Genomic DNA, 144179 nt, shown 5'->3' with positions numbered 1-144179 from the left:
AAATTGCCAATTCATTTTCTTTTTTCTGCTCACATGCTCATGCTAGGTTTTCTCAATATCAGAGCAGGAAAATATATCCAGGACCAGTATAATGTTCTCATGATCTTCCTGACTCTACTTTTGGTTTGCATAGGAAACCATGGTTGGGTGGTAGGTGGTGCCCCACTATAAATGTTTGGTATGAATAAGTCATTGTCAGTGTCTCCTGTGCCAACTCAGAAGCTGTACCCTGGCTTTATTGTATGATGATAATATGCCAACCTCCAATAAACACCCCTCCCTCCTCCTCAAAAAAAAAAAAAAAAAAAGTTTCATTTTCTTTTAGTGTTGCAGGTATGAGGCTTGTCTCACCACTGCAGGTACTGTAGTACATTTCTCTTCAGTATTTTCCTCCTACAAGAGGATAATTATTTTTCCTAATGCCTAATTCATCTCAAAGGTAACCAGTGAATAGTCTGGGATTATTTATGTTTCTGAAAAGAACAACAATGTACAAAATTTTTTTCTTGCCGTTCTTCATTGTTTGTGTAATATGTACCTCCCCAGCTATGTTTTGTAAGTCATGGTCCCTGGAAAACAAAAAAAGAATTATTCATGGAGAAAAGGATTCTCTTAATTTTACCTCACATTGAGTTCACAAAGCATCTTCTAAAATCTGTGACATTTGGAAAACATTGAACATTAAAGAGCTTTGGTTCCCAGACCTTTTTGAAACTTTTATGCTTATCTAACCCCTCCTATAACCATAGGATTTTAAGATTTTTTTTGTTGTTATTGCAAAACTTTAAATTATTGAAGAAGATTAGACTATCAAAATAACAATTCCTTTAAAAAGTAATTTTTGAGTATTTGTTGATTTAGTCTCACAAATTCCTTAAGGTAAGACGCTGATTTGTAGTAATTCTTAAATTTGTCCACTGAAATAATTTTGTACACCCAAAAGTGAAATAAAAATTTAGTTTATGCTTAAGTGCATTGGGGTTGGTTGGTTGTTTTTTGAGGGGGCTTGGTTTTTGCTCTCAGTTTTGGGATAGTCCATGTTACTCTCAATCCCACAAGGTGCTATCTAATCTTAATAACTGCAACCTTACTGCAGGCTATGGTTTATTTGTAAAGAAGGGCTATAGTTATATAATTAGGAGTGTAAGTCCTTTATCTTTTTCAATATGGTAGGATTGTGTGGTTAGTAGCATCAGTCCTATATTGACAGTTGGAAAGGAAAGTCAAGCTGATACATATTTCTGAATCTGTCTAGTCACTTACCATGGCTGCTGTAGAGCCATGTCTGCTGTCCTCAGATGCTGTTTTCTGATTCATTTCCCCATTCAAAGAAGCTTTCACACTTTTTCCCCATTGAGAACAAGTTGTATGCAAGCCCACAGGAGATTTACATTTTATACATGCCAGTTTCCTAATGAGGGAATGCACTGTTCTGCTCTTTAAGCATTTGTATTTTCTCTTGTGTATCAAAGCTGTTTTGTGCCTTAGGGGTAAAAGTCACATCTTCTGTACCATAAAATCAAAACTGCATTCTAAGAGATGGAGAGTGAGTGTGGAGAGAGTTTTAGTTCTGCCCTGAAATAGTTTTCTTGTGACAGGAAAACAGAAGTTGTGAAGGAAACGTTGCATTCCCATGGTTATCTCTACTTTCTGCTTGCTTAATTCATATGGTTGTTTTCCTACCAATATTTACCATGGAGATATACGTGCCCCAGGTAACATACCTGAACTTATAATTTCTTCTGATTTCTCAGAGCCCTTATTGAAGGTCATAAATCTTTTTCCTTTGGAAAAAAAAATTGGTCAATAAAAATGTTTTTGCCTTCTTCAGGGTAGGATCTATTGACAAAACAGCTGGCAGTGTAAAAATGATCTGACATCTAGAAAAATCAGACCGAAAGTGTCTTTAATAGTGACCAATCATTTCAAAATAGCATTTGCAAGTGGAATGGTAATATAGGCTTTTGGAGTGCTAAGGGTGACAAAAAAGATAAGCCTTGCTACACTCATGCACATTCAGGATAAGCCAGAGCCCAATTCCTTGATTCTATTACAGAAAGTGTTTTTTTTGGATAAAGGGGGAAATGGTGCCATTGTGCTAAACAAAGTTTTAATATAATAATTAATATAGAGCTTTAATACCTGCATCTGCTAAGCCATGGGTGAAACAGTATACAACCTCAATGGAAGAGAAATTCAGATCCATGAAATATTAATGATAATTTTGTAAATGACTGTACCTTTTCAAACAATGCTCCATTTACAGTTATGCTGTCAAAACCTTCATGTTTGACACATAATTGTCTGCATCTGAATTAAGTAAATACGTTTTATTTAAAATGCATTAAACCTGAGGATAACAGTCTACAGATTTACTCCAGATGCATACTAACTGCTAGAATAAACATTTCAGAATACAGTTTTACATAATACACTTATCTGTTTCATTTAGCTGTCCCCATAAACTCACTGCACTCCAAGCATAAACAGATTGTTAAGCACATTTGAGGGTTTGAGAATGAACATCAGAGCTGCCGTTATCATTAAAATGAAGTGCTGATGTTGGAGTCAGGCCACACGGAAGTGTTTACCCAGTACTGAACTGGAATTTCAATTTTTTTTCCTTCTTGAAACCCATATTTGAAGATTGAGTGCTAAATACACGTACAACAATCTAAATATATGTGGTGGGTTGGAATATGCAATATGCAATAGTCTGTTTCTATATGACAACAATATAGTACAATGTTAAACCGCTTTAATATGAGTTCTATAGCTTCTTAGTTTATTTTGCTTATAACTGGACTCTGAATGCTAGCTCATTCAGGGTTACATGCATACTCCTGATCTGTCAGTAGTACTCTGTTTCCTGCAGCCAAAACATCACATGCTTTCATTGAATGTTCCAGATCACAATACTGATACAACCTCAGAACCCATTGATGGCATAAAGGAATAGAAGGAGAGAAAAATCAGTGCTAAGCACAAGGAATACAAAATACTGGGAGCTGACTGTTATTGTAGATAATTTTTTCTTTCAAAAAGGAAGCTTCTGTTTCATTTCTCAATTTCTAAAGCTGTCATGTCATTGATTCTTGAATACTCTACTTAATGAAGCTTAGTCAAATATTTTCTACAAATTATAAGCTGAAGTGAAAAAACAACACAAGAGAATAACACAATACATTTGAAAAAGGTAATTTACTAGACTGAAAACTATCACATGCAAATGAACATATGGACTTCTGGGCAAAGTAATTTTACTTAATCCTTCAGTTTTAAGAGAACACAGAGTAACAAGTAGGCAAAGTATTAATATAGGTGCAAGTAATAGCCATTAGTTTACACACTGTGTTGTGTGTTTGAGGCCATCCTTGGCATTACAATCTGATCCTTTAACTTAGATTGAATAGTTATTTGTTTGCTCTCCTTCTGTTTTAATATGGGAATGAACTGGATTTCTAATTGGTGTTGTTTCATCATGTTTATTCCAACTTGTAAACAGAGATTTTGTAAATCACAGGTTTTTTAGATCAGATGATTCATATTTTTAATGACCTGGCTAGTGTAAATCTACTCTATTTTCTATATAATTTTATGCATTATCTATAACAGAAAATAGAATACAGTCTGCAAAAAAGATAAAGGAGATCATCAAGTAAAGAAAAAGCACATCAGTAACATAATTTCTGCAAGTCAAGGAGTCATCTATGTTGTCTCAAGGCTTGGGACTCACTTATGTAACACTCTTCAGAGTGAGAAGGAAACCCTGATCATCTTTCAATACTTCATCATCATTATAAAACAGATTCCGTACTGCTACTGTTCTAGGTTCACCAGAGCTAATTCTTGATTCTTCTTTGATGAATGTTTTCTATTTTTCTACTTCAAGAGTCAACCCCTGTTTAAAGATGAAAATATCATGAAACATATGAGGGAAATAATAAAGTTGGTACTGGTGCAGATGCAACACTGCAGCTCTTCTAAAAGAAAAGAAAACAAACAAACAACAAACAAAGCCAAAACAAAATCAAAACTAACACCAACCAACCAACCAAAAAAACCCAGCAACAAGAAAACCACAAAAACAAACAAACAAAACCCAACCAACCAACAAACAAAACCCAACCAAACAAAACATGACAAATCTGCAATTTAAAGCTTGATTTCCTTAAAAGGGCCTCTAGACTTATAACATGCAGAGATCTATTTCTATTACTGAAAAAATATTCTATGAGGTGGATAGTACATACTATACTTGTTCTTTGTTAATATATGTGTGAAAAATTTCTTTGCATTATCCTTAAAGTACACTCCTGTCTACCTGGCAAAATGTTTCTTGTTTGTATGCTGCAGATTTACAAGATACTTCCTCAAAAAATTGAAGAGTAAATAGATTTACCTAGATGTATGGTAGAGGATTAGAAAAACGTCCTTGTAACTCTTAACTGGCCCATTCATCTCATAAAGGGATTAATTTTGATATTTTATGAGAATTACCAAAAATGGAAGGGGAAGACTGAGAGGAAGAACAGAGGCTATGTTTTCCTGCTATGTCACAAGGAACCCAGCTGAGACCAACAACTTATTTAGCATAGGTCACTGAATAACTATCAAATGCTCAGAAATTCCATTGACTACTGACTGCAGATGATTCAGAGCAGTGAGTTAGAGATTAAAGACTTCATAAACCATTTCCATTCCACTAAGCCATCTGGTCTTCTCCTCTGCTTTTTTTCATTATGTTTGACATTTTTCATATTTAATCTTGGTTCCAGACTAGTAGCTTGTAGCTGTGGGGTGAAGTTGTGAGACTTCTACAGAGACAGCTCTGTAGGACATATTAAAGGGTAAAAAATATGAAAAGTATGTGGAAAATGCAGGCCATAGAGAGTTAAACAGTTGCTAAGCACAGGCACTCTGAGGAAAGAGGTCAATTTCTAATGTTGCTCCTGATAGTCATACCAACTTAGTGACAAGGCAGCTGCTGCTTCAACAACTGTGATTCCTCTGCAAAACATTGCACAATCTTGCCTCTTATGGAAGGGACAGATTAATCACTGTTTTAGCCAAAATTGCTGAATTTGTTCCTATATGTAGAAGGAGTGATTATAGCTCTCATTATATGCAGGTAGTCCTTGTTTCCTCACCTGAGCTTTCTCTCATTCTCATTCTGCGCATAGGCAAACTCTCAACCACAAAATCAACTGGGTGCATACAAAGAGTATAAACAGTGGGTATGTGTCAGAATATTTCTCCAAGAGGCAAAAAATTAATAGATTGGTTGGTAACCAGGCAACCAATGACAAAACAAGAGGACACAGTCTCAAGCTGCAGCAAGGGAGGTTTAGGCTGGATGTTAGGAAGAAATTCTTCACAGAAAGAGAGATTGGCCACTGGAATGGGCTGCCCAGGGAGGTGGTGGAATCACTGTCCCTGGAAGTGTTTAAAATAAGACTGGATGAGGCACTTAGTGTCATGGTTTAGTTGATTAGATGGTGCTGGGTGGTATCTTGGAATTGATGATCTCGAAGGTCTTTTCCAAGCTGGTTAATTCTGTGAAAAGATATTCATATGCATATATATTTTTTTTCATCTTTTAAAACAATATGTATACACTTGCATAAACTGTGTTAAAATATAATCCTAGAATACAGAATCGTTTGTTTGATTAAAGAATTTCAGAGAATATAGAAAAGGAAAAACTAGTCTGTATTTACTTATTCTTAGCCCCAAAATCTACATAGTAATCTCATTCTGCCATTTCAGTACATAGCACAGAAGAAGCAGACCAAAGTGCTTAAGACATGCAATTAAACAAGTTTATTTTTATTACAAGGATCTATTTACTGTTAGATGTTTGTGTGCATGTGGCTTTACAGGTTGATAAATTCTTCCTGAATGTATATATATGTAGTCATGCATGCTCATACATATTTATGTATGAAAATAAGGATTATATAAACATATATGTAATTAGTACGTGTTGTAGTTGTGTGTCTGTATATTTGAAATGGAGCCAAAATTGCATGTTTCATGCTATATAACTGAGCAGACAGATTTTTTATAAGAAAAATATACATGTTTGCATATTTAACTTTTAGATACACTGCAGGATCACAAATATTTGAAGATCGCTTTACATTACTCAAGTATGTTTGAATAGTTTAGATTCAATCCATATTGCAGAATGAACTCTAAAATACAATTGTTCAACTGCTGTGATTTAGATGCTGAATTTTAGCTAACTACATTGAAGTTGCTTGGAGAGAATGAAACCCACATTTAATCTATTACTGTATGCCTGTTACAGAAAAAGAATAGATTTGAAATGTGTTCTCTATATTACAGTATAGACCTGCTTTCTACCCTAAATGATAAGAACCTAGCAAAAGGCAGCAATTAATACTACCTTCAGCCTTGGCTGGTGACTGCATGATGGTTAAAGATGTTACACAGACAGAAGACATCTACATTTGTACAATGGCTTATAGACATTTGAGACACTTTTCTATGCTGTGGCATCTTACAGTGTGTCCTTTGAAAAGAAGAGAATAGTATTTTAAAAACCTATCTTTGCCAGGGCAAATCACGGCCAAAGAATACATAAACTCTGCTTTACCTTCATTTTATTTTGGCTTAGGTGTGTGAGTTTTGTTTTGCTTGCTTGTTTGTTGGTTTTGGTTTGGTGTTTTGTTCTGTTTTGTTTTTTTCCCCCCACAGGGACAGTGCCAGGTCTGTCCTCAAACAAAAGCAGTATAAATTGCCCTCTTTGGGCTGCTTCCCTACAGGTCTCATGTCTGACTTCAGTAATGTGATTTTAAGTGTTAGACATTTGTCATGCGTTGAATTGAATCTGCCGCTGATATTCAATACCATGCTGCTGTCATGTCAGCTTCAAAATGAAACTGCTGGCTGGAGCAAAGTATGGGGCTTGAAGTTCAAACTGTAACATGAGAGAGTTCCTGTTCCATTTCCTGCTTTTGGTTTCTGGGTTTGAGGTGTTGGTCTTTTCTGCTGGGCAGGCTGAGGGTCAGGGTGGGATGAGGGAGGGTTAGGTCACTGGGTTCTGCTGCTACTTCTGCTTTTTGCTGTGCTTTTCTGTAAGCGGGCTAAGATAATCGTGCATTATATGATCTCATTTCCAGTGAAGCTCTGTATCTCAACTCAGAATCTGTTTTGGGGTTCTTTTTTAGTGTTGCTTTCCTTCTCTTCTGTGTTGCAGAAGAGGAGCTTGTGAGAATGGGCTGTGTTAACCCAGAACAACATCTCAACACTTTCCTCACCTTTTGGTGTGGACAGGGGGAAAAAATGCACCTGAACTGGGTCCAGTCTCTCTGTGCTCATGGTCTTGAGCTTGCCATACAAACCATAAAGCGGCTGCTGCTGTACTAATCTTTAATCTGCCCAATCCCTGCAGGGGCCTATGCTCAGAGGCATTTTAATTATCTATTTTGGAGCAAATGCTGAAAGTAAAAATGAAAAAGCAAGTGTCTGGTGTATATTTTGAAGATGTGGTATACTGTAAAGTTTTCTCCAGCTGACATTTCACTGTAGCTTGTATGGAGAATGTGAATGCTAAAATATGTATATTTTCCATGGATCACCAGGCCTATTTAAAACCAAAATCAATAAACTTGCCAGCAGCAGAAAGATTTCTTGTCAGTTTTGCCTGCGTTCCCCTGGCACTGCTATGTGAAAGGCAGAGTGTGCACCCAGTACTGTGACCTAGCACAAAACCAATACAATCTCAGATTTTGTCCAGGAAAAAATATCTTTCAAAATATGACTTCAGACTGTAAGAAAGATACCATGAGCACAAAGCATCATGACTATTACAGAAGAAATTCTTTTAATACTTATTTCTAATCTGTAATTCAAATGTCTTTGGAACACATGTCTAATGATTCCCAAGGTTCTCTTCTCCTACCTGTTTCACCTAAATGTTATCTTTGAGCCAAGAGGGAAAAAAGGCTCAGAAGAAACATATGAAATTATGTTGTTAAAAGAGAAACACTTAGATAAAAAGTGTCAAGAAATCACAAAACCACAGAATGTTAGAGGCTGGAAGGGACTTCAAAAGATCATCTAGTCAAACCCCCCTGTCAGAGCACGATCACCTATATCAGATCACACTGGAATGCATCCATGTGGGTGTTGAGTACCTCCAGAGAGGGAAACTCCACAACCCCCCTGGACAGCCTGTTCTAGCGCTCCATCACCCTCACAGTGAAAAATTTTGTCCCCATGTTTACATAGAACTTCCTATGCCTCAACTTCCACCCATTGCCGTGTGTTCTGTCACTGGGCATTGTTGAGAAGAGCCTGACTCTATCCTCTTGGCATTCACCCTTTACATATTTATAATCATTAATGAGGTTACCCTTCAGTCCTCCCCTCTCCAAACTAAAGAGACCCAGCTTCCTCGGTCTTTCCTCATAGGGAAGATGTTCCGATCCTTAAATAATTTTTGTGACTCTGGGCTGGACTCTTTCAAGCAGCTTCCTGTCCTTGAACTGAGGGGCCCAGAACTGGACACAGTATTCCAGATGCAGCCTCACCAGAGTAGAAGGGGAGGAGAACCTCTCTCGACATACTAACTACACCCCTTCTAATATACCCCAGAATGGCATTGGCCTTCTTGGCCACAGGAGCACATTGCTGGCTCGTGGTCAGCCTCCATCCACTAGGACTTCCAGGTCTTTTTCCCTTCATTGCTCTCCAGTGGAAGGAATTCATCAACTTACTGCTGCCTAGTAAGTTATCTGCAATGCCAGTTTATAAACTGAGAAAGTTGCTGAGCTATTTCTGCACTTGCAACTTTTGTTTTCTGTTTCCAGCTGCTTCAAGGTCAATCAACATTAAATGTATTCCAGGATCATCAAAATAGTACTGTGTGAAATTCAGACTTTTCTTTTCCCCATTACACTATACGACTTCATTCGAGATTCATTTAATCTCTGTCTTTTGATTTTCACTGGTTACCTATTAGTCATGTGGATACAAGAAACTAAGAGAATGTTTTAGGAGTTATTGTTACAAGTTGTCAGGGAAAGAAAAGAAATCTTTTATCTGAGCAATGTATTTGTCATGAAATATTGTCCTCATAGAAATATAAAATTTAGTCATTTTTGTCCGTGTGCCTCATGATATATTAATGGATGAAAAAGTCTAATATTTTAAAAGGAAAAAAGGTGATAACAAACATTTTTATGATTAAAGCTATGATAATAGATGCATTTTTTAGTTCGCCTTGTAAGACAGTCATCTTTATTTTACAAATACATACTTTCTTACTCTAAAGCTAGTCTTGTTCTGAGGCTTGAAGTGATTTAAGGCAAATAAATGGTTATTATTAAAAAAGAAATTATTTTCAGGTCTCGAATTATACATTTATGTGTACAAAAGTGGCTTAAGTCCTGGTGAATAAGGAATAACTAACTTTCCTCCTCTAACTCCTCTCTGCTTGGATGGCTTCATGTAAAGTGAAAAAAGGAAAAATAATTGGTCTATTCTTTCAACTTGGTAGGATACTATTGCTAATACTGACAAACAGAAAAAAATCTCAAGCATGGATGAATGCACGTTGCCTATACCGTCCAACTGAACTCAAGTACCTATCAATGGGACACAAGAAAGAACATGACAGGCATACTGAAAAACAAAACAAAACCCCTCAAAAAAAAAAAAACAAAACCAAAAATAAAAAAAAAAAGAAGAGCATCTTCTTTTGATCAGCAAGCACTGTGAGCATTTAGGATGAAAACAAGATTGTGCCAGTTTATAGGGTGTAATTACTTAAGAAAAGAAGGACAAAAACTAAGGGACATTTCCACTAACGGGAAATGTACAGCAACTCCTTCTCAGGGGCTGTAACAGGAAGCCATAATGTAGCACACTGGAAACACAGATATTTCAGTCTAGTATAACTTGTGTTATGCAGTGGACTTAATGTGCCTTCAGGCAGGAAAATACAGGCCCATGCTGAGACTTTTCTGGCCAGAGAAACAAGGCTGTTTGTCTCTATACAGCTGGGTTAGCTCATGATCCACCTGACCCAAATGGCTCTGTATCCAGCTCATTTGTTTCTGAGAAACTAACAGCTTACAAAAAAACATAGTAACTGTTTCTATAAAGGTAATTGATATGCTGAGTAAAATTCAGCCCCCTTGGACATCAGTGGCAAAACTCCCACTGACATCAGCACAGCAAAAGTTTAGCAAATTTTATTGAATTAGGTTACAGTAGTAGGAAGTAGAAGTGTTTTATGTTTTCTACTGGGTATATGATGGGTCATAAACTTTAGTAGTTGCACAAATCCCATTAGTGTCAGTAGGAGAAATGTGGCTAAAATTGAGTCTTTTTTTTCTGTTTGAAGATGTTAAATGACAATGAACTTATATGTATATACAGTAAAAAGTTTTATTTCAGTGAAAATCATACTGTGTTACTTTCCTCCCCAAGGTCTACTTTAGAATTTAGATGAAAGTTTACTAGTTACTTTGGTAAAAACGTGTCCATTTTGTGAAAATGGAGCTTGTCACATTGGAGCCAATTTTACTAGAAACCAGCACTTAACATTGCTGGTCATAAATATCACCAAAAACTTTTGCAAAATTCAGGAAAAAATGTTATTTAATATTGTATCTTTTTGAAAAATATTGTAGATGCATAGTCCTTATAGATATAAGAGAACAGACTGAGCAGATGAGTGAAAAAGAATACTTCAGAAAATAGATATCTGAAGTAAGATTTAATCTGTAGTTCAATGACTTTAGTGCATCCTAGGAACCGAGAGTAGAAAACCATCTGGTTGCACAGCAACCTAATCATAGACTGGTTTGGGTTGGAAGGGATTTTAAAGATTATTTAGTTCCAACACCCATGCCATTGGCAGGGGTAGCCCTCCCTAGACCATATTCCATTAGACCAGTTTGCTCAAGGTGCCACGCAGCATGGCTTTGAACATTTGCAGTGTTGGAGCCTACAATTCTATGAGCAAGCCTGTTCCAGTGACTCCCCAATGTCACAGTAAAGATTTTCTTCAAAATGTCTAATCTAAATCCAGCTTCTTCCAATTTAAAACTATTATTTCTTGTCTTGTCACTATACGCCTTTGTAAAAAGTCCCTCTTAGCTCTCCTGGAGGCCCCCTTCAGATACCAGAAGGCATCAATAAAGTGTCCCCTGCACATGCTCCAGGCTGAACAACCTCAACTCTCTCAGCCCATCTTCATAGAAGAGGGGTTCCAGCCTTCTGATCATCTTTGTGGCTTTCCTCTGCACCTGCTCTAACAGTGAAGAGAGCTTTCCATCACTAGTAAAATGGATTATTTACCTGCATCATGAGGAAAGCACTAAACTAAATGCTGGCTAGACACTGGCATTGTGCCATTCCCCTCCTTGGAGATATTCAATACCAAATGGCCCAAGGCTCTGAGCAACTCAAACTTTGCAATTGGTCCTTGACATACAAGGTGTTAGACCAGATGACTCCCAGAGGTCCCTTCCAGTCTATTCTATGGTTCAAGTTTCTAGTTTTTAATAAGAAAAGTCTATTTATATCCTTGCCCTTCTTGACTGACCCTCTTTTTTCTTTATCCCTCTTTTTTTTTTTAATTTATGTGTCCAATTACATTAATTTTCTTGCAAAAGATCCTTTCAAATAAGACACTACTTTTTGATGTTACTTCTCTTTAGTTCAAAATAAGATGTACTTTCTCCAAGATTATGTCATTAATCTACACACTTGTAAAAGACTGATTCAGTGCATGAATTACATTCGAATTGTGGCATTCCCCATCCCAGTACCATCCAATTTTGTTGTATGTAAGGTTTTGCATTACAGATACATGTACTGTAACTCAGGGTGGTTTTGATTAATTTGGCAACACAAAATTTGGATTCAAGAATTGTAAATAATAAGAAAATACCCCAACAAACGCATATTAAAGTTTAATTCTTTAAACATGCTGATAATGTAACGATTAGATGGCTTGGGAAGTCTCCATTATATATTGGCTTTTCAGTCAAAAATCAACAGAAGCTCCACTGTTAGACAACAGTGTTAAAATGAAGTATCCTGCCTGGAGTTAAGAAGGCATGACATGTTTGTTTGAAAGGAGAGAAGGGTGTCATTTGGTGAAACTGCAGGAAACTTCAGAGTAGCAACAGGATTTCTTTTTTTTTTTGTTGTTCTATCAGTGCTTCCAATTGACTTAATCCACATTTTAAAGAAGTCATTGAGATTAATTGAATTCAAGATACAATTGCAAATTCCAGTAATTCACTTTTCCATTTAGGGCTCAACTTGATGATGGTAAACCCATTGGTTGCTGGAGGTTATATATTGCTATTTGAACTGCGTTTGTTACAGAAGCTCAAAATGCTGCTTTGATCACATTAGGGTTCAGAATGCATACAGAACTTGATGTTGCAAACAGTTTTTTGCTACATTTTTACATACATACAAAGGAAACTGAGAATTAAAAAAAGGGGAAAGTTTAAGATAAAATCAAATGATTTAAACATAATCTGACTGCTTAAAGACAGAAAAATTATTTTTATATAAATAATTTTTCTAATTAAAATTGAAAAAATATTCCAATTTTCATTTAAAAAGTGCATTTTGCAAATCTAATTAATGTCAATTATATCTTTTTTTCATGTCTATCTCATTAACACGTATTTTCTTTTATATTTTTGCCAACTTTGTGACTGGTTATTGGAGATTCAAAATTAATGTCCAGCAAACAACAGTGGTGTGTGAATCAGTTTTGTTTTGGTCCTACTTTTATTTTCTAAATATAATTTTATGTTGGAAATGTAGCATAGTGTCCAAATGAAATAGTAAGTATAAAATAGCAGTGGAAAGTATAAACTGTTGAAGAGCCAGAAAGAGGGAGTTCAGAGATGGGGGAGTGGGCAGAGAGTTGTAAACTTGTAAATGTCTGCATTGACATTTTTTTTTCCTTGCAGCATGTTCACTTGCCCTAACCATATGCACATAAATTCTCACATGGTTTTTGCCATTTTTTGGTTGGCTCGTTTGTTTACCTTCAGGAGCACTAATTGTTCTAAATAATTATGAGTTTCTCTAACATACTTCTATTTGAAGCTTTCCTGGTGAATCTCAGAGGTTCTTAAATATTTTTTCCTATAAATTCTTATTGGAAGTTTTCCCTGTTCACATGTATTAACACTGTATCCATAAATGAGTGACCTTATTGCACCTTGCAAACTGGTGTCCTAAGAGGGACAAAACCTTAACAGGAAGAATTGGACTGCTGTGAATTCACAAAACTCAACCTGCTGTCTAGTTATTCACTTAAGCAACAGGGAGCTTGAGGAAAAGGCTTCTGTTCACTCTAGGGTCTAACTACAGTCCTTCTGAGACTGTTTTGAGTCATTCATCTTTTGATGGTTCTTCCAATATCACTGAAGTATCTGTGAACAGAAACAAACATGAAGGACCTGTGGACACCACTCTTATGATAATGTAGAGAATAGGTGTAGGACAAGTGAAAGATGTCTCTCTTCTGCTCTTAGGTTCTTGAAATGCATGCTAAGCAGATACACATGTATGCAAACATACCATATCCTTTAGATAGTAGTCAGTGGTGACAATATCTTCCTTTTCCAATCTAGTCAAAGTGTATGTGCAGAGACTACAAAATACCACTGCTGCAATGCTGCAAAGAAAATTGCATATACATTTAGCTCTTCCTGTGTTTGTATTTCAATTTATTAATAAAAAATAATGACTGTAGCTCTTTTTCATTCTTTAATGTTTTGAGTTTTGGATATATACTTGTAATTTGAAGATATATTTCACTTGGGGTTTTTTTTGCCTTCATTCAATATATTGCAGATGCATGGGATCTTAAAAAGTAATCCTTAATTTGTAGTGGATCACAGCAGAGTTGTGCCTTTGCTATAGGAGTTGTTTCATAGATCTACCACATCATGACTCAATATCATGAAGTACCAGCAGCATCCCTAGAAGGTGCCAGGCCCTTTTCTACTGAAAATGGTACGGTAAGATACAAAATTTTTTTAAGCTGACATTCTACAGTGACTCAAATTACTCTAGGAACTCTCTATGTAGAATTTTTGGCAAAACTGTACAAGGACAATATATAGGCAACTAAATAAAGTTACATAAACTTAGAAAGCAGGATAAATTTTAAAATTTCATTTACCAAGACTTTGCAAGGCTTATGTATCTGCTATTTTGACTAAAGAATTTCTAATTTGATTCTCTTCAGAAGAGCCTAATACTCTTAAATCCAGAGATCACATTTGGCTTGACTAAATGATAGCAAGCGCATATGACAAGGGCAATATTCAACCTTGTTTACAGCTTTAAACAGTAGTAACTTAAACTGCAAATTGAGAGGAACTACTTCCTCAATTTCAGTCAACAACAAGGGGTCTGCCTTCCCTTATCTTGCAAGGACAGTTAATAGCTTGGATCTTCTCACTTGCCTCAAGGTGGCTAACAGCGTTTTGAAACTGGAGTTGAGAGGCAAGACAGAAAAATTACATTTGTTACGATTTCTTATTTCCACTATGATAATTTCATCCTTTTCCATTCAAGGACAGAGCTGTGTCAAAAAAAAATAACAAACATTCCTCTTCATTCCTTATTTAAGGATATTCTTTGACCTTCTGACTAGGAGGTTGAAAGAAACTTTAATCAGAATTCTGGTCACTCAATATTTATTTTTGTGCAGGGGAGAGGTAGAAAAAACTGCTGACATTTTTTTCTTCAGAACCTGAATAAATTCTTACTGCTTCATATTTCATGATTAAAATAATTAAAACAATAAAACTTAAACAACAGGTATTTTTATATGAAAACTTTTATGGAACTATTTACATGCTCATTACATATATTCTTCATGAGAAAAATGTCCCTTCAATGATTGTAGAAGTGTGAATTATTTTATACATGAAACTATCTGCTTTTTACTATATTTGATTTAACTGTTTTAATTTCAAAATTGCCTTAGTATGATTTGTTAATATGCTAGTATACAAAGACGAAAATCATTACCTTCTTTAAAGCACTTTATTCTTCAAAATTGTCACAATTTAAAAATTAACACAGAGCAGCTGGATCCATTATCAGATTAACTGAGATATACAAACTGAATTTTAAAAAACTTCTGTCATCTAGTGAGTAACAAGATACTCTTCCTAGTTAGTTCAACAGTGGATTCCATTCTGAAGAAGTGGAAAAAAAGTAATGTATTAGACTGGCCTTGAAATATGTGAACTAGATTTTTTAAAAATTTCTTTTAAAAAAATTAATTAACTAATTAATTTAATAAATTAATAAATAAAATTTAAAATAAATTTATTTTTAAATAATAAATTAGATTTAAAAAAAAAAGGATGTGTGTTAGTGCCTAGCTGATGTATTTCAATTGCAAACAGGCATTGAGTCCGTGGGACACAATTAGGATTCATGTGAAGTTGAGGAAGAAAAAAACTTGAAATAAGTACTCTTTAAGTCAGAACCTCATCACCATCTGAACCATTTACTAAAGCAGGTATAGACAAATAACCAGATCACATAGGCCCTTTGCTTTTCTTGAACAACTGAGTTGCAAGTAGACTATTCTTACTGTCAGTCAATTAATGTGAGAGCCTGAGAGCCCACAGTTAAACTGACTGTGGCATAAAAATGTTCAGAATACACAAGAGAAAATGAATAGTCACCTCTGAACAGAGTATCCCTGAATTTACAGAGAACAGAAAAGAACTGGATTTTTTCTTGGATATGGTTTCTCTTGCACCTGCTGGTTTTTACTTGATAACAGCCATCATTCACTCTTTCAGAATTCAACAAGGAGTTCTAGATTAGACTGCAATTTTAACCATGTACTTCAAAAGTATTATGTTTTTAGTAATGCTTTCTGCTCTTATTAGGAGCATTATCATGAGGATTGATTAATTTTCTGTCATACTCTGTCCTTGTTACTATTCTTGCTCTGCGAATAAGACATTAAACTTTTCATGTGCAATATATTATGCACTTGCTGTACTGCATTAACCTTTCAGATCTTCTGTATTCTAGCAGACTGGCAATTTTATTCCTTCTGAAATTTTGTGAGGGTTGTGGTTGGAAAAGGCATCAGAGCCAACCAAATTCCTGAAAATTGACAAGGTCAATGTTAAACACTTCTAACCTGTGAAAATGTAAGCCTAAATTTTAATGAAAATATCATCAGGAGCACAGGAAAATTATTGTATTAGACTGATATACATGATCCAAACCAATTTTTTATTCCTGATTAAAAGGACAGGTTTGCACCAGGCGATTTTTTTTTTCCTAGATTTAAATGGAGCCTTTGGTTCTCTTTAAAAGTAAAAATGTCTCCTTCTTTGGATCACTTCCTTCTTTATAAGTCCTTTGCTTAGTGCTACTATAGACAAGAGAAACTGTAAGTGTGATAAATGGATTTATAATGTCCTTTGTAATGCCATAAAGTCAATTCTTGTCACTAGTGGGACTTTTTCTGAATGACAGGTTTAATCTGCTCTTGATCTTCAAAACAGATTATTAAAATAGGTACCTTTGTGTCTAAAGGCTTCTAGCTAATTTAAAACTAAGGTCTAGTTAAGCACTAGATTCTGAGACTGCAATTTAAGAATATTTTGCTGAAACTCCATAAAACATCACAAAATCATAAAAGTAATTCACGATAAGGCCTGGTCAGGAATGCTCCTTGATAACTGTTTAATCAGCCAGGTAGGCAAATTCCTTCTGTAGTTCAAACTTCTACCCTCAGGAAATGAAAAATAATTCAAATAATATTCCTTTTGTATCTTTTTCTTATCCTGACATCAGACTTGAGAAAGGGAATTTGCTGAAATACTTTCAAGTATTTTAAACACACTGCCTAGAACAATGTTTCGGTCTCCATAATTGCCTTAGACACGTTAGCTTCAATCGCTTATTGACCTCATCTTTTTATATTTCAAGAAAACATAACTACTGTCTGATGTCTAGAGTAAAGATTAATTGAATTATTAGGTGAAGAAAAAAAAAAGTGAATTATTAATTTTTTACTGTCACCTGCTGTCTAGATGGGCTCATTATCAAGTAAATTATAAGATGTAAAATTTTGACACCAGTTTGTGGCATTTGCTTCAATATTTTGAACTTAATTGTTGAAAGGCAAATGCATGGCAGAGCAGATTTTATTGTGAGAAATTCTAGTAGTAGTTCATCCTTTGACCTAAAAGAAACCATAATAAATAAGCCCTACAAGTGTGTCAATTTATTTTAAAAATATCATTTGACACAAAAAAAAAAAAAAAGTTGAAAACAGCCCCTAGGATTCCATAATTGAATATTTTTTGTCTTGAAACCAAAGGACACAATATATAGCTGAAAAACAGCCCCTAAGATTCCATAATTGAATATTTTTTGTCTTGAAACCAAAGAACACAATATATAGCTGAAAAACTAGCTAGACTATTTTTAAAAGCATGGTCTTAATTACACAGAACATTGTAATTCAAAAACATGATTAAATTTAATTGTTGATTGCTAATATTTCTGATTGCTAAATGTGGCAATCATAGTTTGCTATCTATGTTTTCTAGCTGTGATATTGACATTTTGGGAATGTATGGAAAGTTTAACAAAGTAATTACCAAAGTAATTAAATGAGAAGGCAGTTATTTTTCATTCTGGGTTCTATGTAGATGTCAGTGACAGATTTTATATTTTACAAGTTTTTCCAGTTTTCTCCTAAGTTGATATTTAATTGCTAAGATGAGTGCTTTACTAGCATAAGGTATTATCTTGCAAGAAGAGTTCTGCAGGGTTTTTTTATGTGTCACACAAGAAGGATATGCGATGTCCATTTAAATACTAGCTTGTAACTGCAGCAGGAGTGATAGATTTTTACCTCTTTGGAGAAAAGATAGAATATTTATTAGTGACATAATTTGTAAGTCCTAAAATTTCTTTTAGAGAGATACCTGCATCTACTGCTGAATTCTTGCCTTCCTCAAACTCAAGTCATCTTAAGGGTTTAGAAAGACTGAATCCTTCACATTTTAGAGAGTTGAGAGTCATAGCTTTCCTGGGGCAAATAGCAAACTGGTAAAATTGATGTAATCATACAATATACCTGCTGATTAAAAGAAATGATGCTTTACAAATCTGTTCCTGGATTAGGTGGAGTTTTATATATTTATATATATAGAAAGAGAGAGAGCCATTAATGTTCTGTCCATGTTCAGACACTTAAGATCTTTTAGTGTCACATTTCAATTATTCCAAACCTGAGTGCCTCTCATATGCTATTTGGTGAAGGGTAAAATATCCTGGGGCAATGGAACAAATCAGAATTTAAAAATAATAATAAAACAATCAATCAGGCTTTTTTAAAAATAGTGGATCTTATTAGAGCTCACACAATTATGGGTTTGATTAGTACATAGGAATCCCACTACATTATACTAACACAATAATCAGTGTCATTCTAAAAAGTCTTGGAACAAAACCCTATGGATTTCTTTCTTTCTTTTTTTTTTTTTTTTTAATGGAGAATATCACAAATTGCCAGCCTATGTATTGAATCTCTCTGTCTTTGTAATGAAGAACCCAACAAACTGTACAAAATACACTGTGAGCTGCAGAAACCTATGGAAGGCTACTTAACAGTAACAGAATGAGCCCTTTGCTGAAAGACAACAAAAGAAATCTAGCTTTTCATCAGTCATGCTTTTAAGGAATTTCACCTGGTGTTTCTCCTGTGCACCTCTATCAGTATAACACATTATCAGGATGTTCATTCTACATCAGCAGAATCCATTTTGAAAAAAATGTTACTTAAATCACTGAAAAAATGGCACTATTTTTAGTTAAGTTGCCACCTACAATAAGAAAAAAAAAGGTGGAAGGAGACAAATCCTGTAGCCTCCATGTCTGTCTGGTCTTGGCAATGTAATTTTCTGTAATTCCCTCAGTTAGTGGGAACTGTCTTACTTATTTTACATTTTTGGCTTTTACAATTATAGCCCATTTTTACAAGGGAAAATTAGCTTCCCTAAGGTAAGTATTCTCCTGTTACATGAGAGGTGAGATCCAGACACTGTGAAGTCCTGGCAGAGACCTATATTTTCCTGTATTTTATTCATATGGTGGAAGCTATTTCAATATTATTTTATATTTTGGACCAGGAAAGGTATAAATAAGTTTTAGAACAGGAAATGTATTTCCTTCTAATTAGAACTACATTGATCTATGAAACCTAAGATCCAGCCCCATAGGTATATGTACCCTGTCTTTTATCACACAGTTCATAAATATTTCAAGACCAATTCAAAACTAACTATGATTTAGACAAAACCTTACATCTGAAAATAAATTGAGCTACCATTGTTAGTCCTTTCTTTATACTTAAACATTAACAATTTTAGTCTGTACATTTTTCTGTAAATTATTTAAAGGCACTACATTTAGTTATTTTCCTTTTATTGAGTTTGCAGCTAAGGTGTAGTCATTTATTTGACATCAATTCTGCCAGTTGAGACTTAAATGTCTCAAGCTACTTGGAGCAATAACACTACAATATGTTTGACTTTCAAATGTCCTTCCTTTCTTGCTCACATTTATTATTATGTTTTCCATGTTCAGTCTTTTGCTCCAGCTCCCTCAATAGCTTTGTCTATCTTTTCAGTTATTTCAATGAACTTTCTGCTGAGTATACAGACAGATGAAGTTGTTTACATAGGACACGCGACTTTTTATTGAATTAGTTAAGTGAAATATGCATTTGAATCCTGTATTGGTTTGCATTGGGGTGATATGGACAAAGTTTAGTAACATGACAGTTATAATACACATCAACATAAATAGTGGATATAGACAAAAAAATCGCTTTCCTTGAGGTATATGCATAAACGATTTAAGTTAGCCTTTTGCTAGCTTTATATGAATCCTCATTTTTGCATAGTTTAATTTTTTTCTGCATTTTAATCTTTTAATCTTTAAATTATTTTATTTTTTTTCTATCTAATTATCTAGTTTGTTTATTTTTTGCTAGATTTGCCCACTTTCTGTGAATTCCTTCTTTGCAGTATTTTGCACCTTGTCTCATCCAAAGCTTAGCTTATCCTTATTCACCCACATCTACTTTGGTGTAACCTTTTCCTTTCTGTTCTTCTATTACTTCTATCCATATTTCTGTCTTCTGTCCCCTGGTTCCCTTCACCTCTACTCTCTAGCTGTTTTCAAGCTAGCTGGCTGTCATTCAAACTTCAATGGAACATCTGTTCAGATAGTACATAGGGCAGAAAGAGGACACTGAAAAATGACCTAGTCCAAAACACCACAGGGTAGAGTCTATAGGTCAATCTGTTTTCTTTGGACATCTCAGGTTTGAAAAAGTCAAACTTGATTCTGAATGATAATAAGGAGCAGACCATAAACATTCTCTTATCTCTATTGTATCACTTTAGATTTTACTTAATTAAGGCTGAAAACCAATGATGCTTTAAGTACAGATTTGGAAATACAGTAACTTTAATGGAGAATAAACTTTTTGAAGTTAAGGAAATGCTTTAAAGAACCAAGCACAGAGTTATGCCAGCTCAAGGGGAGTTCAGTCTGCATTATTAACAAGGTAATCTTGAAAACCATCCTAAAGTCTGAACAAAAACAGGCAGGTGAAGCTATTTTAAAACTCTACACACTCTTTTCAGTGTTAGTGAGAATACTGCACAAGAAGAACTATGATGAGTTCCCACAATAGGACAGTGTCTCCCCCCCAGAATTTAAATAGGTCTGAGGAACATAAAAGTGAAGCTTAGAAAAACTTTCTTGGATTAATATTGCTAGGTAACTACTATGTGGCATATTAAGGGCATGGACCCCCCAAGGTGTCTAGGAAAACGACTTGACAACACCTCTAGATAGCTCAGGAATGATCAGTTTATTGTGAGAACACACTTTAGATTGTTTAGATTATTCTGAGGCATGGACACAGAAAAAGGTAGAGCTATGTTTGGGATTTTGAGCAGTAAGCAACAATTCTGATACTCTGTGCTTAAAGATTTCTAGCATATTTTGGTGATTCTCACATACAGCTAGGACAAGGAGGGAAAAAAAAAACACTGTAAAAACTAATTAAAGATGAATAACTAAATAAGCAATTTCATCACTTAAAACCATTAATTCTGCTTTTCTGATAAGTTATATGTGTACTTTTGCCAGAAGTAAACAGCTAATACAACAACTGGCTTCCTTTACAAAACTAAGCCTTAGTTCCTTTCCACGTTTCTCTTGACTTTGCAGTTTTTAGTTTTCTTTCTCCCATCACCTGCTCCCCACCACTGTATAACAATGAGTTCTGCATTAATGAAGAAAGTCCTATTACCAATTCAGAACATCTTTTATTTACTCCTGTATGACAATGGAAGGAACGGTGAAAAAAAGGGACAACCTTATGTTACTGTCAGAATGTATATTTGATAACATTTGTGACCTTGTGTTTTCTTTTCTTTCTGTGCTTATTTTACCTTTTATTCCTATGTAGCCATCTGTGATGCTTACATAGAATATAAATCCTTTCAGGATGTTTGTGCAGCAAAGAATACAGCAAGGACACTAAAAATGCAACAGCCGTGAGGCACTACTTGAATTCAAACAATAACAATAACAGCAGATTGTATTTATGTGTGCCTTCTAAACTTTACAATTTTTACTGCAAAGCAGATTTTACTGTGCTGCCCTAATGTCTGGTTTGAACTCAGCAGATAGGACATGAGGAAAAGAAAAAGAAAGCAAACATTTTCATAATGTTATCCTAACATCCACTAATTCTGTATAATTACTGTATTCTGGTAAAACTAAACAGTTCTAGTCCAAAAAAATCTTTGATAAAGAAAAGTTGTATAACTACAGCTAACATTTGAACCATGTGCTTTCAACCATGGATTTCTGGTCCAAATCTTTCCCTCCTAATCATCTTTCCCTTTTTCCTCCCATCTTCCTTTCTCATTTGAGGTCTTTTCTCACAGCTGTCCCACGAAATCACAAAGCAGTATAAATCATATGTTTATGTCTTCAAAGATGCAGAAGCTCCTGAAGTCAGGGAAAGACAGATGTAACTAATCCAGTCTGCATGTTACAAGTGAATGTTGTCAGTTCTGAAATACATATCTGCTCTGAAGTTGTTACCCCTTGCAAAGCTGAAGTAAACAACAGGAAGATCATGAGCTGGGATGAGCAGGGAGAACTCTGGAAGAAAAAGGAATCACAGTTAAAGAGGAACGAAGGCTCACTGGAAAGATTTTTTTTTTTTTTTCTTCTCCAGGGCTGGGAAAGCTGCCCAATATAGTTAGCATTTATATTGCCTGGAAATTACATTAGAACATTTGGGAGAAGTTTCCTTAAAATATGGATGGTTTCAGGGCCAGATTTTTGGAACTGTATGTATTCATGCTATATTTGAATATCATGTAAATATTTACATGAGTGGTATATCAGTTATTTTTGTCAGTTGTGCTGAAGTGTTTGCTGTGTAGACATTTTGTTGCTCCAGAAATCTGGCACTTAAATGGTGATAAAATAGCTTTGCAAACCAGACTAGAGCACTTTGACTCAACTCTCAGTTGTAGGGAGAATAATACTGAAAGTAAAGACCATGGTGGACAAATTTATCTTCATGTCACCATTGTGCTTTCCAGAACATGTGGGAGAATATGTGACTGTCTACTGGTGCAAAGATGTTCTGTGGAGCCTTTGGCTGAAGCACCACACTCACTCCTTTCTAGACATCTTTTGTGAGGGGAGAATTAAAGCAGAGTTGCAAATGTACTGTTTTGCTGGAACATGTGTATGGCTCTGTGGAAGTGCAGGCTGAGACCCTCTTCACACTCATTTTGAGCCAGCTCCACAGCTGGGGTGGGGCAATCAGACAAAATGCATAGTTTTTAAGAGAAACAATTTCAAATGATCAAAAGTTGTAATTTGCAGTCCTCAGAGATTTAACAATTTCAAGTGTAAAAAGCATAAAAATATTTTGTTGTAATATTAATAAGAATTTATTATGGTAGGAAACACTGTGTCTGTTTCTCCTAAGGCATGGAGTTCTGTTTCCTAAAGGTAGATGAGGCATCAGAGGCAGTGATTCAAAAAGGTCAGTTCAGTGCCAGCAAAATGTTTACTAATTCAGAACACAAAATATTGGCTGATACTCTTTTCACCTTTTATGTCTAAACCACCTCACTATTTATTCCCGCCTTCAAATTTTCAAAAACTGTATTTTAATTTCAGTGCTTCAAATGGTAGTAAACAGCTTGTATGAGCCTAGGATTGAAAAGAGACTGAGAAAAGTCCTGTCTTGATGGTAATGGAAAAAAGATGTGACTGGTACACCCACAGTCTGCTTGCCAGCTATGGTTTTGTCTCCCTGAATATAATTTCTTGCATTGATCAAGTAGAAACCATTTGACTTATGCATGAATCCAGTGCAAAGGAGATACTAGCCTCTGTCCACCAGGGCTACATATTCTTCCTTTCACTCATGTTCTTCCTTCCATTCATATTCTTCCTTCCATTCATATGTTGATGCAAGAATGTGCACAGCTGAATCAGGAACTGTGACTTTGTCCTTCAGACACCACATGCAAGTTAACAGTTTGTTACCAGCAAGTACAGTTTTAAACTGACTGATTTCTATAAGGCTTACTTAAAAATGCAGGTTCAAATGATATTTGATTTTTCCCAACTGTATTAAAAAGAGAAGTGTACTTTCAAAATTCCTCATCCTACATCTTGAGGAGAAAGCATTCTTTGACAGTGCCAAATTATCTCATTTCAGCTGCAATATACTGCTAAAAGGAACAATCTAATGTCAAACACAGTCTTTGCTTTGGAAAAAAAAATTGCTTTGGCTTTATTTATAGCAATAACCTGATAACTATCAGCTGTTCTACCTATGTTAAGCAAAAATATATAGCATAATGTGAATGGCAAATGGTCTAGAGTCAGCTAATTAACCTGCTCAGCCATAATTCACAAAGGTCATGATTCCACAATAATTAATTTAAAATTTTTACAGTTATTTTCACAATTTCACACTTTATGTTCATTTTCACAATTTCACACTTTATGTTCATTTTCACATTTTTAAAGTGGATTCTTTTTAAATGGAGAGAGAATTCTTTTAAAAAAAGATATTATTTGAAGAAAAAGAAGCTTGACTGACATGTAGAAAGATAGAAAGACCTTTACATACATTAAAAATAAGTATATTTTTCTAAGCTAACTTCCTCAGCAGTGTGCTTTCCAACAATAATGCAGAAGAAAAAGCCCTGCACAGACAAAGTAGACTCCTACTCCTTCCTGGTTGTTCTTCACTGCATACTGATAGTATCAAATAATAATACTGTCTGATGAATTAGGAAGAGAGCTTGAGGCAACCTAGAAAACATTCAAGAATAGAAAAAATCAGCCAGATGATTTTTTATTGTGTGGTAAGAGCTTCAATGGAGATATTCCAGTTAGCGAACGCGAATGCACCTTCCCTTGTGATGGGCTTTGCTGCTCATGTCCTCCCCCTGCCAATAGTGCTGTGGGTTCACAAATCACTGGTATATAATTTAGCATGACTGAATCCTCTCAGCATCAAAACTCTGCATGTAAAATTATCCTCTAGTAGCCTGCTAAAATAGACTTCCTCTGGTTTTCCTGAGAAGCTCAAAAAACTAGCTGCCAGCTGTGGTGCAGAGTACTGGGTGACTGTCCATCACTGGGATCAATACTTCTCAAGCCCTGGGTCTGAAGTGTTAAACATATGTCTGACATTTTGGTCAGAAGGCTGTTCTGACCGAAGTGTGGGTGATGTTTACTGTTGAAGGAACATAAATATGTCATTCAAAAACTGGAAGATTCTTGACATCTGAGCAACAGAATTATACTATGCTGGTGAGGTGCAGGCAGAAAACAATAACCGAATCCCAGCCTGTTTAAAGAATACAATGTATTCTTAACAAGCTAAAACCTATGAAATCCTGCAGGTGTGCAATACAGATTATTTTATGTAGTGAAATCTGAAATAACTACACGAGTCAAGAACATTGCAAAATCTTTTAGAAGAACAACTACATATTTTACTCATACAAGATGACATTATTTTAGCAGATTAGGTACAATTCTTTCTAAAAAAACCCAGATATATTTAAATATTTATATGATCCATTAATAAGGGAAGGAAAAAATAACTCCCTCAGCAATAAAAATTTGTGAATGGCTAATTAGCAGAACATATTCATTTTTATCAGAATAATCTTTTTTAGCATACATGTCTAATATTTGGCTTTCATCCTTATGTCCATGGAACTTTCTGGTTGACTGCAATACTTAGAAAGGGAATTAATCAAGGCAATTATCCATTTTCAAATAAGTAATTTACAGTAAAAAATTATATATCTCTCACAGTTCCAACAAACAGTGTAAACAGAAAGACTTTGCATGTTTTTCCCCATCTTAGAAAATGATTTTGAAACCTCCGTTTCCACAGTCCAGGTAAAAGAGCTTTGCTTGCCAAACTGCTTGATTTTGAGAGTGAGTGCTTGTCAATTATTGTTTTTCTTGGAAAAATTCAAAGGATTAAAACTTGATCTTAATGCAGACCTGAGATGTTGCAGAGTTTTCCATCATAAACATTGTGAAAATTAAGACTTGATGATTTTTCTAAAACACACCTTCTTACTTAAACACAGACATATTTAAAAGCAATTTTTAGCCAGCTTTATGCAACGAGCATGGTGGTGTCTTCTGGCTCTGTAACTGAGTAACCTAAGTCATAGAAAAGAGAATTCTTTTTCTGGAATTTAATTTGTGCTTCCCAGGTATCTCTATTCAATATGTCTGTGTTTTACAGCCAAGACATTATGTAAAGGATTTAACTTGCAGTAGTCTTGCCTATAGCGTTAGTGATGTATATCCTCTTGGCAATGCCTATACTCTATGCAGTTTGCAGTGTGATTCTTCACAGTTCCCTGCTCTCCTGTCAGACTGGGGCAGCCTTCTATACCTTTACAGTTCCTTCATGGAAATCCTCACAGAGGTAGATGTAAGGGTAGACATGGATGCTAAATGTTAAAAAGGTAAGCTTGACCATTCCTGTAAGCAAACCATGGTAAAATGGAGATGATCCAGTATTAACTTTAGGTGATCATTTTTCAATTGTCTTTTCACCCCAGTGTTTAGTGTAATCCCAGTTCCCCACCTCTGCACAAAGAGGATTAGATGAGAGGATTCAGGGAGCCCTTCAGCTTTCTGAGAGAGTTTCCTGACTCTCTGTTTTAGATATTCAAACCGCAAAATATTTTTTTAATACTTACACTTAATTACCCTAATCCTGCTGATTTAAGTACTTTTTACTATCCTATGTCTTTGTTCCCCCATCAAGAACTAAATTTTTCTAAACGTAGTTTTGTCTGCCTGTGCTTAGATGCCAAGGTCAGCTGGTAGAAGTTATGACAGAGAGAGAAATAGCTCTTTGCAAGAGTCATTCCAATGACTTATTTAAAAACCTCTCATGTAAAGATCATAAGAGGGTTGGGAAGACAAAGGCATGCTCACCAGTTACTGTGAACTGTCAAGACTCTCTTATGAAGTTAGTGCAATGCACATACTATACAAAGTTATTAGTTCCTTACAAGGTTGCATTGGTTTAGTAAAGAATGCACAAACATGCTTTCATATGCTGTTACAAGAAGTTTTAACTCATATTACACTTTTTTTTTTCTTTTGACTTCTAAGAATCAGGTAGTGCTTACAGATGCTATTGCATGAATACATTTTTCATACAAAGTACTCAAATCGTGTTACTTGTGTAAGTGTAGATTATTCTTGAAGCTCAGTGTGCTGTCAGATGTATTTTAGGATTTCAGAAAAAATATCTGATATATAAATGCTCTGGGCAAATGATATTCATATGAATAGTATTAAACAGTAAAATTTTCTGACTTACTAGATGATTCAAAATGCAAGTTTTAGGGAAAAAAAAAAAGAGAGAACCAGTATCTTAATTGTTCTATACCTTAATAGTGATTTTCACATGTTCAAAAAATATGTGCAAGTTAGACAATATAGTTAACATGCAGAAAAAAAAAAAAAGAAAAATAAACTCTATATAAAAACTGTTTATAGGAGCAGAAGAACTTATCTTTCACCTTATAAGCTGTAAGGCCAAAAGGGTCAAGCAGCATGAACAATAGAGATTTCATTTTGTACAGCTCAACTCAATAGCAAACTTACTGATAGTAAATCCACACAAGTTTTACACTTATAAATGGTTTGGGGCTAGGTTTTTGGTTTGGTTTGGTTTGGTTTGGTTTGGTTTGGTTTGGTTTGGTTTGGTTTGGTTTGGTTTTTTTTTAAAGCAACATTAAGTAATAGGGCATCTGAAGGAACCACTGTCCATTTGTTGCAGTTTTTCTGAGACTGGAGTCCATGGAGTTGACACAACACTGCTTTGTACTGTCGACATCCATGTCTCAGAATCCTCTTTTTCCGTTGCTTGAAATCTTCATCCCTTACACCCAATGGTGAGAGGCTCCCTCAGCTTTTCACATTGTCTGCTCTACTGCATTATAAGTAAGAATAAGGCCCTTGTTACTGTAATCCTAGCAGTTATTTGGCACCAATGTGCAGAGTTTAATGGAATCTAAACAAAAATAGGAAGCAGTAAAAACTTTGTAGCCAGAGAAGTGACAAGGTTGGAGCAGTCTTACATAATTTTTCATTTTCCACAAAAATGGAGGGGAAAATACTGTGACTGTTAAATGACTTTAGACATCCACAGTACATCTACATATATATATATATATATATGAAAGGCCTGCTTTGCCTTGCAAAGCAATCAGTCTCTTTCAGGATAAAGCTGGCTTTCAAAATTCCAGTCAGGGAGTTAAGGAAACTCAAGCTAAATGTAAAACCCCACCAGCTATTTTTGGATATGTACACATAAAATATTCATGTCAGTTAGGACTGGCAGATACAAAACACACCAGTGTAATTGCTAGGTGATCTGAACTTTGAATGGTGCCAAGCAAGGGCTCTATTTTTTTTTTTTAAATTCAAAACACTGCTCAGAGAGAGATAATTTGCTGCTCATCTCAATAGAAAACATATAGGTGTCTATGGATTATTTGCTGAATTTACTTGTAAATGCAATGGAGATTTGGAAACTCATAAAAAGAGCTAACACTACTCTCCCCCATCCTCTCTTAAAAATGTTCTGTCTCCAACCATTACATGATCCTTACCCTCTGTGGAGGAGAAGTCAAGACTGTTGCTTGTGGCGTAAACAATCTTCAAGATTAGCTGTCTTCAAGATTAACTGTCTATGACCATGGCTAAAATTCTGTCTGCAGTTCAATATCAGCTTGGAAACTCATGGTGGTTTTTCCAAAGTGGCAAAGTTCAGCAGTCTCCTGATCAGTGTCTGTTAGAGCATCAGGAGAATGTGCCTTCTAACAACACAACACCCTTCCCTCATGCTTCACAGGATCACAGGATCACAGGATGTTAGGGGTTGGAAGGGACCCAAGGAGATCATCGAGTCCAACTCCCCTGCCAGAGCAGGACACAGAGGAATGCATCCAGATGGGCCTTGAAAGTCTCCAGAGACGGAGACTCCACAACCCCTCTGGGTAGCCGGTGACCCTTACAGTAAAGAACTTCCCCCTTGTGCTGAGGTGAAATCTCCTGGGCTGCAGCTTACATCCATTGCTCCTTGTCCTATCACAGGGAGCAAGTGAGCACAGCCTGTCCCCTCCCTCCTAACACCCAGCCCTCAGATATTTATAAACATTTATTAAATCCCCTCTAAGTCTCCTCTTTTCCAGACTAAAAAGCCCTAGATCCCTCAGCCTCTCCTCAAAAGGCACATGCTCCAGTCCCCTAATCATACTGGTAGCCCTCTGCTGGACCCTCTCCAGCAGGCTTCAGTCTAGTCATTCTAAACAATATCAGGAAATATCTAGTAGCAGTGTTGTTATCCATCTTTCTCGTACTGCACTACTGCTACCTACATATTGGATTATATTATCTGAACTGAAACTGAGATTGGCATAGTAAAGTACGTAATTCTAAATAAAACACATCTTTCCTAGAAAATAACTATGCCACTAACTGAATATTTCTAAGCCATTCAGTTTTTAAAAGTAAAATTCTCTTACATATACTTACAGAACCATACCCATCCAGTGAAAATATCTGAGAACTGGTTTTATCTTTATCATTATCTATAGCTAATGCTTTCTCAGCATCCAAATGGACAAGTATATTAATGTGTCAACCTTATCAGACTAAGCATCATAGCTAATACCAAAACACCCCCCTCTGAATATCATCTCAATTTATTCCACTGATAAGTCTGATCTTTATCCACCAGTATATTAATTACTTTATTTACTTGATATGATTAATCTAGCTACTATGTTAGAACCAAAATTGAAAAAAAGAAGACACATCCTATTCTGATTTCTGTGGGATCACTTTGTGATAACCAAGACCTGAGCTTGGTATTACTGTTAACTGGCTTTATGCTTTTTTTTTTTTTTTTTTTCTGGTTGGTTGGTGTAGTTGTTGGGGTGGTTTTTTGGTTTGGTTTTGTGGGTTTGTTTATTTTGTTTATTTGTTGTTTCTTTGGTTTTGAGGGATGTGGAATAACAGAAGAGTGACAACAGAATACTAACCAGAAGTCATTAATTATTCTGGATTTTCATTTTTATTTGAACACATAAAAGTCTAATCTGTTTTTAACCCTTGTAGGACCTTGTGGGCCTCAATGAACAAATAGAAAGCCCTACCATATCTGCAGTGGTAACTTCCTTAAAGGCAATGAAAAAATGCTGAGCTAAATCTAAAGATACTTCCAGATATGTGCAAATGCAAACATGCAGACTGTTTATATAATGTGGCTATAGTGTATACATATATTTGAAAACACAGCACAGTAATCATGACACCTAAATATAGTGAAACAAAGTCTGTGCACCACTCCGCTTTCTGTAGTGTAATCACACCATGCAGAATAAAGCTGCAGTTGTTGCATTGACTATGATTGTTTTACTGTTTCAATATACCAACATGCTTACTGCTCAGTGACAGTCTTCAGCAAAGATTATTCCTCATTCACCTTCCCACCTGTGTATTCTGTACAACTTTTCATGATTAATGGCATAACAATTAAAATAATAGTGTTGCAGATATACCGCCTTAATTGCATCCTACATCATTACACAAATTATAATAATGTTTTCCAAAACTAGTACTGGCGGGATTATAGGTAGTGTTACTAATCCAAGCCACTCTTCTGTTTTGTTTTATCTAGCTGTTTTTAGGCTCATCTGTGTTTTATGACAACTGATGTATGCTACCTCCCTCTTATGGCTCAGCTCAACAGAATATAGAGCTCTGTGGGATACACTCCTCTCTGCACTGGTACTTGTGCCCTACAGAGTACAGCCAGGCATTCTTGGAACTGAGACTTTATACAAAATTAATGGTGGAATCAGGAACCAAAAGATAGAAGAGCTCAATCTGAGGGAAATAATACAGCTTCAAACTTTGTGACTTCCCATTTTAAATACTTTATTAAATAGAGGATTAGTCTAAAATACCAGCAAAGAAAAAGTATTATCATTATAATCTCAACAATTTAGTTGAAATCAGCCTAGGAACTGATTGCTCAACCCATAGTGCAATTTCTGGATTGGAGAATTTAACATCATAGAAATTATTTGGATTTTCCAACACATCGCATTGTCTGCTTTTTACATCTTTATTCTAACACCCTAGAGCTCCAAAAGGGCAGGACAGTAGCACTGAATCAGTAGATTTCAAATTGATTTGCAATCCCATTTTTGCAAGTGGTAAAGTTTAATTACTATCTTTCTCCATGAAAAAAATTTACTTCAGACTTATGTTAAATGTTATTTTGACCTGTTTTATATATATATATTTTTTTTTTTTAATTTTGTCCCTCCATCATGAGTCCTCATAAGAAATAATCTGTAATTTTATTGGACATTACTGACAGCTGTAATGTTGTGTTTACACACTTCATTATCCAGGATATCTTAGGAATACAATAGTGTACACTGGTGGATAGGGATGGAGTAGTGATTTTAACTCTTACATGTATTGGTTTAAGTCCTAGAGACTGAGAGAAAAGTCAGCAAATCTAAACTAAAAAAGAAAGTTTGCAAATAGATGACACTCTACAGTACTCATGGATGTTTCACAGCATGGTAACAAGAAGTGTACTCTCTGGTATGTGTTTTGAAAATCCTCAGGTTTTATCAAATTATTGATGTCACAAATAATTTAAATTAATTACCCATTTGCTAAAAATTGATTACATTGTAACTCTCTATTAGCTTTAAAAGTAACTTCTTGAGATTACTGTCAACGAGAACATTCTTTTTAATTTAGATTTACTGTTTTTTGCAATGATGCTAATTCTTAGAGGTTATAAGAAAATTTGAAATATATTAAAAAAAACAAACAAAACCCCACACACACCATGACAAACCAATCCAAAACTTCCTACATCTGGATACCCATATTGAAAATCAGTTTTGCAATGATATTTTGTTATTTTATTTACTTTGTTTTGAACCAGTTTTTCAAAAGAGCCATTCCTTGCTTAGTTGTCATAATTTGTATAAGGAAAAATATGTTTTGCTTTATAATGAACTAAAGAAGAAATTTATATCAACATATCTAGTACAGACAAACCTCACAATAAACAGTGAGGTTAACATCGTAATCAGGAAGTTAGAAAAGAAAGTAATATCAGTTAGTGCCCTGAAAACCTTTTGTAACTGGAAAATAGAGATATAATGTTCACAATGAATTATCTTTCTGAAATTTCAACAGTCAATATTTCATTGATGGCATCTCGAAATGGCAGAGATCATCTCTGTATGAACTAGTCTTTAAACAGCAATAATAGGACACAGGCTGCCCACTGGTCTTTAAATGCTGTTTAGTGGATTGAGACATTCTGATAAAATTTTTTAATAAAAAATATCTGATGTTTGCTTTAGGGGCAGGAAACATTTTGAAAAATCTAGTCTGTGTTGAAAATCAATTCAAGTGGCAGCCTGGGAAAAGCTGAAATTAAATACAAACCTTTAAGGAAAGTTTTGGGAAGATTTAAGACTGCTGTACTTAAGCTGAGCAACGTGGACCTTTGTACCTTTAATTTTATGCTTTAATGATCACATAAATTAACTTGAAAAAAACATATATGCATTACTATCTCCTATTTTTCACAGAGCAGAATGTAACTATAGTTTGCAGAAGCAAAATAAAATAAAATTTAAAGGAAAAAAAAAGAGAGATATTTGTTCTTTTGAGGAAAAAATCCAAAACTAAAGTCTCCCAGACCCTACATCTACATCTACACATTAACATTGTGTTTTTCATGGCTTTTTGGCATATAATTAGAGTAAGCTTTACCCCATAAAACAAATCACACAGAAACTTTCAGCAGGACTACTACTTATCTCAGTGCACTACTTTGCTGCCAAATCATCATCCTGCATTTTATATTGCATCTTGAGAAAAGAGTCACTTAACTGTAATTGGAAATAAGATATGTTAGAACAAGCAGCCAAAGGCAAGCAGATAAAACTGAAATTAATAGGAGCTATGCTGCTGGATGAGCAATTGATGGAGGCATCATGTGAAGATAAGTAAGCAAATCACTGGCTTTAGCTGCAGCTGGCAGCAAATGCTGATTACACCAGTCAGACTTTTGCACATGTATGTGTATATATGCAGACACACATGCATGTTTCATTAATAATGACTTGATATACAGTTTCATAAATTATTTGTTAATTAATGGTACAAATACTGTGGTTAAATTATAGTTTTAATAATAATATATCAATAGTATTTAATTCATTAAACTTTACAAAGGTCACAGAGCAGTGAAACTCTTGTATCTTAGCATATCACACTTTTTCTCAGTTTCATGAAGATGAAGCTGCCACTTTAATTTTTAGAATGTCATCTTATTTCAGGGGTCTCACATTGATACACTACAAACAAGAAACCAATATTCAGTTGAAGAGAAAACTTCTGACTGGTTCAGGTACTTTTTCCAGTGTTTACATTTGTAGGTCTTCTACAGCAGTAACAGCAGAAAGATGCCCACCAGATGTATTTTCACAAAAGCCTTAGAATTCCTCATTGGCCTTTTTTCCTCTTTAGGCACAGAGATGCAGAAATTGCACACCTTATATCCCTCGATGAAAGTATTTCAGATGGATAGCCTCCTAGAGCTGTCTTTTCTGGCTGAACACAGCACAGGTGTTTCTTACATGCAGTGAGTATTACCGTGATAACCAGGAATCATGCATTTAAACTTCTTTTCTTTTTAAAGATATAGTAAACTAAGGTTGCAATTCCCCCATGATAATATAAGCTCAAGATGGGTCGAAAATCATCATGATGGAGAATAAGTAGGAAAAAAGTTCTCTTCCAGTTTCATGCCCTTATTTCATGTTTACTAGGTAATTTTGAAGGTAAAAATCTCAGCTTAAAAAACAGAGATATCCTTTATTCTTTCTCCTAGAAAGTCCTAGCAAATATTCACAGCTAGTGGTGAGATTGTCAAAGCTGTTGTGGGGTAAAAACAGACGAACAAACAAACACAAACACAACTCATACTCCAAAACCAAACCAAAAAGCCCATCATCACCAACAACAAAACAACGACACACCCTCAAGATTTTGGTGTAGTTTAGTCTCATCTTGGAAACTGGAGGTAGCTGCATTTTGTAGCTGCAGCTTTGTGAAGGATGATCCCCTTATTAAGGAGAGTCAATTCTTCCCTACAGACAAGAAGCAAAATGTACCTTCCCATATGTGCTCCATCCAGCCCATATGGGTGTTCCTGTTGTCCCTCCACAGCACTGGGATCCCCACCCTGGGACACTGCCAATCCTTCTCTCAGTATCCTGATGACATCTCACAGTGGTTCATCAGACATCAGTGCTTCCTCAAGTGCCTTTAATTTACTATGTCAGTAAAATTCAGCCAGTGCAGCAGAGAACACACCCCCATTTTCAATACCTGCCTACTCCTTGCGCTCTTGAATTCGATATTCAAGCAGAGGATTGCTGAGAGACTGGGAGAAATATGTAATCTCTAAATTAAAGCAAAACATTTTACTTCTATGCCAGTAGATGTAATAATGTATAACTGGTGATTTTAAAGAAATATTAAAACTGACCAAGCTATTGACTGCCAACTGATAAAGCTGAAAACAAGTTTACTGAGGAAATGAATCAAATTTTATATCATTTACCTGTCCTGGCTTAATTTGAAATCTACTATAGTAAATTGAAATATTTCCCCTATAATTTTTTTCCCCAAACTTAATATGCAAACTGCTTATTAAAGTATAAGATTTGATTATTCCTACTTGTTTAGATGTACATGTGAATAGCTAGCATGATATAAGCAGTCCTTCACAGCATTTAACTCAGCATTTGACCTTCCAAAGAAATTGTGCACAGGTGTTCTATCCAGTAGGTAGGATAATATTCCCATTCTTTTGTTTAAAATTTGATGCTTACTGAATTCTGGCATGCTACTCTTTTTTTTTTTTTTTTTTTTTTTTTTTTTTTTTTTTTTTTTTTTTAGGGCACATTGTGGGAACTGCTGATAAAAAGAAAAGGATTATTGATTATCATTATGTATCATCCTAAACTCCAAATTTCTTATCTAAGGAGGAAGAGCAATTCTTCAATTAGGAGATTTTTTTTCCCCGAGGGTACAGAAGAAGAAACAGAATCAAATCCTCAGTTCTGGATTAAGGTCATGACACAAATCATGGTTTCATTTTCAGGTTCAAAATTTTGAGTGATGGCTGGGTCTGCCCATATTTCTGGGAATATCTGGCTCAAACTGAGAAATTGTGTTCTTTTATTTTTGAGCTAACACTGTTGTGTTTAATAGAAATCATGGATTGGCTGAGCAGCTCTGACTATATAAACCCTGCTTTCTCCAGCCAATTTTCACAGAATGAATGTATTTTTTTCTAAAGCAGAGAGAAAGGATGTTATGAGCTTTATGCAGAAAAGCAGACAAGAGGACTACAGGCCTGCTTTCATCAGAGAAATCTGATATAGAGTACTGGATTTTCTGCTTTGACTTCTTTCCAAATAAAAGTAAAATACGTTATTTTTATAGTTCTAAAAGACACTATTCAACATTGTACCTTACCTATATCTACCTACCCTAATACACCAAGGAAGAGCTTCTTTTGTGGACTCCCTTGAATAGTTTGATACATAAGGAAACTAGGAATCAAGACTTAAGGACAATACCACCAAGGACCCTGTTAGGGATGCTGTGAGGCAGCCACTCCTCTGGCCAGTGTCTTCACTGAGATCATCAAGCTCTTCCAATTATTTTAGTGGTATCTGTTCCTGCTTATCCAGTTTTGTTGCCCCATTCTACCAAGGATATTGTGCAGTTTGGAGAGGGTTGTTTGTTTGGTCATTTTTCCATGTGCTTTCTCAGCCAGCTGGTTCTCTCTGGAATTGTAGAGTTAATAATTTGTGATTGGTACAACATGGGAAACTCCATTACAGAAATACCGCTCTGTAAACCTTAGACGCACAAAATGGTTTTTAATTAGTTTGTATTTTACATACAGATTCCATTGTTCCTACATGATAAAAAAATGGCTCAGTTATGGACAATTATTTCAAAGCAGTAGCAGTAGATTCATACTGGGACTAGGGAGGAAAGAATATTGGAGAAATGTCAGCTATTATGATATTAACAAAAATATTACAGTAAGTTTGAGCTTCTGCTCACTAGCTAAAGTTATTTTGTTTGTCAACATTTATAATACTACATTAGTGCCATAACAACATTGTCTTGCTTACTGGAATTATATCTAAATTGCATAGGAGCTAACCGAGGCAGGCTGCAGCACTCCATACTCCCAGTATAACACATGGAAATGAATGGATGTTTTACAGTCAGCTCCAATATGGCAACAATTTTGTCTGTGATAGCTTTCACAAGGTCACACAAGAAATGTATATTTGTGCTAAAAACAGAATCCAGTTGTCAGCTGAATATAATCAGCAGAAATATTTCTGTTTATATTGCTCCTATTAGCATGACACTAGGCTTTTCCCTACTCTTTGTGATCCCCTGACTTCTCAATGGCACCTGTCAAGTGATGTCTACTTCCAAAAACCTGTCATAGTCTCTCCCTCAAGTGTCATCAGATAAAAGATGTGCTGAAAAGCCCTCTGTATCTGACTCAACTGAGGACACTCTGGGAGTAGGGCTGGCATTCACCACAATGTTTCACTGTTTGTAGAGTGTGCTCAGTTTCTGTGTATCGATGTCAGACCCCAAACTGCACTAATCTGAAAATACACAGAGTGAATGGATATTAAACCTGAGTAGCAGTCACTGGAAATCACTAAAGAGTATTTGTAACAAAATGCAAGGGATTTACAATTCCCATTAGAGTTAATATCAGTTCTGTGGCTAAAAATCCAGGCAGTAATGCTCCTAAAACTAAACCACTCTCCCATTTTCAATACTATTCTAATAAAATCCAAATGAAGGGATTTAAAGAGAAGCCATCCACAGTGTCAATGACATGCTGCTGTTGGTTATCCCAGGATATGCAGTATTGACAACAGGGTAGCAGTGCTTAGTGCATGGACAAAATCCAAAAAAACCTTTTTTCAATGCTTAACCACAGAGGAAATATACCATTCTCCCCTGCACAGCACATACTGAACTCTAAGATTGCAAAAATTACTTTCATGGAAGCCTGGTGCTACCAGAAGATAAAAAACATTGAACTAATTGTTTGTATTGGAGCTTCTAGGCCCTGTAGCATTTTGTAATCAAACATGCTTGGGCTTACACGTGTATTAAGTCAAACCAATGAAATTATCACTGTAGAATGAGCTGAAATGATAGAACTTTCCTTTTAATTTGAAAAGGATTTTCCATTCTGCACTTCCATAAAAAGTAATTGAAATGCATTTGTGCTGCTGAAAAGCACTGATACATTCATGAAATGCACACAATTATTTTTAGCTGTCAAAATACTTAAAATCATAAGCTGTAGATAGATAATTAACCAGCTGGTATGATTGAAGACATGTGATTTAATTTGAAAGATGAGTCCAAAAGAATGACTCCTTGAAAGACAAAAGAGAAGAGGCTGCAGAAATAAAGATAATACAATTAAAATATGCCCCTTGAGCAAAGTATAAATACATATACCTAATTCTAATGATAAGATTGTCCCTGCAACTTTGCCATACTAATAACTTGCAAAATGTTTTCGCAAGGCTTTAGCACAGTTTAGCAAGATATGGAGAAATTACTTAGAGAAAACTCTCACTGAATGATTTACCAAAATTTCAATCACAACATTCTCTCAGGGAACATAGATTTGTTATTTTAATAGATGTCTTGTACTGTGAGTAAGAAGAAGTAAAAATAAAGAAAAAGTAATTTAAAATACAGTGAACTTTTCATCTGATATAAAGTCCACATAAAACCACAATGAATATTCCTAAATAGTTTAATGGTCACAATAAAAAGCACATATTTTTCTTAGAAGATATATTTACTGTCTGACAGCAGCAAACTAAATGGGAAAATAGTATGTGATAAGGTTTTCCACTGCCTGATGTGCTAGGAAGAATTGGAGAGTGCAAGGAAATAGTTGCAGCAGAGAGCACGAAGCTTTTGGGGAGCTTTGGGAAAGCCTGAAGCGAATACTTGAAAGTGTTTTCAAAATTAGGTGGAGACATTGCTTCCCTCACCCCTCAGGTGGACAAATATAATACTTAGTATGTAAATTAAGATTTTAGTGTTGTCAGTATCCTTAATGTTCCTGTGTTTATTTCTTCTCCCTGTATTATTTGAATTCCATTTAAAGGGTACTGGGTAGCTTTTCTTACTGAATGTTATGAAGCCAACACGGACAACCTTTATCATCAAGATGATTTGCAAATATATATCAACATGTCAGACACTTAGGTCATGTATTTGATAATGGTGCCTAAAAAGATGGAATTCTGGATTTGTTATTATTCTCAACCTATTTGTTTTGTAGCTGAAGTGCATGGGACCATTGATGTGAAAAAAATTAGGTGACAAGTTTTCAGAAATGATTTTTTCAATGCAAAAGACTCATTGTAAAGAATAGACCATGACAAGGAAAGGAACCAATACTTAAATGCATTTCTCAGAGCTAGACAAATATAGTATTTAAAGCATCAGTATTCGAGATCTGTTCCTGAATACTTTTTTACTTCTACCTAACAGGAATTATTCTGGCTTCATATGAACACAGGGTTAGAAAGCAACATCTTGGTCGAGTGTAATCACTGTAATCACAGGCAGTCACACCACATTCTTTGACACTTCTTCCACAAAACTCAGAAAAAAAAAAACCAAAACACCCCTTCGTGCCTTGTGACAGTTTGAAGACATAACTGGAAGGCCATTGAAGAACTGAAGGCTGTAAAATGGCTATAAAAATAGAACGGAAAACACCAAAGAGAGTTATATTTGGGATATTTCAAACTGGTGGTTAGAACATAGCTCATTTGAAATGCTATTGTTTAATGTAAGATCCAACCTCACATTAATAGGTCTGTATAAGGAGCTGAGAGGAGGGGAAAACTTCTGTATTTGTAATTATTTTTTTTTCCCAAACAAAGAGCTGTAATTATTCCCTTTACTCAAAAGGTTATTTGTTCCCTATTGTCCTAATTAGTAATTTGACCTTTTATGTTCTAACACAAAAACCTTTATATTTTTTTCAGGTTTAGTAGCACTATTTTGCTTTCAATTTACCTTGTGATATAGAAAATAATTAATTTTTGGCTCATGGTGAGAAAATTAGTCTCATGTCACAATAGCAGAAGATGGGCTGTCATTTAACTTTTCCTGAATATTATCAGAAATGGAAATTTTCAACATTTTAAGAAGGATTAAGTTTGTTTCTGGTTTGTTTTACATTTCATAGACCTTCAGTATTAAACTCCAGAAGCAGTATTATAAACGTGCCCAAGAAATCCAGCAGTACCTAGAACATTGGATTAATGTGTAAAATTCCTGCAGCCCTAAAATGTATAATTATTTCCACATGCACTAGAAATTCCAAAGTTCCCATATGACTTTTATTTTGTAGTTCAACATGCTGAAAAAGAATATGGGGATAAAGAACAGTCCAGGACAGCAGTGAGACACAGTTAACATACTTTATTTACAATTTTCCTCTTAGGAAGTGAACTGTCCAGAGAAGGAAGATGAAAAAAAATCATTAAGTTTTGCTTTTTCTTATATTTACTGAAATCAGTCAGCATGTTTAAAGTCAGTGAGGTACAGTTATATTCCTTTCAAGAGCTACAGGGTTATCTTGCTGCTCAGCGATTATGTGAAGGAAAAGGCAGACCTGTATCAACTCTGTCTTCAAATTTCCATTGAAGGACTTTCTTAGGTCTTAGGTAGACAACCCATCTCCCAGATCCAGAGTAAAATTTCATATCCAGCTGTCCACCCTTAATGACAAACCAAATTTAAAAATGTGTCAACCTCAAAATCTATATTTGAGAGCCAGATCAAAAAGATGTGGCTTAGAACCATTTATATCTTGTAATTAATTTGCAAAGCAAATTTATTTCTCTGTAAACTGGTATTCTAGTTATGCCTATAGGGATCTGAGATATATTGGTACATAAAGTCTATAATGTAAGGGGAAACCCGGATGTGAGACAAGTGAAAAAGCAAATGAAAGATCATAAAATTGAGCCATAATAAAATATTATTTTCATTTGATTTTGCTTAATTTTTTTAACTGCATTGAAATCAGTAGAGCTATCTCTGATATTCACAGGGAAATGATATTGAAATGTTTTTGGTTTTACCCATGGAACAAGGTAGGTGAATGTTTTTCTCTCTGACTTTTCCCAAATTTTTGTGGACAGAGAATACTACTTTGAGCAAAACAAGCTTAGACGTGAAACATAGCATCCTCTGAAATCTTCCTTAGATACACTTCTTATAGCAGGATCAACATATTCACAAGATGTTCAGATGATTTTTTTCCTTCCTTCCACTAATAGAGACTCTATGCAATTTTTTTCCCTCACTTTGGAGCCTATGAGAAGGGTTGCCAAAGACCACTTCAGTTTATATCAAAACTTAATTTCCGAGGATTCCATCAGCCATAGTTTAGGCTTAGATTTCACTCTGTAGCCACAGAGTTTAATATCCTGAACACTGAGATGTTTTTGATTACCTAGAGCCTTTAGGAGAAATTGACACACTCCTATTTCACAACTGACAACTAGAAAAGCTGACCTCCTTTGGCATTTGACCTTGCATATTAACCACAGTTTCTCTCTTATGTGTAAATATTAATGGGTAAGATTCAAGGGAGGAATACCAGGTCAGTTCCAACCTTGCAGTTCTTGAAGTGGCCACTGACTTCCAAAACTTTAAAAGGCAGTTTAATAATGCACAATTCCTTACAAGACAGGATTGGAATGGTCCTGTGCTCCTCTACCACATTTCCACTTCTCCTGCTCTTCACATTGCTATGCCAGGAAAGAGGGGTAGAAGAGCAAGTAAATTGACATGCCTATCCCTTCAGATTTCTTCTAGCAAAATAATTTCATCTTTGGAAATTGATATTTACCAAAATCTTTGGCTTTTGACACATCACAAATCAGTAAAACAAAAATCAGAAAGTCTGGTTCTCATTGTCTGCAAAACAACAGACTGTGATTTAGTCTGTTGCCCCAAATAATTTCTTCCCCCAAATAATTCTGGATGCTCATGAAAAGAGGTTTGTGTTTCCAGCTCATTAATTTATTAGATTTATGCAATGTTTAAAACTTATATTACTAAAAATGCCTTAGACAATTAATCTATAATTTTATAGCAGATGTAAATAATCCCAGAGCAGATTTAAATTTGTTGCCTGTTTCTGAATTGAAAGAAATTACATTAGATCTTTTCAATTAGGCAGTAGATATCATATGCTAAATAGAATCCATTCTAAACTGTTGGCATCCTGATGGAATATTCCACTAATTATCTTACCAGTTAGCTGTAATTTTTAATAGTTCTGTTTGACCTTCAATTACGAGATTATATATGATATTTTTAGTATGCTAATATAATGACATGTTATTTTTTAAACATGTCTGTTTAGTTATCTTCCTTCTAGTTTCAGCAAACACTCCCTCAAGCATTTGAAAAGAGTAATCTTAAAAAGTCTTTCTTCTATTCTTGCTTACTTATGAATGAATGCACATAAATATATATAAATGTAATGTATTTGAACATAGAGGAGGTGTTTTTAACAACTATATTAATATTATTTTAATAAATATAAATAATAAATAATTAATTACTCATGTCTTCCTATCAATGCTTAAAAGGGATTTTGAAGCTATTCAAGACATCTCAGACTTTACTACCAGGTACTCAATTACCAGTTTGTTTTTTTTTTTTTTACACATTTTTCTATTTTTATGAACTGTTTTCCATTCAACACAAATAAATCAGACTTTGAATTATATTTTAAAGCTAGTCAATTATTGACAAACATAAAATTTCATATTTCTTAAAGTATTTTAAATAAAAATTATTTAGAAGTTACATTTATTTAATCCCTGAAAGATTGAAAGTCAGGATACATATACTGCAAGCTGAATTATCAGTATGGTATAAACCTAAGACCTCCACTTAACTGCATAGTCCATAGATGCCCAATGATTTAATGTCTGCTAACATGAAAACTATTGCAATATCAAGCTTTATAGTTCTTTGGACTTGAAGTACAAGTTCTTTTATACATATAAAAAAAAGAAAAACTTAAAAAGAAAAACCTGCCCCTTTTTGCTGTTAGTTTCATGCACACAAAGAAAGGCAGAAGCTGAAGGTGAGAGCCTTTCCCCTTTCCTGCTGGAGGAGCCACCTTCACTGAGAGAAGCATACTGTGGATGGGGTTACATGTGTGTCAGGGAGTGCTCCTCCACTTTGTTACACCCAGCAACATGTCCAAACATGCTCAAGATGTTTGACACTAACACTAATCTACCTGTAAGAAGTTATGCAGCAATTGCTCAACTGCACTGAACATAGGGGTTTGTAGGATAACAACTGCAGACTTAGCAAGGAGATAAGCTGAAAGTAAGAACAAGTCAGAGGTTAGTCGCCTGAGCATCAGACAGCTTTGTTGTTACATGAAGGAGAAGTTAGACAAGAGCTGGCCAGCAACTGATCAATATGCTGTTACAGCTGAAACTGAACTAAACCAAGGGGAGGCCAAGTCAAGATAATGCCTAACATGTCCTTATGTTGTTATGCTAGCACAAGCCTTGAGCCAAACAGTGGCAACAACATACACACTTGGGCTATTTGAGATGCTTGGAAATAAAGTGATTGTAGTCTAAAACCACTGTTTTTGGATTATCCTACATTCATGCAAGTATTAAAAATCAATGTGGGTGAAAGGTGTTATTTGGAATGAGATTTTTGCTCAAGTTCACAGGAGAAATCACAGGTCATCAGATGGACTATGTCAGTAGACCATTCCGGGTCATTAATAATATCAAGTCAGATCTGGTAATAGTTCTGTAGAGCTGAATTCAGAAACCAAAGTTTCTTTACTCTCAGATAAATCAGCAAATGCTCTGGAGATTAATAGGTCTCCTCCAGGGTACATCCCATCTCCTCCAGGGATGTATTACCATGATGTGAATGGTATTTCCAGGAACCATGTGACTCTTCCTGCAAGGTAATTGATGTCTCCATTGAGGTAACAAGGACTTCTGAACTAAATCTAGAAACTGGATCACTGATAATGAATCTTCAGGTTATTTCTGTTATTCCAGATACCAAATTCTTTAAGTATTTCATCAGAAGAGATATATTTTAAGACCCAAAGAATACATTATACCAAACAACAATAAAAGGATCACAGGCTTGTGACTTGACAGACAATGATAAATTTGTAGTTTATGCAGTGAAAGTACGATTTTTGTTAATCACTGTGCTTTAAACAACTACTGAAATAAAACATTTAGTAAATCAGTGTGGGGTTTGTTGTTGGGTTTTGTTTTGTTAGTGAAAAGGGTGAAATGCTAGCATGTGTACATTTTATTTAAGATTACTTCAATGGCACATATGTTACAACTATCACCTATTACCGTATAGCACAACTTTGTGTTGGAGAAGTTGTCCCTCTTCTGAAAACTATTTTCTGCTTCCAGAACTATTTTCCAAACTTTCAGTAGTGAACAACTGAAAAAGATACAAATTTGCAATTTTGGGGTGCTTTAGTCTTAAAAAAAAAAAAAAAAATCTGAAAAAAAGCAGAAATACTGAGTTACTCAAGGTCAGAGACCTGCTGGAGAGAATCCAATGGAGAGCCATGAGGATGATTAGGGGACTTGAGCATCTCCCCTATGAAAGAAACTGAGATCCCTGGGGCTGTTTAGTCTGGAGAAGAGAAGACAGAGAGGGGTTCTCATCAATGTGTGTACATATCGGAGGGGTGGGTGTCAAGTGTAGGGGGCCAGGCTCTTTTCAGTGGTTCACAGTGATTAGACAAGGAACAATGGGTTCAAACTTGAACATAGAAGATTTCACCTCAACATGAGGAGAAACTTCTTTCCAGTGAGGGTGACAGAGCACCGGAATGGGCTGCCCAGAGAGGTTGTGGAGTCTCCTTCTCTGAAGAGTTTCACAACCCACCTGGATGCATTCCTGTGTGGACTACCCTAAGTGATCCTGCTCTGGCAGGGGGGTTGGACCTGATGATCTCTTGAGGTCCCTTCCAACCTCTGATATACTGTGATACTGTGATAAACTGGGTTACTAAAAGTGAAACCAAATGAGAAGAAATGCTTCATATTTTCCAGTTAATATGCCTCAATTAATAATGGGTTCCCACTCCATGGGACTGTTACTGGTTCAACACAAACCCTCGGAATACCCATAGAGTCGATTTTAGGCACTTGCATCATAGAATTGTTTTTCTTGTGTATTCTTCCCTTATGACTGAAGTCCTTCAATTCTTGCCACTTCATTCAAAGAACAAGATGTTCTAGAATGGACCTGCTGTCCAAAAGAAAGAGAAAATCCTGTATCTTATTAGCCCTAGCATCTCTTCAGCATCACCAGCCTCTCTCTTCACGTGTGCCTGAGGGCATAACCTCTTGTCATTTCATGTTTCTCTTTCATGGAGAGAAGCCAGTATAAAGCTTCTTCTTTCTCTGGAAATAAATATAATGTTTATTTTCATAAATGTTTTGGCATTTTTATGACAGGCTGATTATATTATGAAAAGAAAGGTTAAGAAAGGAAGCGTAATGCCTTTGAATAAATTTACAGAACATTATTGGTTGGGAAAATAGTTGATATTATAGCTGAAAATGTTTTAAATCATATAACCTATTGAAAAACCCAAAGAATGAGTTGTGAAGAAAGCATTCCCTGAAGCAAAATACTTGCTACTCTGGAAATGAGAAACATTCAGTAAACCAATCTATGCATTATTTAACATTTCCCATGCAAAAATCAAACACCACTTGCATGAGCTTTAGTATACAGTTATCTACATGTATAGCTAGGCTCAAAGATAGTCTTGACCATGTGAGTTAGCAGTACCAGAAACTGCACTATTCACTCAGAAGGAAATTGCATGTCTTTCAAGATCTGTACAGACAACATCAGCCTGTGCAAACACTAAAGCACTGCTTACACTCTCCAAGAGGGAATTACATAAATTTAAAGCAGTTCTGTGAGTACTTATGGAAAAGGGTGTCCCAGGCTGCTTTTAGGTGTAGTACAACTGTTCATACAAATTTGGATTTTTATTTGGAATATATATATTTGATACCTACAGTGAATGTGATGAAATCCAAAGATACAAAATTAAAAAATAAAATTTCTCACTTCTGTGGAAAGCATTTGAGCAGCACCATATATTATCCATCATTACATCTTACCTCATTTTATTAAGTGTTTAGAGTTTAAAAGTGGATTGCATACATTCATTCATATACTACCTGCTACAAAAGATATGAATACAACTGATTGAACTTCATTTGCTTTTATGCTGAACCCAGCTGAGTGCAGAATACTAATGCAATCATGAAAGCACAGCAACTTCAGACATTTATCAGTTTTGAAGCTCTGTTTACAGGACAGTAGCAGAAGTATTTCCCAAATCCTGATTACTTCTGTTTTTTCTCTTACTGTAATTTTGTGTCTAAAATTTATAGCTCAGGTTTAAAATTTTACTTAATTCTAAAGTCACACATTGTTTAATTTCATTTTCCACTGAGCTAAATCACAAGACCAAAGTTGTGCACTCAAGTAATGAATTGCCAAAGTGAAAGACAGTTAACATTATGATATTCATCCCCAGGATAAGACCTTCTACTCTTGCAAATCTGTTGCCTTTCACCTCACAGGTTACAAGGAAACCTATATTAGTATATTAACTCTTCCCTCAAATCTGAAAACAGTTTTGTCACAAAAGCTACTGAGATATTAAAGATTACTGCCTGATTTAACCAAAAGTCAAAATCTTTTGTGGATTTTCAAGTTATTAAAAAGGTACATGGCAGACACACCTAGGATAGATAGGAAAGGAAGGGAAGGGGGAAGAAATCATTAACTTAAATTAATCAAGCAGTCTTTAATTTTCTGATGTCTGCTTTGAATATTCTTTGATTTTTTTTTAATCTTTTGTCTTAAAAATATCTCCCAGTGAAAAATGTTATGCTTTATTGTATAACTGTGAGAGAATTTTAGTAAAAAACAAACCCATAGCATTTTCTGAAACAAGACATAAATCATCCTAAATTTTAAAGGGATTTAATCTCTTTTTCTCACCTTTTCTGATAAAAGAAAGCTTATTCAAGACGGCTTTAAAAATCTTAATGTTTTTAATAGAGAATAATTTGGAATGCTGTCACAGATGAACTGTTTATGCTCTTCAGTATGTCTTTAATCTAATAGCAACCTAGAGAAGACTGATCTCATTTACATCTAATTTTGGTCAGCAGTATATTTGCCTATTTTTCATGTTCCTTCCAATATTATTACTAAGGAAAAATCTGAAATATGTTTCTTCTTCTTACTTACACTGACTGCCTTCCCTTCAGAATGTCTCATTTTTTCCTTACTTTGATAATTCCCTTTAATTACATATGCTGATTAGTAGGCTGAAAATTAACTCAAGTGGGGAAAAAAAAAAAGACCCATGAGTGGCATTAGGGAAAGCTCAGTGAAAAGCTATGCTTGAAATGCAATGGTAGTGAAAGCAAACAATGATAGCATGAATAAAGATTGGTTTCATGATAACAAAATAATTACCATATTATTTTACAAATAGATTGCAAATTTTCACCCACAGCACTGTTTTCAGCCTGGTCCCAGTGAAAATATTGCAAATATTTCTGATTCCAACAGGGGAAGGCATTAATTCAGAGAGGACTCTGAACAAGAGTATCAGCCAGGAGAGAGCCCTTGTTCCCTATTCCGGAAGAGGTGCATCAGTGCTGGGGCAGAATACTGGTCAGACCTGAGGAAGATGGACAAAATCATATAGGGAGGTGACTGGTGTTTTTGTACAGTATTATGCTACCTTTTTGCATTCTTAATGAATCTATGTAAAATAATAAATAAATCAATAGATCAGTAGTGGTAGCATATGCTCTTGCAGAATGGTTTTCCTCTGTTTGACTTACAATCATAGAATCATGGAATCAGTCAGGGTTGGAAGGGACCACAAGGATCATCTAGTTCCAACCCCCCTGCCATGGGCAGGGACACCTCACACTACATCAGGCTGGCCAGAGCCTCATCCAACCTGGCCTCAAACACCTCCAGGGATGGGGCCTCAAACACCTCCCTGGACAACCCATTCCAGGCTCTCACCACTCTCATGGGGAAGAACTTCTTCCTCACTTCCAGCCTGAATCTCCTCACTTTCAGCTTTATTCCATTCCCGCTAGTCCTATCACTACCTGATAGCCTAAAAAGTCCCTCCCCAGCTTTCTTGTAGCCCCCTTCAGATACTGGAAGACCACAATAAGTTCACCTCGGAGCCTTCTCTTCTCCAGACTGAACAGCCCCAACTCTTTCAGTCTGTCCTCATAGGAGAGGTGCTCCAGCCCTCTGATCATCCTGGTGGCCCTTCTCTGGACACCTTCCAGCATCTCCATATCCCTCTTGTAATAGGGACTCCAGAACTGGATGCAGTACTCCAGGTGGGGTCTCACCAGAGCTGAGCAGAGGGGGAGAATCACCTCCCTTGACCTGCTGGCCACACTTCTCTTGAGGCAGCCCAGGATCTGGTTGGCTTTCTGGGCTGCAAGTGCGCATAAAAAATGGAGCGGTGAGGGAGGAAGGGGACACCCTTCCAGCCAGATCAGCCAAATCAACCCTGGCGATCAATGGGGTGACAGATGTGGCAGCCAGATCACCCTCACATCCAAATGCATGTCTTTTCTAAAACAAAACTCCCTTAATTGAAGTCTGCTCATTGTAACTCCCATTATCATCCTGTATCAAAATCTACAGAGCAGATTTATGACTGTCTAGAATCTATTTGATTTGGCTTTACATTCTAGGGGTAAGTTGAGGAAATCAAAGCAAAATCAATAACATTCTGATTTCCATATTGTATTGTGATTATTTGAATCTATTTGATTTGACTTTACATTCTAGGGGTAAGTTGAGGAAATCAAAGTAAAATCAATAACATTCTGATTTCCATATTGTATTGTGATTAATATTTTGAAGTGCATGTTAGGGAACAGATGCAAAAAAGTAGCTTAAATAAATCATGCTGGCATTCCGTGTAGTAAAATCATCTGAAACTGTCACATTAATGGTTTTAGCTTATCCAGCAGAAGCAAAATGTGATAAAAACAGCCAGAACAAGCAAACACTGGAAGAGTAATTCAGTGTATAGAAAAGATTGTTCAATTGCTTCACTCACACAGCATATCAGTTGACACTGGCATTAAAATAGACAGTAAAACACTAAAGCTTGACTAAGAATGATTCCATAATTTCTTTAAAATAATGCCTGTTCCTTAGATGATATACTCTTTTCTGTAATCAGTACCAGCACAGCTTAATTGCCAAAATCAGTTAACCACCCAAATCCTCAAACCTCCCCCAATTTATGCATATATAGCTGCTTGTCACAAAATAGTTACAGAAACCAAGGACTGCTGTCCGATTGTCGTCTTTTATTTCTGAGTAATCTTTTTTGTCTTATGCCTTGTTCAGCTTGGGTTGCATAGTGTGAAACAAAACAAATTTGGACTTACTTTTCACAAAGTTGACACTATTGTAAAGAGAGCAACTGAAAGATGTAATACAGTCCTGGGCTATATTTCTTCCTTTGTGCCAGAACTACTACTCATCTCTAGCTTCTAAATATATTGAGAAACATTATGAATATAATTTGCTGTCAAGCATGACAATAAATGAAAATAATCATCACAGACCTCCAATTTTAGAAAGTTAAAATGAAGGGGGAAATTCTTCCTGATTGTGCTGCTAATTATTTATATGTCTCATTAAAATCTCAGCATTTTACTTCCTGCAACTATATGAGTGAACACTTAGTTTCAACTAACACTCACTGCTTTGGCCTTCCTTAACTTTAGATGTTGCAAAAGATGATTTTTTACAAGGTTGCTGGATGTGTACAGACATTTCTTTTAAACCAGCTAAGATATAAATCCATCCACATCTGCAGTGCATGTTTTTACTATCACAAACGCTTGCTGTGTATTTCTACTTTTCTGTTTCTTTTTGCTACAGAAAATGAATGGGTAATATTCCTCCACAGTTAGTAACTGTGAGTATTCAGGGGAGCTGGGACAGCAGGGGGGAGAATAATACTTAAATTGCTCAATTTCAAGTAAAATGGGGTATAATAATTTTATTTTATACAGGAAAACAAGTTTTTAGTTAACCAAAATGCTGTTAAAATAAGGGGAAAATGCAAATATTAGAAATGTTGGTATGGTAATATTTGTCATGCCATTATTTTGTCAGAAACTTAAAGATAAAACATGCCCCAAAATGTAATTTGGAATTAGGAAAGCAGTCAGAACAATGCATCATTTGCAAAAGAAATGTCACAGAGTAGGAGTCCATAAATCCACATTCAGCTGATATGTTATAGTGAATTCATATAACAGTAGTTGCAAAGACTCCATTATCACATTACCTACTTCTACTTGTTTAAACATTATGAGGGAGAAGTAATACCTGCTACTATTTACAAAGCAGCAAATGAAAGGGCAAAATGTTCCTGTTTCTTGTGGAACTGACTGACCCTTGTTCTCTGGGAGAACAGTTTGCTGCTAATAGGAAAAATAAACAACAGATGGCCTGCAGGTTTTTTTTTTTTCCCTCTGATTTTTTTTTCTTTTCTTAACAGAAATCCATAGCTTAAAGTAGGTCATTGTTAGCTGTGGATAGAGAACTACAATAGTTCTTAGTGGTTCAGACTGGCTGGTGAGAAAGACCTCTAGCCTGCCAAGATTCTCTGTTGCCTAAGGGTAAATTAAATTTTTAAGGAAAATATTGCAGTTTAGGTTTTTTTATTTTCATAGAATTGTCACCCTTTCTATCCTGCATACTCTGATTTCTCATAAGTAGAACATAAATTCAGGAGGTTTGTGTGTTTCATTTTGGGTTTGTTTGCTTGCTTTCTTGTCTGAGCTCTAGAATGTAGCAATCTTCTAAAACCAAAAGGCAGAAAATCACTGAACCTGCTATCATAACTATTTTCCAGACCTTGTCTGGACACTTTAACACATTTCTTGCCTATATGTTAGGGCTTGCATTTTTGAAAGAAAACAGGTTTTCTTTTAAAGGGACAAATCCAAGATACTAAGACATGAGACAGGGATGGGAGGCATGGATAACTGCAAAGAAATATTGCGAATATAACTTGTACAGCACAACACTGTTCAAGATGGATGTAAATCCTTTTCTTTCTGTGGATGGATGAAGAATCAGTCGAAATCTGCAGAATATTTTACAGTATTTAGAACCCACTAAAGGTTTCTGACGCAGAGAGAAGACAGCAAGTAAATATTCTTTTTTTTTTTTTTTTTGCGACCATTAATCTCATTCCTGAACCCTTAAGAATCTTCATGTTTATGTTACTGAAATAAAAAAAGCACAGTTTCTGAGTGTAGTCAGAAAAATATAGCTTCTCATAACATGGGCATTTAACTTTTGTACTGGCTCTTGCATCACCACAGAGCCTTAATGCAGATACTTCTCTCAAAATCACAAGGTCCAAAGTTCAGGAGAGAAGAGGAATGGAAAGAAAGTAGTAACAAAGAGGAAAAAGTGGGAACTCATGCTTGCTTTATGTCAAGAAGTCTTCTAGTAAACTGCAGTATAGAAAATAAGCAATCTAATAGAGAGTAACTAAAAAAGGATATTCCAGCAGTGAACTGAAATAATGTAAGAGGTTTCTTTAGGTGCAAAACTACTTTATTCAGGAAAGAACTCAGAGGGAAAAATGAAATAATAATAAGGGAAAAGCCAAAGCATTATGGCCTGCATCATTCACACTGTTCCAGCCAATGGGTGAGAGCACTGTGTTGTGGATTCACAGAATCACAAATTGGTAAGGGTTGAAAGGGAAGCTCTGGAGGTCATCTAGTCCAAACCCACTGCTAAAACTAGTTTGCCTAGATCAGGTTGCACAGGAACACATCCAGGCAGGTTTAGAAAGCGTCTGGAGAAGAAGACCGCACAACCTCTCTGGACAGACTGTAACAGTGCTCTATCAACTTCAAAGTAAAGAAGCAAAGATGAGAAGGAAGGAAAGTGCAGTTTTAAAAAATATAAAGTAAAATTCAGCCTCTGTACCAGATTGGAGAGACACCAGCAGCCTGGCAAAGAATAATAGCAATTTCTATGAAGATTATTGATTAAAATATAAGAGTAATGATATAAAATTTATGGGAGGATTCATGTACCAGAAATGTCAAGCTAGAATATATACAGACTCACATGGAAGAGATTAAAGTTCAGGGAGCAGTGTCAGTATTTTTGAAGAGCTGATGACAAGAGTCCAGCAAACTTAACTAATGTACTTCAGCTCTCAGTGATAGGAACATCTGGGTTAGTATTGCAATACTGAGATTGCATTATTCAAGAATACATAAAAATAGCAATCCAAGAAGAATCGAGATCAAGTGTAAAACATACATCCATGAGCTGATTTATGTGGGAAGGAAATCATGCAAGCAAACCAAAAAGGAATGATACACCCGTGTTGGTCAGCTGTGATCTTAATGGTTGGAAAATGAAGACCTCTGGAGGTTTTTGTAAATGGGAAGGCAATGTAGGTGCAGCCTACATTTACCATCTGGTTCCACACTTCATAAATGTTTATGATTGCACTACTGTTAACCAAATAGCTTCAACTTGGTTTCCACTAGAACATATTCAGTGACACTCCCATTAAAATGTTTGCAGTTTGGTGAAATGCATTTTAGAGTGCTTTACAGAGAGATGTATCACTTAAGAGATGAGCAGAGAGGGGTTTTGAAATAGGGTATAAAAGGGGATGCAATCACAAATTAAATATTTACCCACAAAAAGAAAGGCAAAAATCTCATGTGACAAGAATTACCTAGCAGTGAAGGTGCTTACATTCACTCTGTTATTATTTCAGATTCTGGAGCTCTTTAAGTAACAGTTTTGGCCCTGAAGAAGTTAAGCTAAGTTCCTACTTAAATTCATTTGCAGTCCAAAAACATGTTGTGAGAGCTACACTTACTCTATCCAGATCACTAATAGTCAGAATTTAGTTCAAGTTTTGAACGTAACAGATTGTGGTTTGTTTTTGTTGTCACTTATATAAAATTTACCAAAAATTTTGGTCACTTTAAGAAGCATATGACACTCAATCAGATTTTAAATAGGAACATTTTAATAGGAACATTTCTACAGCCTCCAGCTCAAAACTATTTTAAGACATTTCATTGCATTCAAATTTTTCTCTATTAAAACTGGATTAGATTGTTAACATTTATTGCTATTTTCCCCTATTACTTACAATGATTTAGAAAGAACATATAAAACATTAAAAGGAGACTAGAGGCATTCTAACAAATTATCTTCTTACCCATATTTTTTTTTTCCTAACTTCTCAAACCTTCTGAGTTACACTGTTTTGCTTTTGTGTATTTTCATGTCCTTTGAGTCTGCACTGTAAAATGACTGGATACAACTTGGCATTACATAGGAAGGATGTAAGATCTCAGAGTTCTGGTTTGGCTATACATACATAAGTAGCTTTCTAAACTACCTGACTATGTTAAAACACTCACAAATTTAGCCTGTGGTCCAAAGAAGTCCTGCTAGATTTCCTGCATTCAAATTCCAATGTGCTTAGCTCAGCAGTTTCCAAGCACACTGTACATTAGATACTACACAAATCATTGTGCACTGTTTAACAAAGAGGCATGAATTACCCTCCAGCTGAAATCCATGAAAGATGGCAATCAGTTTCACTGAAGACACTTCAACCTTATTTTATCCCATGTCCTACTACATTTTCTAAATACTTACAATCATAGAATGCATTGAGCTGGAAGGGACCTCTAAGGGTCATCTACTCTAACTACCCTGCAGTTAGCAGGGGCATTCTCTATTAGATCAGGCTGCTCATAGCCTGAACAGATCTGCAGATTTCATGTTTGCAAATTTGCCACAAATCTGCAGCTGATGGCAAGTGTTGCTCATCACTGGAGCGACATTTGAAAGCTTAATCTAAGTATCTGTTAGATTAGATGCTAATCCCTTCTTATTCTCCTGCATAGAAGTACAACAGGCTTCACAGGGTATCACTATCATCCAATTGCAAAAATGGACACTTTGCTCTCTTCTTAGCAAGTTGAACCCATTTCCAAGGTTTCTGATGTACAGTAACAGAAACACATCAGTAGATGCACTTCCCAAGCTGCTGCTGCTGTTGCATTGTTTGAGGATTGTAAAGGTTTGCTTACAGACTGGTTCAAGCCTGTGTAATTAACAGTAATAAAAAATGTGAAGATTTCAGAAGCTCTTTCATTATATAACCAAAGCCTACATTGCTCCAGTGCAGCTATCAAAGAGGTGAGCATTTACAGCACCTCATCTACTGTTACTGGACTTTGCTGGACCTGTGGGGATATCAGAAGACAAATGAACTGGAGAAGTGACACATTGTGAATCATTGATTTCTGAGCTTTAACTTATTATATTGAAGTTAATTACAGTAACAGCCACAAAAATCTCTCCAAGTCTTCAACATCACTGAATACCTGGGAGGAAAGGGAAGGGAGTATGACTATTTCAGCAAGCTGATATAAAGTTTTCAGGACAATATATGTTAGAAGGGTAGTCAGAGACCCAGTCAGTCATCCTTACAGAATGGGTTGTAAACATAAAAAAAGTATTTCACTCCTGTGAAGCAGAAAGTTTTGCAAATTTGTCAGAAGAGAGTCTGCCTTCTACTTTCTCCTACTCCATCCCACATCTGTTAATTCTTCCACACATGGAAATAGAACCAAGACTTTTAAAGGTGTTTCCTGTTTGAAATTTTTGTTAGGTAATATTAAGGATTCCCATTATGCTGTCCACTTGGTAGGTTAATCTATGTGATAGCTGCCCATATATATGAATAATTTATGAAGAAGTTTGCAAATGAAGCACACTTTGTCTAAGAACTGTGTGCAAGGTTATGGAGCTTAGCTAGAACAGAATAATTTGTAATGCATCCAATGAACTTTTCTGTATATAAACTGATAAAAAGAGTTAATTCCAGAACAGTAGCTCATGAGCAAGATAACAAATTGTAAGTCCTTACATCTAGGCCTTATCAAGAACTGTAACAATCTGGAGGTGGGTTTTGGACTGAAATATACAGATATTTTGTAATAATAATAAAAAAATAAATTATTTTGTGGAGATAAAGTAATAAGAATGATGGTACACTACGTTGTTATCTTGGGCCTCTAAAGACAAGTTCTACTTCAGGCACCTTCAAAGACAGCCTCAACACTGGATTTGTCTTATCTCAAAAAGGTAAAAGATTAATGGTGTTAGTGATCATATAATACAGTTTGAAGGAGCGTTCTTGTGCCCCATTGCTTGTCTGGGATTTTCCTAACTGTTCTAGCAGTATTACAAAAGGTCTTACTGAGTATATTGTATACGACATGATCGGTACCTAAGAAATGTATCTCCTACTACTCGTTTTGAAATGGTAAAATATGTTTAGTATCTCAAAATAACTGTAAAATTTTCATTTGATAAATCATCTGTTCATAACTAAACATTTTAACTGATTCATATTTTGCAATATGACATTGAAAACACTTCTATAAATTGCACTTTAACAATTGTTAACCAACAAAGCTTAATGAAAGCTGCTAAGCATTTGTTGTCTCAATCAAAAATGTCATGACATAAGGTATTGTGATGATATCAGACAACCAGTTCAGGAAAGTCCATGGCAGAATACAGCTGGGTGTGTTATACTGGTCTGCACTGATACAGTATCACAGTATACTGATACAGTATATCAGAGGTTGGAAGGGACCTCAAGAGGTCATCAGGTCCAACCCCCCTGCCAGAGCAGGATCACCTAGGGTAGTCCACACAGGAATGCATCCAGGTGGGTTTTGAAAGTCTCCAGAGAAGGAGACTCCACAACCTCCCTGGGCAGCCCATTCCAGTGCTCTGTCACCCTCACTGGAAAGTTACTCCTCATGATGAGGTGAAATCTTCTATGTTCAAGTTTGAACTCATTGTTCCTTATCCTATCACTGTGAACCACTGAAAAGAGCCTGCCCCCCTCCTCCTGACACCCACCCCTCAGATATTTATAGACATTGATCAGATCCCCTCTCAGTCTTCTCTTCTCAAGACTAAATAACTGCAGGGCTCTCAGTCTCTCTTCATAGGGGAGATGCTCAAGTCCCCTAATCATCCTTGTGGCTCTCCATTGGATTCTCTCCAGCAGGTCTCTGTCTCTCTTGAACTGGGGAGCCCAAAACTAGACACAGTATTGCAGGTGTGGTCTCACCAGCACAGATTAGAGAGGTAAAAGAACTTCCCTAGAGTTGCTGGACACACCTTTCTTGATGCATCCCAGGATATCATTGGCTCTCTTGGCCACAAGAGCACATTGTTTTTCCACTTGCTGCTGGACAGCAAGTTCTCCATGATACCAAGATAGAGGGATCACCTGCCTGATTAAAACTTGACTGTCTACAGGCTCTTCCTGCAGCATGTCCTAAAAGTTGTCTGAAAGTTGAATGTGTTTTGCTTCATTGTTTTTTTTTAACTTTGAACTTTCTACAGAATAGTTATTTCCTGCACTAAAACATGTATCCAGCTTAATAAGTGTCTAAATAGAATCTAACCATGCCTAACTGTGTCAGTGTGAGGAAAATTGAAGAAACTGACAAATAAGGGGCAATCAACCAAGGTAAACCTTAAAGTTCTTTGATAAGAAAAATGGGGCAAACTTCATACTCCAATTGGTCACTAGAATTGTGATAATTTATATGTGCTGAACTCATTTTGTATCTCAGCCTGGAACATGGAGTCATTCTTATCATTGGACACTTACTTTGCTTTGTAGTAAACTTTTGAATTATTTCCTTTGGCAAACTGATGAATTATGTAGAAACTTCTGGATCTAGAATGTTGGTCAGCTAGGCTAATTTTTCAGGATGTGGAACCTAATGTTGCCCAAAAAACCCTGTTTAAACGTTATATTCTACCCTCAATATGTGTGTGTAATCTCCAAAAGGAATAGCCAGGAATATTTTTTTTTCTAAAACATTTGTCAGGATTATCTGCAGTTAAAGATTATTTTCTGAATGGTTTTTACTGTGAATATAAGGTGCACCTTTTTTTTTTTTCTTTTGTTTTTCCTCAAGATCTAATTAGAGTATTAAATCATAGTCAACGAAGAAATTGATGAATACTTTCTGATTCTGCACCATTTACCCTCTTTGTTTCATAAATAAAAAGAACTGTAATGATAGCACATAGAGTAGGGTAATTTTTTATTTGTTTCTAATGCATCTAATTTATACTCCACATATATCTGTAGTATTTTAATTGACCCCCAGAAATCTACTCATGAATAAATATAAGCTACTTACTACATAGACATGAGAACAAATAGGCAAAAGACAGATAAATCAAGATAGTATCCCCATGAAAGAACAAGACTGTACTAGTAGCAGTAACAACAGGGGAACTTTTTTCTTTTAACACTTTGTAAAGATTTTAAATAAATTTTAAACACATTTATTGGATTCTTGAAATACCTTACTTGAACGAAATATGAACCTTATCAAAGTGTGCCAAGCTGAAACAAAGACTAAGGGAAAGTTAGATCATTGATTTATTTCTACTTCAAACATATTTTGAATAAGTAAAGAGGTCATTCGTGGTTTTTTGAGTTTTTGGTTGGTTTGTTGTTCGTTTTTTTGTTTTGTTTTGTTTTTAAAGCAAAAGGATTCTTTTTATATAGTTTCTTAGCAGATCTAATTTTCTGAGCCTGCTTGCTGTCAGTTAGTCACGTAATATGTAAACTCTGTTTTAAAAATTTAAGCCCTTCTTCCCCTTCATATTCCAACCTTTGTAGAAAGAATATGTGACCAATGCAGTTGCTGGGAGACAGGCAAGAGAATAATTTGAAGATGGATAGGTAATCAGCTTTTACTGCATACAATAAAACTCTAGGCCATCTATGACTTTTACAAGGTATTTGATATTTAAGTTACTAAATTTGAATGCAGTATAAATAGATTAGTGTCTGTGACCATATATATGTATGTAAAAATACACATTTATGTATTCCTAACTTTTCTAACAATATGTGTATTGTATGCATATTACTTTGACAAATCCTGCTTAATATTCTTGGTGTCTTTTTCTTTGATAACTCTTCATTAGTGGAGTACCTTTAAAAGCAGCAGAAAAGAAGTGATAAAGTCAATTTCTGAGTAATTAAATGAGCCATAACATTATTTCCTCAGTTTCAGAACTCTTTCTGGTTCTGACTGTAGTTTAAACTGGCAGAATCATAAGCATAAAAAAAAAAACGTCTATCTGTTTTAGGTTTATGGGGTTTTGTTTGGTTTTGTTGTTTTTTGTTCTTTGGGGATTTTTTTCTGCAACATTTTTTTCTCTTTGCAGCAGATATCAAAGTGACTAAATAGGACAGAAAAGTAGAGAGGACCAGAGTTGATGCTGCCTACTCCAGAAAAGTCAGAATACAATGTAGGGCCATGTCCTGGAAACTGAAAAGCAAAGGACAGATTTTGGTTTTGGGGAAACATGAAATGCAATGAACTTTTAACAAGTTTTTCTCTGTGGAGTTCAAGATATTCTTGTGCAAGTAATAGCAATCTCTGTGCCAATGACACTTAAAAATTATCATCTTTGTTTGGCAGCACAGATATAGTCCCTTCTTAGTAAAGTATATGCCCTTGCCTGGGTGAGTTTCCTGGAAATTTTTCTTTCAAGACATTTCTTCATTAAGACACATGTTTGCATCAGTTCTTTTTGCCAGGTAAATCAAACAGATTATATTCAGCCCACCAAAATAACCCAAAATCCACCCATGCTGTATAGCATGCAGATCCAGATCTGAGCATGTTTTCAGTCAAGACTGTTCTTTCTGCTGGAAATCTGTGTTGTGACCAGACACTGAGTAGAAGCACTATTACTAAACCAGAAAACGTTATCTTTTAAGGTTTGATAACAAACTCTTTTGTTCAGGATTGTGTAAGCACACGTAACTGTGTTTTTTTTCAACTTCTAAAATAGAACACCTTTTTTTTTCTTTTTAAACTGTCCATTGATATGCTCTGTTTATAGGAGGTGGTTAATGCATTTGTTCAGTTAGTGATGCAACTGCACCATTTGCAGTGCTATGCAACACATTGCTGTTCTTCATCACATGGTGTGGCACTAAGACCTGTACAAATAGGTCCCTTAGTGTACACTAAGCCAACATAAGGAAATTCTGACCCTGTATATCTCTTAGCTGTTGTTAATAGTTTCTGCCTAGTATTACTATAGAATCATAGAATGAGTCAGGGTTGGAAGGGACCACATCTAGTTCCAACCCCCCTGCCATGGGCAGGGACACCTCACACTACATCAGCCTGGCCAGAGCCTCATCCAGCCTGGCCTTAAACACCTCCAGGGATGGTGCCTCAACCACCTCCCTGGACAGCCCATTCCAGGCTCTCACCACTCTCATGGGGAAGAACTTCCTCAAGTCATTTGACCGAATGGAACAAATAAAGACTTCTACCTTTTCTGCCTTCATATTCTGTTTTTCTTTTCTTTCCTTTTCTTTTATTTTTTAATAACCTCTTTACAAGGATGTTTCATCTGTTCTCACACAGAATGGATTTATTTGCTTGTTATAATTTTCCCAAATCACAAGAAATTTAATGTGTTATTTATTTCTAATTTTCTCAGCCCTCAAGTATGGACATGTAAGATCATTTCCAAGCATAGTGTATTACTAGCTCTCACCTTAGGCCATGGACACGCTCAAAGAACAGCTTTTAAAACCTGCATTTCAGAAGGCTCCAGGCATCAGATTACACCAATGTGGAAAAGCACCACTGGTTAGTTGGGTTTCAGTTTGTACTGCACTGCAAGCAACATGTGCATTGTAGTTATAGCAACAAGCTAGAGGGTCCTATGAAGATGCCAGTCAGGCACAGCTACAAGGAGCCGTCGAGGTACAGCCGCAGAGAAATTACTTATCCTGTAAAACACTTTAATATAGATAAATCCTTTCTCTAAACCTGCTTTCAAAGTACAGCTTTATTGTTCAGGTAAGGACAATCTTAGGAATTCCTAAGAAATGGTAGTGATAAAAATAGCAACAGATTGCTCTAACTTTCTGTGAATCTTCCTATTGCTGGCAGTTGCTAGCTCTTCAAGCCTTACTGGGAAAAATAGAAGAAAACTGGCAATGCAGATGTTTTGTGGCAAAGATGTTTGTAATTTTTTACCTAAGCCCTATTGGGTCCTTTTATTACAATTACAATTCTTCTAAAGAGCTGGATCTTTATGCTTTCCATAAGATTCTGACTGTTATGGAAGTCTGACATCCAGAAAACAAACGTGAGGAATGTGGACGTGAGGAAGAAGTTCTTCATCATGAGAGTGGTGAGAGCCTGGAATGGGTTGTCCAGGGAGGTGGTTGAGATTCCATCCCTGGAGGTGTTTAAGGCCAGGCTGGATGAGGCTCTGGCCAGCCTGATGTAGTGTGAGGTGTCCCTGCCCATGGCAGGGGGGTTGGAACTAGATGAGCCTTGTGGTCCCTTCCAACCCTGACTGATTCTATGATTCTATGATTCTATGATTCTATGATTCTATGATTCTATGAAGCAAGAGTTGCAGGCAGAAAACATACTATTTTACCAAATGCATATATATCCATGAGACTTGTAGAAATGCACATGTACAGAAACCTATTCTAAAAGACATTTTCACACAGAATTAGTTGGACTGCATATGTAATGAGATGCTATATACAAGGAAACATGACAACTTCTCATTAAAAAGTTAGTCTACCACAAAAATGCTGCTCAAGAAATTCTCCCGGTTCAGCTTTGTTATGAGATTCATTTAAGTGTACCACAGTTTGTAGCCAGTGTTTCAATTGTATTTAAGTTTCCAATTCATTCATATTCAAGATATGCTAAAGCTAAAAGGACCCAACCAAACAAAAAAACCCAACCAACCAAGCAAAAACCCACCACCAACAAAAAAAAAAGGCACATAAAAAAAACAAAACCAAAACAAACAACAGCACAGAATCAATCACATGAAAATGCTAAATTTCACTAAGCTCTCTGTATTATCTATAGATTTGCTGAGGTTTACTTTGAACTGGAAGTGAGCACACTGGAAATTACAATTCAGGAGAGGAAACCAGATGAATTATAGTCTCTGCCAGTAAAAGAGATTAAACAGAATGGCTGTTGTGTTTTTGTATTAGGGCCTTTCATTTAGGGAACTCTGCCCTTAATGATACTAATATTCTCTGGAATATAAGCAGAGGACTAACATGCTGAAGTTTCAGGGAAAGTACTGGGCAAATACAAGTTTTCTGCATCTGTTTCTCACCTTAAATTATGTTTTCATTTCAAAATAAATAATTTCAAAAATTGTACAAGAAAGAGGCACACACCTCACACACCTTGAGTTTAGATATTTTTGTTTTAATATCATATTTTTCAACTGAGTAACTAACCATCTGTGTATATATCCTTCAGCAGGAAAGTCATTCACAAATAAATGTAATTTAAATGTTCAAGACTTGGGAGTAGACACCTACTATTTTGCCTGGCATGCAATTGCACTTCTGGTTCTAAAAATCTTAACCTCCCTTGTCACTGTGCTCTGTTCTTCTCTTTTCATTTATTTGATTCTATTTTCTTCAGAAAAGATTAAATCTTAGCATAAATTATTACTGCCTTATCACATTGAGTCATATTTTATGGACAGGGTGAGATTCGGCCTATAATGTCAACTGGCACATAAAGCAAATGGGATGTCATTTGTAGGTTTATCTCAAAGATTTGTAGGGATATTTGCAATTTGCTACTGGCAGCATAGTTTCTCATTTGCCTTCTATTAAGGAAACTGATCCCCATTTCCAAAAAAATGATTAAGACTTCCTGATTATGAAAACCTTATAGCAGGCATTTTCCCATTAAAATCTTTGTAATGGTAAAGAAGCAATAGGGAATTCTGATACATCCATGTCTAAAGAGCCTTCTTTTTCACATTGGCCAATTTTTTAGTATTAAGTTTCACAGAACATTTTAAGTCACTAAGAATTATCATACTAAGATCCCTTGACAATGTAATTTTCTCTTCTGAAAGACTGCCTGGAAGCCACATCATGACCAAAGCCACATTCTCGTAGCATGATATGACTCTCAAAACTTATGAGCAAGCAATTAGAAATAAATTGTACTCAACGCTATTTTATGCAACTTATTACCATCTCAAACCCCAGTAAATCGGTTTTATGAAGTTACAGCCTCTCTAACCATAGACTTAACAGTTATGGCACATAATTTTTACTGGAGTCAGGACACTGACTTTACCAGAACAGAATTTACCATCTCTGCTACGTTTGACACAATTTACCAATAGCCCTTATGGTATGAGGAAGCCATTAGTCTTCCTGCCCGGTGTAAATCCATGGTAAGTGAGAACAGCATGAAAAATAAATTTAATACCACATGGATAGTTTTTTAAAAATATTTGCTAGTGTAGGCATGTCATATGATATTAAACACAGCTTCCCTTTTCCTAACTCATTTAATTTCAATGAAGAGCCAAATACATGTTTTTTTCATTACACTAGGTTTTCATTTCTATATCTCAATTTGTTAAGAAACTGATCTTATTACGTAAAAGGACTTCAAACATTCCCAAGGAAGTAGAGGCCTTTCCAAAAAATTCATTACACATTTCCTTGGTGGAAAGTTTATTATTTTCAAGCAAACATTTGCTACTGGCAAAATCCCACCTAATATATTCTTTGCTTGTCTGTATGACTTTTTCAATTTGATCATAGCAAACACATTGATTTTTATTTTAAAAATATAGGAATGAAAGATTTTTTTTTTTTTTAAGATACCACTGGGTAATCAAAAATATGTCTGTATAAAATTTATGAAATGTTCACATTCAGCAGAGGGACCACTATTTTCACATGAACTTTGTGCAGTAGGCTAAGATAACTACTTCCCTTTTGACTTGTAATAGAAATCATAACTCTGGAGTGTTGTAAACACCAGAGTAATCAGTTCAGCTCATGTACCAGTGCACAGCAGATTGGGGGTGGGTAGGGTGTAGCCAGTAGTTTTAGTACATTAAAACAGCCTGTTGTAATAGCAGAGGGTTCTGTAGATAGGGTTTGTCACAAAGAAAATACAGTGCTTCTGCTTCTCAGAAAAGGCTTCCTGCTCTTGCATGTAGAAGGATTTCATTAATGAGTTATTCCATAAACAGCAGATGGTATGAAGAGTGTAAACACAGAAGGATACACATGAAACTGAAACAGAAGGTCAAGGATCCCAGTGGAGTAGTGCAAAGGCTAATAGAACTAAAAGACAGCTAACCATTGTCTCAGCTGCTGCAAACCAGAGTAACTGTTGATAACAGTGGAGCTATCCTCATTTACACACTCTTGGGATCCCACCTAAATGCTTCCCCCTGAGGGTCAACCATGTCTCTGCATCACTTTTTCACATGTTCTGGATATTAGCAGCTATGTTTTAGTAAATCATGAACATAAGGTGTGTATTATGATCCACAGAGAGATGCTTTGTGAAACTGATTTGTTTCTCCAGGGCTGGTTGTGCAAGAATAAAACAAAACAATATGGGACATGGAAAATCCTGGGTTCATAACTGTCAGGAAAAAATTGGACAACATCACAGTAACTTTAAGATACTTTATCTAGTTGTAAATTGCTCTGCTTTTGTACAGATGGTAGTTTAGCCATGAAATTCACTGTGAGCTAATTTAATTTGCAGGAATTATCCTGCAGAGTTGCTGGTGAATGTTTTTTTGCAGAAACAGTAAGTTTTAGACAGAAAGGTAGCTGGCAGTCATTCCACATCATGGAGGTTATTCATGAAGACAAAAACTCCCTCCCAAGAAACCCCACACATATGGAGATGGAAGTAAGTAGCTGAGCAGAAAGGTAGAGTAGCCAAGCAATATCAATATATTAGACTGCTTGAACAATTCAAACAAATTGCTTTTGTAACTGGTCAATAACTTTTCCCTCTATATTTGATCTGATATGCTAAGTTCAGTCATACAATAATGTCTTCTGGATAGTCACACATATTATTTGCCACTATAACCAATCAGCTGTAGAAAAGAAGGGATGGAGAAAACATGCAGTTGGAGTTGTACAGAAAAGGAAGTTGTGTTACATCATGGACAGGTCCCAGGAGCTCTATGGTGTTGTGGGGCTTTACATCTAGCCAGCAAAAATATTTCAACAGAGGGGAAAAAAAATGGAAAAGGGGGAAATGGCCAAGAAAGGCAAACCTTAAGAGTAACAGAGTAAAATCAAGTAGTAGATTATAGTAATGTGACCCATGTTGTTGCCATAAAATGTGATTTTTATATCTAATCATGTTACTTTTCACCACAAAACACAGCTCACTTGGGTGGCATCCCTGCTTACCATCCTATCCCTTTTGCTTATTTCTTCAAGCTGACTTGTCTCTAATGAGACAACATCCCTCTCATAGTTTCTGCAGTATAAATTTCTCTGCAGGGGTGGAAAATGTCTTTCTGATATTACTGCTCATATCCTAAATGTGGTGGCCCTAGAAGATTAAAAGGACAGAACATTTTCATGACTAAAATTCAGCCTCATCTGCAGTTTGAGGTTGAACTAAGTTTTTAATCTGGGACAATGTTTTGCATTTATTGTTGACTGGAATGTTGCTGTGCTGAAGGAAAATACAACAGCGGTGGTCCAGAAGTCTCCCTTCCCCAGGATCCTTCTTGCAGTTTAGGAAGGAAACAAATCGGACAATAATGGCAGCATGTGAAAGAATTCATCCTCAAGATTTCATTTCTCTGTGAGCTGAATCAACATCTAGGTGTTATGAAAAAAAAAATCTATTGAAGTAAAATTTCAGTCCTCTATGACAATTTACCAGACTGTACTTCACTAAATCTGAGCAGTGTTATTTAATAGGATGCATACAGAAAGGGTATTTGAAAGGCCAGTCTTCATTGTTTCTTGGTTGTAAAAATCTGAGATGAAACAAAGATAAGGGCACTTGAATGGAATAGTCTCATTATGAGTTAGATTTGGCATTTTTAATGTTCAAGAAACACCACTGACTGAGTTGTAATTGGTGTTCCAGGCTTTTTTAAATGTCTGAAAGTATGTATGATATAATGTCCAGGAAAGACATGACAGTGGAAAACAACCTCTCTCCAGCAAATGCTGTCAAAATGCAGAGCAGTAAAGAAAGGATATGATTATGTTTCTGTGCTGAGCTAGCACTTTACTTGCACACAAAGAAATATCTCCTCAGGTAATGTGGCACTAAGTAACATTTTACAACATCACATTTGAATCATATAGTGATGTCAATTTTAGCATTTAAAAGCACTTGTATTAGGAGCTTCCCACTGGCATTTACAGTCCTTGAATGGATAAAGACACTGTGAGAGAAGAGTGTAAAGGGGCTGCTTTCACAGTGACAGAAGTGTCATAGGCCTGCCCTTCATTAAGGGCATGTTTAAATGCTAGTCTGCAGAGTACTTGGTAAATGTATCCTCCCTCATTTCTGCCTTTACAATTCATTCAGTAGAGGTGCTTTAGGTTAAGATCTCGGATTTGCACGTTTAAGTAAGATCCAAGTGTTTTCAATTGGCAGATTCTGAAATTGAATTTCTCCTTCAGCATATAGGACAAGGCTCCTCTGTTTAAAGAAGCTTTTGATTGATGTGACTCTGTGTTATTTAATTATAGCTTTAGTCTTATGCTAAGCAAATGATATGAAAAGTTTGATGCTGATATTTTCAGGTGTGTATTCTTCTTCTTCTATGAAATTTGTTGCACATACATTAACATAAATGTTTTTTGAGAAGACTTTGGATCTATTTTTTCCCTGCAGAGAATATGTATTATGTGCCAAAAAGAGAAGTAAATTTCTGCTGGAATTTCTCAGGCACCATTTTCCCCTCCCATAACACCAATTTACTAGTGAAAAACAGAAAAGGTAAGATACAAAACTTGTCAACGAATCCAGTAAATAGACATAAAATTTTTATTCCTCAAGGCCTAAATATGCAGACAACTGCATTGTACAAAGAAACTGAACAGATTTTATATGCCATATATTTATATATGGCATATATGTATATATATATATACACACACACACATGCACTTGTAATATATATCTGCTTTCTAAGTGTTCTGTTTTATTCTCTGAAGGGTTTTGTAGTCTTTTTCTTCACATGCATTTCTTCTTCATTGTAAAGATTTGATGAATTGGTCAGGGATCAGCACACTGCAAGGTGACTTAGGCAGCTGTTCATCCAGCTTGAGTTTTCACTATTCAGCACATGTTCACACTGCTAGTAATTTGTGTAACAAACTTGTGGATATGAATATGTCTATAAAATTGGTCATTCAGCCAACATGAATAATGAATTGCAACAATGTACAAACGGATAAAAATCAGTTCTGCATAAAGCCCAAGCTTTAGGAAAAGTCTTACGGTCAGATTCACATAGTGCATAAGCTTCATACGTAGTAAATCTCATCCAGATAAAATCAGCCCAGTTGAATCTGACTAAAAAAAATGTCAAGCTCAGTAGTCTAAAATATTGAGTTTAGTCCTTCACTTGGACTAAGATGAGAGTTGTGTTTGATGATGTACAGTTTCATGTATGCTAAGAAGAACAGGAGGGTCAAGGGACAGTTTATTTCTCTCTTGTAAACTTTATAGTCTCCAGTCAAATTGCACTTAACAAATCATGATTTTCCAACCATGAAAAAAAAAAAAACACAAGAAACCTATCTTCATGTCCAAGAGAAAAGAATTGTTAATAATGTATTCATATAACATACTGCATACCTTCTATAGAGAAGGATTTTCCTGAAGTGAACCTGTAACTGGAGTTTGAATTTGAAAAGCTATTTGTGCATGATATTTACTTCATAAGCAAGCAATTAATTAATCAAGATTCCTTTTAAGCTTTATGGTCTACGAATACAAGAGGTAGACACTTTTTTAACACCTGTCCTATAAATTCTCTTGTACAGAATTAATTTATTTACTTTCAATCTGTTTACTATTTATTCTTGGCAGTGTTAAAAAAAGAAAAAGAAAAAGCTCATGAATAACAGCTCTAACTCTGAAATCAATCAAAAAACATTATTCTGTGAAATAAGGAGGCTTACATTTGACACAGTGCTGAATTGTGGTCACAAAGTAGTGATATTTTAAAAGGGCACAATAAAACCTTTTGATGAAATAGTACTTTGTTTGCTGCACATAAATGGGTACAAGCAGGTAGTTAGAAGAATTTTCTGTCAGATCAGTGTTTTCTTCTTTTGTCCCTGTGGGATTTATAAGTGGTATTTCACAGCCTAGAATATCTGAGTACAAGTTATTCCCTGGTCAATGGCCTCTTACTGTGACATCATTTATTACTAATCATAATCTTTGTTACACATATTTCATTTTAAAGTTCCCCATTCTTCTACTAAAACAATAGAAATATTCTTGTGGACCAAGACTATAAAAATCCATACTCTACTTTGAAATTAAAAAAAAAAATTCATTTGAAATCATCAGGGTTTTACCAATCATGTTCAAAAGCCAGGATTTCATTCCCATTTGCTTCTTTGAAAGAACTTACAAATTTGAAAGGACCTATCAGGAAAATGTGAATAACTCGATAGTACTATATAATTTTTGATCAGATAATAAAATACTAAACAATTACATTAAATGATTTGATACCCTTTGCTCAATGATATATGTGTGTATTTATGTCTTGTGCAGAATTACATTCTATTATAATTGTGAAATGCATTTTTAATCAGAAAGGCAGGAAGTGATTTGTATTTCAGCCCAAATCCTTTACTTCAAACGTTCATTCTCCTGTTGACTTTTGTAATGTCTCTCCCTGGGCCTTGAGGCAAAATTTGCCTAGACCAAGAAACTTTCAGTTGAGAAATGTGAGAATACCTAAATTCTAAGATTTCATTTAATAACCTTGCTTAGGCTATATATTTCTGTAGGTAAAGAATATGGCATCACATGAAGAACAGAGGATAGGTGGGATTTGTCATACTATGGTTGCAATCTTGATGTTGCTTCATCACCCTTTTGGTGTCTTCAGTCTGGTAAAGGCTATGGCAAATCAATCTGAATAATGCTGGTTTGGCTGGAGTGAGCTGTTCAATGACCATGTCTAATAACATATTCCTACTTCCAAGACTTCAAGTAATAATTCCAGTTATTTCATGGGGTCAACAATCCTTGCCTTCCTAACTTCTGTGGTGGAAAAGAAAATGGCATCTGAATTTGGAGGCCTTATTTTAGATGTGTCATTCAACATCTTTGTTCACATCTCACTGAAACAGAAGGTAGTTTCTATGATATTAAAAGATGATTAAAAAAACAATTGAGAAGTTGTTTTAATCTAGTTATATGTGGAGTGTTTCACTGGACATGTCACAATATGCAGGACACCTCTGGGTAACTCCACAACATTTGTTTTTCAGCGTTTTCCAGCCATGAAAGAGGTTGTAAGTTCACACAGAGAAGGTGAGAAGTAAAAGCTATGAAGTCTAAATGAAAACTTTGGAAGGAATAATAATAATACAAAAATAAATAAATAAATAAATAAAATAGTAAAATTAAATAAAAATCCTTTTTCAATCATTGAACATGTCTCATGGAGTTTGACTTTTATATGAGAGATGAACTTGGGCTACTGCCCTTTACTTTAGTACACCCATGTCAGCCTATCTCATACAGAGCAGTTTTCTTGATTAGTCCAGCTCATGGAGATAGATGTCTCCCCTTCTGGTTAGCAGCCTATATTTTGGTGCCAAACTGTGCAAATTCTAATCCCAAGATCTGAAGTAAACGGTTGCCTGGTGACTGAAGTGTGAAATAAAGTGCCACAAAAATGAGATCAATCATTTTCAGTGGTGGAAATTTTTAGAAAAAAACATTTTGTGGTATTCCAGCATCCATAAAACAACATTTTCCTTTTCTAACAGAAAAATCTGGAAATTATGATAAGGGTTGAGGAAAATGAGGATAGTCTTGTATATCTTGATCCATTAGATCTGTCCATTGCCTGTTTTTTTCATCACAAGGTGGAATGAATCTTGCAGTTGCATCTGTGCTGCATACTCTTCACAAGAATTTCATTCTGAAATATGATCTGTTTGATACAAATTATTTGGCAACTTTTACCAGACAAATTTTTGGCAAACTACAAAACTACAAGTGAAAGAGAATGGATTATGAGGACAGAGACAGATACTTTGCTGAACTCAGAGCTCCTACAGTTACCAACTGAATATTTTTTGTTTTAAAGGCTAGGGACATCATTCCTCATAACTAGGTCTGGATTATGGAATCTGCCTAAAGCCAAACAAAATTTTACCTTTAAGTCTGCAGATGTTGTGTGGCCACAGACTTTAGAGCTAATATAGTTCAGTTAAAAAAGTCCCAAACCTGTTGGCATGAAGATGAGTTACTAAGGGCTTTCTCATCTCTACCACTATATCATAACTTTGAGTTACTTAAAAAATAGATTTTCAAATTTTTTTCCTCAAAAATATATCTTTCTACATATGTGCAGAATTTTAAAAAATGACAAATGTATGTATGTTTAAAAAGTAAACCCAACAACAACAACCCTGGTAATGTGTTTTCTGCTCTTACCTCTCTGAGGGCTTTGTCAGACTGGTGAAGTGGATTAGGTGATGACTTGGAAATTTCAGTTACATAATGAGTCCAGCACAACAAATTGCTGAGGATCAGTGGGAAACTATTTCACATTTTTTTTAAGTGTTTAGTTTAATCCTAAATACTTTAAGGAGTAATCTGAGGGAACCATCACTAGTTACTGAACCATATTTCTATTTGGTAACATCCCTACATGAGTTTAAACAGAAGGTCAAACACACAGTAACTACAGATCACTGCAATTTTTGTAAGGCTGATGCACAAAAAGGTACACTTAGGGCAAGAAATGAAAAAGAGGAAAGTCTGGAGATGAGCAGGAAATATTTGTTTCTGTCCTAGGGGTGTTTTTTGAAATCCATTCAATGGATTGGAGCAAAAAGTCAACAGTTCCATTTTTGTTTGGAATGCTAGACTCAGATGAATTGATGAGAGTCAAACACTGTGTACATCATATATGTATATTTGTGTGTGAGTGTGCATGCACATACATATGTACTACATTATTTTCTTCTGACTGCAACAAGACTATTCCACCACTCCAGGCTCCTGAACTCAGAGCCATGCTCCAAACACAAGGAAGAAAGAGACGCAATTAAAAGACAGAACTGCTGGAAGAGGGAACAGGACATTTTAGGGCCAAGAGGGTAGTCTCACATGCTATCAGTAGTCATTGGAGCCTTTTGAGAGCAGCTTGGCACAGGAACCTGACCTCATTTTAAGTGCGTGACCCAAAAAAATTCCTTTCTCATCCCTGTTTGTACTAGAAGGACATCTATCTTTCAAGAATATATTAAACAAGAATTATTTGGTGAGTGAAAAATCTTGAAATTCCACATCTCTCTTTAATATTGCAGCAGTATTAAAATTATACCCTGACAAAAGGCAGTTAAATGCATGTGTCAGAAATAGTGAAATGATTTGATACAAAAGAGCATTAAAAAGATTTCAAGATAAAAGGTGTACTTTTTCATAAGAGCTTTCTATTGTTAATTTATCTATGTTAATTTATTAGAGGAACTTTGGTGATCACCTATTGAAAAAGAATCCAAGTATGCCACACAATATAAACAAACTCCACGATCAAGATTAAAAAAGTGGTATAGCTGGGGAAAAGCTGAGGTATGGAGTGAAATAGTAAAACAACAATAAGAAGTCATCATGAAAATATCTTACAGCATGAAGCCAAAAATTTCCAAGAGATCCAAACTTAAAGCAGTTTTGAAAATGAAGTATTGAATATTACAGAATTACCTAGAATGCACTATTTATTGTTCTTGGAAGTAGCAAGCAAGAAGCCAAATAATATGATTCAGTTAAAGAAACAACAGAGGAACATATTTTCCAGGAGCAAGACTGCTTGATAAAATGTAAATCTTTTTACTAAATAGAAAAGGAAAACATCGACAGCTGCAGTGAAACTCAAAAAAGTTGAGTGGATCCTGTGAAAATGTTCTTGCTTCAAGCCTAGGGGAGGAAAAGATTTATCATCTTGATAACCATGGCTGTGCCTTGTGGCATTTCCAGGAAATGATACAGCTCGAAGAAAAACTATTTCAACACTTATCCATCATTTTCTTAAGGGCCAAAATTTCCATATGCTTCACCCCCACCCCCAGCTTTCTCCCTCCCTTTGTTTTCCTCTTCTGTTACCTCTGCATTGTTTCTTCACAATCAGTTGATTCTTATTGTTGCTCTTTCTCTCTTTTGTTCTTTGTGTTACTTTAGAAGAGACTGTGCAAAGCACAGATATTACCCAATTAAAGAACTCCACTTGTCATACCAACTGGAATGAGAATACTGTACTAGCACTATAAACCTTTAGAAACATTTTTGTAAGGGCTTTGAGCATTTTTTTCCCCTTACGGGAGAATTCAACTAAATTTTATGTATGTATGCATATTTTCACATCCTTACATGTATTTATTTGCACAAATAAAGATTTTATTATATGGTTTGTGAGGTTTCTGATTTTTCATATTGTCAGGCAAATCTAGCAATCCATCAATTAGCAATTGAATTAATCAGGTCTAACTTCAGGAAAACAAATAAACAAAAAAAGACAACTCTTGGTTTTCTAAATTGAAGTTCGAGCCCCAAGCTAATTTTGGAAGTGTTTAAATACCTCAGTTTTCTATTGTTTTTGTTATTCCTTTTTTCTCTTTTGTTCTTTTGAGAAAAAGTCTTGCTCATCAATGAAGGACAAGCTAAATACTGTTTAAACTCCTAGGAGATGAGATTTTTGTTCCCAAGTCTCTTAATTATCCAGACATTTTTAGAGCCATGAATGTGGTTCTTAAGCCAAACAAAAGTCTAGAATCCAAATAGCATGAGAACTGTACAGTCTCTATAAGTACTGTGTGATGGTCTCTTCAAGCTTCATGCTTTGTGAAGGTTAGCAACACACAGCCTGGTTTACTACCCAATTTAATGGCCTCTTTGGCAGGTTGCAGGAGTTGTTACCTAACCATTCTGTTGCTCATGTTGATAAAGGAAGGTCCTTATATAAAGGAAAATCTTTCTCTCTGCTAGTCTCTTGCCAGTCTGGTTATCAAATTATTCAGCATGCCTTAGTTTTAGCTAAGGAAAACTAAGCATTCCTCTTTCTTTAACATTGTCAGGAGCCTAGGCAAGAGGATTTGTCCCCCGAGAAACTCTGTTTGAATCTGCAAGTACTCCAGTGTGATCTGAGAGCATCTCAACACTTTGTATAACATGGCATGAGCCTCTGATGGCATAAAATGTGGAAATACACCCCTCACCTTCCATGGAGAAACACAACACACTTAAAATAAATTAAGTGTGGGTTAAGCATTCTGCCAAGAGACAACATCCCTAATTGGCAGCTGCTGTTATAGCAGAGAAGGTTGATTAGAGATGAGAGAGTAGTAATTCTCCACAGAAAGGAGCTGTCTGATATTATTAAAAATTACCTGCTTGTCACAGATGTTCACTCTGCTTATTTTTATCATGTTTGAATTTAAAAGACTGGAATCTAAATTTATCATTACCAAACACATAAAAAATCTCCTTGACAGACATTTGTACACTATCAGCAAAAAATGAACCGAAGTACTTGACAAGTTGTAAAAATTCAGAGTAATATATGAAGATGTTTGTAAGATCACTTTTACTTCCAGAATTTTCTGGTGAGGATGGCATTAGCATAAACTTTGGAGTTAAAAGGGGGGGAAAACCTCAGGCAAGGGGGAGAAAAGGGATGAAGTGTAAAAGTAGAAATAGATATAGTGAAACAAAACAAAAACCTACATTTCAAGTAAAAAAAAAATATGTAGAATAAGTTTGCAAAAAGTATTTAGAACCAGATATACATACTCTTGAGTTGTGCTTCAGGGAAAGTCAATACTACTTTTTAAGACGATGTTCATCACTAATGACTGCAAGGCTGACTGATGGCTGAATCTTTCTCCATTCCATTTCCATGCAAGCCCTGGAAGGTAACATTCCAACAATGCCACCATTTTAAAAATAATGCAAATAAATCTTCCCTAATGGCTGTTGACCAGAAGTCTAAGACTTCTGTGACTTCAGGTACCCTACATTTACCGTGCAAGTGACCTTTTTCACTGATTGATATCAAAACACAAAAAGAAAAAGAGTAAAAATTTGAAAGTCTAAAAGTAAACAAAAAGCAATAAAATGGAAACTAAAGAGTGTCATAGGATGACAATGATATTTTAAAGTCTGGAACACAGCTTTACTGCAAAAATAGGAGCAAAAAAATAAAAACCAACAAAAAAACTATAAAATCTTTTCACATGAAATTTAGCTTGTTTGTGAAATTCAAATTCCAAATTGCTAGAATATAGACACTCTTCTTTTCCTCTTCATTGCCTATTTTAAAACTTCAAACATTTTGGATGGAGTCCTGTCTCAGTGCTCCAGACTTCTGATGCTGATGAGCATAGAGGCACCTTTTTATTCTTTGTATACTGACTGCATCTGCTACTCCTTCTGTATCCCTCTCAGTTTGCAGAGATGAGAAGAGGGAGATTTCTAACACTAAAAAGTTTCTTTGAGTGGTCTAGCTTTTTCAGTACCCCATGGAAAGCATAGATACCTATAAGTGACAAATTTCAGATGAATATCTGAGTAGTCAGTAAAACTCTCATTAAAAAAAAAAGGCAAGCTCTCATTAAAAAACAACAACAACAACAAAAAGGCAAAAAAACAACCCCCCACACCTGAGTAAACCATAGGATGGTACATCAGAGCCTACTTAGTCTCATTTAAGAAATATTTCACTTTTTCAATTTTATTTTGGCATAGGAGGTGTAAAAACAATCAGAACCACCCCGCACCCTGGACTTCAAAATCATAACTCAACAAGATCTATGGAAGAGATTCTTAAGCATTAAATGTCACTGAATAATAGAATTATTTCGGTTGGAAAAGACCTTTAAGTTAAGTTATTATCTAACTCTGCCAAATCTGGTGCTAAAAGACGTTCCTTAGCACCACATCTATGGTGCTTTCAAACACCTTCAGGCATGAGGATTCAATCACCTTCCCGGGGGAGCCTCTTTGAGTGTTTGGTGACACTTTTCTGTGAAGATTCTTCAACTGCCCAGCCTAAACCTCCCCTGGTGTAATTTGAGGCTCTTTCCTCTTCTCTTCTCTTCTCTTCTCTTCTCTTCTCTTCTCTTCTCTTCTCTTCTCTTCTCTTCTCTTCTCTTCTCTTCTCTTCTCTTCTCTTCTCTTCTCTTCTCTTCTCTTCTCTTCTCTTCTCTTCTCTTCTCTTCTCTTCTCTTCTCTTCTCTTCTCTTCTCTTCTCTTCTCTTCTCTTCTCTTCTCTTCTCTTCACAGGGACCAACACCCACTTTTTTACAGCCTCCTTTCAATATAGTTTATACTATATATCAATATTGTACACTATGCACTATGTGTACATGTACCTATGTATATACATATTACTTAATATTTTATATTAATTGTTTACTATTTATTATGCATTTTAACTTTTTATGAATTATACCATAAATTACATCTGCAGGGTATCCTAAGTTCCTGGGTTCATGTAGTAAAACACAAGACTGTTGGTAAAGATAAACACTGCTATTTTTCAGGACATTGTGAAGGCACCCAAGATTTTAATTCAGGACTACAGAGGCATATCATCTTTTTTCCCATATCTTCAGCATGTAACACAAAACAGTCATCTAATTATCATAAACACTGCCAAAGAGTGGTATTTGCATTCATATTTAAAATTATGAGTTGTCAAAAAGCTCAAATACTTGTTTAAAAATGACTCTGATTTAAGATAAAATCCTACTAGAATATATAATAGACTTTTTAAAAAATATATCTAAAGGCATTTTTTACTTGATTGCTAATAAATACAATGTTGCATTACTTTGATTAAACTTGTTTAATATTGCAGAACAGGTAAGGGGTAACATAAAAAACATTTACAGGCTTTAACTAGAATCTAAGCTCTGTTTTTGAAAGTGATTTTGAAATGTACAAGCCTGAATTGTGTTTACTTTCAGCAAAATTTAGACCCTTACACTTCATGGTTACTCTCAAAATTTTATTAAATTTCTAAGAGCTGATTAATACAAAATACATAAGTCATAAAACCGCCACTGACTATGGCAGTCAAAGCATACTCCTTGTCCATTCTATTCCTATTTCCCTATAATTAAAAGTTAATACCAAAATTACTGACTGTGGAAAAAAACACAATCTCATCAAGTTTGTCTTATTGTATTAAGAGAAAAAAAAAATGACACAGGAGAAAGGCAAAATGAAACCTACTATGGGAAAAATAATACATGTTCCTTTTGTTATGTCTGTTCTTTTTCATTGCATTTCAGTATTTTTTAAACAAATACAAATAAATTAAAAATAATATATACCATTATCATGCATATTATGCTGAAGTTATACCTTGTGATTTGAAAAGATGCAAGTAATTGCACCTTTCTGAGCTGTGTAGTTATATTACTGTGCCAGAACTAGTGCTGAAAGACTGAAAATAAATGACCTGCATGTTGACCTCAAAAACTGTTTATACAGTATTGTACTTATTTATGTATATCTTCAGATATGTGAGAAATTACTAGAGTAGAGTAAAAAAGCAGAAGAAACATCTTTCCAGTAGTTTACTTCCATTATTCAAGGAAAGGTGTTATATATTTGGTTATACTAGAGGCATCATTGAAATTGTATTCCTTGACAAGGAAGAAGATCACAGTAAATTAAAAGCCTAGCAGAAAAAAGAAAATATGAAGAACTCCGTATTTGGGAAAAAAAAAAAAAAGAAAAATACCTTAGCTATGTTAGAATAATTTAATTATTTAGTTAATTTCATTTGTCACAGTGTCCAGATTTTTCAGAGCTTTCATAAAACTGGTGAACTTACCTCCCTAATAGAAAGAGCTCAGCACCTGGTCTGAAATTTGAAATAAAGTTATTCCCTGTACTGCTTCTTTCCTGGAAATGTGGTCTCGTGCCACAGATGTACAATTTTCAGTCACTTTAATGGAGTTCCTTTCTGCCCACCCAGAGAACAATTTACTGCAAGGCATCAGTTAATTTTAGAGGGGATATTTTAGGCTACATGAAGACAGACCTATATAGGATTGACAGGCAAATGGTTTCAAACTTTTTAAGTGTAACATTTTAAATATCTATTTATACTATATATTCCTACAGAATGGGGAAATTCAGAAAAGACAACTAAAGCAGAATACTGATGGGCAAAAGAGTATGTAAATTATTATGAATCCAGGGTTTAGAACAGAAGGGGGGAAAATCATTAAAATAATTAAAATCATAGAGTGGTAAACATTTATGTATGACTTAACTACCTACTATCTAATGTACACACTGGTAGGAAACTAGGTAATTTTTTAAATGCATTTGAAGGTGCATATAGTAGTGAATGAACTGAAAACCTGTTTTGAAAGACAAGCTCCACTGAAATAATTACATATAATCTCTTGAAAACAGGGACTCATTGACTGGTCTTCTGTAACAACCTCCAGCACTTTAGGATTGCTGCAATATTGTTAGTTTCTGTAGGATGGGGGTAGGACTGAGTGAAATTTCCTTAACAAATTTAGAAAAAAATACAAAAAAATTACTCTCTTGTTTCAGTGAAAGCTTCCATTCTATTATTTTCACAGAGAAACATATTTTTACATAATGCTCCAGGATTTTACCTCAGAAAACATAGGCAAAGCTAATGTGCCTCTTTCCTACAATAAAGGAAATAAAATATAGATTGCCCCTAAAACTACATAAACTTGGAGTGCTCCTGAATGGAATTCTATTTAGTCATTTACTCTCATGATTATTAACAGGCTCAAACTATGGGTTTTGCACTGAAGTGAAAAATAAATGTTAGAAGTGCTACAATTTTAATACCTGTCATTTTTAGGCTACAGGTAAAAAAACAACACAAGAATATTTATGTAGGTGAAACAACTTAAAATACTGCTCACATGCACAGCAGCAGCTCATTATGTAGTGCAGCCTGGAGACTGAAAAACAGCAACTGTGTGCAAAAATGCCTTTTTGGAAACTACATGAATTAGAATATCTTTGCTTCTAAAAAGTAGTAAGGGCCATATTCACTATTACTTTGCAGAGGGTTTATTTAGATCAGTTAATGTGCTCAGCCTTCTTCAAACTTGTGAAAACAGTTATTTTCTGGTAATGGTGCTTTAATGTCTTTTTTATACTGATGTATTTATTTCTTCAAAACATTCATGAACTTAACAAGACAAAACATTTAGGAAAATCCTGTCACTGTAAAATCTTTAGGTACAAAACCAGATGCTTCATTTACCCTTAGACATGAACATGAAATTGATCTGATGGGAAGACCTAAATAAGTGCATATACTCTTGATTTCAAGAGAGGCTCAAATCAGGACTGTGTTTAACCCTGTATAATATTTAGTCATTATTTTGGCAATACAGAGAGAAAATAATAACTTTTGTGAACTCATTAAAGTTTCAGCCCCTGTGACTCTCACTGATTTTACTGTGAACAGCTGGCTAGGTGCAAAAATTAATCCCTGTTCCCTAAGTTTATTTCCGTGGAAAGCTTTGAAACATCTACTTTCAGCATGGGAAAATGTCCTTCTGAGTCAGATGTTTTTCCACTTGTGTACTGACATACCTCTGAAATTCTCTGTACCATCTTTCCCTGTTCTTATTTTTCTAATTCCCTGGAGAAAAAGGAAACTCACATGCTCAAGTTTTTTTCTCACTATTAATTCTATATTCCAGCTCAGTACAAGGTAGTTTACTGCCTTCCATCAAAGAAAAATAAGAGCTTTCCATTTAAATGCAGGGTTCATGTGGAATTTTTCCTCAATAAGAGGAACCATGGATGTAGTGGCTTGTAGGGGGAACAACAAACGTAGTGTCTTATAGCTGTCATTATTGCCATAGATATATGATTAGATTGTGCTTTTCAGAAAGCAAATGTAAACTTTCCCAAATTACATTTACTTGTTTTGAAAACCATAAAGAAACTCTACCATTATATAAAAATCATTTCAACAGAAGTATTGTTTCTTTTGTGTCTCCAGTAACATTACATTTCCTTGTTTCATTTTGCTATTGTGAGACTCTCTTTCACATTTAATTACTTTTAAACTCTTCATTTATCTTGGCAACGGTATTTAGTGGCATTCTGGATTTACAACAAATCATTCTTATTCTCCCTATATATAGATTACTAGTGGGCCTTTAGTTCAGGACTCTTTTCTGGCTAGTATCACCAAAATATTTGGGAAAAATATTGGGCGGTACAAGAAGCATAAAACGTGTTTAGTTTTCACATCCACAGCAATGCATTACTGAAGAATGAAAGAAAATGGAAGGAGATTTACAACCTCTTGTGTTTATTGCATAACAGAAGTCCCCAAGACAGATGAGGGACTAGAAAATGTAGTCCTGCTCTCTGTGTTTGATGGAAACATATACAGCAAGTTTTCCCTCTGCTGCCAAGGGAATGATACACAGAATGTGAATTTCTCCACAAAACAAACATTGGTTTTGTAGGATTTTACTCCATTTCACATATTTATGACGTATTAGTTAGTTGTGAAGCAAAACCCAAATAAACCTTTATGAGCTTTACTGCAATAATTTTTGGTGGATGTATTTAAAATTGCAATATATATTAATCAAGCATGAAACAGATAGTGGAAAACTAGTTTGCATGATGCGAAAGTAATTTGGGCCTGAAACAAAGTCAGAGAAATACTGTTCATTTTGTTCATAAATTTTGGGATTAATAAGTAGGCCTGTATTTTTTTCTTTCTTATACATATGTAAAAATATGCTACCTTATCTATTCTAATGTATCTCCAAGACTTCCACAAGCAGAAAGTTTGAAATGTCTTAGAAAAGTAGTGATTCGTATTTTTATCTCAAGACATTTCATTGCTCTATCTTAGTTTGAGTTTCTTGCTAACATTTTCAAAGAACTTCACTGAAAGAGTTGGTCTGATATAGCATAGAGCAAGAATAAGCAGAATCAATGTTAACAACACAAACTAGTTAGAAAATGTTAGACATACACAAGGTATTCAATCTTCTTGTCTCCTAGTGTGAATGTAACTGATAGGACATTCCAAATAGAGTTCCCTGAATACCATTAAATTCAAAAGAGCTCTCAGAAATCTTACAGATCTAAGTTCCACTCTGTCAAACACACAGTTTGAGTGTAGCTAACTGCACCAGCAGCCTATTTGACTTAATGTTTTGGCAGAATTTAGTATGGTCTGCCCAGGACAGTGGTGGAGTCACTGTCCCTGGAGATGTTTAAGCAACGTGTGCACCTGGCACTTCAGGACATGGTTAAGTGTTGACCCTTCAGGGCTGGGTTGAGGGTTGGACTGCATGATCTTTGAAGTCTCTTCCAGATGGATATTTTCTGTGATTCAGTGAAATTAGAAAAACACTAAGCTAGCATGACCTAGAAAGTTCAGACCTTGTTTTGGTGTACAGCCATTCTCAAATCAAGTACCCAGACTGAAAATTTAGGATTGCAACTGTTATCTTAATCTAAATTCTGATCTTTTCTTAAGTGGGGGGGGGAAGCCTCCAGGAATAGATTATAAACTTGTTCATAAGAACTAGATCTATGGCAAAGATCACAGCTATTTAGATATGAGGTGCTAATTAACTAATCAAAGACATTCAAGTAAATCAAGCCAATCAGGGAAAGAGCTCAGTAAGAGACATCCAGTTACAATGCCAAAACCAGAGTTAATGATGTTTTATCAAGTAAGGAGAAGCTGATGAGGTAAGTGAGCACATAGTTTGGTGAAGATTTCTTAATGGTTGTGAGGACTGAAGCAGGTTTCTTTTTCTTACATTCACAGGTAACATTAAAACAAGAGGCTGACTTGATCTAATGTATGTAGAAAACAGTACCAGGAGTCTCCTTTTTCATGTCAGGAAAAAATAAAGATATGAAGATAGAATTATAAAAGGAAGACAAAGGTTATTAAGATTGTTGTTTCAATTACCATAATTACCTTCTTTCTGGTTAAATGATTCGTATACATAGGATACATATGTGTATGGTTCAAAATATTTTGTAGTCTTCTAAGCATGATGAGGTGTGCTAAAAATCCCAGGGGAAGGAAAACTTTTCTTTTCCTAGAAAACACTTCCATATCTCTCAGGATATTGAATGGAAACAGAAATCTCTACTTAGTAACAGTATAGCTCTGAGAGAGGAAGCTATAGGCTCAGGTACACAAAAATCTGATTTTGTGACCTTAGTGAATGTGAAGATCAGCTCAGCTACAGCATGCATAAGTACTGAATTGACTTCTCTAAAGTTCCAAGGCAGAAAATTTCAGCTGAGCATCATGTAGATAATAATGAAGTAGTAAATAGTAGGAGCAGAATTTCAGAATAAGTATGATTCCTAGGAGAAAAACTGAGATGGAGTACTTGCTTTCAAATTTTTCAAGTACTCACACAGTCCACAAACTTACTTCACCTCTATCTTACTGCAACTCAGTGGTTACTGGCTTTTTTCTTATTTAATAAACATAGGTTTTCACATGTCTCCAGTTATGGCTCAGCTGATCAGTGTATTTCTCTCACTTTACAGAAGTTACTCTTTTGCATCTCAATTTATAGCCCCTAAGTAAGCAAGGAATCTGGGAAGGTCCTATTTTCAGCTATGTGCTGATCTAGAGTTCATTTCCTTTTTCTATAACTCATATTCAGACAAGTTTCCATGAAGCTCATAGGAACCTAAAGGCCTTAAGGAAGCCCCTGGCCATATATGTGGTTTCTTCACCAGAAATGGATGGTATCATGGTCTGTTTTGATTGACCCAAAACTCTTAACATATGGATGACTTAACACAGGTTTTATAATACTTCTTGGTGCTTAAATCCAAACCAAAAATGCATAACCTGCTAAGATGTTTCTGCTTTAGAAAGATTTTCTTATACAGAGTTTGAGCTTAGTTTTAAGAAGTGTCTCATCCTTTCACAGCCAGTGCTGCTCTTCTCAGGAACATTCCAGGGGTGCACTGTAATGCTTCAGTAGATGTGAGTGATAAATGGCCACTAGATATTGTATGGATAAACAGAAGCTGTTAGATTGATGATAGCATGAAGGGTTAGTGGGAACTGTAAGGACTGGAAAAGAAATAAACAGTTGTAAAGATCATGCCGGATCTGTTTACAAGAAACTAAGCACCACAAGACAGCTTTCAAACTGAACAGGACTCTACCTTGTTAGAACGTAGAATCTGAGAATATTCTGATATTCAAATTAAATTACAATAGGTGAAAGAAGTGTTACGGGCTGTTAAAGCTACTCAGTTGCAAAGCCAGAGGATTTGATAATGTACACAGTTTTTCCCTTGAGGCAAAAAAATGTAATTATGAAAAAGTTCTGAAGTAGAAAAATAGTCTTGTAGTCTGTTTTCATGAGATAAAAGATCACTTTAATGTTAAAAGGCTACAGATAGGAAAGAAAATTAAATTTAAAATAACCCAAAACCCCTGACATGACAACTGCTGAAGAATAGCAAGTACAAAATTAAATATTATAATTAGAAGAGGAAATCATTTTAGCTTTACTAGACATATGCTATTGAAATATTTAATTCATCTCCTGATTAATTCACTGCATGATGTGAAGATTATTATAGAAGTGATAAATCAGTAGATTAATACTTATTCAGCAGGGATACGTGAGGTAGGACTGAATGAAACTGCATGGTTCAATAGGTAACCAGTTAGCCCCTTGTCACTAAATTGACTCTAGAGCAATGTATCCTCTTTTTACATGTGGTTCTAAATTATCATGCTGTCTTAATAACTCCAGATCAGGGGAATATAATGACTGGAACCAGGCTTCTGGTGTAAGTAGTTTTATTATAAATATTTCTGCCTGAATTTTCTGAAGAAATTTTCAGGTCTACCTTGGTAAATTAATTCTTACTAATTTTCTATTTAGAGGAGATACTGTCCCTAATGTTTCATCAGCAGATTGATTCACTTATGTTTGGAGAAAAATATATCCTTCAGATATGCAACGTTTGTCTTATTCCATTCACTCTATTCAACTGTACTAAATGACCTCAAGACTTCGGAATTACAGTTCACTGCTAAGTTTTTTATGACACACCTCTCTCACAGCAGTTTGGGAAATTCAATCAATATTTGTACAATATCTTTAACATTCTTCATTGTTCATCTTAGGAAACCTTACAAATTGGAACCTTTTGGGTGAATAAGGTTATGTGTGGCATGCAGGAGAGAAAACAATACAAAACCCAAACAACAACAAAACAAAAAACCCCACAGCAAAACAAAACAAAAAAAAAAGGGGGCGGGGGGGAGCAACCCCCCCGACCTAAACAAACAAAAACCCACAACAAAACAAACCCCAAAACCCAGCAACAATAAAACCCAGCCAATAAAAAAAAAAAGCATTTAGAGGTTGAAAAGAGTTTTTTGAGGTTTTAATTTTTTTTTCTTAAGGAAAAAAAATCCCACAAATAAAAAATATTTATGGAGTGAAGAAATGTTGACAAGGAAATAGGATACTCAAATTTAAGCTGTATCCAAACAGGAGTGCATTTTCCTTACCCCCAGGAATTTTTCACTTACATTGATACATTTTGATGCAATTATGTCTTAAAGCAGAGTAGAGAAAATTTTGCTTTTTGTGCATCTACTTGTCTCAGTAAGTATTACAACAATCTTTATCATATGGCCAGGTCATTAAATAATATAACAATCTATGATGTGGTCATGATTCTCCTTAATCTGAAATTAAAATATGACTTTTAAGACTTGTGAATTACAAAACTTCACTACCTCAGGAGAAGAGTAAGAAAAACTGTTTATCAAGGAGACACAGACTCTCTTCAGGCATAAAACAAATTGCAAAGTTCCTACCAACCTCTAACTTCTTTGGCATGAACTGGAGAAGATCTGGATTCATACCTAAGCTGTTTTACTCACTGTTTAACTGTGATCTGAGTTAAATTAAGAAAGGAGCTTTAAATTAAGGTATAATTGTAATGCATTGTGTCTGGCTGCACCCTTAGGGAGGCATAGAGTTAAAGTGAATCAGAGAAGTAGTAACATCCAGCAGGTTTTTGTTGCTGTAGCTGGCAGTTTTAACCTGGTCTACATCAGTGAATAGTCTAAGATGAGCTAGTGCACCATTTCTAAAATGCCATATTGTTGTCTATACTGTGGATTGCAATTGCAGTACTGAGTGTTTGTGAGGAAAACTAAGCACTTAGAATCATAGAATCTTAGAATCAGTCAGGGTTGGAAGGGACCACAAGGATCATCTAGTTCCAACCCCCCCTGCCATCAGCAGGGACATCTCACTTGAAGTCTGACTATTTGTAAATGGGGCAGAGATGCAATTCACAAAAGACCTGACCATATCAAAAGCATAGATGATACAATCCTGTTTTTCAGATGACACTCAGTGCACCAAGCTGCGTGTTTGTGTCTAGTGACAGGTGTTTTCTATGCCAAACTACTTAATGAACTGGCAGCAAAATCGTAGTTCACTACTAAGTGTTTCAAATACCCTATTCAAAATCTAGTGGTATCATGCAATAAGTGCTGAGTTTATTTTGGGGATAAAGACAAGGAATAAAAATGTATTTACCAGGGCTAAATCATAGCAGTTAACATTCTGATAATTTCCTTTTCTGGAAAAATGTAATTTGTTCCATCTTATGTGTCTAAACCTGTATTTTATTTGAATCTCAACCATTGCATACTGGGAAGTTTTGAATTTAGACAGATGATAATGAGATTCAGCTGAGACTTTGAAGAGAGAAGACAGAAGTCAGACGGTTGTATTGAAAGCTGAGTAATGTGTAAGGAGAAATTAACAGACCATTTCCTTAGTGATCTGGTGTAGGATGATTGCTATTGAGCAGATTCATTAGCAAAGTTGGCAAAAGTAGGAGAAATATGTTAACAAATTTCACCATTGACACAAAGTTGGAAAATATCATTAGTTCTGAACAGTGAGAATATTTAATGGGAAGATGAGAATGAATAAGGAAGAGGATTAAAATAATCATATCAAAGTCAAGGTCTGAGATGACAGTAATAGATGAGCCACTCTTTATTAGCAGTTCCAGCCTAGTATTAGCTTTGAGTTCACTGACTAGGACAGAAGGAGCAATTTTCTCTCTGCTAACCACTGAGTAATTATGACAGAGCAGTGCAACAAGACTGAAGATTGCAAGTCCCTCTCAAAACACTTCATGTGAGCATTTTTATGAGTTTTATAGAAGGCCCTAGATTTTCCATCCATAGTGCTGCAGAGGGAAAGAGAGGAAAATAAAATAAAATTAAAAAACGTAGCCTCCCTTAACAAAAGGAGTCAAAGACCTGGCTTTTTAAGCCAAGTAAACAAAAGCCTGATAGGACAGAAAAAATAATCCTTCATTGATTATCAAAGACAGAATAATCTGTTACTTCAGGCTGGTGATGTTTGCTGTAGAAAGAACAGAAAACATTGTGATATTACTCCATGCATAATTCTGTGTTTTGATCTAATGTGCATGTCGATTCTCTTAGCTTCCAGCTCCACAGAGGTTTTCAATACATCAGGGCAAAAAGGAGCATAGAAGAAGAACTAGTTTAAAAAAACTCTGGCACAAGAATGAGTAGTTATAAACTGACTGTAAATAAAGTGACTCTTGAAAATTAGGAGGTTTTAAATCCAGGAAAAGGCTGACTCTATAACTGTTTAAGTGGCCACACTGAAGCAGAAAACCTCCTTCACTGAAAGGTAGAACTTTATAAAGATTCAACAGTATATTTGCCTGTCATATTATTAAACTGAATAAACTGTCTAATTTTGTACACTAATGAATATTTACATAGAGCTGGAATTACTTCAACAATTTTCTGTTTTCCCAAGCTGAACTTTGATCTTAAGGTTTCTGAGGATTTCCATAATCGTCTGGTGCCTTCTGGAATATACCACAAAACCATGTCACACTGACCACTTACTGTTTCCATTGCTGATTTGAAGCTTTGCTTTCCACTGAAATGAAACACTGGATTTGTAAGTATATGGCATGCATGCTCAGTCAAAATCTCAAGTACTAATGAAGTCATAATTGCATATTTTTCTTTGCAATTTACCCAATAGCTGACATTTCATTGTTTTCTTTTTTTCATCTCCATGACAACAACTGTTAAAGGAATAAAAAACGGCACAAAATCAAGCTGTTGAAAGAGTTTTAATAAATATAGAATACTGTCTGATGATAACTTTTTACTAGAGAATTGCTAAAAATTAAAAGGGGTCAGCAGTATTGCATTCACCAAATCATGGAGATGTCATTGTACTTGTTATTCTGCAGACAAAAGGAGTTTGACTGGGAAAAGGTCTTTTCTGGTTCTATTTTCTACAGCAGAGTCATGATGACAGTAGTGTCATCATGACAGACCACCCTTAACAGTTTTACTATTGTGTAAGGTGCACAATATTTAGATGTCTTTTAATAGGGACAAACACATAGTTCTGTTAGGATCTTTTCATAAAAACCCAAAATTTAGTACAGTCTGAATTATGTAATACTTATTAGAATATTTCCAATGGAGAAACAAACACTTGAAGGTTTATTAGTGCAGGTTTGTTTTAGAATCCCTCAGGATTTGTGTTCTTCCTTCTTTAAGAATGAGATTAAAACCCAGAAATGGTGCATACATGTATCTGTGTTGTGGAGAAACTTCAGAATCCAAACGAATTCAGTTAAAGGTCATTTGCTTGTTGTTTTCCACTGTGCTGTTCTCTGTTCACCACCTCTCAGCTTTTCACTAGACTCCAGAAAGACAAGAGAGGATTTTTAATTCCATAATACAGAACATTAAGACGTTTAGATAACTAATATTTACATGTGTTATTTAGAGATCTTGCTTCTTGTTGTGGAAGGAAAATTTTAGTCCAGAGTTTCCATCTCCTCTTAAGTCTGTTACAGTTTGATTTTTCTTTTCAGGGATTCTCTTTCACCTTTTTCTGAAGGTAAAAATCACATTAGGAGTGTATGTTGCACAAAAATGCAGTAATCTTAATAATATTAACACTTTCAAAACAAGAGAAGTCTTGTGCCATCTTTCTCTGCAAATTGTAAAGATCAAAAACCATGTGGAAGATCGCAGAAAGCAAAGGTCAAAAAGTGGATGAAAGAAGGAAGGAGTTTTCATCTTTTCTAAGTCTCCTGGACAAGCGTTTACTTAAATTTCTATTTCTTCATGTAGAAAACTAACATATCGCATAGGACCATATGAATTTTATAAATCACGAGGAGGTGGTGTTATAAAATACTTCAGGTGCATGTTTACATGTGCAGGCTTTTCAACACCACCACCAAATTCTAGTAGTTTCTTTGCAGTTTGCAGCTGAGGAAAGCAGACTGATAACAGTGTAAGCTGGTTGTGTATAACATATGGTTGTGTGCAACACTACAGATTTTTAAATAAGACCAAACAGATAGTGATCATATTAAGAAAAATATTCCTCTGTTAGGGGAGGGGGTAGGTGCTGGATTGAGCACTGAAGAAAAAATAGAAAATAAAAAAAAACCCTTTAATTACTGCGACTGATCCTAACATTGTTTCATCGTTTTATATACAGAGTTCTCCATGTAATAATTCTTATCCACAGTTGCTGCACTGCTAAACTTGGCACTGAGCCCCATATCTGCAGATCCCAGAACATTAAATATTTAGGTTGAAGTTAGCAAAGAAAAGAAAAGCTAGTCAAACAAATCTTGCATTCACTTGGATGAATACACTGACCACGCGTCAGTATAGTAAACACATTGTGTTTGGCAGCATCGTAGAATTACAGTAGCATTTTACTAATCCTTTAACTGGTCTTTGCTTGGTGACAGAAAAACACCTGAACAAACATTTTTGTCAACTGAAATATTAGATAATAGTTAAGACAAAATCTGATAGCTATTCATTTAGAGATAAGGGATTTTTAAAAAGAGAGAAGATAATAACTGCAGGTGTGATTTGATAAGGAAAGGTAGTGAGGTGTTCTGTGTTTAGAAAAAAGAAAATCTCTAAAAGCTTGCATAAAATGAAAGCATTGAGTAAAATGATACTTGGGACAACTAAGAGTGTAAATTTGAGGGAAAAAAAAAAAGCAAGGTAGTTCACATGGGCTGTGTGATTTCTTCCAACCTGTGCTTATGGTAATCAGTGCCATAAGGGAGAACTCTTGTGATCCCAGAAATACCATTTCCCAGAAGGATCCTGACAGAACTAAAAAGTTACCTAGCTGAAGAGGTAGATGATGTAGCCATGAAATATGTTAATAAGTAATCAGCAAATTTTCATCATTCTGCTAGGGTGTTGAGATCTCTAAGGCAATTTATTATGGGATTACAAATCTATAAGAATTGAGGAAGATCTTGAAAATTTTCTTGTAGCAATTAAGATGACTTGAAGCTCGATGAATCAACATGGAAGTGGAAATAATACAACACTCTTCTTGTACCATGTTTGCTTCCTTATAGGTATTGTGCAAAGTTAAATGACTTTTCAGTCATGTAGTAAAATGAGATATGTTACAGAATCGTTTGGAAAGATGTGCTCAGATGTGCAGTGGTATTGAGTGTTTAGAAAGCAAGCAGATACAAATAACCAGAATTGCAATATTGCAATGTCGCATGTTGAGAGATTATGTATGCTGGGCTCATTAATGAGTTTTAGTCACTCCATCTTAAAATTTCTGAATTAATAGGTCCATTTTAATTCCCACCCCCAAAATAGAAGAACAATAGCAAAAAACCCCAAACAAATCTCAGATGATGATAAAGCTGTTTCTATTTTCTGATATATTTCTTGGTCTTCACAAGGGACTGCTGCATTGTAAAATACAATTTTTGTATACTTTGTATACAAAAAGTATATTTTGTATACTTTGTATACAAAAGTTTACTTTGTATATTTTATATACTTTTGTATATAAAATACCTAATACCTAGACTGATTACTTTTTAAAAGTATCAGAATTGCACTGAGAAGCAGATGAAAAGTGTATATGTGGCAAGTGGGAAAGAACAAACAAACAAAACCCAAACAGACCACAAAAACTATGTTTCAGTAATGTGACATGACTCAAATATAGCATAAAAATCCACCTCAGAAGTAATAATATGCCATAAGAAAAAGAACTCCTGTGTCATTCTCTGGCTGCTGATCTCTTGATCTAATAATACTAAGAAAAAGAATCAAGGCTTCCTTATAATTAAAAAAAAAAAAAAGAAAGAAACCAAATACTTTTCTGGTTACGGACTATAGTCAGACATATTATCTTTGGATGATGTCTCTGACATTTAATAAGATGTGCTTGAGTGTCCACACTGATTCTTTTTGAACAGAACTGAATTAGAATATGCTGTCGTGATGAACTGACAATGTTAGAGGCAAGTAAGGGCATCGATTGAAGGATAATAAATGAGATTCCAAAAAGGGTTCCAAAGGAGACAGGCAAATACAGCTGTAACATTACATCTGGCTATATCTTTCACTACTGCTATGTGTCACAGGTGTGGAATAGGTAAAATTATGTAGTGAGGGAGTGATGACAGGTTGGTATCCATACATCATTCCTGTTGAATTGTATATGTGCACCTTTTATTTATTTAACTGTTTTTGTTATTATTCTTGGATGCGTTTCAACAAGCTAGAATTTCTAATCGACTTAATGGAAACATTCTGAGGGAAATTAAAAAAAAAAAACCTGTTGTGAGAACATTTTGCTTATGCATTTCACATTTGCCTGTTTTTCTTCTTATTAGGAGTACTGCATGAAAAAGAGCCAATACCCAACTCCATTCAGTTCCAAAGATCTGTTTCCCACCTGAAGTCACAATCGATTCCATATTAACTAATTGAACTTCAATGGATTTTAAATAGATATTATAATTACAGAAATACTCAGCTGGATGCTGGAGAGATGAAGGTAAAATTGGCTTAAAGCCAGATTAGCACTCTCCTGCTTGTAGGCTAAATCCCAGTACAAGTTAAAATAGCCTTAGGCTTTCTGTAACGTGCACCAGATGGTAGAACCCCTTAGAGGCAATTACATTGGCAGGGATGACTGGTGCATGGTATACTCCAAGCACAGTTCTTCCTGCACCAGTACGTTTCCAATAAGCATTTCCTTAGCCAGGTTTCTGCAATGACAGCTTTCATTGCTCAGAGATTTCTCTCACATGGGATAAATCCCCAGTTAGTCAGAACAGGTTCAATTCTGCTTAGAACTGCTAAAGCAATGCATCACCAGCTTGGCGTAGACTAACAATTGGCCCCACAGCCATAACTAATGAATAAGCAATAGCCCAGCTCTGTATGACATCAGTTTCATGTGCATGTGTTGTTTTGTTTTTTAAATTATTCTGTTTTTTTCTCCATCCTTGTAAGAGTTCATATCTATAGACTATCTGTATGAAAAAATGTTTCTGGTACTTACCCTAAATTGCTTTTCCTTTAATTGCTATGCACACCCACTTGTCCAATTAGCACAGTTATGCTGGAGAAAAACAGGTGCCCTTCCCAAAATTTTAGGCTAGCATTCAATACAGCTTTTCAACAGCCTGTTTTCTCAGTCCTTACAGATCTCTCAGCCTGTCCTCACAGCTCATAACCTTTAATCCTGACGTCAATCTCAGTGCTGAAAACTGTCAGAGGCTCAAGGGAAGTTTGTGAAAACTTGCGCGTTTCTCATTCATTTTCATTAGAAAACTGGGAAGACAGGAATGTTCTTTAGATGCTCTACAGAGTACCTCCTACTCATCAGTGAGGCATTGAACAGAATCTTTAGTCAATGTGGTTGAAAAATCACACAAAACTCTTCTGATTGTGTTACAGATATCTACAGTTTAGTAGAAGCCCTGCCTGCATTTTAAAATTATTTTCAGGAGTGATTTACTTTAGTGTCTGGTATGAAAGCACAGCTCCAACATTAAGTCTTAAAAGGATGTTCATCAGAGTCCTCATTTTGTGTACTGCAGTTTCTGTTTCTAGATCAGAGGACTGTACAGCAATAGTTATTTCTACATAGTGGCACTTCCAGAAAAAAAATAATAATGGGGCATATATTTTAGAATTTCTGAATAAAATATATTTTTAAATGGTAATTGTAGATGAGATGAAAAAACAGAGGAAAGTTTTGCAGTATTTGTTTAAGATCTCATTTCCCCTGAGAATTGCCCAATAGGCATTGATAAAATATATCTTCTCCCTAGCATCCAAATATTTTGACCTGAGGCTTAGAAGAGAAAAAACAGGAGGGTGATTCACAGAGTAAAAATCTCATCTGAAACGGCATGGATGGGTTTAAAACCAAAATTTAATTTTAGAAAATAGTACCCCCCCACTTCCTGTAGCTTACCAGCAACAGCAGTAACACCAAATAATAAACTGCCTACACAGTTTGTGTCATGGAGAAAGCAAGGTGCCACAGTTGTGAAATAGATCCTGTGCAGCCTCTTCATAAATGTCTTCAGAAAAATGAATTATCTGCCCAGCCTGAAGGTATTTAATTGCTTTTTGCCATTGAGTTCTCTAAGAAGCTGATAGAGATAGCTTATTTTCCTGAATGTGGGGCTTTTTAATCTGAAATCAGCAAGATACCTAGGTATGATCTCCAAAGACTCTTTCATTTTGATCCACTAAATGATACAGCTTGGCACTGATCTGAGGCTTTATTTCTGTGTACATTTGCATAGTCTTATAATTCTACGGTACTTCAAGAAAACGCATCAGGCTGCTTGTTTCAATTCCACTGTTTCCTGGTCTCTGCAATATATTTTGTGCAGTGTAAAGCTCAAGTCTTCACCTTTATTAACATCATGACTCTCCACCTCATCATCAAACACTGATTTCCTCAATCCTTTACATTTGCTATGTTACACACTTAACAGTGGCATACACGTAATGAAGGCAACATAGTCTCAGCTTCACTTTGGACAACCGCAAAAGAGTGGTGGTTTTCTTGCATTTATTTGGTTTCATGATGAAAATCTAAACAAAATCCTCAATCCTGCAAGCAAGTGAACAATCTTAAGTAGGAGAGAAATTCTGGACAGGTATAATAATCCAAGTAGGTAAAGTAATCCACACATGATATGAAGGATACACAGGTAACAATTACTCTTTCCATTCTGGGTTTTGTTTCTTGTTTGTTGGTTTTGTTTTTTTTTTCCACTCTCTGAAAGTTATGATCTGTGGGATCTTATGTATCATTCTCAGTTTATTAGTCTGTAACTTTATGATATTTTAGCAGCTTGGCAAACTGGAATGCAATAACATTGTAAATTGTATTGAAAGGCATTTCATTCCTAAGCCTCATCTTTATTGTACCTGTATCTTGCACAAATCGGCACAGAAGATCCTATTAGATTAGACACCTAGATTGTTTGACATACAAAAAATACTAAATGTCAATGTATTTTGACGAAGGTCAATCAATACCAGTTTGCTAGAAAATTCCTCATATGTACTTCTCAGATTTCAAACCTTCAATACCTGTTTTTAAGGGGGGGAAAAAACAAAACCAAAAACAAAACAAAACCAAAAACTAAAAACTTAAGGACTAGAATCATAGAATCAAATCATAGAATCAGTCAGGGTTGGAAGGGACCACAAGGATCATCTATTTCCAACCCCCCTGCCATGGGCAGGGTCACCTCACACTACATCAGACTGGCCACAGCCTCATCCAGCCTGACCTTAAACACCTCCAGGGATGGAGCCCCAACCACCTCCCTGGACAACCCCTTCCAGGCTCTCACCACTCTCACGGTGAAGAACTTCTTCCTCACTTCCAGCCTGAATCTCCCCACTTCCAGCTTTATTCCATTCCCCCTAGTCCTATCACTACCTGATATCCTAAAAGGTTCCTCCCCAGCTTTCTTGTAGGCCCCCTAGATGGGAAAATAACTTGAAAGACGGGTGTTTCCTACAATTTTGTCACCCATTGGAAGCTTGTAGACTGACTCATTCATCTGATGCATTATTATATAACCCTCTCGGTTCTTACTTCCCAGCAACATTTTTCAGGGACCAAATACATTGTTGTCATGAAACCTCTCCCTTATAATACTGTAAGGCAGACATGGTTTTGTAACATAGCTCTTGGTCACTGGTAGGGAGCTGATGGTTGCTGGGAACCAATATTCCACAACATACACTACATTACTATTCACAAACAATAATGACTTTCACAGGCTGAGTTACTGAGATAAATCTAAGCTTATTAAATATATTAAATCAAAATACAATATCAGCAAGCATAAATAAAGGATTCATAGCTTTTTATTTATTACATTATCTTTATCCTTGTTTTCTGTTGCTGTGATATTTTCCTGTTAAGACGAAATCCTTAAAAACAGTGAACTCCAACATGTAGAGTTCTTCCTGTGCAAAGTTGATAGGTTTTCATATTGAGGGTTAGAAGGGCATCTTGATTTTTTTATTAAAAAAACAAACAAAACCAACCACAGCAATCTTGCACAATAGATGGCATCAATGAGAAGGGCATTTTTTTACTCTGCGTTTTACCTTCCACTTATGAAAATAATGGTGTTTGAGGGTCATGGAGAAAGGATGTGGTAATATAACGTGTGGACTGGACAGAAGCAAATTGTGAATTTTTATTTCTACAAAAATTGTTTGCCTATTCACAAGCTCCATATAAAATCAGTAAGCATTTGCAAGTGTAGCAATACTTGTAATATCCCCTGTATGTTCTTTGTTCTGTTTCCCCTCTTCTGTCTCTTTGCTTGATAGGTTCACTCTTAAAGCAAATGTCTGCATTTGGTCACTATGTTTCAAGAAAATGTAAAGAAAATGAAGGTACAAAAATGCTCAGGGATAAGACATGAGTTAAAAAGAAAGACTGAAAGAATTTGAGTTATTTAACCTGGGGGGGGGGGGGGGGGGCGGAAAGGAGGGGAGGAGTGAGAGATGCTGTAACAACCTTCAGATACATAAATGTTTTGGCAAACGTAAAAGGAATAATCTGCTTTGATATTTAAGAGTAAGAACTCTTAAGAACAGTAAGAACTCTTACTGTTCAATCTCTCAATGTCCCCAAACTCCTGATTTGTTGCTATAAACAGTGTCAATATCAAAAAAATGCCATTAATTATACAAAACTTTGGGGTTTAGAATGTGCAACAGAAGTGACATTTACTGTTTTGCTTAATTTTGTGTTTTTAGAATGTGTTCTTTGGTTTCACATGTTTTTTAATATCAGTGTCCTATATCTATTAAATAATGCATGGACTTTAATTTTCCACAAGTTTAATTTCAACCTTTAGTCTTTAGTTTTATCTCTGATAGTGCACCACCATAGGAAGAAAACAAAAAAAAAATCAGATTTTTCTCCCAGCCTACCACAGAATATCTAAGTAATGGAGGGTTGTTGTATGGCATATCTATACTAGAGGAGGCTCAGGGGTGACCTCATTGCTGTCTACAACTACCTGAAGGGAGGCTGTAGCCAGGAGGGGGTTGGTCTCTTCTCCCAGGCAACCAGCACCAGAACAAGAGGACACAGTCTCAAGCTGCACCAGGGGAGGTTTAGGCTGGAGGTGAGGAGAAAGTTCTTCACAGAGAGAGTGGTTGGCCATTGGAATGTGCTGCCCAGGGAGGTGGTGGAGTCACCATCCCTGGAGGTGTTCAAGAGGGGATTGGACGTGGCACTTGGTGCCATGGTTTAGATAGGCATGAGGTGTAGGGTGACAGGTTGGACTCGATGATCTTTGAGGTCTCTTCCAGCCTTCTTGATTCTATGATTCTATGATTCTATGATTCTATGATTCTATGCTTTACACAGTTGGGGCTTAGGGTTGCATCTTCTCTAATCTTCCTTTTCCTCTAGGCTAAAACAGACTTATTAATACTTTAATGTAGAGATTGTGCAGGTGTGAGGCTTAATTACAAAATATGTTGGTTCTGATTGATTAACTTACATCCAACTTAGGACACAGAACAGTACAAGTTATATTAAAAAGTCATTATATTTGAAAGTTGGAGAAAGACACTGTAGCTAAAAGGCAATTGGATTAAATTAGTTTTGAGATTACAAGACTTTGAGCAGAATTTACTAAGTGAATATTAACATGTGCATTTTATTATAACCCTGTCCTTTTTTCATTTCTCAGTTATTTTAGGTGTCAGTGTAATGAGACACATAAAAGACTCCCATTCCACTTTACACCATTGCATTTTGGCTCTATTCAAGCTCATAAAATTGTCCTCCTGTGTCTCAGACATTGGGGAATCAAAGCTGAAGCCATCATGTGGGCTACAATAAACTCTTTGTTCTTCTAACTTGTTTTCATCAATGATATTTTGTTTCCTACAGCTGTGTGTCATAGAAAATATGCAGCTGTCTTGTACAGAGTTCCAAGTATTAGCAATCTAAATGGTTAGCACTATCTTCAACACCGTAAGAACAATCAATGAAGCCCAGGGAATTCTGTCTTTTAAAAACAAGTGTTTCATACTTCAGGACTGCTGAATGAGACTATGCAAGTCTATGAATAATTGTACCTGAGGGCTTATACAATTTTAAAGACTGAGAAACGTGTATGTTATCACAATATCTGCTATCTTCAGATACCTCTCAGCTCTGCTGCAAGCCTTTCATGAATATTCTACAGTGTATGTCTTGTTTTCTATTGCTCTGTGTGAAACCTTTTGTTTTGATTCTCTGTGCTTCCTTTCATGCTGATAAAGTATTATGAGTGCATGAAATACTTCCCAAGTGACTAACATAATGTACCCAATGCCAGCGGAGCTCCGAGCAAGCATATCCCTTTTTGCTGAATTCAAACCAGGAGATATCAATAACAGTGCTATAAACTACATGTTTTTAACAAAAATCATATAACAGCAACATGTCAACCTAGCATGAATTGTGAATAAATCACTGGATTTAGGAACCCAGAGCCATACACAGAAGATTAAATTTACTCATATTGTTCTTTTTCTGTCCTTTTATTCATTATGTATCACCAAAATGATGATGTCTCAGTCATACTTCTGCTATATATCTGCCTACTTTTAGGCAAGTCCTTCAGGTTTTACTTAGATAAGAATTTCTGATGAGGAAAAGGAAGCATTTACCTGAGTAAAAGCTTCTGCACTTGCTCTTATTAGACATAACAGCTGTCCGTGGAGACATAACTTTTTATCTGACAGATCACTTGAGGTAATTCTGCAGATGTGTGAGCAGACATGAAAAAAAAAACATCATACAGTATGCATGCAAAACCTCTGTAGTTACTAGCACCAGTACCCACTAGGACACATAGTGTCATTACCTCTTGCACTTTATTTATGATACTTTCCATTAACACTGCAGGATCACATTTGTTCAAATAACTTCTAGCTTTCATGCACACAATACTCATGAGCAGACTTCTGTAATGCATATGGTCTTCTGCAGCTGATTCCATCTAGCCTTTAGATTTGATCTAAATGCTTTTGAACATGTATATCTGAATTTTGTGTGCTTGTGTACGAGACACCTAGGTAAATCTTCCCTAAGGAACTTTTTATACATTGCTGGTGCAGATCATAATATAAATACATATCATAACATATCTTGAATTACATTTAAGACCATGTTGCAAGAGCTGGTGAAAGTCAATGTCACAGTAATGCCTAAAATGGAAGTATTATGATTTATAGATCTCATTATTGTCAATTTGTTTACTGTACTAAACATGTAGAAGTCTCTTGAAATCAATATTTTAATAAATAAGAACAGATACATATCCTAGATTGCTCTTTCTCTAATTCACTACAATTTATGAATACGTAAGAACTCTAGCTTTGAAAAGTGAGGGAAAGTTAAACTAAAAGCTGAATCATCACCAGTGTGGAAAATTAAAATTTAGGATTCTCTACCTGCTTTGTTTTCTTTGAATTGCATACTGCTAGCCACACAATCAGTCAGGATGTAATTAAAAGAGATCATGATGTACAGCAAAGGTTCCTATTGCATGGAACTGCAAAGTTAATTAACTGATTTGATTCATGCTTTATCTATTTTTGAACACTTAAAATTTCCAGCAACAGAATGTGAGATTAGGTAACTAAAACAAAACACACCTTCAAAAATTGCTGTATTCAAAATACAGGCAGCCTCTGAATTCTGAGAGATGCTCTAGCAAGTAGCTTGTCTTCACCATTGTAGAAAGTCATTGTAAAATCCTGGATAGCTCTAAGCTACAGGAGACACATTCAGTGAAATGATTCCCCCACCTGAAAAAATCATGTCTTCCTGAGTGCTAAAGAGCTCAATTATTGTAATCAGTGAATAGCGACTTTTTAAACTCCAAGCCTGTTTATCTGCTAAAAAATCATGTCTCTGGAGTGCTGTTTTTCTGAGAGATCACAGGGGTGAAATATCAAACTAGAATAAGCAATGTTCTTTCCACATTTCATACATGCTCCAGACCCTGCATTTGCTTCTTACTGTTCAGATAAGAGAGAAAACATCAGGCTCTAGATCAATTTTCTTCTGACACAGGACCTCTGGACATTCTTCTTTAAAAAGTCTTTTTAATGTGAATCTGTATAAACAATTAAGAATCCCAGAAGATATCCAATCTGTAGTACTCTTTTCTTCAGTCTCAATTGTATTATCAAGGCATATCTGGATGGAAATAGGGTGTAGGTGTTCACTGACTCAAGTCTGTGTTATTTTGGCAGTGTGTTTAAAACTTCAGTCCCCAGCTAAGAATCAACCACACTCAGCAGGATACTGAAATTCACAACAGAATAACAAAAGGACTGAGCAATGTTGATCTCAGCCTGTGCTTTGGCAGTTTACTATTTTATTGCTATTTACAGCTTTCATGGCAGTTTTGCTCAATGTGTCCTTTACAGAATCAAACCCTATTTTGTCTGGCACTGTGAACACAAAATAGATCTATCTAAAAATCTCCACAGAGCTATCAATGCGATGGCCATCAGTCATTTGTTAGCTCCATAGTGTTTGGTTATAAAGCAGTCTGTCTCCAGCTTCTTCTTTTTGTAACCAGTTTTATTCTTCTTCAGCACAATAGCTCCCAAAGTGTATTTAACCATCCCTTTCCACTCCCAGATCACACATTACTGCCAGCTAGGATGAATTCATCACTATGTTCCTCTAGTCTTACTTACTTGGAACTGTGGATAGACAGATATATACAGAGAGAGAATGGCAGCTTAGATTTTACACTAGATCCTGTTCAATATCTTTATTGATGATCTGGATGAGGGGATTGAGTCCATCATCAGTAAATTTGCAGATGACACCAAGCTGGGAGCAGGTGGTGATCTGTTAGAAGGTAGAAGGGCTCTGCAGAGGGACCTTGACAGGCTGGACAGATGGGCAGAGTCCAACAGGATGGCATTCAACAAGTCCAAGTGCCAGGTGCTGCACTTTGGCCACAACAACCCCATGCAGAGCTACAGGTTGGGGTCAGAGTGGCTGGAGAGCAGCCAGGCAGAAAGGGACCTGGGGGTACTGGTTGACAGCCACCTGAACATGAGCCAGCAGTGTGCCCAGGTGGCCAAGAGAGCCAATGGCATCCTGGCCTGCATCAGGAATAGTGTGGCCAGCAGGAGCAGGGAGGTCATTGTACCCCTGTACACAGCACTGGTTAGGCCACACCTTGAGTACTGTGTCCAGTTCTGGGCCCCTCAGTTTAGGAAAGATGTTGAATTGCTGGAGCATGTCCAGAGAAGGGCAACGAGGCTGGGGAGAGGCCTTGAGCACAAGCCCTATGAGGAGAGGCTGAGGGAGCTGGGACTGTTTAGCCTGGAGAAGAGGAGGCTCAGGGGAGACCTCATTGCTGTCTACAACTACCTGAAGGGAGGTTGTAGCCAGGAGGGGGTTGGTCTCTTCTCCCAGGCAACCAGCACCAGAACAAGAGGACACAGTCTCAAGCTGCGCCAGGGGAGGTTTAGGCTGGAGGTGAGGAGAAAGTTCTTCACAGAGAGAGTGGTTGGCCACTGGAATGGGCTGCCCAGGGAGGTGGTGGAGTCACCATCCCTGGAGGTGTTCAAGAGGGGATTGGACGTGGCACTTGGTGCCATGGTTTAGATAGTCATGAGGTATAGGGTGACAGGTTGGACTCGATGCTCTTTGAGGTCTCTTCCAGCCTTCTTGATTCTATGATTCTATGATTCTATGATAGTGCTTTTATTTAAGTCAGTTAACAAACTTCAATAGCAAGCTGAGCTGCTTTTTTTTTTTCCCCATACATGTTTTATATGCTATGTGGAATTATGCTAAAACCAGATGCTAAAATCAATTTGCTGTCATTCCATAGTCCATATTGGTTGAAAGGCAAAGTTAAAGCTCAGGGTGGAAGGGCTGGTAAGATAAATAATTTTCCCCCTTGTTAATGTTTTGAACTCCTTTAAAATAAAACAAGTAGGTCAAAACTGAAAGTGCATACAGCCATGATAATCTTGTACTTGACAGCATGTCAGTCTTACTCAAAACAAGTTCTTTATGGAGTATTTCCAACCAAAGGGATTTTTTTTTTTTATCCAGTCACACAGGAAAGCATCCAGACAGGTCCTGAAAGTCAACAGAGAAGGAGACTCCACAACCTCTCTGGGGAGCCTGTTCCAGTGCTCTGTGACCCTTACAGTAAAGAAGTTTTCCTCATGTGAGGTGAAACTTCCTGTGCTGTAGTTTACATCCATTGCCCCTTGTCCTATCACAGGGCATAAGTGACACCCAGACCTCATCTATTTGTATACATTTATTAGATCCCTTCTCAGTCTTCTCCACTCTAGACTAAAAAGACCCAACATGACAACAACAATAATAATAACAACCACAACAGACACAAAGAGCAACAATAATAATCAGCTTATGAAGACCTGCTGACTCAGCTCAACTGGTCAACCAGGACTAAGTTCCACTAAAACACAGTTTGATTTTATTTCATCACAAGAAGTAAATTTCCTGGTTATTTCAGTGGTGACTTTCTATAATCAATATATAGAATTTATGCATCCATGTAGTTTATATTTTTGGGAGGAAAAAGAAGAGCAGACATTACAGACAATTTCATGCAACAAGCAAATAGTTTCAATTTTCAGACCAAATCTGCCAGACAGATGGCCCTGGAAACAGAACAGTTGACTAAAAACCAGATACTCAAATGATACAGAAAGAGAGGCAAACAAATTACTACTGTCAAAAAGAAGCTCAGGAACATTTCATGCACCAACTACCACAAGGTTAAGAATGAATCTGTACATGCAGGAAAGCAGTAGGGATGTATGCAAGATTCCAAGTGGAATGTGTGTGGGGGGGGTTGTTGTGTTTTTTGTTTGTGTGTTTGTTTGCTTGTTTGTTTGTTTTACAATGATTCCCAGCAAGAAAAGACTGAAAACTAGAAATAATTCCAGCTCATATTTGGGTACTATTTTCTGAAATGTTTAGATGCTTCAGTCCACAAGAGTTCTACCACTGTCTTCCAAAGCAGGAGATTGCAAGCACTGTAAGCCTTAGCTCTTGCAGAGGATAAAAAACTCTCCAAACAACCCTCCCAAACCAATGACCGAAAAAAAAAAATATATATACCCACAGGGCAGTGATGGTAAATTAAAAAATTAAGGAAAATGAATCCAGGATTATTGATGACAGTCACCAAATATCTGGTTTTGTGAGGGAGTTGACGTCTTACTGCGTTTTTTGAGGAGAGGGGTGGTCAGGGTCAGGGTAGTACTTCTGGAGGTGCCTTCCACAGTTGCTGCAAGTATACAACATGAGGCTACACACATTGAATCTGCTTTGTGACCCTCCCCCTACAGACAGTGAAAGTAGAGGTACTTTTTAGGACAGTATTTTAGCTTAAACAATTTGTGGGATCTTCTGATTCATGTTTGCAGACAGTAGTCACAACCTGCCTCTTCCTTCTGGGAGCCAAACTACTAGGACAAAGACATAGTAAATGACAAGGTTGAAGAAATGAAAGCAAACACATTTTAGGAATTATTAAGCTGATAAGGAGACATCTACCTAGGTAAGTACATGTGTTTACACATACAGAGCTCCTCAACAGTTTCTGACCCTGAGAGCTGCTAGGCAACATGCATTCAGCCATTTTCAGTATTTCCAAGACATGCCAGGTCTTCATGCTTGAACATAAAAAGTTAAAAACAAGTTTAAGAGAGGTATAGAAATATCAAAGTCATTAGTAATCAAATGAGTCCTTCAGGCCAATAGTATTCCTGCCAGCTGTTGAATATTAGATGAGGCACGACTGAGAGCCTGAAGCCTTTGCCTTTCTAATCAGTACCTGGAGGAAGAGAGTTCCCAGCCACTGAAGTAGTCAACCAGTACCTGACAAGTCATTCATTAAAACAGAATGGTCTATTAATGTCTGTCCTTGTTTCAAGGTTGCCATATAAATCAAATTACTAACCCCAGGACCTTTGGGAAGATGAGTACAACAATGTCATCCAGGAAAATAGCAAGTTGTAAGAATTGCTTCCAACAGAAAAATAAATAAATAAACAAACCCAATAATAATAATAATAATAATAATAATAATAATAATAATAATAATAATAACAACCACCACATAATTGGCATCACTGAATTCCTAAATGTCTCTGAAAAGAAAGAGGATACTGTCCCATTTCTCCAAAAGGAAAAATGTTCTTGAGAAATGTATAGCAGAAAAAAAATCTCATAAGTGACAACAAATATTAATGTTCCATTAACTTTGGAGAGAAACTGTTCCACAGAACAAGCCAATCTTCTGCAAAATGTAACTACATTTTGTTTTCTTCAGTGAGTCTTACTAGCTGAAGTGTGTTATGGCCCTGTAATGCAAAAATGAAAGACATTTATGCCAATGTTTGTGGCCAAAGGATACATTAAATGTTGTCGATTACTTTCATTCAGCATGAAAAACAGAGAATGGCAAGGCAATTTTCTCAGAAGAATTAAATTCTTCAGCCTACAGACTACATAGGGCATAAACTGCAGCAGAGTGAGAAAACTGAACTTTAAAAAGTACATTTATTTTCTGAAAACACCTGACAATTACCAAGAATCCAGCTACTTTGCTAAAAATCTAGCTGATGGCAACTTTAAAATGGTTATTATATTTCAGTGCCATAGATAGCCTTGGTTACAACTACTGTTAACAAGCCCACTAATGTGTTTATATCTTAAATGACACTAGCTGTTGCTGGAGCAGTATTTTACACACCTGGACAAAAAATGCTAAACTTCAAGGACTGCAGACTGCATGACAAATATTCAGTAGATGTTCTGTACACTGAATTTTTTTCACTTGTTTTTGTCTGACTTTGTGAAATGCATCTTTCAGGTAGCTGTTTTAGCTTTCGGCTTCTACACATTATAGTAATATAATAAATAGATAATAAAAGATAATATAATTATATATATAATATATATTATATAGATTATATCTTATATATATAATATAAGATAAGATTATTATAATAAATAGATAATAAAAAATATTGAACTTCTGTTCTCCAGACTTGGGCTATATGTTCTCACCTATGCTCTGATCTTACCAGCATCTTTCACTCCAGATCCAAAGTGGGGCAATGTATGTTCTGTATGAAGATTGAAACAACACAAATTGCTTGAATATCAAATCAATTATTTACTTGAGCTACTTTGTTTAAACATCAGAGTTTGCTTGGGCTATAAGCACGTCTTTTCAGTGTGCAAAATTGCTTTAGTAAATCAGTCATCAAATGTCTCATCCTGATAAGCCAGCTTTATCCCGTATTCTAAATGCCTATAAAGTAACAAGCACAAAAATAAGCCAGTCACAAAGCTTTAACACTATGGATTAAACATAGGTAAAGGTGAAGAGGGTTCTTTGTAGATTATCCAAGACAACATGTCAAGACTAACACCTAAAGAAAGTCTGTGCAGCACCAAGAGGAAAGAAGTTTTGTAATTTTGGGACTACTGAAGGTGTTACATCATTGATGTCTATGGTGAATGCAAGTAGTGGAGTAGCAGTCTCTCAGATGTATGAAATAAAAGATGCTACAAGGTCGTGAAAGAATCATCTAGGTCTAGCACCTACTGCAAATTTAGCAAAGAAGCTTTAATAAAAATCAAACAAAAGTATAGTAACTCTAGCCAACACTGTACTCTCCTACAGTATTTTTTCTAAACATTTTTACTGTTCATGCAAACAAGTCATGGGCTGTATGATGCTTTTTCAGAAGGGCTAGGATGTGATCTAAACATTTATGCAAAATACACACATGAAACGATACCACATATTACTAAGTATACATATAATATATTTTCAGCTGAGCAAATGGTTTTTATTTTTCTTAAAACAACAAAAAGACACATAAAGTTAATTGATTTTGACTTTCTATGAGAAAAGGCTTTACTCTAGAGCATAGACAATTTAGACAAGCCAAAAATCTGAATCCAATTTAAAAAGCAAGTAGTAGACCAAACATATCATTAGCTGAGGAAGCATTCTAGCGGTTCAACCAAGTCAAAAATAATCCCCTAAAACTGGAATCAAAACCATCATAATATCTTATACAGAAAACATCCATTACATGGATCATACCAAATAAACCAATATACAGTCCTCAGAGGTTCCAATCTGCATAGCTAAATTAAAGCAAGGATTTGAAAATGCTGAAAACCTGTTCTGACTACTCTGATTTGGACAGATTAAATCAGATGCAAACAGCTTTTCATAGTATTTGAAGGAAAAACTTATGACAAGCATTTATATTTCACTGCTATGAAATATATATGATGAGACTGAAATATAAACATTTCAAGACTATTTCCTTAGTGCTTTTATAAATTCTTTCAAAACATTCTCACAAGTACCCAGGACATTGAAAGGATAATTAAATGTTCTATGTTTAAAATAAAACTACAAAAAAACCCAAACATATCTTCCTCTCAAAATATAAATGCAGATAACCTTCATTGTGGCTTTTCAGATCAAGTGATTTTTAACCTTTTTTTTTTTTTTCCCCAGAGTAGCTATAATACCTTACACATAAACTGAATGCTGTAGACAGTAGGTTGGAGAAGAGATTTCAGGTACCATGTCTTTCCAAGATCATTTCTTCTGTGTCTGAGAACTTCCCAATGAAAATTTCTTGAATATTGCTATTCCAACTAGCTCTGTTGATGAAGACATATCATCAGTAATAAACAGATCATACAGAGCATACATATATTTATGGTAAGCCAAAAGTTCCTCTAAATTTGCCTTCCTTTGCCCACAAGTTTTCCCAAGCTGACCTCAGTTTTAAAATAATTTCAATTCCAGTGAAGCAACAAATACTAACAGGAAGGCATCTGCAAAAATTTGCCTTCATATAGGTAGAGGCAACTCTACTATTCCATGTTTCCTAGTCAGAGTAGTTTCAATGAAGTACATCTTAAAGAGCACAAGGATTTTTAAGTCCTTAGATGGATCATATAACTACTTTTGCTGCTACTGTGTTGAAATCTTGGTTTAGAATTGAAAGCTAATATCTTGTAAATTATCAGCGTTAGGACACAAGGAGGAAAGTTCTTTGTGTACTACTCACAGAATAGTTTTTAGCATGGTCTTTTCTCCACTTTGCTCAGGCAGGCAAGTCATGCAAATCATACTGCTTTAGAAATGTTGATTTCATCCTGCCTACGCCCCTTCAGAACTGGTGACAGAATGCCACAGTTTTCTCCTAATGATACTTGGTCTGCCTTTATACCAGACTCAGTGTTTAATGTGTTGTTATTTCTATTTTACTAAAAGTAAATGAGTTTGGTAATAGAGCTCGTGGAAGGGCTAAATCGCAACTGGGTGTCAAATAACAGAAGCTCTTCAACTAGACACATATAGAGCTGGGCTTTGGTGAAGAGATCTAACAGCCATCAGCATGTAATCTTTTCTTTTTAACATACCTTGCAACATGACAGCTGTGATGCATGAATATTGAGAATGAAAAAGGCCATTCAACCCACTGAGGTTCATCCTTCCCTTGTATGTTATTTTCCCAAGAGACATACAGTCATTACTTGAATGACCCTAGTGTTTTCTGTGTTCAAAACTTTGCCCTATGGGGACCTCTCACATTTATTATCTGGCAACTGAAAAAAGTGTTTCTCATCACCTTGCCTGAATTTATTTTTCTTTCACTTCCTATTATGTTAGCAGCTCACTCATCTGTAGCAAGCTGAACACAGTAACTTCAGGTTTAGCTTTCAGAGTGGCACTGCGTTTTAATTTTTATTAATACTGTTGTTTTAGATAACATTTGTGCTTTAATTTGTTCTTGAAGGAGCTGTGAATTTACCTTTGCACTGTCTGAGTCTAGCAGGCAAATGCAGCTAATAAAGGAAAGAAAGAGAAAGAAAACCCCTTTAGAAAAATTGGGACATGAAAGAATTAAATCATCCTCCCAGGTCTCAAAGATGCACAGAACTACAGTGTATCCCATCTGGAGATACATGCAGAGGGAGAAATTTGTTATTAGATTTCTAAGCAGCTTCAGTATGACTCTCATTTTTATATCTGGGAACAGAATGTGGGTCATAAAGTCTGATTCAGTAGAATCAAGAATCAAGAAGGTTGGAAGAGACCTCAAGGATCATCGAGTCCAACCTGTCACCCTACACCTCATGCCTATCTAAACCATGGCACCAAGTGCCACGTCCAATCCCCTCTTGAACACCTCCAGGGATGGTGACTCCACCACCTCCCTGGGCAGCACATTCCAATGGCCAACCACTCTCTCTGTGAAGAACTTTCTCCTCACCTCCAGCCTAAACCTCCCCTGGAGCAGCTTGAGACTGTGTCCTCTTGTTCTGGTGCTGGTTGCCTGGGAGAAGAGACCAACCCCCTCCTGGCTACAACCTCCCTTCAGGTAGTTGTAGACAGCAATGAGGTCTCCCCTGAGCCTTCTCTTCTCCAGGCTAAACAGTCCCAGTATTTTCATATTTGAAGAAGTTGTGTTGCTAAAATTCCAAAAGTCTCAAGAACAAACTGCTTGGCCACTGACCTCCTATCCATTAACCAGAAAATAAAATATTTTTTTATTCAGAGTCAAATTATCTTCTTGTTTGCCCAGTTTTATTCTATTGTCATTGGATGCAGGAAATGTTAATAATTAAGTTACTTTCTGACTTGAGACTTGAAAGTATTTTCAGTTTTGAAAGCTTCAGAAGATTTCCTACCCATTGGAAATATTCTGATTAATCTTCAATATTCCTTTTGGCCTCTTAAATTTATAGTAATATTGATTTATATTGGTTTTCTTATAAGAAACAGAAAAGATATTGTTTTCAGGAATTAAAACAGTGAAAAAATCCAATTAAACAAAACAAATAAACAAATAAAATGAATACTGTAACTTTATCTAGTAAATGTTACTCTCCTTGTCCTAAGAAGCTTCTTAGATGAGCATGACCTTTAGAAGATTTTGTTAGTGTTGTTATTATTATTACACTGTCTTTGCTTTGTCACTTTTAGTTACATTGTATCAGCATTTCTGATTTCAGTTCTGTTACCCAAGGCTCAAAATGGGAAAAAAACCCCAACCAAACACCCCAAAATCTTTTATCTATCCAAAATTCTTAACACACACACACACACACACACACACACACACACAGTCTCAGTAGTAGACTGGGGAAGATAATGGTGCAACAGACTTTTCCTCCCGTCTTTATCAATATTTAGGAATCACCTCTCCTGGAAAACAGGTTGCACAAATATTATTTTGAGGATATGGATAAAGAATTTTGTTGTTTTTTACGTTGCTCTTTCCATTTGAGGGAGGAGAGTGCTGGGGAATTTGAGGGGAGGTGTGACTTCTGAATCATGACAGATACACGGAGGGAGTAATAACTAACTTCTTAAAAAGCCACTAAATACTACTTACATTGTTTTTGACTTGTAGAATATATGCTTTAGGCCTGTTGCAGAAAAATCATGCATCCTTTATTTAAAATTCTGTAAAAATGCAAAATCCTTTAAGACAGGGACCCATTTGATCTCCATTTAAATTGAATAAAAAGAATTATTACAGTTTTCCCAGTTCCACTATGAGTAACTCTGGGTGAATGGTGATTTTATCTTGAAGTCATTCAATTATATTACAAATAAGAAAAGAATTAGAATTAATATGTAATGATTTTCATATAACTGATGTATAAAGGATTGCTAGTGCAGTTACAATAAAAACATCAATAAGAAAAAAAAAATAAACCCAAAACCCAACTCTATTTTACCAAAATTTAAATTTCCTAGAGTCTTCTTACAATTACAAAATCAGGTTAGCTGACACAACCCGTATAATTTTGCATTTTCATGTAAATTTAGTTTAAATGGCTTAGATACTGCACTGTGATTAAAATTATGTAGCACACACCCAGACAGTCCAAAGGCTTACATCAGCCATTGTACATCAAGACAACTAGCCAGAAGCACAATCAGAAGTGATGTTGAAAGGACAAAGTATGGAACAATGAAGAAATCCTGCTTCAAATCAAATCTGAGTTAACTTTCTGGAGATCCTTTGTCTGTCTCTATGTGATCAGGTGGTTCTCGAACTCTGAGGCATAAACATATGTTGAGTTTGAAGTAATTTTGAGGCCTGATATTAATTTTGTTTTTCAGCAGAATTATATGGTTAATAAAAGCTTAAACACTCTATGATTTTCTAAAGTTCAAAAAAGGTCTTGTCCTTTTTTATTTATTTTTTTTTAATTGATGAAAACATTTTCTTGATTGCTGCCTACTGAAAGCAACAATGGGGTTTGTGTAATTTTGTCCTTGCCATAGTTAGATTCAGGGACACAGAAATAATTTTTTATCTGAAGCTTATTATCATACATAGGAAAAACACAAATAGGCTTTGTTCTTGCTACTGTCATGTGGACAAAGATTAATGCTTTTTATTCTTATTATTTTTTGGTAGCTTTGCTGCTGTTGCCAAGTAGAGATGAATATTATCTTATCTTTTCTGTTTTGCTTAACAAAATCCTGCCACAAGCTGAAGCCAAGGCCAAGGGCAGACAAATATTTCATATGGAAAAGAAAGATAAGTAAATATTCACCATAGGGATGCTTGCTCCTGCATGGAAAAGCCAATGAGAATCATGTGAAGAAAACAAGCGTGTTTACATCTTCTTGATTCCCTTTCATATAGCATTCTCATTAGGAGTACTGGAAACATCCTGTAAAGCATTTGTGCTGTGTGCTGAGTTAGTGTCACTGCCCTTTTACTCACAAAGAGTGTTTGAAAGACTGGGTACACTATGTCAGCTAAAAGAACTTCATTATACTGTAGAGGAAAAAGGAAAACAGTTAATATTGTGTTCAAAGGACTATTTTATCTTTTCCACTGAGTTTAGCAGGCCAAAAGTTCACATTTTAAGAATCTGATGCCACTGCCTCTAGTCATCTGAATTACTTAATCGGAACTATTTTTGTGAGCAAAATTGCATTCAACTGGATGTGATAAAAATCTTATCAAGTCCATTGATATGAACTGACACAAAGACAGATTTCCAAAAATGCTCCTTGCATGGAAAGGAAAGTTCAAATGCAGAACCTCATCTGACTGTTGTGGTTTAACAGCATTTGGACATGAGCTTTTGTTCTGGTTTGAGGGTGAAGAGAGCGTTTACAAGGACTTAACATGCAGTCCGATTTTATCTCAGGGTTTAATTTTATCACTGGTGTAAATTTTGCAATATCTCTGGGGATTTCAAGTGACAATCAGACTCTATAGATATAGGTCTGTATGTGCATGTGTATCTGATTGTGTGTGGGCATGTGTGAATTTGTGTGGTGTTCCTCTAGCACTGGGTTCTCTGGTGTTTAACACAACAGGTTCAAAAACTTTAATTCTCTTTGCAATGACTTTGCTTTGAGGTGAGTGGACATCCCTTATCTGATCATGCCTTTTATGTCATCTACCTCTGCTAGACCATCACCACTTTGATTGATTAGTTTGGTTGTAAGTCTTTTCTTCTGTTTTGGAAAAAAATAGGTATAACTTTCCAAAAGAACCTGAGGGTTTGCTACTGTGGTTTTAAGTCACAATTTGTAAGCATTGAAAGGAGTCCAGACAGTGTGCTAAGACTTTTAAATTCCTACTTAATAATTTAGTAATGATTATGTCTTTAAAATGAACCTTATTTGAACTTGTATTTATTATGGCTGCAAAGCTAGCCAGCTGAAAACAATTTACAGCATTTCTATATGGCTTCAATAAGTAGTGTTAAAATAACATCTTCATAGCAAACAACTTCTATGATTTCCTTAATAACATATAAGTAGGAAGTGAGGAAAGCCAAGCTGTTACTTTATTGTCAAATATATTTTGAAAATATGTCTTCTTCATCCAGTTATTTGAATTCTTTACACCTAAATGTGAAGGGCTCTGCTTTGAGAACAATGACTGCTGCTTACTTAAAAAATAAATATATATATATATATATATAAACCACGAATATATGTGATGGTATTTATAGTTACATTATGACAATCAATGCTGGTAACTTAGATTTCATTTATGCAAAGTATATGCATATAAGACTTTGTTCTGGAAGAAAGGACTAAAAATGCATTGAATTTCAGCAGTAATCAAACCATTATTATATTTTGGTGGCAGCATTTTGACTATTATTAATGCCACATTTCTAAAAAGTCATAAAATGGATGTAAATTTTTTTTCAAAGAAAGGAAACACAATAAAAATGATGATGAATATCAAAGGGATAAACTAATAGTAGACAACTGTTCAGCACATCCAGATAGAGTAGTTAAATTAGGACCTGCATTACACTTCAAAATGAGTGAGTATCCTGTGACTGAACTTTATTTAGTCTCACTAAAGTTCTGTAAAACCCTGAAGTCTGTTCATACGGTACTGAAAGATAGGTGGATAGTATGCAAACCTTCAACAGATTAAAACTGGCATCCTAACAGCATTGTAAAAGGTGTGAAAATTTACAACAGGAGATGGTGAACATATTCTTCAATGGTTTTAACTATTCTTAGCTACCTGTATGTGAAAAAATTACAGTGGCTGAAAACACACTAGTAGAGAAAAATGTTCTGCCTTACCTCACATAGTTTTCACCAGGCAGATCTTACTTCCATTATCAATACTTTTATATAAAGTACACAAAATGACATTCTACTGGCCAGAACAAGAAGTAAAAACAAATACACATTTTATCGAATATTATTTCCTAGGGGACTCTGTCTTATGGAAAAAGTTATTTGAGTTTCTTTTTATTTTTAAAAAATTCCTTCCAAAGATGTTGTGTCAAGAGCGTAGAACTTGATTAGTTTTGGAAGATAAACTTATTAAAAACTAAAAAAATTATAAAAGTTATGAAGCTCTTTTTTTTGCCTTTATTGGGATCTTTAATGGTTTAAAGTTAAATGAAACCAAAACCAAACAAAAACCTCCAAACAAACAAACAAAACCCAAAACCAAACTACCAAAAGAACCCACAAAACAACAAAATTAAATGTCTAAGATGAATTTTAGAAGAATCTCAAGAGGCCTTAAAAGAGTGCGTGATATTGTCATATTAAGGTCTAATATTTGAAGCAAGCTGAAGCCAAGAGTAAAGCTGCATCCCCCATATCATCAAATTATTCCTTATTGTTGATAGAGAACAAGATGTCAGATCTTGAGCTTTCTATTAATCAGCGATTGAATAATCTTCCTTGTATCCCAGACTAACAAAACTGAGAGCAGGAGATTCCAGTTAAGGAAGAAATACTCTGAGATAAGAGCCTAAATGAACTATAATGATTTAAAAGCTGCTCAGAAGCTTGGAAGAGTAGAAGTATTTTTATTAGATTACTCACCACTATTTGTATAAGACTATGAAAAAATGCATGATAAATACTTCTCAATTAGCAACAAGAATAAGATCCTCTCAGATGTGTAGCAAATATTTTATACAATGTAAATATCTTCACATTTAAAGATAGCAAGCTGACTATATTTTAAATCTTCAAAAGATTTAAGTCTGCCTCATTTCTTACTTATGTGGTTGGGGTTTTTTTCCTGAATGGCTATGAAATAAAATAGTGGAATTAAGTTCCTATATGATAAATGAGATTCTAAATAAGTAAGAACTGGGTGTAAAATTCTATCTGATTTTCTGAATTCTTGAGGAATGCAAAACATTAATCATGCACTATTGATTCAGTGAAGAAGTGGAATCATTCAAAATCTATAGACCTGCATATATTCAGCTAAGTAATGTGCTCAGAGTATCCAATGGATAAGGAATGAATACAAGTAGTCAGGAGAGCAGTTTCAAACTCTTGGATTAATTCTATGGAGAAAAGACCAGAAATTAGGGTAGTTTTCACTGGGGAGTGCAATTACCTTCTTACAAACATGGAGGAGTGACCAGCCATGCATATGGGTATGGAGCAAGAACTCAGTGAAAGGTTTGCTTACAGTGTTTGGGATTCTTCTGAGATCCATACAGTCACTTCCAAATCTCCTTGCCTTTTCTCTGGAAGCATGTTGTTGAAATGTGTACCTGACAGCTAACCAAAAGTCTTATTGCAGGCATGTCTTTTATGCCTGAGAATGAGGGGAAAAAGAAAAAGAAATTAGACACACTGGAATATGTAATTTTTCTAGATAATGCAGAAGTAGGGGGGGAAAAAAGTCCTTATCTTCAAGAACCTTGGTACTCACAACACATATTCATTAAGTGCAACGAAGATGGTGAGGGGACTGGAACACAGCCCTGTGAGGATAGGCTGAGGGAGCTGGGACTGTTTAGCCTGGTGAAGAGGAGGCTCAGGGGTGACCTCATTGCTGCCTACAACTACCTGAAGGGAGGTTGTAGGCAGGTGGGGGTTGGTCTCTTCTCCCAGGCAACCAGCAGCAGAACAAGAGGACACAGTCTCAAGTTGTGCCAGGGGAGGTATAGGCTGGATGTTAGGAAGAAGTTCTTCACAGAGAGAGTGATTGCCCATTGGAATGTGCTGCCCAGGGAGGTGGTGGAGTCACCGTCCCTGGAGATGTTCAAGAGAAGACTGGATGAGGCACTTAGTGCCATGGTCTAGTTGATTGGATAGGGCCAGGGGATAGGTTGGACTGGATGATCTTGGAGGTCTCTTCTAACCTGGTTGATTCTATGATTCTACGTCTACAAGATTTCTCAAAGAACTCTGGTTACTCATAACTCTGCTTTTCTAAGTTATCAGTGCACTTTTCAACTGGAGTAACCAAGATGAGGTCCTGACTAGAACTGATTCCAGCTTTAGCATTCTTTTTACGATGCAGTAGTGTCATTTTTGAAATCATGCCAGGCTAAAATAAGCATCTCACTTCTCTGGCATGCAAAATCTGCCCTCCTCCCCACTCTCAACACTCATGCTCCACCCCTTCCCCATCTTCACCATCTACCTGAGCTGGGATTTATGTAGCTTTCGGAAAGCAGAAATTAGGCTTCTCACCCAAATAGCTGAACATGTATTTAACCCAGTCATATGCACACATGGACATACATTTTCCAAATACTACTCATTTTACTGGATCACAGTACAAAAGAAAAAAAATCAGCTTCATATATTTTTCCTTATCTTCAAACTATCTGTATAAAAATTCCACTTTAAATATATTTCTCACTTCAAAATATATTATACATGACATTCCTGATTGTCCATCTCTTCTGAGATATAGAAAAGACATGATAAAGATCCCATATTTATTGTTCGTAATTCTGTATAAATAATATTAATGTTATACACTTAGCTAACAAACACTATTTTAGGAAGCTGGAGTTTTGTGTTGTTTTTTTTTTTTTTTCCCCAACTCTTAGGCTATTACCTAATGAGAATTTATTCTACAGTGTACCAGCATGAATATCCATCTTTTGTTCAATATCTTGAAGTGCATTATTTCACTTACAGAGCTCCCTGGGGTTCAGCTACATCTGTACAACTCCTACACAATCACCACCTTCATTTTTTCGTCAGTATTTTCTAATTATATATATATATATTTTTTTTTTTTAATCCATTTTATAGTTGCTGGGAAGTAGTGATCAAAAGGGGAGTGTACAAATCAACATAAAAGGCTCTTCTGGCACAGCGATTCCAGAGTATCTGTTCCAGACTCACAGTGTACCTACCACAGGTACTACTCAGGAAAAACAGGTAAAACTCACCATATAATTAATCACATTACTAAATAGTAAGAAAATCAAGACTTCTTTAAAATTAACATTTGAACATAACTGATGTCTGAAATATATTACATAAGCTTGTGAGTTTTAAATTACATGTTAGCAAGCCTGAAATGAAGAACATATATATGCATCTCTGTGTTAGTGCAAGAAGTTCTGAAGAAAAAAGATCTGTGCTATCACAGGCATAGCTGATCAATTCTGATTTAGTGTGTTTCTGATAATGTGGCATAAAAAAAGGACAGGGCTGACTACAGAACTGTAGAGTTTGTGTATCACAGATTCTACCAGCATGGAAAATGCAGGTTATCAACCTACTTTTCTAATTAATAGTGGTGTAATGTGCTTGTGTAGAGCACACAAAACTTCTCAGTGGTGCAGAATAAATACTTTACATGCAATACATTCAACACTAACAGCTGTGGTTGTTGTCAGGCCAGCTGATAACTTCTGAGCCTTTGGCTTCAGATGCCTTCTAGGGATTTGCTCTTTGTTTCTGAGTATATTTTTGTGGGTGGAAAAAAAAAAACTAAACTTGTCAACACACCTTTATTTCACAAAGACAGTATCAATGTTGAGTAACATCAGCTCATATTCTTAGAAAGAAATCAGTTAAAATCCTATGTACTATTACTTTTAAAATTTTGTTTTCTAGGTGGAAGCTTATCTAGTTGTTAATGAGCAAATAAATGAAATAAGAATGAAGGAAGAAGCAAAGGGAGAGAGGGACAAAAGAAGGGTGTGATAGGGAGAATCTGAAGTACCTGAATTTCACTAAACATCATAAACATCATTGGATTAAATGATATTTGAGGTCCCTTTCATCCTATGATCTTTGAGAACAAGAGGAAACTTGGACAGGATAAAGATAACTGAATCAAGTTTAAGTGGTTGCATAGAAATTTAAGACAGATGACTCCCTCCTCACATTGAACAAAGCAGACATGAACACAGTATATGTGAAAGCATTTCACAAAAATTATTCTGTATTTCTTGTCTTGATTCCTTCCGTATTCAAATGCCTGTATTTGGAAGCCAATACTCCAAACTTTAGTAAGAAATATTATCAGAATTACTAGCAAATCAACTCTTCTTTGGTAAAAGCTATGGGTGAGATAGAGGATTACCCTTCTGCATTTAGTCCATATCCACACTGTTACTACTGTTCTACAGCTAGTCATGTATTTGTGCAGTTGGAGATGGCAGGCTAGCACACAGTGTAGAGTGTAAATTTATCCTGTGTGAAATGGCTGGGAAAGTGAGACATAATGAATAGCTACATTGAGCTTAGAAGCGTAGGAGAAGAAGAATGAAAAATCGGAAGATAAGGAATAAAGTGAGAAATAAGAAAGGGTAGAAAATGAAAGGACTGTATTCATGTGCCTTAAAAGTGTGCAAAGTCAGTTGCCATTAAACACAGTAAAAATTAGAATGGATGTCATTGTTCATATGACTCCATTTATCTGATAATCAACACTTTTTATACTCCCAGTCCTGACCTCTCATTTTAAACCCACATTAATGAGATGATCAGGCTGTTTTACTCCTGCCTTTTGAACCTTGCCAAAGAGAACTCATTTTCTCAGATCATTTGCTGCAGTATCAGTCCATTGTTTCATTCTGACCAGACTGTCATAACACTGCTACTCTCTTACCTGTTAGCTTAAAATTTTACAGATGGGTAAATTAAGTGCTTTGACATTCCAGTAATCACTCTTTTTAGCTGAGGAATCTGCTTGATTGTTAGTAAGCAAAACAGTGGTTTTGAAATATTAACACAACTAAATTTTCTTTTACTGGTCCCTTAGTTTCATATGTACTGCTATGGCCTTTTACTCTTCTTATTATGGGGATTTTTGTTTGTCTGTGCAAACCAATACCTTTGATGCTACCTACCATCATCTTTTTAAACAAACAAAATAAAATTCATTATGAACTTTTAAATCAGGGAGAATTATGCCAGAGGCAGCAGTCTTGCATGAATTTTTTTGGAGGCTTATGCTTCATATATACAGGGTTTGCTACTGTGGAGCCTCAGACTTCTGGTCTCCATCTCAAGTTTTAAAGCACATTACAGTATGCTGCGTTTGCCGACTGTAGCTAGAACTATGCCAGCATTTCCATAATAAAAGCTCTTATTTCCAGAGGTTCCAGCTGTACATTCAGCTGTAAAAATTTGCACTAGGCTAAAATTGGATATACAGGATTTCGATGTGGAATTAATACAAATTAAAAATAAAATGCAAAACGTTGCTTTGATTTCTGAGCTGTACCTTCTGAAAAGGTAGCAGCTTGTGAGATTCTTTTTTACCCTGTCATCTTGTAAATTAAAAAGCAATTTCACTTTTTTCAGAATAATTATATAATTATGTGAAGAGCCCATTTCTGCTTCCACATAAAACTTACTCTATACTTCAGACATGGGAATGGGTTCTCACAGCAGAGGTACATAAGGCATCAGCCACACATTGCTTTTGCTCCTATCAGCTGCCTGAGTGCCTCTGTTTGTGTATCTAAAACTTGAAGTCTGTCAAAGGAAGAAATCTAACCAGTGCAATGGAAACCTTCAGTTCCCTGTGGTCCCAGGAGGAGAAGAGTAGCTTCAGGCTGGAGCTAGGAATGAACTTCATTTGTACACTGCCTTGCTTCTCCAGGAGGATCAGCCAGGAAAAATATCAACAGTTCCATTAAAATGTCTGCTGGTTTGCTAAAGTAGTGGAATGAACATACCTGTAGGCAATTATTTTTTTTTTCAGTAACATTTGGACTAAATTATCTTAAAGGTCTTTTCCAACTGAAATGATTCTACGATTCTACATGTAGTTGTTTACAAAGAATTTAAATTTGCATACTGTAATGTTGCCTACACAGTTCACTGCTACTGATGTTTTTAGAACATCAGAATCCTACTCCTGCAAGAGAAGGAATGTACCTTAATATAGAATTTTGATTTGTGGGCAGGGGGCAGAACTCATAATGTACTCTGTCTTAAAATAGCTGTGGAAACCTTTTTACTCTTACTTTATTTTTCCTGTGCTTTGTGGAGTTCCTTTACTTCCTGTAGAATAAAGATAGAAATCGTACCAAACAATAAATTAAATTCTGGCAGGTTTTTCAATTTCTTCCTATTTTTATCTGCATAATTCTATGAAGCTTTTCTAGGCCGATTGTCAGTGATCCCATGTTCTACATACTGCCTGCCTAAATGACAAATTCTGACTCAGGTGATGCACTGCATCTTTTAGTCCGTGTGGATTTTTCTCCCTGACAATATCAATATCTTATCCATACTTTACTAATGAACATTTCTGAGAATAAATGTATAAATGCTTAATTAATTAATTGCATGAAGACAGCAATGTGCAATGTAGGCAGACAGCAATGTGCAATTTAGGCAGACAGCAATGTGCAAGGCATGTCTTCCACAGCCTTCACCACAACTGTTCTGCAGTTATGGGGCAGTTTTGGAAACCCAGACCCCACAGGTTGCTGGGCTCCCTCCTGAATGGCCTAAGAAAGCAAAGAGAAAATGTCTGCTTAGTCAGGGACACCAAATCTTTGCCTGTCCAGACCATCATGCAATGGGAAGTCAAGGATGGGAATTTTTAACTATACTGTGAGCATAAAAATACCTAGAATTAAAAAAAAAAATAAAAATAAAAATAAAATGAACCAGTGAGTTTCCTGATACTAAGTGTACTATAATTGTTCCATAAATAACTCTTGTCAGGAGAAAAAGGGTACTTATGTGCTCACAAATCAAGATTAAGGCAATATAAGGCAGCACAATGAAGCAATATAAAAGTTCCTTTCTACATATGAGGCAAATGAGCAGCAGACAAAATATTTTTGTTGATAATTTTTTTCTTGTATTAATACGTGTTGAAGTGCTCAGATTGTACATGTTAACCAATGGAAGTTGAAGTATGATTCTATTTAAAATTTTCAGCAGAAGACAGGTAAAGGAAACTTTTTGTAAAGGTTTTGGGAGCACCCCACATTCCTTCTAATAAAGTTGGAACTATGCAGAACCTCTGGTTTACATAACCTTCCCTTGTATCTGTACAAGATTTTCAGATAAAGTAGCAAACTAAATAATGTAACAAAGATCAGAAGATTGCATTCTTCAATCAAATTATCGTATTTTCTGACTTTTTGTACAATACAAAGTTGAACAGAAAATTAAAGTGTGGATGCTACTCAAAGAAGAAATAGGTTAAAATGCTGAATGTTTGTGACATCTGTTGATTTCATTTTTCACAACCTGAAACCTATAAAGCATTTTGCTTCATAACACACAAAAGAGTGAATTGCACTGTGCAGCCTAAAATATAAAATAGGAAAAGCTAATTATTCCACACTGCTGAGAGAAAAAACAAGCTCCACAGCTCAACTGCGGACTATGTATCAGCTGTATAATATCAGTAGCAGATAGAAATACTTTAGAAGTATGAAGAGTGTTCCTGCCTTTAGAGCCAAATTGAAATGCAACAGCTACTGTCCCGTTGTGCTCTGTCATTCAAGGAGTAGGTGAAAGTCCAGAATCTTTACAGCTATGTGCTTTATTTTCATGTTTCTGGATGTTGAGTTTGTAGTTAAAGCTCTGCTTGCCTTTTTTTTTTTTTCCCTGTTAAAGAAAAGTAGGAGAAAGGGGTAAAAAAAAAAAAAAGGAAAGCAAACCAAGCCTCCTTCAAGAACTTAAATATGTGGCTGCTAACAACATGGAAATCTGGACTGGTGCATGTACAGGATCAGAGAATGATTCCTCTAAATCATCTCTCCCTCCTTGTCCATCTGTGCAATGGGGAAATGGGCAACAGGAAGGGGCCACCAGAAGATAACATATTTCCTTTGTGAAACCACTGTAAATTGCTACACAGTGTGCTACCCATGGATAAAGCAGATGTTAGCATCCCATTCCTTGGTGTTTTAATCAACCAAGAAGAAATTTCATAAGAGGATAAAACTGGTCTAAATCTACCTTTTAGCACCCTTGGATAGAGGTCCTAAAAAGATTAGCATCCTTGGGTAGAGGTCCTAGATGGAGAGAAAGCATATGCATTTTTTAATAACATAACATTTAACAGCATCTTATGTATCTATTGCTGTATGAGGGTTAAAGTCCACCTTTCAAGAAAACGAATCATATAAATAAAGGTCTACTGGCCACTGATCTATTGTTAAAGGCTAATCTGCATCTGTGAATATTTTCAGGGGTGTTGGCGAGGCAAGAATTAATACTGCAAAAAGAGGGATCAGAATCTTCAAACCTACAGCTATGCTAGTGTTATACATAGACATTGGATACTGGCACATGGATAATTCTGTGTACAACATAATCATGTTATTACAATTTCTGCTTGGCATTTGAATCCATTAGCTGGTGCCTGCAACATTCTTTACTTGTTGATAAAGCCAAGCAACAATCTCTTATGAAGTCTGAGCAAAATGAGGCTTTCAGAAATAAAAGACCTACCAGCAAGAAAATAACAGGAATAGTTTTTTATCCTTTTGGTCTATAAAAAGCCATGTAAAATATATTACAAAACATTAATACTACCTGTTTGACTTGAAAATGTGGAAGAGCAGGAGAAGTGGGATTTTGTTATTTTTGTGTTTGATGATCTTTAGTTGGGTTTGTGGCTTGTTTTATTTTTCATAGCAGCAACAGCTTTTAACGAGGCAGAATGAAACATTGATCTTGCTAGAGCTAATTGAGGTCAAACACATCAATTTTAAAGGATTCAAGATTTCACTCTCTTTCAATTCAAGCCATTTATTTCTGTGACCTCTACAGCAATTTTTCGTAATATACATTTTTATGTAAATACTTTACCTAAAAATTACATAGTCTATTATTCATTTTGGTTGTTAAAGGTGACTCCCGTTTCATTATGTAGCATTGACATCTAGACTGGCTCATTTTTCTGAGCCAGTATTGTAGGTGTAGGGTTTGACTCTGGCAGAAAAGTTGGAAATAAAAATCAGTCAGTAAGTTTCCTGCTTTTTGAACATCACTAACAAGCAATGGAGAGATCACTATCAGTGATGGACAACACCTTTGTGTTATAGAACTGAATGTTACACTGTATTTAGAACATGCTATATTCCTTTATAAAAATGGCAATTTATTTAGCAAAATAAAATTCTAACTAATCAATCTCTGGAAAGTTACAAGGATCTTCAAGACTAACATTTAATCAAACAACATAAATTCATTCCAGGCATAAGGAGGAGACTACAAGGAACTGGAATACGATAATTTATGTTCACTTAAAAATCATATTTTTACATTATTTTGTGGGTTTGCCAATACATGTGTGAAAGAAATTTCAATCATTATTTTTGATGTTTTACCTCCTGCCCCCTTTGCTTCCCTCCCTTGTTTGTTCAGCTTGACTGAACAGAAAAAGGATGAGGGGAAATAAGTAATAATATAAGAAGAAAAGTACCTTTAAAACTCTTTACATCCAAATTTTGCATAATTTGGTATTTGTAACACTTAAAATAATTACCTGGAGAAAAGCCTAGGGAATACATAACATTTTTAAAACATTGACTGTTGAAGAAGCTCTTGAAAGCTTTGAACAATAAACAGTTCTTGTACTTATCAAGTCATGTTGACTTCTGATAAGTCAAAGATCTTAGTGTGACTATAGTCTTCCCTCAACATCTCCATACAATGAAGCTCTCATTAATTAGGTAGATTTGTCATCAGAATTCCTCAATGATTATGTTCAACATGGTTCTGAGGTTAACACTTAACAGTTTATAATTACAGTACAGGGCATGAAAAAGCAGGTGAGGAAAATCTTTTATTCAGAGGGCCTGTGAAAACTGCATTAAATCACTCAAAAAAAGAAAGTGAGAAATTTAAAATATTGCATGGCAAATAGAATGAAAAATTCCATTACTCTGCAGTGATACTCTCAGTAGTATTCCTCTGCACTAGTACTCTCAGTCCTGCGACCAGACTCACCATTTGAACATTTGTGGTGCGTTATTATATTATATGCAAAAGACAACTGCAGATATTCAGGCTTGGTTTATGCTGTTTATTCTGGTTTCTTGACTCATATCTGTACACTTCCCTTATGGTGTCTGGCTTTTTCTGCTCCTCAGAAAACATGCCTTGAATTGGCAGTTATTTTGCCTTTCTCCCTAGTTACCTGCTGCCTGCATTTGAAAAGGCTTTGGTGTCTGCATGCAAAAGATAAATGTTGATCTCCTGAATCCCTGGGAGTAGCAAACTTCAGAGACCCTGCAGTGATCTTCTTAACTGGTGGGGGTGGGGGGGAACGTGTGCAGATTTCTCCCTATATTAACCAAAATTTTGTTTTGAAAAACAACAACAACAACAAAAACCAAAGCAACGACAACAAAAACCATTTAAGTATTTTCCACTCTAAGCCCTTCTTGTAAGGGTACAAGTACTTTTGGTGTTTTCTTGTTCTCTGGTTGTCATGTCTTAAAATGGAGAGCTTTTCTCTTTCTTGCTTTTTGCAACATCAATTGCAATATGAGCACCAGCATCACTTATGTTCTCAATGAATGGATAAGAAAATAATTTAATTTTATTATGGATAAAAATCCTGGGAAATAATACTGAAATAAAGACTTCAACATAAAAGAAAGAAGAAAAGAATGAAGAAAACTTTTCTTCAGAACTTTCTCTGACAGTTAATCCTATGCACAGGCCCTAGATGTAGCTTAATACTGAATTTTTGCAATAAGAGGCAAACTGAGAAATTTTCCTTCCTTCTTTGACAAATGTCTGTGTTAAACAAACAGGAAAAAAAAAAAGCAGGAAAACCCCAAAGTTGTTTAAGGCCACTACTCCTTATCACTCTGCTCATTTCAGCTTTTTGCTGCATAAATTGATGCACCACAAAAGCCTAGAGGGAAATGCAAGCACCAGGGGGAAAAAAAATATAGACTTGTGTGAATCATTCCAGTCCATTAGAAATAAATTCCAAACTTTCCTATCTACTGTGATAAATATTCTTAATACAAACACTTTATAGGTATGGACTAAAAGAAATACAGTTTACAATTCTTTTAATGATTGTGCCTATCTCTGCATTGCATTTGCATAGGTTAGAACAGCCTTTAAATTGTGCTTTTACATATGCACATACACTAAATTTTGACAGATAGTGATGCGTTGAAGCAAGGAGAAAAAAAACCCAGAATCTAGTCATTAATATTTTCATTCTGAAAGTAAACATTGCAATAGCAGAAATAAAATACTTTTAATGTATGATATGAGAATACTTGTAGCATACTGAATGTGTACACAACAGTACATATATACATGCACACACAAATATATGTACATGCATTATAATTAAAGATATCAATAATAGTTGAACAAAATCATTGTCACCCAAAAGTGTTTAATGTGAGCTTGCAAAAGTGAGTTGTGTTTATTTGCTTATCCTGTTTACAGGTATGTGCCAAACATGATCACACTGATGTAAAATACTACAGTAGAAAAGAGATTGTGGTGAGCTGTCCACAGTTAATATGATCAAACTACCTCTTAGACAAGAAGAAAATAAGTTACAGGGAGAAAGATTAAATGTCTGGACCATCTGGAAGCCTTCAGAAGAGATAGAGTTTATTAAAGATGGCATAAATATTCATTAAGTGGTTCTTTCCAATGAAAACAGTTATGCCAAAAGGACAGTCTCTCAGAGAAACCTTGTTGTATAAACCTCCAGTAAGTCACCTGGGAGGGCAAGACAAATTTAATTTTAAAGGAAATATGTAAAATGCAGTTTAATTAATTTTTGTCATAATTTTCTGCATACCAAATGTAACTCTACTCTCTTTTTTGAGAAATAGCACCTCGAGGGGTCTTTTGTCCCATCACACCCCCTGGTATGTTCAGAAGATGTGCCCTGTTCCATTCACTGGCTAGGCCAGGGGTTTGGAAAGGAAGAAGCATCGTCTCATCACCAGCAAAACTCTTCATCACATGGCCCATCTCTGTTCTGAGGGAGTTTTTAATAGTGACTAACCCAGTAATTTCTAACATTTGAGGAAAAGTCTGCTGTAATCCTCATGCCCATCAGGGTTTTGATTCAAATCTTAGCAGTATCTGTATGTCTGAATAATGAGTGTTTTCATAAAATCACAGAATCAACCAGGTTTGAAGAGACCTCCAAGATCATCCAGTCAAACTTATCACCCAGCCCTATCCAATCAACTAGACCATGGCACTAAGTGCCTCATCCAGTCTTCTCTTGAACATCTCCAGGGGCGGCGACTCCACCACCTCCCTGGGCAGCCCATTCCAATGGGCAATCATTCTCTCTGTGAAGAACTTCCTCCTAATATCCAGCCTATACCTCCCCTGGCACAACTTGAGACTTTTGGCACAAAAATAAATGACTGAAGTTTTGGAACACTGTATCACAAAGCCCACGTATGTACAGATTTACTTGTATGTTACATGTGCATATTTAAATGTAGATGTAATTTAAAACCATACATGCATTTTTATATAAAAATATATTTTAATTTAAACCCCCCACCTTTTTTTCCCCCCTATCAGATAAGGACATATCTGTGATGTACCCATGGAATGCATCCAGGCTGAGCCTTGCTGTTCCTGGCACTGCAGATGACTGCCTCAGTTCTGTCTAAGATCAGCTTCAGTGAGACTGAGTTAGCATGGGTGGACATAGGGAGGAAAGGCTGAGAAGTTACACTTACTGTAAGGCAATACTGGCAAATTCCTCATCTGAGTTACAGCTATAAAATGGTCTGAGAACCATTTTTCTGTAATTGCCCAAGTGTTTGGTAGAATCAAAAATTAAGCAGTTATACCAAATGCTTGCAAACTTTGAGCAGTAGCTCTGAAGATATTTTTGAACCTAAATAAAGAAGTCTAAGTACCAAAAGAAGTAAATTTGACCATAAGTTTTATTTTTTAAAAAATTAAGTTCCTTAGTGCTGAAGACTTGCTGAAGTGCCAATCATGAAAAAGCTACTTCATGTATTGTTAACTGTATTTTTTAATTCAGACTACTGAATAACTAACCTAAACCAGCCAAAAATTACACTGTATGTTTTATTCCTGTCTTAAGTCCAGATGAAAGAGAGTATATTTTATATTTTTCTGTGTTCAAAATCACCAGGAAATGTGGGGACAAACTCAATCTTTAGTGTCATATAGTTTTATCTTCTGCATTTCTCTAGCTATAGAATTTTTTTTTTTACTCTTCTGTAGGACTTACTAACTAAATTACCTTTTTCCGGAATGGCTTTTTGTCTTGATGTGAAAATGTTTTACAATGGACAATCCAATACTTCTCTTGATAGAATGTTCCAGCTTCAAATTGCTTTGTACAAATATTTCTCAGGAGGCGGCAAGAAATATTTTGGTTTTAATAAGTGATACACCTCAACATAAAAATGAGGTAGTAAAAGTAATTCTAGTTGGTTTGTATATGAGGTGTCACTAAAGTCTGTTAAAGGACCAATGAGTTTAAGAAAGTTGTATAAAAGGCAACAGTAGGCCTAAGTTTATGCAATAGAGAGTCTACTTTTAGATACAATCCAGTAAAATTGGATCATCGTAAATGCCAACTGAGTTTTTTTTCAGATTTCTGTGGGTTTAACTAAAAGAAATCTGTGAAAAATTATAAACAGCTGAATTAATGGAAGCTGTAAGTACCTCATATTGAAAAGCCTGCAGACATCAGTGAAACATGAAGAAAGCATCACAGGAAAGGAAGAAAACAATGAAATCCAGCCTGGATTTCTAATATTTGTGAATTCTGAATGCTTTCTTACACTTAGGATACATGCAAATATTTCGAAAGAGGTAAAACTGTAGAAAACTTGGGGGCAATTTTGGCAAGAAAAAGAAATATGGTCTTGGAAGGTCATACAGTACAACAAATCCAAGGTATTTTTGACATGCTACATAGAAATGCTGCTAGAGAAATACATAACTGCTTTACAGCATGTCAGGGGAAGTAAGGATGCCTTTCTGAAGAGCATTTGATTATATATTTACAATATGATGCATAGTTTTGGGCACCTCAACACAAGAAACTTGTCAAGAAATTTAAGGAAATTATTAAATAACTAGGAGGTTTCATTTATGAGTTATAGTGTATCTAAGCAGATAATGCAGGAAATATAGTGGTATGAATATCTTATAACTACTACAGAACATTTATTAATCTTACAAACCTGCTGCAGAGGAATATAGATAGGTAACCATATTAAAGGGGTAAACTTACACTCAGATTGATGCTGTTCTCAGGGTAAGACATCACAAAACAATCAGAGTAGGCAGAATGAATCTACATGCATATAAAAATTATTTTATTTGAAATTATATACAGAATACAAAATGAAGAAAACTAGACATTAAAATATAGAAAAATCTACTGACAATGCATGATCATTTGAAAACAAAAAAACCCCCAAAACCACACAAACAAAAAACCAACCAAAACCCAACAACCCACATATCACAACTATAAAAAACACTCTACAAATTGATGAAAGGTGGACTTCCCAGAATGAAAAATCAATATATTTCACTGCTCTGCTTCTGTAGTCTGAGGCATGTACTAAATCTTGCTTTCAGATTCTCCTTCCTCAGTTTTCAGTTTGTTTAGCCATTCATGGTGTTTTTGCAAAGAACATGCTCCCAGCCCTTTTACTCTGACTTTTTTCTTTCTGTACAATCAACCTACAGTTTATCACAAGATGCCACAATCAGCCTCATTTTATTCAGACAGCACTCATAGTGTTTCATCTGAAATACTAGGTGAAAACAAAAATGTGTATAAAATATTAATGGTCTCACTGTTGTGTACTCATTATTTCAATATGAAAAAATGAGGCATAAAAAATCAAATATAATGAGGCCATTAGAGAAGAAGAAATAAGGTAATCAATTTCTAATATAAAACACCACTACAATGATATTAGCTATAATTTAAACAAAGTAACCTGCTTTTGTAAGATATGCAAAATGCAAACGAGACATTTTAGTAGTGTTCCCATCTCTTATAGAAGTCACAGCAGTGATGCTAATGAGGTGATGATAAGGTTAAAAAACATTTTCTATTATTATAGCATTAATTTTTTTAAGCTATAAAATTTTGGTTTGACAGCTTCCTTTGCAAATTTGAAAATATCACTTCAGATAAAACTAAGGTTTTCCTTACACAAACAGAAGGCTATTATACACACCTCTGACACTTGTATTTTTCTTATAGAAGCTGTGTGTAGGATAAATCAAATAACTGATACAGTGATCAGTTTTTTCTACTTTTCCTGATGCACCTATCAATGCTTGAGGCAAATCACTGTAAAAATTAATCTTGAAATGTAAATTCCCACAACTGTGTTTGTAGCACTAATTTATCTCCTGTTTGAGGTTATATATTGCTCTCTGAGACTAATGATTACTGTATGCTATTATCTACAATTAGACTTGAATTATAACATTTATGTAATCAAATCCTCAAAAAATTTGTAAGTAGAACAATATATAAAATACATTGGTATCAGTACAGGAAGAAAAACCTGGAAAAGGAAGCATTAGTATTAAATCCTCTTTTTAATGTTTTTAGACAACCAAACTCTCAGTACTAGTGGCCTAAAAACAAAACAAAATACACCTTTTCTATACATTTTAATGATAAATCCTGGAGATTCACAAAACTTTGTGGAGATTTTTAAAACTGTTGCACAGGCAAAAATCTATAAAAATATTAGAAGGGTCATTTTGTTCCTGGATGCTTGTCAGTGAGAAAAGACAGCAACTATGTCCTAAAAAGCCAACAACAGATTTATTCTGAGTGACACCACTGCTGTGCATTTTTCAGAAAATAAGCTCCAAAGGAAATTCTATAGGAAGGTCTGTTATTTCCATTATATTTTTAACCAAAGTGTATTTCAAAGTTTTTAATGCACTTGTAATTCAAATGCATGAATGCATAGCTGAACCAAAAAATTGAGAGCAAATTTTCAAATACAAACTATTTTTTTTTCAGCAGGGGTTCCTTTATCACCTTCAGCAGCTATTAGGAACACATTCAAAAGGCTTAGATTTAAACTTCTGAACTTCAGACTTCATTTATCAAACTAACTAATCCTGTTTCAAATCTTCACGTCTCATGGAAAATTACATAATATGCATAAACCTTGAAGTGCAATGACATTTTATCCAAATTAAGCTTACTGAAGATAGATTGGTAAGCTTACAAAGTTTGTCATATCAGATGAAAACCTCTTAAAATGGTAGCTGCCCTGAAGACCATTAAGGTGCCAGGTGGTGCAAAGTATATCTGAAAACCAATTTTAATTGTGAACAAACTTGAATGACTTCATAGTTGGCAGTAACCATCTGGAAGGATATCACCTATGATACTAACTGGTTTTAGAACAAAGTCTGTTTTCTCCTTTGATTGGGGCTTGGTAATCAAAAGAGCAATTAAAATGTTTAGTTTTGGCATTGCAGTTTTCTTCTTGGATCTTAAGAAGTATTTAAGAAGTATTTAAGAAGTATTTTAAACATGCTTACATCCTCTTCAATAGTTCAGTCATACTTAATTTTTTTAAGATGAGTTTCAGAATGATTTTATAGCAAATTCTGGGAAACATGTTCTTCTGGAAAATTAAACTTTGGGTTTCTGGGCTAAACAGAAGGAAGAAAAAGAAAAAAAAAATAAAAAGGACAACAACCCAAACCAACTCTTTACATTTGCTTTTGATATTCTTTCTACCTTATTTCAAGGCCACCAAAGGTGGGGCACCCAATGCTGGAATTTCACACAGTAATCAACTACAATTTATTCAGGGCTTCTCTGAACCAATACTGATAACTTTATTCTGTGCCTTTTTGACCTCCAGGTTAAACTACTGAAAAGCTTTATTTTGGTTTGTTTTTTTTTTTTCATGAAAGACTGTCTGAATTCTTATTAACACAAAAAGCTGTGGAAAACATTTTAAGCCAGCTAAGCTTCAGTTTAATCGGTTAGTCTTTGGGGAGTTAGATCAATACTTATTGTCAAACTTTTATTAAATTCTGTAGTTGCAAGAGCTTCCAGCATGCTTTTGAACATGTATTTATACAACTTGTTGACCCCCAGATTTGCCCATTCATGGGTAAAGGTTTTTATGTTCTATACTACAAAACAGTATTGCACAGCTACTTTAAATTTGTGTCTCACTTCCATACTAGTTTTAAATTCATACAGAGACAGCATTCAATGCTGGTTCAACGCTGGTTCACTAAACTTGAAAAAAAGGAAAACAAAAATCTGAACTCCATTTTCCTTTTGTTAACCCTAGTTCATACTGGAAGATTGATTTTGTTCATGGCATTTTTTCAAAAAAATATGACAGCGTGAGTTTGCATGAGCGGTATCACAGAAGCTTGGTTAGTAGTTTGTTGTCAGGAGAGCACATTTGCTCTGAATAGTCTATGCAATCAGTCAGATGAATGAGTTCCTTGAACTCAGCTTAGCACAGTAGCTGTAATAGCACCATTACTAAAACACCATATAGCACAGCACCCATCCATTGGGATGGCTGCAGGAATAAATAAGCACAATGCAGATGAATACTGCTGGTCTAGGTACTGCACACAAAATATAATAATTTCAGACAGAAGTGACTAAGAGAAATCCTAAATTCTTATCTTTTCTTTCACTCTTTCAGGCTCTCATCAAGAACAAACTGAACAGCTAGACACTTGCACTTTTGTTTACTACAAAATGACCAAAAAAAAAACAAAACAAAACAAAAAAAAAAAAAAAACACCAAACCAACCCTCTCCCCTGTGTCTCTTTATAAAGGTTTGTCTCCTAAAACAGACTATAATATCAACAGTAACGCAAGGAAAAAAATATCATTGGCTTACACATAAAATTACAATGTAAAGAGCTTTAACGATATAACCTGTTGAAGTTCATCCTTCTTACATTAGAAAAACATACAATGATGTATGTCAAACTTTCAGGAACACTTCTCACTCTGGACTTGATTAAAAAAGAAGAAGCAATGTCTGTTCAGAAATGAAATAGTTCTTCACTTTGTTAAAACGAAGTATTTCAGCGAGCTGTAGCCTACACATTACATGGAAAAATATAAAATTCCAGTAACATAATATTTTTGTTACTAATCCAATAATGAGACAGCATGGTCAAACAAGACCTTGGAAATAACCAAAAAAGGGAAAATATGTTTAAAGACAGCAGATGTATGTTTTTAAAATAACAACTACAAAGGTGCATTCAAACAATAATAATTTATCATAAAGAAAACAGGGCCAAGGATTTAGGAGTGGGATCAAAATCTGGATTTAGAATGTAGCAGAACATAGTTCAAGAGTAAAAATTAGTTTCTTGTCCAAAATAAAAAAAATAAAATAAAAAAAAAATATTACCAGAGGTAAAGATTAAGATAGTCAATTTAAGGAATAAATCTGATTGAAGATGAACAATGTAGAAAATGTTATTTTGAGTAAGAAGGACTATTTCATAATTTTAAAATAATTATGTCATTTTACTCCTTGAGTTGAAAAAGATGTCATTATTTTGATTAAATTGACTTCTGCCTTTCATATATCTCAAATATTTTTGATGCCCTTTTGACAATAGCGGTGTTTCTCTCTGACAGATTGCAAAATATCACTGTCTACCTGGGGAAATTATCAGTAGCCTGTATAACCTAATTTGGAAGGGGTTCTGATGAAAAACTATACAAGTTTTCCATTATTTTCATTTTATTGAAAGTGGCAATTGCTCTCTCCCTAAATGACCATTAAGTCAATTGTCCACAGAAGACAGCAAATGGTAGCTGAGCTATGCACATCATGGAGCTCCTGTGGTTTCTCAGGAAGATGTATAACATACAAATATCTATTCAAATATGTTATGAATCCTAATGATAGATGTGCATATATCTGTATATGTTATAACTCCCTCTCTGTAGTGCCTTGTTATGCTTCATTCTTTATTAAAAGCTCCTCAGTTTTACAGAGCAGATGCCTGAAAAATACATAGTACCTGCTCCTTAGAACTTACAGTCTAAGATACAGACAGGAAGGATAAGACATTTGGAAAAACTTTAAGAAAGAATCGTTTGGATTATCTCATAATTTGAATTTAGTTACTGCATCATTGTATCATAGGATAGCTAGAATTAATGACAAGAGACAAAGCACAACATTCAGGTATTTGGGTTCAATCCATGACCCAGTACAATGTAAAAAAACAGAGCACAGAAACCAATGTATAAAATAGAATTTTAAAAATATGAAATAATATTTCTCTACAGGAAAGGTGTAAGCTGTTCCTACCATTTCTTGTCATTTTAAATGTTTTATGTTTAATGTATGAAAGAGAAGGTTTCTAACACAGATTGGAGTGATAAATGTAGAGTTCTGGTGCCCTCTAAGAATGCAGCAACCCAAAATGGCACTATCTTGCAAAGCAATAAAGAACAATTTATAATGTTTTCAAGAATTTGAACCTGACCTCACAGTTATCAAAATATTTTATAAAAGAAGGTACTTTCTAATGAAAAATAGGTTTAATAAAATTAGTATCCTGTACTAGGTACTCCGTATTTTCATTTTGTTCTTGTCTGAGTACTCCCACAGTTTAAGCAACTATGAATAAATATTTGTGTGGGTATTTTTTAGTTTCCCCTGGCCACTACTAAACATTAAGATTTCATTGAACTGTTCTGCTAAAAACCTGGAACACTATCATTAGAATTGGCTCTGCCTGGAAATCTCATAGCATATATTTCAGTGAATGTAAAATTTCCTGAGCTAAATTTGGCAATACCCTACTGATCTTATAAGCACCCAGACTATACAGTTCTTTAAAATGTGTGCTATAAATAAATGAATGAAACCCCTTTTAGACATTATTGATAAAAAGATTTCTGCATATATCACACATGGAACTATTTCATTTTTCAATACCTGTCCTCTTTTCAAAATTGAAATGAAGGCAAATTTTACTTTTTCATTTTTCTCTCCATCTTCTCTATTATTTACTTGCTTGTTTATGTCATCTTTATTATCTTGTCTTAGAAGAAATGGCATGATTTATAATTTTAAAAATAAAAATATTGAAAGACATTCTAATGAGGTTGGGTTTTTCATTTCAGGCTAATATTCACAATATGCTAAACAGCATACATTGGTCTGGAAAGAGATTACCATGGTGTTCATTAATGTGAGCTGATGGAACCTCCCCTGTTTTTACCTGTACTAAGTTATATACATACACATTCCCTTAAGGAAAGTCACTATCTCAATAACTTAATAACTTAGGCTTACAAAACCATTTAATCCAAATATTCACTGAATGATATGCAATCTGTACACCTCAGATAAAGATGTACTTTCCTCAGTGTCATGGATTGAGTTGAACCTGCTCCTGTTATTCATAGCATGCCACAGTCATGCCAGCTGCAAAAATGAACGTGCTAATTGGAGCAAAGTATTATGGGGCTTGAAGTTCAGATTGCAACACAGGAGACTTCCTGTTCTGGTTGCTGCTTCTGGGTTCTGGCTTCTGGGGTGTGATTGCTTTTTTTCCTTGGCCATGGTGGCAGAAAGAGGGAGTCAGGTAGCTGCTGGTTTTGGGTTTCAGTTTTATGCTGTTTGTCTTTTTCCCATGTGTTTCACAGCACTGCTTCTGTAAATAGGCTAAGCTAAGGTAATCATGTATTGTATTAGTAATTAGATTATTAGCTAAGGTAATTACGCATTGTGCTCATGATATCTCATGCTATCTTAAATTCTTATCTCTTTGTCTCAACCCTGAGTTTTGTGTGTTACTCTTCCCTTCACTTTTGTGTTGGGGGAGCAGGCAGTTTAGCCCTTGTGCTAAACCATTACACTCAGTCATAATACTGTCTACCATAAGATCTATTTTCAAGGATGACACATGTTCATATTCAATAAACTACTGGAAGTAAAATTAAATAATGAGTTGGGATTTTTTAAAAAATAAAGTCTAACAACAAATAATAACAAGGAAGAGAAACTGGTACTTGACTTTAAAGGAACTAATAGATTGAAAATATGCACATGCTTCACTGGACTAAGTCTTGTTGTGCTCAGCACTAAAGAAGATAATTTGTCTTGCAAGCCATTTTGTGCATAGACAGGTTCCCATCACAGCTGAACTACATCACAGCTGTGAGCAGTGCCACTGGAAGTTCAGAATGGTTCTATTTTAAATTCCAGCTCGCCTTCTTTAAGCATCTGTTTACTTCCATATCCTCTTCATTCTTCCCAGTTGTGGCAGCTGTTTTTTCTCTTAGCTCTGTAATATATATTGCCTACTTAATGTAAAGAAATACAGAAGTTTTCACTTCCTTTCACCTGTCTTTCTTCAGAGAAATAAAATTAATAAGTACTCCAGAAAAGCAAAACAAAACAAAACAAAAAACCCCTACCAAAACGAACAAAAAACCCAACAAACCAAAAACCAAACTAACTGGTCTCAAGTAAATTATTCTGAAGCATCAAAAGTTCAGAGAATGAATGATTAAAAAATGTCATGCAGTTAAAATTTAGAAACAATTATATACATGAATGCAGAAGTATGTATAAATTATATACAACAGAAACGTGTTTATATAAATACATAAATGGATTAATTTTTAAATCACATTTTAAATGAGAAATAGGCTTTAGCTTCCTTATATTGCACTAATCTCGTCCTTTATTTCTATTATGAAGGTGTAATCTCTCATTTGTAACACGGTTTGCAACTGTGCAAGTGCTAAAGGCTTGAAGTGAGAAAGAACACTTCTTTAGGTGAGAAAACACAGAAAGGAGAAAAGGACTCTTAAAAAAATAAGAATAGTAGTCTCAGAGAATAAATTAGTTGAGAATTAGAAACAACTGTACAGCTAAATTTCTAATTAGGTATCCCATTGGTGTTCTCAGAAGACAGCTGTTTCTTTTATTTCAGAGATTTTGCTGTATTTTGTGTTTCTATTAGAGAATGCAAGTTAGCACTAGAAGTCTTTATAAACCCTTTTATGACTAAACCTTCCACCAGATGAAGAGCAATTACAAACAAGGGGTTAATCCGTTACCCCATTACTTTCCAGCTCACACAGGTGGGCAGAGCAGCCTTGGAAGCAGACCCTCCCCAGCAACCTACCTCCTGCCTTGGGATAGTAACAGCTGTGTTGCTCAGAGAGGAATGCGATTGCAACAGCACATTTTTTTCCCTCCTTGGAAAATGGAAGGCACAAATGGAAGATTGTTTAGGAGAGACTGTTTCTCTGAGCCAACACACACACTGCACATAGGTATATTTAGATCTACCACAAATACTATATGTATTATACATCCAGATTAGAGGTAGGAGAGAAGCAAAGCATACCATTAAAGTGTTCTAAAGAAGAAGAAAACTCCAGTATGAAGAGATTTAATGTAGGATGAAGTACATTCCCTGCAATTAGTATATCTGCTTCCTGTATTGTAAATGCAACAAGGTTAAGACTGATGTAGAGCATATCTTACTATATTAAAAAAAAAAATTAAAAAATGCTCTAGGTACATCTTATGCAGCATGAAACCTCTGGACCTTTCATGCTAGTTGTAAACATCACTAACAGGCAGATTTAGCTCAGTCTTGAAAACTAACCTACTCTAATTTCTTTTAAGGTCAGCACTGGTATCAGAAACTGAAGTTTGAAACAAAACAAAGGCTTGTGTGTAGGTTTAAATTGTACCTTCTGAACCCAGCCAATCTCTTTCCTTTTTTTTTTTTTTTGGTTTTGTTTTGTTTTGTTTCCAAATAAGCACTAATCTCAGTGATTTTAGTTGTTTTCTTTTTAAGCATATGTAACAATGACCATAACCAGCTGCACAGTTACCAGCAATGCTGGGTTTACCATTGTTTTTGCCTAATATATATCAGATTGATTCACTTCAGTTGAACTTCATAACCCTTACATTTTTATCTTATGTGTAATAAAGACAATACCCTGTTTCAGCAAGCATCGTCTTAAACAACAAAACTTGAGAGCAATGCTGAAAACAAAAATGTGGAAAAATTGAAGTGTTACAGAATGATGTGTTTACCCTTGGTAAACAGCTTAACAAAAGATTAAGAGGGGGAAAAAATACTTCCTGCATCTGTGATAAATGTTTATGGAGTCATAAAACATTTTACTGTAAACCATGTGCCTAGGGGAATTTGAGAGATTTGCCAATTTTCTACACCAGATCTGCATCTGCTGAGGAACGGCATCCTTCTTCAGCTTCTTTTGTGTAGCTCGTTGCACAAACTTATCTCAAAGCATTTCACAAGCCAGTCCAACAAGTATGTAGATATAAAAGGAAAGCACAACAGTGAAGAGATATTGATGAAGGTTAAAGGGAGAAATTTTCATAGGAACTTTAAAGCTGACAGCTCTTAGTTTCATGGGTTTCTATTACATGACTTTGCTTTTACAGACAAGAGCTGTTTTTATTTTGAAATTATATTTCATATATAAATGTTTCTATCTCAAATTACATTTAAAAAAAATTAATTTAATATGTATGTAGTTCCACCATTAACATATATAATATCATCACTAACAAGAACTGGCAGTAGCAATCAGGTTTGCTTGGATTTTTATTTCATTTTGCAGCTTTTCATTTACTAAAATATCAGGAGCTTTATGAGCTCAGTGTTTACCGTTTTTGCAGATTCTACTTGAACTAGGAACTTCAAGTAATTGTCAAATGCATTAATATATTGACTATAAGTCCCAGGGTAACTATAGCCTTTGCTAAAATCTAAATTACAACTCTTCCCACTTCTCATCCTCCAAACACATATCATCCAAAGTGAAAAACAAGTTTAATATATAAATACCAATATATATATTTTAATAGAAAGGATCAAAATATCATTCTGGTTCAAAATATTTGTGGTGTTATTTTATTTTATTTGTGTTTTATTGCTTCTTATCAGGGAAGTCTTTTTTGCATGTAGTTCAGTAGTTCTAGAACTGTTCATATTTCCACTGCTCTAAAAAATGGCTGATTTTCCTTTCATTCCTTTGTCTTGCAGTGTACAACTAACATCAGTTGTACACTACATAGATATAATACAACATCCAAAATGGCCCTCGGTAAAGTGAAAAATGCACATAAGTAAAAGTCTTTCAGAATTTACTATCTCAGCCACTGTTAATGGACTGTAATAAAGGTGGCAAAATAACCCATCCTCTAAACAGGATACCCATCTGCCACATTTAGCATGGTCCAAACACATATTTTTAGAAACAATCTTCTCTAAATCTCCAAGGAAGGTTTTCATGGCAAATATTGAGCCTTCTTTCTTTATCTATGAAATGATTTATCATTTCCGAATAGAAATAGAACTTTATTACATTTTTGTGTAGCAGAGCATCATTATATCATTTTTTTCAGGCCTTTTTTTGTAATCTAGGAACACCTAGCTCTTTCAGCTGAGTATACAACACAGTGCTTTCTAAAACTCTTGGTTTTCTAATTTTTTTCTGCTCTGGATCTCTTCCACTTTTTTGTTTATCCATTTGTTCACTTGTGTCTTAGCATCTTCCAAACAAAACTGGAAGTGGTAGTGCAAGCCAAAGTTTTGATAGTGCCAAGTACAAAAAAACTTAGACAGTAACATACAGTAGGCAATAGTGTAGGAGGGAGGGAAGAAAGCATAAACCCCCTGCTTAGAAAAGATTTAAAGCAACAGCTGGGATTTGGTATTATGAGACTATGGTTCCATAAATGAAGAATTTTGCCAAACATCCTTCTTTTTCTTTTTTTTTTTTTTTTAAGGAATTGTTAAGCATTTGAAACACAGACAGAATTTTCTATGGTTAGAGATGATAGAGCTGAGTTTTACAACAGCTGAGGTAGAAATTTAAGAAAAACCCTGAAGTTAGGTTCCGTCTTCCCTCAGCTTCCTCTTCTCCAGGCTAAAACATACAACAAACCAAGATTTCTTACTTTCTTCATGTACTTTAGCTCACTAGTCATTTTGTTTCCTTCACTAAATTTTGTCCAGTTTGTCAGTCTCTCTCTCATACTAAGGCACCCAAGACTGGTCACAATACTCTGAATATGAATGCTTTATGAAATAACCACTTCCATCAACCCACTAGATACAGTATTGATGATGTATTGCAGCAAACAGTTACCACTCATTGTTACAACTGCTAAAACTTTTTTTTTTTTTTTTTAATAAGACTGTTAAAGTAAAAATAAAACAGAATAATTTTGAAGGCTTTTCCCTCAAAGGTCTGATTTCTCAAGAAATTTTGGAGGCTGGTTCTTATGGCATAATGTCACATGAAGACAGTGGAAGACTCCTTGAAACAAACAAAGAGTCATTCCCACTAAATGCTTCTTCATAACTCTTTTCATAAGAGAAAGTTCCTGCTGCAGCAGCTTTTCTCAGCTATGTTAGCCAGTCCCCACTGAGGGGACTGTGACCTAGTGAAATAATTATGCTCATACCAGTGTCAGAAAAAATCATTTTCAGATGCTTCTGGTAACATGCTCATCTCTGAGAACAGTCTAAAAGATTGGTCTCTTCTCTCCTTCTCCCATCTCGGTTTGTATGGATAAATAGCCGATTACAAGTTAGGCAGCTTATTAAGGCTCTCACTAATCCTATGGATTTTCAAAAAGCTTAGGGGTTAGCTATAATTGGGGTTGTGCTGAACTTGACCAGAACATTATACCAGACTAGCTGTGCTGCTTTTGAGACTGTCCGTGAGAGGCGCTTAGATTTTCTGCCTTTACTTATAAACAACAACAACAAACAGCAAGAACAAGAAGGTACAATTTCCTCTTTGTTTGTTAAATGCATCTAGAAATATGTTTGGTGCTTTTCCACTCATTTCAGTTGTCTCAGTAGTGATGAATTTGAAAAAGTACCCCTGCCTCAGAGGAAAAAGTAATTCCTGAATGTTGGTTTTCACCTGTGTAGCATACACTCTTTATGTGAAATAAAAGCTGAGAAACAGAATTGCTATAAGAAAAGAATGAGGTAGAAAAGGAAAATAATTTTTAAAAAGTTTCACAAAGCTGTCTAATTCCTTTCACAAGTATTTTTACTTTTTTTTTTCTGCATAATAAACTTCTCAGGTAAACTTTTGTTCACATTCATCACATTTAAACATTTAAAGCAATATAAAGTCTGCTATGCATACTGCTGTCAAGGTTCAGCCAGCAGCAGAGCCCCCACAGGTGCTCACACAACTGCCCCATCGTCCCCCCACAGAGGGATAGGAAGGTGAATCAGGAGAAAAAGGCAAACCTCCATGGGCTGAGAAAAGGGAAGCATAGTAATAGCACAGCACCAGGAGATAGGAGCAATCAGGGAAAACAGTATGTACAGCAAGTGATACAAAACACAACACTGACCAGACCTGGCCTGGCCTGGTCACCTGGATCTGGGTCCTGATCCTTCACCTACTCAAAACACCAACACTCATCCTAGCTAGCCCTTTCCTTATGTAGTAGTATGGTATCAAATACTTGTTGGCTGGTTCAGCTGCCTCTCTTGGTTGTGGCTCCTCCCAGCTTCTTGTGGAAAAAAGAAACAAAACAAAACAAAGCAAACAAAGGAACAAACAAACAAGCCCACAAAACCAAAACCAAAACAACAAAAAACACCTTAGCTCTCTCCTAGCTGAACCCTGGCCAACCACCACATACCATGTCATCTTTAATAGTTATCAAACCCAACAAAGCCAAACTTTGTTCGAGGTAAAACCGGACATCACGTGAATAAATTACATTCTCCAAATACCCAGAACTGGTATTATAGAATAGTAATCAAATGGTGAGACACTACTTGATGTCTCAGACAAATAATAACCCTTTCAAAGAGAATTTGGCCATTGAGCAAAAATTTATCTTCTACTTTTCTTTTTTCATCAAGATGAATGAGGTGGAATGAAATATGGATTTATTGACTCTGAGGAGTGGAAATAGTAAAACTTGCTCCTTTTTTTCACTATATTAAACAGAAATTACTCAGAAGGTAGAGTATGTGTGTAGTCCATTTCTTTTGGTGCCTTTTCAAACCATAAATGAATGCTTTGGAATGGAATACTTCTGATTAGCCAGGAGAAATGGTTATTTAAATAAAAATGTAATATTGGTTTTCACTTAACACGTTTCTGGGTTTATTTTCCTATTTGTACTAGTATGAACTATATCAAATAGATGGGTTCCAGAGAGAGAGCCTGAAAGCAAATGTCCCACTGAGCAAGCAGAAATAGCCAACAAAATTCTCTAAGCGGACAGCATTAAGGGAAGAGTTTTGAGTACAAAAGAAAACGAGATTGTTACTAGCTTTCACAAAGTTTTTTTTGTCCTTTAGGTTTGTTTCTTCGCTAGTTTTATCTTGTTTTGGAAAGTTTACTTTCGCTGTTTCCTGCTCTTTCTTCAAAGTGGAATGTGAATGGAGAGATGTGAGAAGGAACATTTCTGAAGGTACCACTTAGCAAAGAAAATGCTGTTATTCTACATGTTGTGGCAATGCAAGAAATTATATGAGTGTCAGAAAAACAAACAAACAAAAACCCAAACAAATTCCAGAGATGGTTCTTTGTACAGATAAATGTAAAATATCTATGTCTATGTCCTTTTTATTGGCGCATTTCAGGAAAATTGCTGGTAGGTCATACAATTCCAGTATGGAAGTTTTCATGTTCATGAATGTATTTGTCCATAAAAACATAGAAACACAATATATCATGACTGAAAGTAATTTACACTCTCTTATAAACTTACTTTTACTGCTCTACATATATAAAAAGTCAAATTGAAACAAAGAGTTTTGGAACATTAATAGAATTGATTAAATATTTGCTCAATATTAGAAATAGTGCTTTCCAGGTCATTTACTGATTAGTATGTGCAAGCATGTTCCCCTAAAAATTCTTAGGTATCTGAGAAAGACCAAGGTAGACACAATCAGTGTCTACAATCCTGCAGAAAAAGAAATAAATGATTGTTTTGGGGAGAAAAAAAATCAGCTTGAAATTCAATATGTAGTCTGTTGCTTTGCTGTATTTTGGGGTATTTTTATGCTATCACAAGAGCCAATGATTCTTAACATCTTACATAAAAGTAATATTAATCAGAAGAAATTACAATTAAGAAGCAAGTGAGTACCTGGTGGCAGAGAGATGTGTGTATTCTGTTACCCAGTATATACTTCTCTTCAATATAATCAGACTATTGAGATCCTGCTGAATTAAGCAATCACAAAGAGCATGTGTGATCACTGAAAAATGCTTGCTGTTACATTTAATTCCAATTATTTAATTTGCATTCTGATGGAGGCAATACTATGGAACCACCGCAACTTTAAAGTTACTTAAATTCTTTAGAAGATTTTGTTTTAGCTACAGATGACTAAGAAAGATTCATTTAGCACACTGTGGATGTTATCTAGGGCTTCATATTTGTCATCGCAAAAAATTATATAGTTAAGTGAAAACTATAAAGGGCCACTTTTTGTTGTCATTTTGCTTTAAAATGCTAAATCTTGGCATGGATTATACATATATTGGCCATATTCAAGTGGGCCACAATTGTTAATTAATTGCCTAATGAAAAAATAAATCTTTTAAATTGTTTAGTCTTCAATGCTTAAATACACTCATGCATATAGAGATTATCAGTGACAGATCAGAACTGGTCTGTACGTGACTATGAATAGCTTTGTGTAACTTAATGCTTGTGTAATTTAATGCACTGTCTTTTGTATTTCTTCAGCTCACTCTTTACAGTAGCAAACAGATTTAGCTGTCAGATTATAGTGTTTAAATGACTAAAGCTATCATGTAGCCATATATCTTTATATAAGACTTTTTTTTTCCTGTGAAAATCACCAAATGACTTATTTACTAAGCTTCTTAACATTCCAATGACTTTATCACAATGAAGACTGAAATGCAGACAAAATTAATTTTCTTCAATAATTTTGTTCATGAGAGATGAAAATGCTTCCATCTGTTCAACTGAGTGAAGCTTCCTTCTTGGATAAAGAAAAAGGACATTAGTATAAACTACTGTCTTATTCTTATAACCTCATCCTGCTGTCATCCAGAGGTTATAAATGTCTTGGTGTCACTCAAAGTGATGGACTTAATAAGCACATTCCAGGGATGATATTAGCTCTATTGTTGCAATGAAGGCTGTTAGGAAAGTTTGTGTGCACTTGCATTCCTTGATCAAACAAAAAAGCTCTTACTACAACCCAGAAACTAGTGTAAATAATAGACATTTGCCTTCAAAGAAGTCTGTACATTAACCTCATTAAGTAGTTATACTTTTCATAACTGCATGACGAAATGGAGTTGACAGTTCTCTTATATGTACAGCTTAAAGCATTTTTTTCTTCAGTATTCTCCATTTTAGATCTATAGGAAAAGTGTTATAAAAGCAGGTTAATAGCAAAAGAAAATATGTTTCAAAACATTTGAATTAAACTTCCATTTCATTTAAATATGCTTACAATTCGTTAACAATTAGACATGATTCAAAATAAAATATGAAAAAAATTACCTTTATCCTTAGTCCTTAAAAAAAGTCACGGTTCCTTGTCTGAATTAAAAGCTCATGTTTATAAGCATCTGTGTCACGCTTATTAAAGCTAACACTAATGATGCTTCTGCAATTGATAGTTAAAATGAATTGGAGATGTAACTAATTCCTGTAGGAATATAAATTCAGCTTTTACTGAAAACCGTCATTGGATATTCTTACTATCTATGCACAGTGAAAGGGAGAACTCAAAGTTTAATATTTTCTTTCAATGACAAGTCATTTTTTTTTTTTTATGTACAAAGGACTATAACCTGGTGTGAGAACTTACATGGCATTGAAAACTGACCCCCACAGGACTGCATGTCACTCTTTGTAAAGAAGCAACATTTTAAATCTGATCCTTACTGCTTATTATAATTGTGTTACAATAGTATTCTATTTGGTGTGTAGATCACATTCTTATAACTTCCATCTCTTCCTCACATTTTTGTCCTTTTTTTTTTTTTTTTTTTTCTCTGTGGCTCTAGCCTCCTTGCCACATGTTCTGGCACACCAATAAGTATCATCAAGGCAGAAACTAGACATTCCAGTTCCATCTGTAGGACACCATAGCCCACTGGTGACTACATTCATCAGGGAAGCTCAACCCAGTTCATCAGCTGGCACCTGAGAATCCATTTGCGAATGCACATCCAGGCTTACTGCCTTAGAGACCGTCCAGAGGGTATCTAGATGACTGATTCCAAGAAGTGAAGTGGAACACAAAGTTACTTTTATATTCTGAATAAAAATATCATCTCTGTGGCTTGACAGCTGAATGTTAACCAGTCAACCAAAAATATGTGCTCATTCACTGTCTTTGCTATTAGATTATCAGCACCACTATGCCTTTGAAAAGCACTACACACATCTTTCATTTTCTCTGTTCCTGAATAAACAAACTCCTGATAAATGAAATCCCTACTGAACTGATACATAAAGTGGTAGATATGGAAGCGTGGGAAAAAGAAAGCTTCAGACCTGAATAAGAAATGCTTCAGCTACGTCATGACACAAAAATAAAAAGCATTTTTACTAGAACTGAATCATGTGATTTCTAAAATATGTATTCAGTATAATTTGCAAACATCCAATAGCTACATTAATAACAAATCTCTCTTTTAAAGACAAAAATCAGGTAATATGTGTTTAATCACACAAGACATGTTGAGTGTGATTTTTTTTTTTTAATTATATAGTGCGAATTTTATTTTCTTTTTTTTTAATTATATTTCTGCTTTGGTTTTCATATGCAAAGACTTTGTTACAATAATTGAAGAGAACTATCTGATTAATACACACTGAATGAAAGGAAAAAAATATTAAATGGAGGATAAACCAAGAAAATAAGTAGTAATGCATCAATTTAATAACAAATTAATTAATATTATAAGCATTTTAAATTAATATTGTAAGATTTTCCTTACCAAAATCTATACAGAACCTTTGCTAGGTGTATAGATGTGAGATGGACACCATTTGTTTTATTTCCCAAGACTTCATGTAACTATTTGAGTTATACCTGATTAGTGATATAAGTAGTACAATTAATGGGAGAGCAAGAACCCTGACAAAGTTTTCTAATTATTTGATGTCCTCATCAGGTAGCAGCTTTAAAGATACATAGTATACAATAGCCCAGAAGATAAGTAGTTATTATTTCAGAAAACAATATTGTTATAATCATTGATTTTGTCGATAATGAGAATGTAGAAAACAATTCTTGATGTTCCTGTATGAACATAATTATCCTCTTCTACAAAACTGAGCCTTGTGATACTGTCAAAGGCCTACACTACAGTTCTACTCTTGCAGTGCACATTCTAATACCTTGTAAACAAAATAAACTTCACACCTCAGATTAGGAAAGTGCAAGTTTAAGTGTAACACATTTTAGACTAGCACTATATTTAACACAGCATTAATGTTGTGTTGGAAGAAATATATAAAAATCAAGGTGCTCTTTCCATAATGCAACAAAACTGAAGTGTGCAATTAGTCCTTGTATGCTTATTACGGTATGGTAAGAACAAATGAAATAAAAGGTGAAAAGTACTTTTATCGTATTTGTTTCAGAGTGTATAATTTTATGTTCACAACAGGAAAGGTACAGTTTCATAGTTGAGAAAGATCATCCCTTCAGTTAAATGTCTATCCTAATTCAAAGATGAATTCAAGACAGGTATTTGGGGAAAAGAAAAGCAGCTGCATGCAATAATTGGAAAATGCATTGCAACTGGTATAATCCTGTGCCATGCACAGAACTGATTAAAGATGCTGACTCTGTCAAGGGAAAATTGCTTGGGATAAGGCTGAGGGAAAGAACTATTTTTAATGCATCAGAAGTTAAAGAATTTTAACAATAACTATTGGCCTACAAAAGAAAGAGATGGTAAAACTGAGTGATGCAAACAAAAGTCTTCAGTAATTATTATGTGTTGTATTTGGAAAGTGGAATGGTAAGTTTAACTCTTTAGGGATTTTTTTTCCCTAGTTATTTGAAAAGGATGGATAAGAATAGTGATACAATTAAAACAGCAAAATATTACATCCATTACTCTGTAAAGATCTAAGGAACATTTACATCTCAGAAGAGAGAAGTCCAGAGTTTTATGGGCTACAGATGATTTATTTAGAAGTGAACTAACTACAAGTCTGTGTAATTAAATTAATGCAGGGGTACTTCTGTATAACATAATTCAACTGGTGCAAGGTTTCTATTTAGCACTGGATTAAAATACCTCAGTTTATTATCATAATCAGAATGATGGAATGGGTGAGGTTGGAAAAAAGGGACTTCTCGAGGTCCAACTACACTGCTTAAACAGGGCCACCTGGAGATAATTACCCTGGACCATGTCCAGATGTATTTTTCTACATGTCCAAAAATGGAGGCTCCAAAGGTGGATCATCTTAAGAGAACTGGATGCACTGGGTGTCAGAACTTAGAAGTGACTACTGATGAGAAAATACAGAACTGAAGTTTCTTTTGGAAGATGTGCTTCTGTTTGACAGAAGTTATCAGATCAAATGTGACAGCAACTTTGTGAAATGTAAGAGAAATACAGTCAGACTATATGATCTACTGGTCCCTTCTGTCTTCAGATTCTGTGAAAATCTAATAATCTTTTATACCCAAGTCTAGAGCAAGTACAAGCATTAGACCCAGATTTATCTACTACCACAATGGAAATACTAAATTTATTTGAAATGACCTATTAATTCTGATGTTCAATTTGTCCTCTGCTACATCTTTTAACTTCTAGACATGTCTGTCTTAGCCCAAAAGAGGGATCTCAAAAGGCAGAAGAAGAGAAAGACAACAAACACTGATTTATATACTTAAAAATGCTTTCAGTCCCCTCTGGGCTAGCAATAAAACAGGCAGCCACGATCAGTTTAGAGTCTAGCTCTTACTATCATAGCAAGACTAATCTTTAACACTCAGATGAGTATCAGGGAGAAGGGGATTACCAGTGAATAAAATGAATTCAGTGTAAGCAATGTGCTGTCCATAATATTTCACACAGGTAAATTCCGTTAAAACACTCTCGTTCCATGTGCCTTGAAATTTGAAAAGAAGAAAAAAAAAAAAAAGAAAAGAAAGGTGTGAGGAGGTATTTAGTGCAGGATGTCTTGGATTTATGTATCTAGCTTCCAGGAGTCTGTCTGAAAACGCCAGATTGTAAAAGTCAGTGTTAAGAAGAGGATTAGTTCTTCCTTTACATCTCTAAATCACAGTCTCACACTATCAAGCTGCTACTGCTTCCAGCTAGGCACCACTCCATCCATTCAACAACTGAGGTGATTCAGCTCCAGGTTGCTGACTGTTAGGTAGGTTTAGGAGGGAAATCAGCAATAAACTCTACGTCCTGGTGATGAGTTTGCCTCATTTCACATTCCTAAAGAGAACTTTTCAGGTGGACGCAGTGAACTTTCTCAAGTTTTTAAAGTGAAAACTAAGCAAATTCTCTTTGATCTTTCATGCCCTAAGTGAGGACAATGACTTTGGATATTTTCATGACACTGAGGGTGTTCTGCTTTTGTTGTCAGCCAGGTGAGAAGGATCATCATTCAAGCAAAATTCTCTGTGAGGCATATAACTTTGTTCTCTTAGTTTTAGCTATCAGTGAAATGAAGTGAAACAAGCATGACATTAAGATCAGGTATACACATATTAACTGCATTAAATAGCATCTCTTTTATTTCTATGCATGTCATTTATTACTTTTTCATAATCTCTGATGCAACTTGTAGTACAGAAAATTATATGCAATGTAGAAGAAAGCACATATGTCTCAGAAGAACACTGCCTAGACAAAACTTTTCACAGATTTCTTATTCTGTGGGCAAAGAACCTTGTTCTTACAGGGACAAGGCAGTAGAGATTTTTTTTTTTTCAAATTCCTGTTATTCAAGTGAGAAATGTTGATAAGTAGCATAAGTGGCTTAGCCTTATGTTACCAGATTTGATTTAACAAATAAGGACAAAAGAATCAAGAACAACAAAAAACACTCCTAGATCATGCTTGCCATTAAAATGTTACTTTGTTTTCTTATGACTTATCTGTGAAGTCCTTGTTTACCTTGCTAATCAACTGTTTCAGCTCTAATCTTTCCTCTCTGTGTTAATTGTATTATTTTTCTTTTTTCCCATAAAATGTTCAGAGACCTCTTTCAATCTTTCAGCTGCTTTAAGCTTTACCTCTGCCTACATCTCTTCCTGCTCCTTAGAGTCTTTCTGAATTTCCTTCATCCCTTATCTTTCCATTCTCACACAAGGATTCCCATCATATTGACCATTACATCTGGAAGAACTATCCTGTGAAAAGAAAGTTTTGCAACAGACTGTGTGTTGCTTGACAGAGATACTGGACTGACTGCAAAATTGTTTTCAGAAAATAAATTTCTTTCAATTTGTCACACACAAGGCATATACAACTGTATGCTGGGTAGATGCAAGGATGAATGGCTCATGTCATGAACTGTGAAATAGGTCATGTCATGGCCCTGAAGCCAGTGGTTTTTAAAACAGTGCCACCAAAGGCACTGCACCCTGCTGATTCACCTTTAAGTTTGGGTATCTATGCAGATGATTGCATGCAGATCATTCCTGCCTGAACTGCCACCTGAATATCCTCAAATGCTATATGTGGTATTGTATTTTATTTCTTAGCTTGCTTCATTTTATGTTCTCTGTCTGAAAGTCTCTGTAGTCTTTGTTCATAAGCAAACTATCTAGTGTAAAACATTGTACTCATTCCCTGCCTGCAGGGTCTGAATTTATGAAAGTTGAACATGAAAGTTGGTGCCAAGCAACTGATTTCCTCTATGCTGAGTATAATAGGTCCAAACCCATACATGTATGTGTTTACATATATGTGTAAGCATATATACACATATGTAAATAAAATTGTATTTACTTAGCTTTCACACCAAAGTCTGACCTCACATACATGCAGTAGCACCCCTTACAGTGAAGACTCAGGGTATATACATCTTTAGAATAGTTTATCTTATTTTTCATATTTAAATTATAGACTTCATTTAAATGAAGTCTAGCACTTATTTTAAATGTTTGTATTTTGTAAACAAATCAATACAAAATGTTAAAATATTGAAAGGATGCAATAAGGTCTTCCCTTCCCTTCTCCAACGTGAACAACCCCACATCTCCCAGCCTGTGCTTGTAGGAGAGGCACCCCAGTCCTGTAATTATTTTTGTGGCTCTCATCTGGACCCACTCTAAGAGGTTAATGTCCTTTTTGTGCTGAGGACTCCAGAGATGGAGACAGTACTCCAGGTGAGGTCTCACCAAAGTAGAATAGAATCACCTCCCATGATCTGCTGGCCGCACTTTTTTTGATGCAGCCCAGGATGCCTCTGGCCATCCGGGCTGCAAGTGCACACTGCTGGCTCATATTCAGCTTTTCATCCATCTGTACCCTTAAGTCCTTCTCTTCAGGGCTGCTCTTAATCCCTTCATCCTCCAGCCTGTATTGATACTGATGATTGCCCTGATACTGGTGTATGACTTTGCACTTGGCCTTGTGAGACTCACACAGACTCACTCCTTGAGTTTGTACAGGTTGCCCTGGATAACGTTTTGTTCCTCTGTTG

The sequence above is a fragment of the Indicator indicator genome, chromosome 8 (assembly GCF_027791375.1).
Source record: "Indicator indicator isolate 239-I01 chromosome 8, UM_Iind_1.1, whole genome shotgun sequence".
NCBI lineage: Eukaryota > Metazoa > Chordata > Aves > Piciformes > Indicatoridae > Indicator > Indicator indicator.
This window is presented reverse-complemented; position numbering follows the sequence as displayed.